The 138,826-nt window shown below is 58.1% G+C and overlaps 2 protein-coding genes across 11 annotated transcripts; one reads left to right on the forward strand and one right to left on the reverse strand.

Annotated features, from left to right (window-relative positions):
• Positions 1-4,175: 4,175 nt before the first annotated feature.
• On the forward strand, positions 4,176-85,715 carry CAMK2B (calcium/calmodulin dependent protein kinase II beta). Of its 10 annotated transcripts, XM_086697184.1 has the most exons (23): positions 4,179-4,345; positions 33,498-33,592; positions 49,033-49,092; positions 53,816-53,870; positions 56,964-57,029; positions 62,666-62,738; positions 65,350-65,452; positions 65,543-65,626; positions 66,996-67,090; positions 67,248-67,370; positions 67,755-67,838; positions 68,452-68,494; positions 69,430-69,504; positions 73,653-73,690; positions 73,820-73,891; positions 75,109-75,153; positions 76,529-76,577; positions 78,152-78,232; positions 79,034-79,147; positions 83,175-83,250; positions 83,353-83,447; positions 83,647-83,881; positions 83,973-85,715. In XM_086697184.1, exons 1-22 carry the CDS (start codon positions 4,281-4,283, stop codon positions 83,877-83,879), a joined length of 1,824 nt encoding a protein of 607 aa, XP_086553310.1. In that variant the 5' UTR covers positions 4,179-4,280; the 3' UTR covers positions 83,880-83,881; positions 83,973-85,715. The 10 variants fall into 10 exon arrangements, with proteins under 10 accessions (XP_086553314.1, XP_086553311.1, XP_086553312.1 ...); XM_086697185.1 differs by lacking the exon at positions 75,109-75,153 and having other exon boundaries at positions 4,177-4,345; XM_086697186.1 differs by lacking the exon at positions 69,430-69,504 and having other exon boundaries at positions 4,177-4,345.
• Positions 85,716-88,588: 2,873 nt separating this feature from the next.
• YKT6 (YKT6 vesicular SNARE protein) lies at positions 88,589-97,795 on the reverse strand. The gene is made up of 7 exons (XM_086697194.1): positions 97,550-97,795; positions 95,320-95,402; positions 93,122-93,222; positions 92,065-92,169; positions 91,713-91,778; positions 89,509-89,610; positions 88,589-88,876 (listed from the first exon to the last, which is right to left on the reverse strand). The coding sequence occupies exons 1-7, from the start codon at positions 97,651-97,653 to the stop codon at positions 88,841-88,843; spliced, it is 597 nt and encodes a 198-aa protein (XP_086553320.1). The 5' UTR covers positions 97,654-97,795; the 3' UTR covers positions 88,589-88,840.
• Positions 97,796-138,826: the final 41,031 nt, after the last annotated feature.

The following is a 138,826-nucleotide window of genomic DNA, read 5'->3' on the forward strand; positions in this document are numbered from 1 at the left end:
TCATCACCATCACCACCATCATCATCACCACCACCATCACCACCATCATCACCATCACCACCAACATAATCATCACCATTATCACCATCATCACCATCATCATCACCATCATCACCACCATCATCATCACCATCACCACCACCATCATCACCATCATCATCACCATCATCATCACCAACATAATCATCACCATTATTACCACCATCATCATCATCACCACCATCATCACCACCACCATCATCACCATCATCATCACCAACATAATCATCACCATTATTACCACCATCATCATCATCACCACCATCATCACCACCACCATCATCACCACCACCATCATCACCATCATCATCACCAACATAATCATCACCATTATTACCACCATCATCATCATCACCACCATCATCACCACCACCATCATCACCACCACCATCATCACCATCATCATCACCAACATAATCATCACCATTATTACCACCATCATCATCACCACCACCATCACCACCGTCATCACCATCACCACCAACATAATCATCACCATTATCACCATCATCACCATGATCATCACCATCATCACCACCATCATCATCATCACCATCACCACCACCATCATCACCATCATCATCACCAACATAATCATCACCATTATTACTACCATCATCATCATCACCATCATCATCACCATCACCACCATCATCACCATCATCACCACCATCATCATCACCACCATCACCACCAACATAATCATCACCATTATCACCATTATCACCATCATCACCACCATCATCACCACCATCATCACCATCATCACCACCATCATCACCATCATCACTATCATCATCATCACTCTTCACCATCATCACCATCAACATCACTACCACCATCATCACCATTATCACCATCACCATCACCACCACCACCACCACCACCACCATCATCACCACCACCATCACCACCACCATCATCATCACCATCACCACCATCATCACCATCACCCTTCCACATGCCTGCCACAGTGTCTTGCACTGGCTGCCATGTCAAGGGCTAGGTGATTGGAGATTGATGGATTAGTGGCTTCCTCTGGGAAACCATAGCCTACTCTTCCAGGCAGATGGCTGGGCCTGGGAAAGGTGGTGGCAGTGACATCAGCCCCTGGAGGTGAGGAGGACAGGGAAGGCTGTGTCTCTCCTTGGGAGAATGAGCCCCATGTGCAGCACTTTTGGCTCTGCAGATGTGATGCTTGTTGCCATGGTGACTGTCCTAACAATAACCTCCCAGAACTGATATTCCCCACACCCGCCCCAGCTGCCACCTGGGAGGGAGAGCCCTCCTCGCTGACGAAAGCCAGTGAGAGTGGATAAGGTGGGAGGCAGAGATGATGCAGGGGTGCGGGTTGAAGAGGGCCCTTCCTGGAGGAGGGTTGGGAGGCCAGAGCCAAATGAGAGGGCTTTTGGGGCCTGGGACTCCAGAAGGGGTCATGGCTCACAGCCCTTCTCCCTTCCAGCTTTCTACTCTGCTGGGGAGGAGCTCTCTGAGTCTGGAGGTGGAGAGCAGTCATCCCCCCTGCAGCACCCTCATTAGCCTACCCGTCCTGTCCTTCCTGCCCTCCTCCGAGTTGCTCCACATCATGCCTTGAACCTTCCAACCCAGGCGAGGGGCTGCCTGGGGGACCCCGGTTGCTAACAGGGGTAGAGGAGGGGCCTTAAATCATACCCTTTAGTGACCCTAACTTCTGTGGAAACTTGGTCCTCAACCAGCAAAAGGCACCTCAAAACAGACAGCCCAGAATGCTGCTGTGCCCTTGCCTGGGGCTGCAGGAAGTGTGCATGTGCGTGTGCATGTGCATGTGCATGTGTGTGCGCGCACGTGTGTGTGTTTGTATCCTGCATGCGTGTGTCTGCGTGTGTGCGCGCATGTGTGTGAAAACAAAAGACAAGAGAAGGTTGGCAGGGTAGTGGGGGGTGAGTCCCAGCCCCTCGTTGGCTGTGTGACTTTGGCTAAGTTACTTTACCTCTGTCTCTCCACCGTCCCTTGTAGTAAAACAGGGATAATAATAGTATGTGCCTCCCGGGATTGTTTGAGAATTTGGTGAGATAGCACATGTAAAACCTGTGAACAAATCCATGTTAGCTGTCATCATGATTTTAATGCCACTTTGTCCTGGCGTGCTGCCAGGAGCATGTGTGACCTTGGCAGCACAAAGGGTCTGCCTGCAGCCTGGAGAGAGGGGTGCACTTTTGTTTGTTTTGCTAATTGTATTCTATTGTGTGGGACTGCCTCCTTCTCCTTCCAGAGTCCAGAAGGATGCGACCCGGCTCAGCATGTGCCCGCAGGACAAGCAAGCCCACCCCTGCCCAGGAGAGGGGGCAGCTGCCCCTTAGGTGCCCAGCATGTGCTGGTGGCAGCTGCAGGCATGCCAGTGGTCTCCCCTCTTGCCCGGCATTGCTAAGGTCAAGGCCAGACCACCCTCCCCACAGGGTCCCTTGCTCTAAGCCAGGCACTTGCCGGAGTATTCCTTGGCCTCTGGCCGTCTCCTGGGTGCCAGTTAAGTCTAGAAACCTCCCCAGGACAGGGACTGGCTGCTAGTCCGCTCATCCACCTCACAGCCATTTGCCAGGGCCCGGCTGCCCCCACCCCAGAACCCTTTCATTCGATCTTCCACTCAGGAAACACTTACTGTGGCTTTGGGGCAGCCACAGACCAGGGTGACAGAGACGAGCAGGACAGGCCCACAGCCTCTGCCTGGGGAGCCCATGGTACCATAAGTAGCTCAGATCAGGACAGCTGCCTGACCTACATTGAGAGCTAGCTGCTGGAAACTTCTGTCCTCAGGGCCTGCCCAGGCCAGACCCCGCCTCTGTCCCCTCACTAGAGGGTGGGTGCCACAGCCAGGTGGGTCCTCCGCTGGCCCTGGAGCCTGGTTCCAGAGGGCAGGCCGGGTGTGACCCTAGGGGAGGCTGGTTTGTGGAAATGGGGTCAGCCAGGCCTCTCCTGCCCCTCCCTCCTGCTCCCTCCTCCTCCTCTGTTCCAGGGTCATGTTCAGGATGGACCCTCTTCTAGGCCAGGGAAGGGGGCAGGCAGGTGGACTAGTCCTGAGAGGGAAGAATGTGTCCCCCTAACTGGACACAGAGCTGTGAACTCTCAGGCCTCCTGACTTACTGCCCTTGCAGCCCTGCTCCCCTGACTCCCCGGCCCTCCGCCTCAGCTCCTGCGCTGGGACACCCCTGCATCCAGTCCTCGGGGAGTGAAGGAGAGGGGCCTGGGGCCACGGGAAACAGACAGCCGGCAGGCACCGTCTCATCCCCCACCCTGCTTGGTGTGCAAGGCCCCCTGGGCAGCTCTGCCCGGCTGGGATGTGGGGGCTGCGGGTGGGGGTGCACGACTGTGCAGTGCAAGAGCGGTGCAGACAGGACAGGAGGGTTCCCGTAATATCTCCTCCTGGGTGTGCAAGGAGAGAGCCCTGTGGAGGCTGACATACGTGTCCCCCGTCCATCCAGGTGCGTCTGAATTCCCTCTGGCGGTCCGGGGTGAGGTGGGCACTCGGGGGAGAGAGAGGACAGGGTCCATTGTGTGCAGTCTCCTGTGTGTGTTCAAGGGGGGGGGGGATCTCCGCAGGGAACAGAGAAATTGGCTTGGGTGGCCTGTGATGCCTGCGTGTGCGCGTGCACGGACTTGGGTGCGGGCCCAGCATGTGCAGGGCGAGGGCGTGGGTGCGGCTGCAGGGGAGTGGTGCAGGTGCAGGGGAGTGGTGCGGGTGCATGTGCTGGGGAGCGGTGCGGATGCAGGGGAGTAGTGCGGGTGCATGTGCAGGGGAGCGGTGTGGGTGCAGGTGCAGGAGAGCTGTGCGAGAGCCATGCGGGTTCAGGGGAGTGGTGCGGGTGCAGGGGAGCCATGCGGGTTCGGGGAGCGGTGCGGGTGCAGGGGAGCGGTGCGGGTGCAGGGGAGCGGTGCGGGTGCGTGTTCAGGGCGCGGGAGCCGTGCGGGTGCAGGACGCGTGCAGGGCGCGTGCAGGGGCGGCGGGCGCGGCGGCGGCGGCGGCGGCGGCGACAGCCGCGCCCGCGCTCCCCGCGCGTAGGTGTGCGGCGCGCTCCTGGCGGGGACAGAGCGCGCAGATCTCGCGTGCGCTCGCCGCCCGGCGCAGCCCAGCCCGGCCCCCGCCCGGCGCCGCGAGCCGAGGTGTCGCCCGCGCCCGCGCCCGAGTCGCCGCCGTGCCCGCGAGCGGGAGCCGGAGTCGCCGCCGCCCGAGCGCAGCACAGCGCACGCCGAGCCCGTCTGTCGCCGCCATGGCCACTACGGTGACCTGTACCCGCTTCACCGACGAGTACCAGCTCTACGAGGATATTGGCAAGTAAGAGCCGCGGCGCGCGCGGGCCGGGCAGGGACCCCCGGACCCCCGGACCCTCCTCGCCGCCGGCTCTGGGCGCACTGCGGCCCCGCGCGCCCCCGGCTCCTCCCGGCTAGGGGCCCGAGGCGCTCGGCCCCGCGCGGCCCCGACCCCCCGGGCCCCGGGCCAGGCTGCCGGACCTCGGCGCGCGCAGCACCGCCCGGCCCTGTTCGGCGCGGCCGCCCGGCCGGAGGCCGGCGCTCGGGGCGCGGGGCTCGGCGCCGCGGGGGCGGCAGCAGGTGTCCCCGGAGCGCCGGGCAGACGTGACGCATTTGGCGGCAGGAGGTCAGAGAGGAGCGGCGCGCGGGGGCGGCCGCGGGGCCTGGAGCGCGGGGGAGGGGGCGGCCCTGGCCTGAGGGTCGCTCCCGACGCGGGCCGCGCTGTCCCCACCCCCCACCCGGCGGCCGGGCGCGGGGGCGGCGAGACCGGCTCGGCGTCTGCTCCTCCGCGTGGCTCCATCCGCGCGGGGGGTGCCCGCTGCGCTCCGGGCCGCGTGGGAACGGCCTCTGCCGTGGGGCCCCCGTGGAGTCGCGGCTCTGGAGGATTTTCCCCCAGATTCTTCTGGAAGGAGGAGGCAGGGGAGCCGAGGGGCTGAGGTTGGGGAGCTTGGCGGATCCCTGGGGTGGAGATGACGGGGTGCGGTGGGGAGCCTGACGGGCCCCCTGATTTCAGGGTCATCGAAGTAGGCGGAGGGTGTATTTTGGAGAGTTATTGACACGCGTGCGGGGGTGGGGGTGGGTAAAATGGGGAGGGGCTTCGAAAGCTCGGTTCAGGTGGGGCCTCACCCCTGGGGAACAGGTGGCCCCTGGACTCTAGGTGGGGTGTCCCTGGACTCTAGGTGGGGTGCCCTGGACTCTAGCTGGGGTGCCCCTGGACTCTAGCTGGGGTGCCCCAGGGGCTGCTCTCCGCCCGGGGTGAATCAGGGTGGCTGCAGCCGGCCTCCCTGCGCCGGCTCCGGAACTCCTGAATCCCTAGGCTCCAGCCCCGCGCGCGGCCAGAGCCCCATCTTCCTCCGTCGTTCTCCCGCCCTCCCGCGTGGTGGGGGCGCTGGCGAGGTTTCCTCTTACACATCCAAAGGCAGATCCTTCTCTGAAAAGGGTTCCTGATGGTGCTTGTGTTGGTGAGGGGTGTCGATGGTTGATGATTGTGGGTGCTGATCTGGGAAGAGAGTGGGGCTGTGCTGATTATCCTGTGCTCCCTGCATGTGGGGGAGGTTGCGGGTCAGGCCTGAGGGCTGGTCAGCTGGGTGGAGGAAACCCCAGGCCAGGAAACCCCTGGCCTGGCCCTGGGGGGCAAGGCCATGCCCTGAAGGCCCAGAAACTCCTTTCTGTCCTGTGGGTGCTGTTTGGGTGCCCGGCCCCTGGGGCTGGAGGACCTGGAGAGCGGAGCAGAGGCAGAGGGCCAGGGAGGGTCCAGCACACCCACCGTGTGCAGTCCTGAGGCCCTGAACACGGGCCTGGAAGAAGCTGGGTCGAGGCAGCAGGCTAGGGAGTCTTCAGAGGGCTTGTTTTCCCAGGAAAAGGGGGGCAGTGGGAGGAAGCTGTCCTTTCTGGGGGACTTTCTCGTTGTTTCTGTGCTGGCCCTAGAGCACATGGACCCTGAACCAAGTGCCCCTGGGCCCCTCTCCTCAAACTGAAGCTGGCTCTGCCTACCCCTGCACTTTTCTGTGGCCTCTGAGGGTCTGGCATTGTGGAGGTTGGACCCCCTCAACTCCAGGCTTGCAGTTCCGGCAGCCACGGATTATCCTGGGCACTGCCGCCCACGTCCACACGGGGAATGGAGGTCTCTGGGCTGCCCTGGGCAGGGGCCAAGAGGGGACCTCACAGTGGAGGCCAGCCCCCCACCCCACCTGGAGCAGCTTCCAGAAAGGAGCCACGTGGCTGCCGTGGTGTGTAGCCAGGGGGCTGGAGAGTGAGTGGGTGAAGCACCCCAGTTGTGGGGCGGGGGGCAGGTGCCTGGGAGGAGAAGGGAATGTACCCCAGGACCTTGGGCCGACCCTCTGGGGCTGGGAGGGTTTCAGTCTGGCCCAGCATTCCTTCGTGGAGCACCTTAGGCACCGGGCCCGGTGAGGGCCTGTCACAGCCCTGCTGGGGCATCCTGGGTAAGGGAGGCCAAGCAGGTGCAGGGGTGGCTGCAGGGGGCAGGGGGGCTGGGGTCCAGGCGGCCATGTTGGCCGGTTGTTGACAGCGCCTACCCAGGGCACAGTTGGTGCTGCTTCCCGGCCTCAGGTGGATGCATCCAAGTTTATTTAAAGCCGCAGCCCCTGGCACCGGACGACGCTGAGCTCTCTGCCCGGGAAGGACCGGGCCACAGGCCCACAGCTGCCCGGTGACGTGGCCACCGCCGCTCCCCTCCCTGCTCCGGCCCCTTCCCTGTCTGCCCTTCTCCCCGGCTGTGCTCAGGATCCTTCCCTGGGGGCCTGGGGATCTGAGGACCAAGACAAGCTGTTTTCTGGGGCTCTGACCTGCCTTGCTGGGCAGGGTGGCCACACTGGGCCAGGGCTCCTGAGTCCTGGGTTAAGAGCCCCCTTGAGCCGGGGGCCCCAGGCAGGCACACAGCAGGGTCTCCAAGCCCTTGGCAGTGTTAGTTTTATTATGTTGTGTAGATTTTAAAAATTGAGAAAAATTCCAGGAGTAATAAAGTGAGCGCCTGTGCGTCTTCCACCGAGAATCGAAAACGTTACAAGTGCGTGTTCCGTAACCGCAAGTGAGTTCTGCAGATCTCACGGAAAGGCACGGCAATTCTAGGTAACCACCAGGTCGCTGGTGTGACGGGAGATCTTCGAAAATCTACACACGGTAACCGCGTGAGGTGACGGCTGTGTTAGCCTAACGCAGGGATCATGCCCTGATACACACTTGGGCACCAGATCCGTATACTCACTCGAGGTTTTGTGTTGATTACGTCTCAATAAAGGTAGAAAACGAAGTGGGATTTGTTCTCCAACCACAGTCACGTATCTGGATTTTATCCTTCCCAACTTTCTCACTCCTTTACACTCAGGTATAAGGCCCACGACTAACGCATAGTATTGTCTGGTGTGTTTTAACTCAACCGCAACAGTTCTGACACGTGTTTTCACTCCTCTTGGGCCTGCTGGCACCTGTCGCACTGATGTGTTGACCGGCCATGGCTGCTGGCAGGAGGCATGTCATAACCACTACCCTCTGCACGGAGGCCTGCGTGGCTCCCGGTGGCCTCTCTGTCCAGTCCCGCGGCAAGTTTGCTGGTGGGAGGGCTTCTGTAGGATCTGTCCCGGCCACACTCTCCACATCCCCCTGTGCGTCTAGCCCCTCCTGGCATGCTGTCGCTTGTCACTGGCAGATCTTAGCTGTTTGACGGGTGGTTGGGTAGGAAGAGGTATTTTGTGTTCGGGGTCCCAAATCTGCCACTTTGCGGGGGGGTCACCTTCTTTAAAATACGAGCGATCTCTCCAGAAAAAGTAGAAGTAGCTGCCGTGAGGTTTTGGTTTCAGGGTCTGGACGCTCCAGACCCTGGAGGGGTAGGGTGGCCACTACCTGGTGGGGTAGGGTGACCCCTTTGTAGCCACCTCCCAAGTGCATGTCCCCGATTCGAGTTGAGTGGGAAGCTGCCCTCCCGCCCCATTTTACAGACACAGAAACATGGCTCAGGGAGGATGGGCGGCTGGTCCCAGCGGTGAGGAAGGCTCGGTCTCCAGGCCAGGGCTCCCCACTCCTCCCAGCACCCCCTGAACTTTGCTAGGCCCAGAGCCAACCTTGGTGTGTCCTTGACCCCATGCAGTGGAGAGCAGCCCCTGTCCTGGGGTGTGCACTCCCCCGCCCCCCACCAGCGGGCCTTCCTCTGCACACTCTCAACCAGCAAGTGACCCGCTAGCAGGTTCGTGGATAGACAGGACGTTCAGAGCAAACGGATGGCTGAGTCTCCTGAGCTCTGAAGCCGGGTGGGCTCCCTGGAGGAGGAACGACATGTCTGCTCTCTCACGCCCTCCGGTGAGCGTTTCCAGCCTCAGTGCCTTTGCTCATGAGCCTCCTCCCCTGCTGCCCAGCCCAGACCCCCACACATGGGCAGCACCCCCCCCACCCCCCTCAGGCTACAGTTGGGCCCCAGGCCCCTTCAGTGCCAGGCCTGGCCACTGTACGTTTGAGGGAGGGGTGAGTGAACTGGGCCTGGAGCTGGAGTCTCAGCTCCAGTGAGGGTGTTTAGGAAAGAAGTCACACACGCTGAGGTTGCTGCAAGACGCACATGAAGGTGACGCTCGTTTGGTTACTATTGAACGGTATTTTTATACCATAACCTACTTTGCTGGGAGCTAAGAATACACCACACGCTCGCTACCTGCACTTTCTCTCCTGGTGACAGGCCCAGTGGCGAAGTGGTGCTTGTGACATCAGCCAGCTCCGTGCAAGGGGTGGGTGCGGCGACCTTTCCCCCATCACAGCCGAGGCGGGCGGAGGCCGCAAGGGCCCGGGTGGGGATCCAGGCGGTGGGCCACCTTCTGCTCCCCGTGGAAGCTCGTGACCCTGCTCGGTTCTTTCCACCGGCTGACTCAGGGCCGCTTGTGGTCTACTCTGACCCTCGGCTTTTCAGGATGCTGCCCATCCTCAGCAGGCTGTTCTTCCAGCACAAGCAGTGCCCCCTGGCTCCTTTATGAAAAGCCACTGTTTCCTTTGGTCCCACAGCACCCGATACTCTGCCCCTGTTTGGGACCAGCAGGGCTTGAAATTTTATTTTCTTAATCAAACAAACTGCAAAGGCAGTATCGTCTTATGAAGAGAATAAATACATGAGTGTGTGCAGGAGAAGTGACTCTTTTACCCCCGCTTTCCTCCATGCCCCCAGGAGCCTGGGCTGTGCACGTGTCTACATGTGTGTACGCATACACGTGTCGCACGTATATCTGATTTTAAAACACAGATGGCATCACCGTAGATGTGATTCTGCATTCTGTTTGCCCCTCACACCTTATGCTGACCCGAGTCACTGTTTCCCTCCAGCTCGGGGCTGGCAGTGCCCTGAATATGGAGGGTGCGGTTTCCTGACGGGCATGACGGAGGGATGAGAGGGCCCTGTGTTTGAAATCGGGGCTCCCAAGCTTAGCGGGGTGGGGGGGAGGGCATGGTCATTGTGCATGAATCAGAACGAGGGTCATCTACTCTTCAAAAAGAACCCAAGAACAGATTCCTCTCCTCTTGTTACTTGAAGAATCGTCCAAGCGCCTACGGGAGAGACACATATGTCTTCTTCTGCCTAAAAAGGCCCTGTTCCCTGAGAGTCCTTGTTGTTCCCCCGGGATTTAACAGGTGCCAAACAGGACAGTCCAGGCGGAGGTGACATGAGCAGGCTGTCTGCTCCTTGGACACGTCCCGTGCCCCCCTCTGCTCTCCGAGGCCACCTCCCGGGCTCAAGGCAAGAGATGTGGCCTTTCTGGAGATTTCAAATACATGTTCACAAAATTGAATTCCCTCTTTCTCTCCCACAAAAATGGAATCTGATTTTTAAAGCATCTTTCACAGCTGCGTGTCACTTTGTTAGTGTCGAAACATAAAAATACATTATGTATCAACTTGGTTTTCCGAAAATTATCATATTGGCATATTACATAGAAATGTATATTTTATTCCTATAAAAATCTGAATCTACTTAAAATAAAAACATGTCAGAGTGGCATTACTCGCTGCCAAACCTCGGGGCCTTTCGCCTCCTAGTTTGGAGGGTTGCTGGCCTGGTCAGTGGCTGCGGCTCCTGGACGTGATTCTTTCTGCGTGGACATGAGGGTCCTGACGTAACTAAGGCTCGGGTTCTTTGTGAAGGCAGATACAGGCTTTTGTTGAATTCTGGAACAGATTGGCAATAGCTGGGCGAAGATGGAAGAGAATTTTGTGGAGGAAATGTAACCACGTGGTCATACGGGGGCGTGGACGGCGGAAGGAGGCGCCAGCGTTACTGTCCTGCCGGAAGGGCCCATGTCTTCCGATGTAACGCCCTCCCCGGGGTCCAGCCTGTCCAGGCTGGTGCCCGTTTCCAGAGTGAAGCTGAGGGGCACCCCTGCCTCTGTGTCACCCGGGACCATATTCCAGGACTGAGAGCCGTGCCGGCACACAGTAGGCGCCCAGAGGAACAGTCTTGAAGGCTGTGGCTCCTTCCCAGGCGAGTGGAGGCAGGAGGGGCCGCTGGCCTCAGCAACGCGCAGACACCTGGCTCGAGTGGCCGCCTGTCTCGTTACCTGGCGAGGTGCGGCCGCAGGGCAGGCGTCTCTGAGGTGCTTGCCACAGAGCTGATGCCACAGCTTTGCTGTGTTCTTTCCACGTCTTGATAAAGTTCTTCGTGTGGCTCTTGTTCTTGTGTGTTGAGGTGCAGCCTGGTCCTCAGCGTCGCTGGTTTGAGCCAGGCCATCTGGCCAGCGCTTTCTGGGGAAAGAGCGCTGGTCTAGTTAAGGGTGCACCTGCTGAAGAGAGACCAGAGCGGTGGTTCCCGGCTCGGCTGCATGTTGGGGGCCACACCCCAGCCCAACTGACGCAGACACGAGGGGGACAAGGTCCCAGCGCTGTCGGGTGGGCAGCACAGACACAGACCTGAGGCCAGGCCCAGGCCCCTCCTCCCTCCCTCGGCTCTATGACTGTGGGTGTGGAGTTGGCCTTCTCTTCTCTGTACACTCAGCCATGTTACTCCTGGTCCTGTCTGTCTAGAGCAGCACTCTCTAGAAGAAACAAACTATTGGAGCCACAGGTATAAGTCATGTGTGTAATTAAAAATGTCCCTGAGTACTTAAACAGGTGCAAGGAAGTTTAACGATAGATGCATTTAATTCAGTGTGTCCAAAGCATTACTTCAACATATAAGCAATTCAGGCGTTATTGTGAAGTATCTTACATTTTTAGAAATATTATGCATTTGCAATCTGTCGTGGACTTTACATTACAGCACGCCTCAGTTTGGGCCAGCCACGTCTTGGGTTCTTACGGGTTCTCGTAGGCAGAGACCGCCATGAGAGCAGTGCTGGTCTAGAGCTTCAAGCTCATTCACTTACTTATCTTGTAGTTCTCCTGGTTTCTGTTGCCCTTCCTCTGACTCATTCATTCAGGAAGTGTGCCCGCACACGTGCCTGTTCACCAGGTGCTCGCTTGGCTCTGGGGCGGCAATAGTGAGCAGAGGGCACTTGCTGCTGTGGAGCTGTTGGTGGGGGAGGCACGTTACAGACACATGACATGACAGGGTGGAAGGTGACCAGTACATGTGCCCTGGGGGTAATTACAGAGACTCAGGAGCGCCAGTCAGGAGAGGAGACTCATTGCTAAAATCAGGAATGAGGGGTGCCTGGGTGGCTCAGTTGGTTAAGCATCCCACTTCAGCTCAGGTCACGATCTCACGGTTTGTGGGTTTGAGCCCTGAGTTGGGCTCTGTGCCAACAGCTCAGAGCCTGCTTCAGATTCTCTCTCTCCCCCTCTCTCTCTCTGCCCCTCCCCACTCACTCTCTATCTCCCTCCCTCTCTCTCTCTCTCTCAAAAATAAACATTTAAAAAATTTTTTAAAAATAAATGTTTTAAAGTATAATAAATAAATAAAATCAGGAATGAAAAAGGGGACAATACAATGGACCCTACAGAAATAAAAAGATGCTAGGAAGTCCATGAACAACTGGGTGCCAAGTTGTATAATCTAGATGGAATGGACAGATTCTTAGAGAGACACAGCAACTGAAATTGACTCAACTGAAAATGACAGAGACTCATTAATAGGTGAGAAATTCTGAAATGTCCCACGAAGACATTCTGTTAGACATTTAAATAAGAACTAATAGCAGTCCTTTACAAATTCATTTAAAAAACAGAAGAGGAGGGAATTCTTTCCAACTCATTCTATGAAGCCTGTAATACTCTGATACCAAAACCAGACAAAGACCCCACAAGAAAGAGAACCATGGACCAGTGTGGATGTAGATCCAACATCCTTGACCAAAGACTGGCAAAATGAATCCAGCAGCATAGACAAAGGTTATGCCTTATGAATGAGGAAAGTTTATTCCTGGATGATGGAAGGTTGGTTCAACATACAAAATTCGGTCACAATACACCATATTAATAGAATAAACAAAGAAATTATATGACCATCTCAGTAGATGCAGAGAAATATCCAACAAAATCTAATATTCTTTCCTGTTAAAAACAGTCCACAAACTAGGAATAGACGGGAATGTCCTCAACTTGATAAAGGGCATCTATGAAAATTCCACAGCTGTCATATTTAATGGCAAAAGACTGAGTGCTTTGTCCCAAGGTCAAGCTCAGGTCAGGAGCAAGACAAGGATGTCTGCTCTCTCCACCTCTATTAAACACGCTACGGGAGGTTCTAGCCAGGAGAGTTAGGCAAGAAAAAGAAATAAAATGCACCCATATTGGAAAGGAATAGGTAAGCGTATCTTTGTTTGCAGATGATGTGATCTTGTGCGTACAGAATTGCCCAAGGAAGTCCTGGGAGAGTCTCTTTGCGTTCAGCAAAGTTGCAAGATCAAGATACAAAATCCATATTTTATTACACTAGCAGTGTTTGGTCTCAAAATAAAATTAGGAGTTGGGAAAATTCCCTTCACAATATTATATAAAAGGACAAAATACCTAGTGATAAATCGATAAAAGGAGTGCAGGAACTTGGACGCTGAAAATCACAACCACTGTTTGAAGAAATTTGAGAAGACCCACTAAATGGAAAGACATCTCATGTTCGTGAACTACAAGACTGAATATTGATAAGGTGGTGGGATGCTGCAAGTTGACTGACAGATTCCCTGTGACACCTGTCCCGGTTCCCGCTGCCTTTACTTATGTATTTATTTATTAAAGTTTACTTATTTATTTTGAGAGAGAGAGGAGGACAGAGAGAGCATGCAGGGGAGGGGCAGAGAGAGGGAGAGAGAGAATCCTAAGCAGGCTCCACACTCAGCACAGAGCTTGACACGTGGGTCTCAATCCCATGAACTGTGAGATCATGACCTGAGCTGAGATCAAGAGTCTGATGCTTAACTGATCGAACCACCCAGGCGCCCTCCAGCTGCCTTAAAAAAAAATCGACAAGCTAATCCTCCTAAAATTCATAGAAAAATGCAAGGAGAGACCCAGAAAGAGCCAGAACAATCTTGAACAGGAAGAATGATATGGGAGGACTTACACTTGCTGATTTTAGGACTAGAGGCACCTGGCTGGCTCAGTTGGTGCAGTGAGTGGCCCTTGGTCTCGAGGATATGAGTTTGAGCCTCACATTGGGGGTAGAGATTACCTAAAAAACTCCTAATTATACAGCCACGGCAACCAAGATGGTGTGGGTACTGGCATAAGGACAAACACATAGATCCGTGGAATAGGACTGAGATTCTGGGATAAACTTATGCATCTGTGGTCATTAGATTTTGACAAGGGCAACAAGACATTTCAGTGGGGAAACTGTCCAGCAAACGGACAGTTGGGTATCCACGTGCAAAAAAATGTGAAGGTGGAGCCCTACCTAAAACTGTGACACCATCATCTCAAAATGGATCATAGACCTAATCGTAGGAGCCAAACCCATAAAATTCTTGGAAGAAAACACAGGAGTAAATCTTCGTGACCTGGAGTTTGGCAATGGTTTCTTAGATATGATGCTTAAAGCACAAGCAATGGAAGAAAAATAGGTAATTGTTGTTAATCAGCATGAGAACGTTTTGTGCTTCAGAGGACCCTGTCAGGAAAGGGACAGGACGGAATGGGAGAAGGTGTTTGTGAATCACTCATCAGATGATGAGTTCGTATGTAGCATAGTCCAGGAACACACTACCAAGCAGTAAGAAGGCAGACAGACAAACCAGTCAAAAAGTGGGGAAGGACCTGAGTAGACATTTCTCCAAAGAAATGCACGCAAAGATAGTCATTTGGGAAACACAGTGGTACCACCTCGCTCCCCTGGGATGGCTAGGCCCACAGAGGCAAGTAAGAACATGCACCAGCCAGGATGCGGGGTCAGGACCCTCATTCACGGCCGGTGGGAATGCAAAATAGTGCAGTTACTATGGAAAACGGGTCCTCAAAATGTCCCATTCCCGGAAATGTGCCCAAGAGCCAGGGAAGTGCAGGTCCGCACGGAACCTTGCTCACAGCAGCAGTGTCCCTAAGAGCCAAAACGTGGGAGCAGCCCAGATGTCCCTCAGAATGTGTAAGGAACACGTGTCCTATCCACATGCTGGGATGTCATTCAGAAGTAAAAACAGAAGAGTTCTCATAACCGCTGACACACGGTCCTACCTGGGCGAATGCTGAGAACGCACGCCCCTTTACCTGAAGCTTCCAGAGCTGGCAGCTCTGTGGGCACAGAGGGCAGAGCCCGGGCCTGGGGGGGGGGGGGCGGCGGGGGGGCAGCCGCTGATGCTGTTGTAACCTATAGACTGCGGTGACGGACGGACGCCTCTGTGAATATAGTAACAGCCATTGAATTACACACTTTAAGTGGGTGAATTGTTTGGTACATGAATTATATCTCAATAAAGATGTTTAAAAATAAATAAAACCGATGTAGAAAAAGAAAAGAAGTCTAGCATCTGGCTCTCAACACTCGAATCGCTGAGAAGTAAGATCAGCAGTGAGAGTGGCTCTGGCTGGCGGCTCCCTGGCACTGTCGCTGTGATGTCAGAGGCAGGGCCGTGGCCTGCCCGCTCGCTCCCCCCCAGGGCGCCTGTGGAGGCAGCAGAGGGTGGAGGCCCGGGTGGAGGCTGGGAGGGGCAGAGGCCAGAATGCGAGACCTGCCTCTTCCTCTGTCTCTGAGACGGAGCCCAGCTGGCGCTGGTCCATGGTGGGTTCAGCAGACAGTGGCAGCATGACAGGGGATAAGGCCCACGCGCCTGGTTCTGGAAGGCTCCCCTGGTAGCAGGGAGGCTGACAGGCGTGGGCGGCAGAGGGGAACAGGCTGTCAGCAGGGTTGGTGGTGACGGGAGGGCTGGAGCCAGACGGACAGGGAGCCGAGTCCCCAGGTCCTATTATTCCTGAACATCTGCCACCTGGGTCAGTCCTCAGTGGGTTCTCTCCTTTCTCTCTGCCTTTTCCCCTCCTGCTCCTCCCCTCCCCGCCCCCGCTTTCCTCCCTTCTCCCCCCCCCCATCCCCGCAGGCACCTCTGGGATGGGTGTGACCCCTGCCTGCCTGGGCACGGAGGGTCCAGGAACCCCCAGCCCTCCAGGAGCAGGGCCTCGGCTGGGGTGCCCTGACAGAGTGCAGGTGTCATGAGGGGTGCCCTGTCCATGCTCACCTCTTTCCCACCCAGCGGGGCCTCTCCTGCACCTCCCTTAGAGGCCAGGCTCTTGCCGGTGTGGCTGATCGGCTTGGGGCCCGGGGCCCAGATTCTTCCTGTGTCCCTTCTCCTCCCTGCCCTGGAAGGGCCCCCCGCCTTCTGCACCCCACCCCTGGTCCTCAGCACCCCTCAGAAGGGAGCAGGGAGTGTGGAGGGCTGGCCACGGGGCTCCTGCCTCTGTGCTGAGCGGCAGGACGTCTGCATCTTCTGTGCTGTTCCATCTCAGGGTACAGGGGGCCTTCAGCCTCAGTCCCCATGGGGGTGAGGTCTGCATGAGGCCCCCTGCCCAGCTCCAGGCTCTGCCGCCAGGGGTCCTGGGCCCAGAGCAGGGACAGGGCCGAGCCCAGGCTTTGCACAGTGAAGGGGGTACAGGGCTCCACAGGGGTGGGAGGAGGACATTTCTGGGTGGGGAGGGCGGGGTGTGGAAGGGTCATGTCAGACCCCTGGTTGTGGCAGCAGACTGAGGGGAGCCAGCCACGTGGCCACTCGTCCCAGGCTGGGCCCTCCCCGGGGTCCCCCACGTGCCCTCCGGAGGCCTCTGGTGACCCCAGCATTTCCGCGGGGGCTGTGGGGGGACAGCTCAGCACCAGGGAGGGGGCCTGCGGGACGCCCCGCTGCAGCATGACTGGCCCCTCATCTGCCCACACCAAGGAGGGGCCAGCGGGGCGTGCTCTCCCAGGGAGGGGTCCGCCACCCTGGACCCTCGTGGAGCTCTGTCTCCAGATGTTTGTGTGCAGAGGCCCAGGTTACTACACAGACCCTTCTTCAAAACCTGGTGTTGATGAGAGCATTACGAACACCAGGTTCTCTCTGTTCTTAATGATTTCCCAGAGATTAGGCCGCGTTCCCGCCAGGTGCGTGGGGACGTGCATGCGACACAGGGCCCCCACCTCACCACCTTCGCGCTCCAGTGGCAGTGAGCACATCCATGCTGTGTGCGGCCACCACCACCGTCCATCCCTGGACCTTTTCCATCCACAAGGAGGCTCTGTCCCCATTAGACACCAACCCGGGTCCTCTCTGTCTCTGTGGACTGGACCCCTCTCCGGACCCCACGGAAGTGGACCCCTCCAGCGCGCGTGTCCTTCTGTGTCTGGCTCCTTCCACTCGGCATCAAATTCTCCAGTGTCAGAGCATCCTTTCCTGTCAAGGCTGACGATGCTCACACATTCGTGCACACACACACACTCTCTCTCCACATTACCTTCACCCCTTGTTTGTGCACACAGCTTCCTCCCCTGTCAAGGCTGACGGTGCTCTGCTGTCCGGATGTACATGTGATGTGTGTGTGTAGGGGTATGATGTGTATATGGTGCATGTACATGTGATGTACGTGTGATGGATGCTGTGCATATGGTGTACATGTGATGTGTGTGTGAAAAGCGTGTGGGAAGCGTGTGTGGTGTGTGACGTATGCTGATGTGTGTGTGATGCATGGCAGACCGTGCATGCCCCAAGGCAGCTGAGACCCTGCCTCCCTGACCTCCTGCCCCTCCTCCGACGGCTGTTCTACGAGCTGCCCCGGCAGTAACTGCAGACCAGGCTTGCCGGTCTGACTCTGTTCTGTCCCTGTCCCCAACTGCCTGCGCTAGGTCGCTGGGTGGCTGTGGCTTTGAAGAGCTGCCTTTGAAGGTCGCTCTGTGGAGCCCCGGCCAGAAGAAGGTCCCAGGTGCCGTCTTGTGGGGAGATACCACGGTGGCTGTGTGTGAATCTAGCCGTCCTGTTTTGTCCAAGTGGGTTTTTGCATCTGTCCTCGGTCACACTTGACGGGGCATTGACACAGACGTCTGTCTGGGGAGGAGTGGGGGCAGGTGTGGGTGCACCGAGCTGAGCTCAGGCGTGCTCTGGGGGCAGCCCCTGGGCGTGCAGGAGGGAGGTGGGGGCACAACCAGGGTGGGCCAGGGCTGGGAGTGCCCTCTGAGAGGTTGGCAGGCTGACCCAGGCCCCAGGCCTGCAGCCAGGCAGGCACGAGCAGCTCCTTGTCTGAACCTCCTGCTCCAGAGAGGACTGAGCGGCTCCTGGGTGAGACCCTCCTTCCTCGGCCGGGCCTGGTGGCTGCTTCTGCGGGACAGCGCCTGGCACAGAGGTGACGCTGGAGAACTGTGTCTGCGGTGAGGCAGGCAGTGCCGGGAACCCCCTGGGCTGAGGAAGCGACCTGCCCGGGCAGGGTGGCCACCTGCACCTGCTCCCTCGGGGCCTGTGGAGGGCAGAGATGGTGGACGCACCCTGGCCGGGGGGCCTGGTAGACACACCCCACTGCAGTTTTCCTTTTGTACCCGGCTTCTGAGAGGGAGGGCCTTTTGGGGCTCCCATGCACCCCGCCTCAAACTACCCCCTGAGAACCCATTTGGAGAGGCCATGGACAGCTCCCACAGTCCCCCAGGTGAGCCCCGCCAAGACCCAGGCCAGATCGCGCCTCCACAGCCACTCTGTTCTGAGAGCTTCACGAGTGACTTGGTATTTACTTCCTTCCCGTGATATGTTCCTGCTTTAAAACATGGAAGTGTTTCCAGTTGTCGGTGAAATGGCTTGTGCCGTCTGCCCGAGCCTCGGGGAAAGTGGGGGCCCAGGGGTGCCACTGGCTTTGTCCGGGGCACGTGTGTGGCGGGAGCAAGGGTGGGGTGCGTGTCCCTGTTGGGCCAGGGCCCTCCCTCCGAGTCGGCGTCTCCTAGCGGGAAACAGGAAGAGTGTAGGTTCTAGGAACGTCCGTGGTCCTCAGTGTCGGTGACTCAGGACGAGCGGCCCTCAGACTGTGGCCATGAGGGGTTTGCCCGGCACCTGCTGCACTCAACTGGGGAGTGGGGGTCCGGCAGCCAGTGTGTGCAGGCCGTTCTCAGGCCCAGTGGTCACTGGTGCTCCCCAAGGACGGCTGGGCTCACCCTCGGCACACAGGCAGGACCCCCTTGTCCGCAGTCTCCCGCCCTCCCTGGTCCTCACAGAGCAGATGTGGGGAGGGGTGCGGGTGTCCCCAGGCCTGGCTGGGCTTTCCTGTCCTGTCCCAGTGTCGCTGCCAGGTGGCTCCAGCCAACGATCGGCTTCCGGGGTGGCTGGAGTCCCGCAGTCTGGGTCCAGGGAGCGGGGAGGGGAGACACAGGCACGTCCTTGAAGCGTCCGAGTTCACTCTAGGGGACAGAACAAAACTTGTCTCCCAAGTGTGTGACCCTGCTCCCCAGGTGGGGACACAGAGCCCTGTGTGGCGAGGGGGTGCTGCCCTCAAACGGAAGCAGCTCCCGCAGAAAACAGCTCCAGTCCGACGGATGGTGAGCGAGGGCGGAGGCAGGCAGCACAGGGAAGGGGCCAGCGGCCCCTGCAGCCCGTGGAGGCACGGACACCGTCACACGAGAGCTGGTGTTACCTCACTCGAGTCCCACTCGGGCTTCGGGTACACCAATGGTTCTCCCGGCTGGGCCCCCGCCAGTCCCCAGGCTCCGCGCAGGTGGACAGAGGCCACAGCCCCTGCTCTCGGCCGTCCACGACGGGGTCAGGTGGTGGCACTTGGGGTGTGCGGAGGGGGCCCCGCCACTCCTGTGGTCCCGCTGCAGGCTGCCTGGCAAGCACTCACTGGGGCCAGGTGGGGCAGGTGACAGTGTGGTCCATCCCTGTGGTGTTCATACGCCTGCTGTGTGGCCGGCATGTAGAGACACCAGTGCGACCTCAGCCATCTCGTAAAGTTCCAGAGATTCAGCTGGGGTGAGCCAGACCCCGAGAGACCCCGGACGGCTCAGGGCCCCTCCTGTGTGCTGGTCACGGGGCTGCCCTACTAGGCTCTGGTCCCAGGACTCAGCTTCTCTGGCTCCATCCCCCAGCACATCCAAGCCCACCTCCTCCCCCGTCCTTCTTGAGCCTGCAAAGGGCACCTGAGAGGTGGGTGTGCAGGACGGGTGGGGGTCTGCGCTGGCCCCTGCCTCTCAGTGCCATGACCTAAACAATGCATTCCGCATCCCCAGCCAGCCCCACCCAGTGCAGGGTCCTGGGAGCCCAGAACTGTGGAGGGCAGTGCACATGTGGGGGGGCCCAGGGTGCTGCCTGCACCAGGGAGTCTGTGACACCTGCATAGCACCCTGCCTCCTCGTGTTGTGGGGGTCCCTGGCCAGGCTGGGGCTTTGAGGCTCCGATATGAGGCTAATTGGTCAGTGGCATAAGCTTTTCTGCATGTGGTTGGAGAATCCCTCCCTGACCCCGTGTCATAAAGATAGTTTTCTCTTTCTCCTTAAAAAATCAGTGGACTGTACTTTTTAAAATATTTTTTTAATGTTTATTTAGTTTTGAGAGAGAGACAGAGAGACACACAGAGAGACAGAGTGTGAGCAGGGGAAGGGCAGAGAGAGAGAGGGAGACACAGAATCCAAAGCAGGCTCCAGGCTCTGAGCTGTCAGCACGGAGCCGGACACAGGGCTCGAACCCACGAACCCCAAGATCATGACCTGAGCCAAAGTCGGACACTTAACTGACCGAGCGATCCAGGTGCCTCAGGACTGTACTTTTTAGAGCAGTTTTAGGTTTACAGGAAACGTGGATGGGAGGTGGGCCCCCTACCCCACCTCCTCTGTGGCCCCAGGTCACGTTCCTTGTTACAGGTGGTGACCAGTATTGCTACGTCACTACTACCATCTGCGGCTTCTGGGGCGTTTGCTTCTGTGCAGGTGTACAGGATGGCGCAGGGGTGGGGTCACAGTACAGTTCCACAGCGTCGTGACTGCACGTCAGGACCTCTGCTCTCCCCGAGCCCCCCGAGTCCTGGGTGACCACTGATTATTTTACCGTTTGTATAACTTTGCCTTTTCCGGAATGCCTTCTTGATGAATCACACGGTATGGAGGCTCGCACGTGGAGCCTTCTTTCACTCCCCGATACGCATTTCAGGTTCCCCCAGGTCTCCATGGCTCATAAGCTCATTTCTTGTCGGTGCTGGATAGCGTTCCTGTCTGGAGGGACCACAGTGCATTGTGTCCACCTGCTGAAGGCCGTCCTGGTTGCTTGCACGTTCTGCTAACTGTGAATAAGGCTGCTGTAAACATCTACAGGCAGGTCTTTGTGTGGACGTAGCATTCAGTCCTTTGGGAAAATACCAAGCAGCTCAAGGGCTGCGTCCCATGGGAAGAGTGCATTTAGTTTGTGAGGAACCATCAAACTGTCCCCCAGGTGCCAGCACCAGGCCGTGTGCCTGCCAGCAGCGTGCGAGGTTCCTGCTGGTTGGCATCCAGCATTGGGTGTCGTCGTCGGGGTCCTGGATCTCGGGCTATCTGATCCACATGAAGTGCAATCTTGTTGTCGTTTTAATTTGCGTTTCCCTGACAACACATGTTTGTGGGGCATCTGTCCACATGCTGACTTCTGTCTTCTGTCTTCTTTGACAAGGTGTCTGCTCCTGCCTTTGGCCTATTTTTCAATTAGATTGTTTGTTTGCTTATTGTTGCATGTTAAGAATTCTTTGCATATTTTTCGCGGCAGCCAGCTGGCTCAGTCAAAAAAGCACGCGGCTCTTGATCTTGGGGTTGTGAGTTCAAGCCCTATGTTGGATGTAGAGATTACGAAAGGAAGGAAGGAAGGAAGGAAGGAAGGAAGGGAAAAGAAAGAAGGGAAGGAAGGAAAGGAAGGAAGGAAGGGAAGGAAGGAAGAAAAGGAAGGAAGGGAAAGAAGGGAAGGAAAGGAAGGAAGAAAGAAACTTAAAAAAATTCCCTGGGGGGCTCCTGGGGGGCTCAGTCGGTTAAGCGGCTGACTTCGGCTCAGGTCGTGAGCTCACGGTTCATGGGTTTGGGCTCTGTGCTGACAGCGTGGAGCCTGGAGCCTGCTTCAGATTCTGTCTCCCTCTCTCTGCCTCTCCACCTCTCAATTTCTTTCTTTCTCTGTTTCTCTCAAAAATAAACAAACAGTAAAAAGAAAGAAGAGAATCCCTTGTGTATTTGGAATAGAAGTCTGCACCCGATGTGTTTCCTCCTCTCGTCTCTGGCCCATCTGATATCTCCCTCACTTCCATAGGGCAGGAGGCTCTGATCCTAACCAACCCTGTTTGGTTGGTTGTTTCTTTCTTGGAAATGCTTTTGGTGATGTATCTGAGAAAGTCATTGACAAGCCCAAGGTCACCTAGGTTTTCTCCTATGATATATTCTAGGACTTTTGTCATTTTGCCTTTTACATCTAGGTCTATGATCCATTTTGAGTTAATATTTGTGAAAAGTGTAAAGTCTATTCTAGATTCATTTGTGTGTGTGTGTTCCAGTCCTTAGTCTGTTCAAGCTGCTGTGACCTGGGGGCTTATGAAAAGTTATTCCTTACAGTCCTAGGGGCTGGAAGTCCGAGGTCATGGTGCTTGCAAATTTAGTGTCTGCTGAGAGCCTTCTTCCTACACAGGTGCCCTCCCCGTGTTCTCACCTGTGGAAGGTGTGGAGAGGTCTCTCTGGGGTCTCTTTTCTAAGACACTGGTCCCACTCATGTGGGCTCTACCCTCATAACCGAATCACTCCCCCAAAGGCCCCTCCTCCTAGTACCATCACCTTGGGAGTTAAGATTTCAACATGTGAATTTGGGCAACACAAACATTCAGACTATAGAAGAACCTTTTGTTGAAAAGACGGTCTTGGGGCGCCTGGGTGGCTCAGTCGACTGAACGTCCTACTTCAGCTCAGGTCATGATCTCGTGGTCCGTGAGTTTGAGCCCCGCGTCGGGCTCTGTGCTGACCGCTCAGAGCCTGGAGCCTGTTTCGGATTCTGTGTCTCCCTCTCTCTGAACCCCCCCCCCCTTCATGCTCTGTCTCTCTCTCTGTCTCAAAAATAAATAAACGTTAACAAAAATTAAAAAAAAAAAAAGAAAAGACGGTCTTTTCTCCATTGACTTGCCTTTCCTCCTTTGTCAAGAATCAGCTCTATTTGTGTGCGCTATTTCTGGGCTCTCTATTCCATTCCGTTGATGCATTATGTATTCTTTCACCAAAACACACTCTCTTGATTCCTGCAACCTCGTAGCAAGTCTTGAAGTCAGGTAGTGTCAGCCTCGGACTTTGTTCTCCTCTGATCTTGTGTTGGCCACTCTGGGTTTTTGCCTCCCTATAAACTTTAGTATCAGGTTTGATTCTTTTTGGGATTTTGATAAGAATTACATTGAATCTGTAGGTCAAGTTGGGAAGAACTGACATCCTGATGGTATTGAGTCTTCCTATCCATGGACATTGGTTATCCCTGTCATTTGGTTTGATTTCATTCATGAAAGTTTTGATTTTTCTCCTATAGATCTTATACATATTTTGTTACATTTATACCCAAGTATATTTTTTGGTAGTAATGTAAATGGTATGGTGTTTTAAATCTCAAATTCTACTTGCTCATTGCTGGTATGTAGGGAAACAATTAACTTTTGTACATTAATCTTGTTTCCTGCAACTTTTCTATATTGTTAATTCCAGGATGGTTTTTCTTGTCCATGTGGGGGGCCTTCTTCCATAGACAATCATATCATCTGCAAAAAAAAAAAGACCGTTTTATTTCTTTCTTCTCAGTCTGTACACATTTTATTTCCATTTCTTGTCTTATTGTATTAGCTAGGATTCCCAGTATGATATTAAAAAGGAGTGATAAAAAGGGACATCTTTGCCTTGTACCCGGTCTTACAGGAAAAGTATCTACTTTCTCTCCAAAAGTCTGAGGTTATTTGTAGGTTTTTTGTAGGTGCTTTCTATGGACTAAACTGTGCCCTGCTCCTCCAAATTCATAAGTTGAAGCCCTAACCTCCAATGTGACTGTATTTCAATCTTTCGGAGGCAATTAAAGTTACTTGAGGTCATAAGAGTGTGTCCCTGATCTAATAGAATTAGTGTCTTTATAAGAAGAGACACCAGAGAGTTCACTTGCTCTCTCTCCATGTGCACCTACTGAAGAGAGGCCATGTCAGCACACAGTGAGATGGTGGCCACTTGCAAGTCAAGAGAACAGAGCTCACGTAAGAAACCAAACCCTGCTGGACCTTGATCTTGGACCTCCAGCCTCCATAACTGTGAGAAAATAAATTCCTGTTGTTCAAGCCACCCAGACTGTGTGACATTTTGAACTAATACAGTGTTTATCAAGCTGAGATAGTTCCCCTCTGTTCCTAGTTTGCTGAGTTTTTATTGTGAATGGGGATGTATTTTGTCAAGTGCTTTTTCTGCATCTATTGATATGATCATGTGATTTTTCCTTTTAAATCAGTTGATGTGGTGGATTATGTTAGTTGGTTTTCAAATACTGAGCCAGTCAACCATGCATACCTGGGATAAATGCTTCTTGGCCATGGTGTTTAATTCTGTTCATACATTGTTGGATTCTATTTGCTAATATTTTGTTGAGGATTTTTGCATCTGTATTCATGAGAGTTATTGGTCTGTAGTTCTCTTTTCTTGTAATGTTTTTGGTTTGGGTAATGATGGCTTCACAGAATGAGTTAAGAAATATTCCCTCTGCTTCTTTTTCTTTTCTTTTCTTTTCTTTTCTTTTCTTTTCTTTTCTTTTCTTTTCTTTTCTTTCTTTTCTTTCCCTCCCCTCCCCTCCCCCCTCCCCCCCCCCCCCCCCCGCTCCTAGATTGTAAAGAATTGGTATAACTTCTTGCATAAGTGTTTGGTAGAATTCACCAGTGAACCCACCTGAGCTTGGTGCCTTCTGTTTGAAAAGGTTATTAATTATTGATTCAATTTCTGTGACATATACAAGCCTATTGAGATTGTTTCTTCTTGTGTGAGTTTTGACAGACTATGTCTTTCAAGGAATTGGTCCATTTCATCTATGTTACCAAGTTTGTGGGCCTAGTATTCCTTTACTATCCGTTTAATTTCTGTGGGGTCAGTAGTGTTGGCTCCTTTTTCATTCCTGATATTAGTAATGTGTACTCTCTCTTTTTTTTCTTATCCTGGCTAAAGGCTTATCGATTTGATCTTTTCAAAGAATCAGGTTTTAGTTTCATTGATTTTCTCTATTTCCTGTTTTCAATGTCATTGATTTCTGCTCTTTTATTATATCTTCTGTTTACTTTGGATTTAACTTGGTCTTCTTTTTCTAGTTTCCTAAGGTGGAAGCTTAGATTATTTATTTTAAGTAGTCTTTTCTAATATATGCATTCAATGACATTAATTTCCATTAAGCACTGCTTTTACTGTGTTCCACAAATTTTGTTAAGTTTTCTTTCATTTTTCATTTAGTAAAAATATTTAATATTTTTTATTGATATTTCTGCTTTGACCCTTGTTAGTTTTGGAAGTGTGTTGTTTAATCTCCATGTGTTTGTCGAGTTTTCCAGCTATCTTTCTGTGTTTCTAGTTAAATTCCACTGTGATCTTAGAGCATTCTTAGTATGATTCTGTTCTTATCAATTTGTTAAGGTGTGTTTGGTGGCCTAGAATGTGGTCTGTCTTGATGAATGTTCACGGGGGCTTGAGAAGAATGTGTGTTCTGCTGTTGCTGTGTGAAGTCGTCTATAGAGCCTTCTTAGATCCAGTCTAGTGATGGTGCCGATGAGTTCAGCTATGGCCTTCCTGGTTTTCTGCCTGCTGGGTCTGTCTACTACCTATTTTTTTTTAATGCTTATTTATTTATTTGAGAGGGACAGACAGAGCCTGAGTGGGGAGAGGGGCAGAGAGAGAGGGAGACACAGAATCTGAAGCAGTCTCCAGACCCTGAACTGTCAGCATAGAGCCTGACATGGGGCTTGAACCCATGAGCTATGGGTTCATGATCTGAGCCAAAGTCAGATGCTCAACGGACTGAACCACCCAGGTGCTTCTGGGTCTGTCTACTTCTGATAGAGGGTGTTGAAGTCTCCAGCCATAATCGTGGATTCATCGACTTCTCCCTGCAGTTCATTCAGTGTTTGTCTCACGTGGTTTGGCTCACTCTCTTTGGGCGTGTACACATTAAGGCTGTTATGCGTTCTTAGAGAAGTGACCCTCTTATCATTGTGTGATGCTCCTCTTTATCCTGGTAACTATCCTGCTCAAACCTGCTCTGCATGAAATTAACATGGCTACTCCTGCCTTTGTGGTTTAGCATGGGCGTGGCTTAGTGTTCTCCCCTTGTTTTTTTCACTGTAGTAAAATATACATAAAGTGTACCATGTAACCATTTAAATGTACAGCTCAGCGGCACTAAGTCCATTCACAGCATCGCATAACCACCACCGTCCATCTCCAGAATTTGTTCATCTTCCCAGAGTAATTCTGCCCCATTAAATAATCCCAGGGTGTTCCTCCCACTTCAGACCTCCTCGCATCCCTGGGCTGGTGCTCACCCTCTTGTTCCCGTCAGCTTTGCTGCCTGAGCCCTTCAGGAAACTCCTCAAGGATGTCTGCAGCCTGTACGTCCGGGACCCAAGGGGTCCCAGCTGTGGTGGGGAGGGGTGGTGGGTCTGGGCAGTGCTGAGGGTGGCCGTGTGAGCCATGGGACTTAAATCAAGCAGTATGGACACGTGCCAAGGCCAGGCTCTCATCATCTGTGTAGGACTGTGCGAACTTGATGTGACTGTAGAAAGTTCCGCTGACTAGTTACCATTGTGCTTACTTACAGCTAGATCTTGTCAGGGCGTGCAGCACACGTGGTCAGGGGGCCCTGCAGGGTTCTGACTCGGAGATGTGCCCACAAGACTCCCAAGTGAAGCGTGTTTGGGTATGTGTCCGCAGGTGGGCTGGGGGCGTCGGCTGGCTGGCGGGGGGCATTTCTGCCATGTCCCCGCCATTTCTTTCTTTGTGGATGGACTCGTTCAGAAGACGTCTGTTGCTGGACTTCAGTGGGCCACACAGGGTTTCAGAAAGGGGTCAGTATGGAGGCCTTAGACTAGAAGTTCCTCTGCCCCCAGTCCTGGCCTTCATGAGACTTTTTGAATAAAGATTCTGTGGTGAAATAAGTCAGGGAAAGGCTGCATCTCATACTCCTGAGTTGGAAATTCACAGTACAGATTATGACCATACTAAGGCCCTGAGAAGTCCTGCAATAAAAAAGAAAGAAAGGAGGGAGGGAGGAAGGAAAACACTGTTTAACATACTGGTTCCCAAACCTATTTGCCCACAGAGCCCCCCTAGTACCTAACATGTGTTAACATCCTGTGGAGCTAATATTTGAGGGACATAATTTGGGAAACGTTTGCCCGGTGTACCCAGTGGCAGACTCCATAAGGTAGAGTCAAGGACCGGCATGTATGTGTGTTGGATTAATTGTGTGTCCTCAGGATTTGTATGTTGGAATGCTAACCTCAGTATCTCAGAAAATGTCCTTGTTTGGAAATAGGGTGGTTGCAGATGTGATTAGTTAAGATGAAGGCACCCTGGTGTAGGACGACCCCTCATCTAATATGACTGTGTCTTCTAAAAAGGGAAATTTGGACAGAGGGAGAATGTTACGTGACCATGAAGGCAGAGATCAGGGTGATGCTTCTACAAACCAGGGAGCACCGGGTCCCCAGCAAACCCCAGGTAGCTGGGGAGAGGCCTCAGGAGGAACCAGCACCTTGATCTTGGACTTCTGGCCTTTGGAGACAATACATTTCTGTTGTTTAAGCCACCAACCTGTGGTGCTTTTTTAAGGCGGCTCCAGGACACTAGCACGGTAGGGACGAGGCATAGCTTTAGCATCTTACCTGGGCTCAGAGTTCGGGGCTGGGAGCAGCTGGGATTCCGAGAGCCTGGGAAACGCCAGGGTTGGACACTGGGACCATGGCGAGAACTTGTGTCGTTGTGGGCTGTGACTCACCCAGCTGTTGTGCCTTTGGAAAGAAACTCTCCGCGGATAACTGAGGTGTCCGCAGCAGCCCATTTATGAGGAAGGACGTTAGAAACGTCCCAGATGCCTGCCAGTCGAGGAGGCGCTGTCTCCATGGAAGGACTGTTCTCTGCTCAGAGGAGTCATGATCTAGGTCAGAGAGTGGGGATGGTGTGTGCAGTGAAGGTCAACACGGAAGGCGGTACACCACCCAGGCGCTCACACACGTGGCTGGTGTGGGTGCCGTAGAGGCCGCGGGGGCATGGGTGTTCATAAATAGAGTGAGATGCTGTCCACACTGGTCTGCAGCCAGGCTTATTCAGGCCCGCTTCCCCGTTTCCTCCCTCGACAGGAGAGGAACGCAGTCCCCAGGGCCCTGAGAGCCAGCCTGACACTGGGGGGTGGGCAGCCTTCATGGGCCTGGCCCTGGACATCACTCCCACAGCAGGACCCCAGGCCAGCAGGACACACGCTTGCCCAAGTCCTGTCCGGGACCAGCACCATCTCCTCACCGCTCCAACCCCAGGGCCGGGGAGGCCAGAGGGGAGGCTGGCAGGGAGGCGGGCAGGCAAGGAGGCTTACATACCCTCCTGGCCTCTAAGTTGAGGCGGTTTGCTTGGTCTCTAACATCTTGTTGCCTCCATTTTTCCCATGAGCATGGATCATATTTCATTATTATTATTGGCAGGAAAATACATAAAAACCACAATCCCAGTCGTCTGTTTCATGTAGAAGCTACTGTTTGCCACCCAGCTGCTTCAGTGGAGACTGAAAATATCAGGGGACCTCTGTTCCTTCATCCCCAAGAGCTCATGTCACTCAAAGGTGGGACAGAGCGTTGAGAGAACACACGAATTAAATAGCAGCTGATCATGGAGGTGAACGAGAATGAAGGCCTCCCCGACTTGTGTCGGTGGGCCCAGCTGTGGCCCCGACGCCCCCCAGAGCAGAGCCTGCCTGGGGCAGGCCGGGCCGCTCAGGATGGACTGGGACAGCCTCAGGAAGGTTCCAGAACACCCATTTATTAACGTGCGATGGCAACCGAAGCTGCAGGACCAGCCAAGTGCTTCCGCCGCTATTGGCTTTTCTCGGCTCTAAACTGTGAGATTATCCCGGGGTGCGGCGGCCCCTCCAAGGACGGGGACATGGGTCGTGGCTAAACTCGCTGCCGGGAAGGCCCCGGGGACACCTGTCCACCACTGAGCCCCGCAAATGAGCCTCGTGCGGGACCGGACGAGGACAGGGAGTGGCCCGGGAAGCGGGGAGCAGAGAGGGGCTGCCGCGGCCCCGCAGTGTCCGCCCAGAAAGTGGGCGGGGGGGGGGTCCACAGAAGGGGTGGGTGATCCCGGCAGAGGCGAGGGGCGGGGCGGATGGAGCCGATAGGGGTGGGGAAGAGGTTGACAGGGGAGGGAGGGTTGGCAGGGGCGGGGCCGTCAGGGGCGGGGCCGTCAGGGGCGGGGTGCGAGCTGAATTGGTGTGCGAAGCTGGCGGGGGCGGGGCGAGGTAGACGGGGCGGGGCCCGGGGGCGGAGATGCAGGGGCGGGAGGGGCGGGGCCAGGTTGATGGGGCAGGGCCAGAGGGGGCGGGGATTCAGGGGCTGGAGGGGTGGAGGGGACGACGCGGGCGGGGCCGGCAGGGGCGGGGTGCGAGCTAAGCTGGTGTGCAGGGCTGGTGGGCGTGGCCAGGGCGGAGGGGCGGGGCGAGGTTGACGGGGCGGGATCTGGGGGCGGAGATGCAGAGGCGGGAGGGACGGGGCCGGAGGGGACGAAAGAGGAGGGACGGAGGGGACGAAAGAGGAGGGACGGAAGGGGGCAGGACCGTCAGGGTCGTGGCGGGCGGGGCCTAGGCGGAGGGGCGGGGCGAGGTTGATGGGCAGGGTCGGTGGGGGCAGGATGCAGGGGCGGGAGAGGTGGAGGGGACGACACGGGCGGGGCCGGCAAGGGGCGGGATGCAAGCTAAGCTGGTGTGCAGGGCAAGCGGGCGGGGCTGGGGTGGAGGGGCGGGGTCGGTGGGGGCAGGGGATGCAGGGGCGGGACGGAAGGGGGCAGGACCTCCAGGGGCGGGGCCGGGGCGGAGGGACGGGGCGAGGTTGACTGGGCGAGGCCGGAGGGGGCAGGGATGCAAGGACCGTAGGGGTGGAGGGGGCAGGGGGGAGGCGGGGCCGGCAGGGGCGGGTGCGAGCTGAGCTGGTGTGCCAGGCGGACAGGGCTGGGAGGGGCAAGTTCCTCCCTGCAGGTGCGGCGTCGGCGGCAGATTTCACGGTGGCATTTGGGGCGGGCGTGTGGTGGGGACAGTCGGGAGACCGGAGGTGGAGACCGCGCGGCCACACGCGAGCTTTGCACTCCCCCCTGCTGTTGTGCCCCCCGCGGTCTGCCCCGGGGCCGAATGCGCTTGGCTGTGCGGATGGAGCGGAAGGGGCGACCCCCAGAACGACAGGGAGAGACCGGGCCGGGGGCATCCGGGGAGGGATGGGGGGCGTCTTCTGAGGGGCTGAGGCCGTGGGGCCCCTGATCAAACCGTGAGGGGCCCGGCAGACCTCCCACCGCAACCCGTCCGTACAGCACAGGACGGGACGTGCCTTTTAATCCCGAAGAGGCACAGACCTGGCGGTCCTGGGGCCGCGGGTCCTGCACCGCATCCAGGTGAGGTCCGCCCCGTGCTGCCCGTCCAGTGGCCCCGGGACCCCCGTGGCAGGCTGCTGCCAGTGCCGCTTGTGGGGAGAAGCCAGGAGGGTGGGGCCTGTGAGGAGGGCCTGGTGGGGGACTGGCTCTGAACCTCCAGGTTGCCGCATAACAGGCCTGGCGGCTGCTGTTGAACTCACTTTTTAAAGTGAGTGGAATAAAGCGTTCAGATCATGAGGCCCAGGGCAGCAAGCCCTGTTATGGGGCTTTTGAAAATCACGCGAGGCTAATTAGAAAAGGAAACGTGCTTAGCGTCCTTGCTGGTTCCAAGGCTCACAAAAAATCCGGGTTACCGCGGGGCCATCCTGGGAGCTCAGCGCACACGAACCCTACCTTTGTCAGCGCCATCTCTTCTGGTGGGATGTTGCTACGAGTCCCCAGGGAGGAGGCTGCGGGCCTCAGCTGGATGTTGGGGCCCACAGCAGGTGGCCCAAACGGCACATGCTACATGCTTCTCCGTACTGGCGGTTCTGGGGGACTCCTGGCGACAGCTCAACACCTGGGACCCACTGGCAGAGCCGCTGGGGACAGGGGAGGCAGAGGGGCAGGGAGGGAAGGTGGCTCATGTGGGAGGAGCGGTTTCAGGCGGTTCTGCAGGGACAGCTGAGGGTGAAGGGGCCAATGCTTAGCGTGAGGTGGAGAGGTTGGAGGTCCACAATAACCAGAAGCCCGAGGAGCGGTGGTCATCTGCGGCCACACCAGCCCCCTGGGCGCGCCCTGCTTTTGCCAGCTTCTCCCTCCGTGCCTGGGGACTGCCGTGAGCACCTGGCTGGCCTCTCCCGTCAATTTCCACGGCATCTACCTTTGGAGACCCAAGCCCCAGGCTCAGCCACTCGTCCTGCAGTGGATTTTGATGGGCATTGGGGTGCAGATGACCAATGGCAGAGAGGGATGGGGGCAGCTCTTTCTAGAACTTTCCTCTAGTCTGGGCAACAGGACCCCCGCAGAGGGGCTTCAGGAGGTGCCCTCCTCACACCTGGCAGGCAGGACATCAGGATGAAAAGGCCTGTGTCTAATGAGCTCCCCGTGAGCTCGATTATTGAGTGCCTGCTGCAAGCACTATGTCTGCTGTCCTCTTCATTTCCTCCATGTCCGGTGTCTGTCCACTGCCCACCTGCCCTTGGCCTCACAACAGGCCCTCACTGTCCCAGGTGTAGAGCTTCTGGGAAGGAAAAGCACCGTCTGGCATGGGAGGGACGCAGGCCCCCAGGACGTGGGGTGGAGGGCAGTCTCGGGCAGGTCTGCATAGCTGACTGTCCAGAGCCCTGGGCACTGGCTCTGTGTCCTTTTGTTCATGCACACTCTGCCAAATGCCAGGAGGATTGCTGGTCCCCTGTTGTTCATTCCCGTGCTTACCCTGTCTGGGCAGCATTTGGGGGAAGGGCCTGATGGGTCCGGCCCTGCTCCCAGGATGAGCCCTCCTCTGTCCTTGGGGGCCTCCCTGGGCGCCCGTCCTGCCACAGGCTTGCCATAAACGTGCCATCTGGCTGTTGGCAACTTCCGGCTGGGGGTAGACCTGCGCTGTGAGGTCCCATTCTGGCACAGAAAATTCTGACTGTCCACAGAGGCATGCATAGCCCCTGTCCGGGCAAGCCGATGGCAGCCCAGGTGCACAGACGTCATGCTATCGCTCCGAGCAGGAGGCTGGTGCAGGCGCCAGCAGGGGGCGAGGCTGGTGAGCACCAGCCCAGTGCAGTCTCAGGCAGGTGGCCACACAATGCCTCTCTCACCCCTCAGGCAGCCCCGGGAGTTTTTCTCACTCCTTACGTGGATGGGGAAACTGAGGCTCAGAGAGGGTGATGCGGTGTGGCCAGGAAGCCCAGAGTAGAATTCGAAGCTAGGGCGGCAGGAAGTTGGCGGTTATTCTTCTTTGTGGGTCAAAATAATCATCCTTTCCTTATATTTTTTCTTATGTAGCGAGGAAAATCACAGGGGCAGAGAGTGTGGGGTGAATAGTGCGTGTCCCCCAACCTGCCTGCCCCCCAGGGCAGCCACTGCCCAGTTCTTGGGCGGACATTGAAAAAGCAGACACGTGGCCCTAAGTGCCACCATTGCTTATGACAGTCTGGGTGGTGAAGAAAACGTTCGGTTAGGGTTCGTGTCCTACTATTTAGTTTTTTCCGAGGAAACCAGTAGTACGTTCTAAGGAAGTTTTGTCTTAAGAAGGGTCACAGAAGTCCTCCCTCGTCAGCGGGGGTAGGTTGCGAGACTCCCAGAGGACGCCTGAAATCCTGTGTAGTTCTGAGCCCTGTGGACACAGTGTCTGTCCCGAGCGCACGTCTGTGATTTCGCTGCACTTCTGAGTCAGCTTCGGGGAGGAACACAGCAAGGATGGTGAAGGGAGGCTGGTGTGACAACACGTTGTGAGAAAGCCGTGTGGACACCACACGCGCCCTTTCCGCGCCGGCCCAATGGGGTGAAAAGCCCGGTGAGGCGGTGACGGAGGTGACTGTCACAGGCCTGTGACACAGCATGAGGCGGCTGCTGACCTGACCATGTGTTGGGAGGAGTATTTGCCTCTGGCCCACCGTGGGTAACTGCAGCTGCCTGAAGGAAGCCATAGATGCGGGGACTGTTGTGTAGCAAGAGCGTTCTCTCGTTAAGACACTGCCTTGGCATCACCCAGAACCGGGGGCTTGGTGGCCGTGGATTTATCTGGCTGCATAGGCCTGGGGGTCCCATGCCTGACGGGCCTCATGGGGAGGACAGCGGAGGGGTGTGCCCGCCCGTCCCCAGTGGCCACCCACCTGGCCTGAGACACCGCCCGGGTCGTTTCCTGTTCTGGCTCCTTGGCCCCGGCTCATGGGCCTGGTCTAGCGTTCTTAAAAACTGGATCTTCTAACGGGACCCAGGCTGGCTGTCTGCTCTCTGGCAGACCCGCCTCCTCTCAGGGGCAGTGTCTGTGGCTGGTCCTCAGGCCTCTCAAGATGGCATCGCAGTGGTAACCGGCTCTCTCAGGTTTCTGGCTCTCAGCCCTCACGCTGGGCCCCCTCCTGCTCTGTGTAACAGGCCTCGTGGAGGTGGAGGACCAGGGAGGGGCCCTGTCCTCTGGCCGTGCGGCTCAGTGACACGATGCTCCTCCCTCTCTCTGAAACCTTCGATGAGTCCCGTGCCGGCTGTACTGCCTGGAGTGGGGCCAGTTGGTTGCTCTGGGGAGGACTCACTGGGCCCCCCGGTCTGGTGCCAAGGGCCTGAGGGCGCATGCTAGGAGGCCCCAGGCAGGCCCTCAGCCCAGCTGACCCTGAAGGACACTGGGGTGTCCCCCAGGCCAGGGAAAGGGTCCCTGTCAGGTTGGCGCCAAGGAAAGAGGGCAGACCCATTTGGTGTCTCTTCCTCAAATGGACGTCTGCCCAGGCAGGGCTTTGTGGTTTGGGTGCAGGGTGCTCATAGGGAGATTAATCATCTCTCCTGCCTGTGTCCCCCGTTTTCTCTGCAGGGGGGCTTTCTCTGTGGTCCGGCGCTGTGTCAAGCTCTGCACTGGTCATGAGTACGCAGCAAAGATCATCAACACCAAGAAGCTGTCAGCCAGAGGTAGGCGTGGGCCGTGTAGGCGTGGGCTGTACTGGCATGGGCCGGGCCCACGCAGGCACAGAACTCAGCCGGATGAAGTGGTGCCTCCCGCCCGGGAGGGCAGAGAGAGGGACCCGTACCCTCACGCCGGATCCCACCTTGACCCTGGTCTGGGGGCTCAGGGAGGGCTGGAGGTGGGAGCCCTCGGTGGCCTGAAGACTTGTAGTGACCCGGCTGCCAGCACGATCCCTCCAGGTCGTCTGCACTAGGGGGCTGTCCGCCTGCACTGGGCAGGGCTGTGCTCTGGGCCTGCAGCGGGGAGTGGTGCTGGGTTGCAGCTGGCCCCGGGCACGTGGCCTCATCCCACCCACGCTGCACACCCCAAGCCCTTGCTGGGTGGCGGCCCGTTGTGGGCACACAGAATCCTGCTCTTTTGAGGTCCAAGTCATGGAGTAGCACACGGGCAGGTGACTCAAAGATAGCCCCAAAGGGAGCAAGGGGCTGGGATCTGGGCAGGACCCCCGAAGGACCTTTGTTGAGGTGGCAGCATGGGGGTTCCCTGGGTCCTCTGACCCCAGGGCCAGACAGATGGAGGCCGGGTGACACCTGGGTGGAGAGAGAGTCAAGTGAGGCCCCTGGGGTGCTCTCTGGCCTCCCAGGGGACCTCCAGTTAGTGTCCAGACACAGGCTCCTTCTCTGACCAGAGGGGCACTGAGTGTACTCAGTGCTGGCCTGAGTCCCTACTGGAACTGGGGCTGAGAGCTGCCTCAGTCCGTGGGCTCTGCGGTGGACAGTCCAGTGGGGCGAGCGGGTGACCTAGTGCCATATTTTGAGCTGCGTGTAGACGTTGTGTACTTGCTGTGCTGTGTACCAGGCCTTCGGGCCCGAGAGTTTCCAGGGGCGGGCACTCCTGTCCCCGCTCATGGTGAGGGGCCTGGGGCACCCAGCCGGGGTCAGTCCCACGTCCTCCGTGTTTGCTGCCTGTTTTGGGGTCTGAGCACCGCGTGGGGAAGCTCTGGGCAGATCCAGAAACTAAAGGTCCCGACCATCCCTTGATGGTGAGGCCCCTTGGGGAGCTGCTTGGGGGACTGCCTCCCGTGGGCCTGGCTGTGGCGAGGGGGCCCGGAGGGGGTGACTCCATGAGGCCTGGGGGCCAGGGCAGCCCTGGGGCGTGCGTGCTTGCACAGCTCAGCCCCCATGTTTGGACCATGGCGGTAATGGTAATGCTAAAGACAGCACTGCGAGTGCCTCCTGAACGCGGTTACTACTGTGTTCCCCGACGCTGGGTGGGGGTGCTGGTGGGGTGCCGGCTTTAACTATGTTTTGGGGGATATGTCTGCACGTGTGGAGTCTCTAAGGCGGAACACAGGCTTGTTCTAGCTCACAATGGGAGGAGAGAGCCCACCCTCAGATGTCCCCCAGACTAGTGAGGGAGACCCTCACTCATCCATCAGGTTTACTCAGCCCCTTCCACGTGCCTGGCCCTGAGCAGACACATCCACAGAAGCCACTACAACTGCCTGTGTTGGGTGCAGGCACAGGGGAGGGTCTTGAGGGGTGAATAGGAGTTTGTGAGGCTCAAGCAGGAAAGCACGTGGGTATATTTCTATGGAATCACACAGCTCCTCTAAAGTACCTTCACACTCCCTGGTTTGTGTGTTTATTTTTTAATGTTGTATTTTATTTTTGAGAGAGCAAAAGAGCGCATGCATGAGTGAGGAGGGGCAGACAGAGAGGGAGACACAGAACTCGAAGCAGGCTCCAGGCTCTGAGCTGTCATCACAGAGCCCGATGTGGGGCTTGAACTTACGAGCCAGGAAATCATGACCTGAGCTGGTCTACACTTACCTACTGAGCTCCCCAAGCACCCCACCGCGGTTTATACCTGCAAAGTGCTCTACACGCAGAGAGGGTCAGGACCGGCAGAACCCTGAAATCCAGTATGTGTTGGGCAAGCACCACTGCTCATTCTTCTGCCCCTGCTGCAGCGAGCCTGCTGGCCCCTTCCTGACCGACAGCTGCTTTTCTGCCTCTATGTCCGGTGCGTCCGTGCCCTGCGCTGGGCCGGTGTCCTCGCTGGGCGCTGCTGGGGACGGGCAGCGGGAGACAGGGCCGTCGGGAATCGGAGCGGCTGGCCTTCACCTGTCCTGTCTTCCCTCACAACCACTCTCCGGCAGGAAGGGGGGCCTTGTTAGTCTGTGTCGCCTGGTACCATGGAGGTCTTGGTCAATTTTTTTTCCTGTTTAACTCTTTATTACGGAAAATTTCAAACGTTCCCCAAATCTAGAGAAAGTGACAGATCGATCCCCCAACTTCAGCATTTGTCAGCTCTCAGCTCCATCTGTAGCCCCACACCCCCACCTCACAGCACGTCCCAGACGGCCTGTCACTTTGCACATGGTGTTCAGCACATTCTTCTGGCACAAAAGGAGTCTGCAGACAAGTGGCTGTCTCCCGGGTACCAGGGTCTAGGCACCCTCGGATCCTCCCCAGCCCCTCCTGGCTTTCCTAGCTGAGGGGCAGTGGGAGGGGTGAGGGGACAGGGTCTGCGCCCTGTGTGGGGCAGTGATGGGCTTGGGCTTGGAAGCACATGCCCACCCTATACCTCAGTTTCCCCAGCCATAAAACAGGGATGAAACCGGTGTGTGCTTGCTCCTGGCTGGATGTAAGGTACTTGGAAGGAGCTTGTGGGCACAGGCCTCCCCTCTCTGCCTAGCCCCGCTCCGGGTCAGAGGTCTGCCCACCCAGCCTGCAGGCCTCAGGGCCCCACAAAGCTGCCCTGGAAACCCCCAAGCCTGTGGGCATTTCCCCACTCCTGGAGGGCACTTGTGGCTGGTTTATTCCCTGCACCTCTCTGCTGCCTCCGTGAAGCTCCTGGGGCCAGCTTCCAGAAAGCCTGAAGTTCTCACCTGGCCTGACACTGCCGTCTGGCCCTGTCTTCTCCCTCCCTCCCCAGAGCTTTCTTCCAGCCCTTGGCTGCTTTCAGTGTTTCCAGGCACCCCTGGGTCTTTGCATGTGTGTTCTCTCTGGAAATGCTTTTCCTGAACTTCTATCTGCTTAACTCTTGTTGATGACATTTTCTCCAGTGGAGTCCGGGACCCAGGTACCCTGCTTTTTATGCTACAGCTGTCTTTCCCACAAGACTTCCAGGCCCTGTGGGCAGGGACTTCGTTCAGTACTGTGTCCCTACCAGGCCTGGCGGGTGGTGAGCACTCCAGAAAGGCTTCTGGTGGAAGGAACATGTGCTTTCGGTAGGCGAATTTGAAGAGGCACATGTACAGTCTATGCTGGGGGCAGGTAGTCCCCTGGGTGTGAGGCTGGGTGGGGACTGGGGTGGGGGTTGTCTAGGGCATTTGCTGACGTGTTGGGTCTGCACGGGAGGCCCCTGGTCAGTCCAGACTTGCAGAACACCTGAGCCTTTGGGACGTCCGAGTTGCAGTGTGTTTCTGAGGCAAACCCAAGGGTGGTCGGGAGGTGGGGGCAGGGCAAGGCCTGGCTGTCACTCTGTGGTTGTGCCCCCCAGGGTCACAAGGTCACAGAAAATGTCCTGAGCCAGGGCCCCCACCCTGCTAGGTGGCCAGCTCCATTGCTAGGAAGACCACAGCAGAAATGTGTGCCCAGCTGTTGTCCTTGTGGGAGGAAGGGACAGGGCGGGGGGCCCATGGCGGAGAGGAAGGGGGGAGAGACTGGACCCAGAGGCCTCGCCCCCCACCTTCCTTCCGCTGTTGCTCGAGTGCAGTGCAGTGTGGGGGGGCTCCATCTCCCGCTGGAGCAGCCCTGGTCCTCCGAGGCTCCTGATGATAGCAAAGCAGCCGGCCACACGCAGCGGCCAGGAGGAGCGCAGGCCCTGGGCACAGAAGCGGCCCCTGTGCGGGAACTGACAATGCCCAGATTTGCCGGGTCGCTGGGCATGACACCCAGCTGGTGCCAAAGACCCAAGTTACGTACGTGATTTTGGAGGGTCTGAACGCGCTAAGCCCACAGTTACAGGACGGTTAACAAAAGCAGTTAGAGGGAAGTGAATTGGCTGGGGTGAGATCATGGGGCACACAAGCCTCAAAACCTGTCTTGTGGGCCCTCCCCCCAACTCACTGCCAGCACCACGTGGGCCTGAGCCCCCCTGGAGCAGGTGTCCAGCAGTGACCCCGGGCAGGGGCTCCATGTGGGGGAGGAACGACCCTGCAAGGACTGGGGCCCAGGCAGCTGTTACTCCCTGACCTTCAGCAGTAGTGAGTCTTCACATGGCTCGGCAGTGACCTTCCACATCCCCTGAGGTCGGGGGTGGGCACCCCGTTCCACAGATGAGGAAACCAAGTCCCATAGAAGCAGAGACTTGCTCAGTAACACACAGTTGTGATGAGCAGAGCCTGGGGCACTGGCAGCTTCAGATTTCACCCAGCTGGGAGGGCTGATGGTTGACCTCACAGGTGGGGCCGACCTCACAGGTGGGGGCTGGCGTCACAGATGGGGCCGACTTCAGGGGAGGAGCTAACAGGTGGGACTCACAGGTGGGGTTCACCTCATGGCGGGGGCTGACCTCACAGGTGAGGGGACCGAGGTGATCAGGGCTCACTTCTGGGCCTCCCATCCCCAAGCTGATGCCCCGCTCACCCCCAGCTCCCTGCCTGGGTCCCCTGGGACTACCTTCTCCCTAGGGTCCGTGTGGCCTCTGTGCCTTGGGGGCACCCCTGCGGGAAGGTGTGATGGGGGAAGAGCTGAGCCCCGCTCCCCCCCCCCCCCCCCCCCCCCCCGCCCCGCCCCGCCCCAGGAAACCTGACTGGCGCAGGGCCACTCTGCACAGCGGGGGGCTGCGCGGAAACGTGGCTTTCCTGCCTTAGCCTTTCCTGGTCCGCCGGGCCCCCTGACCCACAGGCGGCGAGACTTGGTGGAACTGGGTTAACGCAGGACGCGGGCGCGGGCGCCGCATTGCAGGGGCCACTGAGCATGCGCGGCCGGAGCCCCTCCCTCCCTTTCCCTACCCAAGCTCCCTTACCCTCTCCTCCCTCCCTTTTCCTCCCCTCCCCTCGTCCAGGCCCCCCCTCCCTCCTTTCAAACCACCCTCTGTCAGGCTCTACCCCTCCCTTCCCTTCTGTTCCCCTATCATCTCCCCTCCCCTTCCCAGCTCCGGGAACTGCTTTCTTGCCTCCTCCCTCAGCTCAGGCCTCTTGACCCAGCACTCCCTCGGGCACCCCCTCCGCTCCACTCAGCCCGGGTCCGCAGGCTCCTCCCCGGCCAGGGGCTGAGCTCGGGTCTCACAGTCTAAGCAGGTCTCAATTGCAGATACACAGTGATTTTTTTTAGAGTAAGTATGTCCCAGACTCCCAACCAACTTTTAGCCAATTCTGCCCTCACGTGGGGATTCCCCAGGGACCCTGCGCTGTAGAGGGTCGCCCCAGGGATTTGGAGGGTGGGTGGGAAGGAGGAGCTCTCCTCTGGGCCTTCCCCCTCCACAGCCCCATCTCCTGAAGTTCTGTTGCAGGGACTTGGGTCAATGCGGAATTGGGGGCCCCCTGTGCAAGTGAGGGGGGAGTAGCAAGAGGACCTGGGGCCAGGGGACCCTCATTCCCGAGTCAGAGGAGGAGAGGGGACAGGCGGGGTTGCCAGATTTAGCAGGTAAATTTGAATTTCAAATAGACCATGAAAAACTGAATACAAACTCAGCCCAAACTGAATGGGGCTTGCACTATTATTTGTTGTTTATCTGAATTTGGGACGTACTTGTGCTAAAAAATTCTTGTTGGTTATCTGAGATTCAAATTTAACTGAACATTCTCTGATTCATCAGGCAATACTAAACAGAGCTGTTGAAAGAATAGGTCTTTGTGATTAATTCATCAACTGAGTAGGTGAAGTCAGAGTTTTGGAAAAATGGGGGCGGGAAGGAGGGAGAAGGGTCCAGGGCAGGAGCAGACAAGGTGTAGAGGCCAGGCTGTGCCAGTGGGGGTCCTTTTGGACACACTGGCCCATTCTTGGGGCCTCGCAGGTAATGAGGTGGAGAGCCTGGCCCTCTTGCTCGTTCTGGGGTTCAGTGATTCTGGGGTATGGCTGCCTTTGTGAAAGCTGAGTCCATCCCAAGGGCTTTGGGACCTGCTGACCTGAGGCCTGAGTGGTGTCAGGCAGTCTCAGGGCTCACCCCCCTTGGGTTGTGGAGGGTTGGGAGAGGGTGAGGAGGCTGGCCAGGGTTATAGGGAGGGGCTGTAGGCCTGTCTGCCGCTCCCCAAATCTGAAGGGGTCCTCACCGCCATCCTGCCCACCCCACATACACCAAGAGCCCCCTGGAGGTGGGTGCAGGGTCAGAAAGGCCTTTTCTGGCCAGTGTGGCCGCAGCCTTCTGGCCCCAACCCTCCAGCTCAGCGGGTCTCAGAGGCCTTGCAGAGTCTGGGCCTCGCCTTTGAGCAGGACGGTGGCGGGCGAGCTGTGCAGCGTCTGGGGCCATGCCCAAGTGTGGAAGGCACTCGGCCTCTGTTCACTGTCGAGAGCACGTCCCCGGGGTGGTGCCCAGGAAGCATCACAGGTGCTGTTGGGGGTGGGCTGTGATGAGACCCTGCCCAATAGCACCTGCGGTCCCCCAGGCTGTGGAAGGAAGCAGGAAAGGAGGTGGTCACTGGGGAGCTCCTATGTCACCATGCCCTACTGTTCTGGAAGTTGACAGTGACCCATTTCACGGTCACTGAAACTGAGGATTCCAAGGAAAGTCACTACTGGTGAGGGTGGGGGCTCTGCCCAAGGGTCATGGGCATAAGCAAACAGGACACTGACCCTGGACAGTCAGGCAGACGGCAGCCTATATTACAGTGGCTCAGAGCCCAGGGGGGACATTGCATGTCACTCGGGCGTGTGGGGCACACTTGGGAACAGTGTGAGCGGCCTGGGCTGTGGGAGGCAGGCTTCGCAGTGACAGGAGATGGGGTGTCCCTGGTCCCCTCTGTGGGACATGGTCAACTTCTAAGTGAATAATTATTCTCTGGCAGAGGGTAGGAGGGCACCGTGCCTGGCCTGCCTGGGGCAGTGGCCGTGGGGCGGGGGGACCTCACCTGGGAGCAGAGGGGGCAGGAAGCCCACAGCTAGGTGACACTGGACATTGGGGCCTCAGTTTCTGGCCTTGCTGCACAGCTGGGCTGCAGCTCCTGTTGGGTGGTGGCCCCCAGCCTGAGGAAGGAGTGAGGAAGGCCTCTGTGCAGCGGGGGGCCAGCCGAAGGTGGGGAGGGTGGCTGCCACACGGACCCACGTGGCCTGCAAACAGCTCAGAGGCCTTAGTGCTGCCGTGTGGGTGGGGCCCGGTGGCTTGTCTTTGTCCCCATGGCAGCTGCAGGATGGCATGGACGCCCTGGCGGGGTGGGGCAGCTGCCTGATGTTGGCATACTAATTGCTGGGTGCCCAGTTGCCGTTTTAAAACAAAACATGCACAGAAGTCTGCGATGGGAGCTTTCTTCATCTCTGTCACTCTGCCGGCACCCGGCCATGGTGGCAGCACCATCACGAGAAACACCACGAGGTGGGGGGCCCTCCGCTGCTGCTGCCCCCACTCAGGCTCAGGCTCCAGCCCCCCACCCCGTGCAGCCCAGCCGCACCCCCAGCCTCCCTGTGCCCCACACCCCATCTGAAAGTTGGGGCAACTGTAGCAGCCCTACCTTGTGGGAAGCCCCCGGCAGAGTCAGGGGTCTGTGCAGAGCAGACAGCAGGTGCTAATATGGGGGGGACCAGCAGGACCCTGCGAGGCCTCTTGGGTTTGGCTACCTTGTTCATGTGTCCCAGCCCCATGAGTCCCATCAGCAGGCCCAAGCTGTGGAAGCCCCGACTTTGAACCCTCCCGGAAAGCAGTGTCCTCCCGACAGCTGATGGGATGTTGTTCCCGGGACGAGGCCGAGGTCGGAGACACCAGTGTCAGCAGGTGCTCAGAACTCACCCATCTTCCATGACACATCCTTCCCCAGGCCACCCAGCCCTCCCAGGGACTCTGGAGGTGTGAATGCCCAGGACAGAGGCTCAGAGCCACTGGGTTGCCGGCCCAGTTTCCCTGGCCGCGGTGCGCGCGACCTTGAGAACTTAGGACACGAGAGTTCCAGGGTTGATGTTTGGAACACTGTTTGGCCTGTGTGCAGAGTGATGTGTGATGTGGGTATCCGTGGGCCTCCTGAGGTTCTAGAAAGCTCCCTGTTGCGGTGTGATAGTACAGGTGTGGAGATGGGTGGCAGTGAAGGGGAGGAGCCTCCCAAAGGTGTCCCAGGGCCTAGTGCAGCCAGTCCCCTGGGGCACACATTCTTCCTGCCTCCCAAGAACAGAAGCCACCGGCTAGGAGAACGGGGACACCTGCCAGGATGTCTCCTTTGGTGGGGCAGGAGGAGGGAAGTGGGAAAAACAGCCCAGGTGCCCAGCTCTGCAGGGCACGATGGGGGAGGGGTGGAAGTGGGCTGGGGTCTCCTCTCTGTCGAGGCCTCTCTTGGGACCTCCCCACCCTTTTCACACGTAGGAAACGGGCTCAGAGCGAGGCCTGGCCTGGTTCAGGGCCCCAGGTCCAGCGTCCCCGTGGCCACCAGAGGCTGGCACACAGGCAGTCCCCCAGCTTGGTGATACTGGTCTGGGTTCATTGCTGGTTTGCCCTGGAGGGAGCAGAAGACTGAGCAGCCCCAGGTCCTGCGGAGTCCTGATGGGTGCAGGGTGCGACCAGGGAGCTGCTCCCCCCACCAAAGGCTGTGGCTCCCCCCAAGTCACCTGAGGTGGTCAGCACCCAGCATCCTCCCGGGGGCTCTGTCTCTGGCTGGTGCATGGCCCCCAGCCAACAAGGCAGCCCTGTGACTTTGCCCACCCCATGTGTGCCCCACCCAGCACTGTTCCGTGTCTCTCTCTGGGGCCAGACCACACACACACACTCCCACACTCTACAGCCCAAGGGCGGGCCATTTTCCTTTCCTGGGACCTCGGTGGACCTTCCTGTGTCCATGCAGAAGTGGATGGTGACCCTGAGGCAGGGGCCTGACCTTGACACAGATCCCCACAAGCTCTGTCCAGGAGCTGCTGGATTTGGTGGGGCATCCTGGGCAGCAGCTGCCGTGGCCTATGACCTCAGCCAGACGTGTCCCAGCCTCCTGGCCCTGCTGTCCCTGTGTCCCCAGGCCATCCTCCAGGCGGGGGGAGGGGGGCCAAGGAGGCCAATGGACCCCTGTGCTGGCGGGGCTCCCTAGTGAACACAGCCTGCCTGTCCTGTCCCAGGAGTCCTTGGGGGTCCAGCAGCCGCCCTCCGAGCCCCCGCTGCCTGCCGGGCTGTGTAGACTTTCCCTGTGGGATTTCATGTTCCATCCAGTACGACTGGCAGCTGTTCCCTACTTCCCAAGAGGTGGCCTCATCCGTCCCGGGCCAAGCCTGGGGAGGATGCTGGCAGCTCCTCCCGCCAGGTGGGTCCGTTTTCCCCTCCATCCCTCCTCCACCCGCTCCATTGCCTCACGGGTGTCCTTCTGCCCGCCACAGCTCTGCTGCTGCTCCTGGCAGCTGGCGAGGGGCCAGGCGCCCACCCACGTGCCTCCTGTCCTGCTTCTCCTTGCGCCCCCATCTCTGCTCTGAGTCACCCACAGCCAGGGAGCAGGTGGGGATGGGGCGGGGGCGGGAAGTATGGTGGATGGTGTCAGGGCTGGGGGGCTGCGTCCCTGAGGGGGCCTTGAGGACCCCCAGCCTGGAGTCGAGTCCTGGCCTTGGGGACACTGAGTGTCTCTGTGCACCTGTTTCCTGGACCCTGACTGCCGCTTACACTGCGGGGCCCACGAATGTCCTCTCCCACTATGGGAGCACCCTCCCACTACCCTCAGCTTGGGGTGCCCCCACCTTGGGGGGACCCCTGCCTGGGGGAGAAGACCCCACCTGGGGAGATCCCTCCTGGGGGACCCTGTCATGGGGAGTCCCCACTTGGGGTCCTTGGTGTGTGCCATGGCCAGGGCCGTGTGGTGGGTGGGGAGCTGGCTTCAGTCCCCCACTGCCATTCCTCGGGGTGCTGTTGTGAAACGGTGAAGGCCCGTCGTGTATGTGGCGCAGGCAGTGCCCGAGTGTGGCTGTGTGGCAGGCGCCTGTCTCTTCTTGCCCCTGGGGTCCCTGTCCATCTCCCTCATGGTGGTGGGTTCCCGGCAGGGCCCAGTGACTGCCCTGAGCAGCCCCCGCCTCTTCCTCGCTCCCGGGGGCTGCTGGGGTCTGGGATCTGCTGTCCCCGCGTGGGGTGTGCAGGGCTCCGCTGCAGCCCCCCCTTCCTGGCCCCCAGCCCCCCAGCTCGGGGGCACCACAGGGGCAGCACGGGCCTGGCACACAGGGCGTGGTGGAATCAGCCAGGGGGCTGGCATCCGTGTCGTTGGATTTTGGGCAGCCGGCAGCAGGGGACGACTGCCCAGTCAGTGTGTCGGTTTGGCTTTGCTCTGTGTGACTCGCTCTCCCGCGGACGTGAAGGAACGCTGTGCTTCATCGCTGGGGTGCTCCTCCTCTGCCAGCGCAGCCCAGTGCCCTCCTCATGGGAGCAAACGCTCCAGGACTGGCCCGCACGCACTTGGGCTGGTCTCCGTGTAGGACGTGCGAGCGGTTACAAGGTGAGATGGCTGAGCCCAGGAGTCCCCTGCAGGGTTCCGCGTCAGAAGCTGTGAAAATCGCATCTTGCCCCACGAACGCACATTCCTCCAGAACCTCCCTCTGGTGTGGGGTCCCCCTCGAGACTCTCACACGCGGCATCAGGGCCTCCTCTGTCCCCAGGGCTCATGGCACTGCTGCACCTGCTCCCTGTGACCCGGGAGCTGTGTGTGTCCCCAGGATGCAGTCAGAGCTGGCCTTGGGTCCTCAGGTGGGAAAAGGGCAGAGGGACTGGGGTTCCCAGAAGCTGGGGGAGCTTGGCCTATTCCCTCACTCTATGCCCCCCTTCTGTCCCCATCCTGTTTAGAAGTCACCCCCAGACCCTCCCCTGGAACATGACCTCAAAGTGCAGTTCCTGGAGGTGCATGCGTGGGGTTGATGCAGGCGAGTCTGACATGGAAGACTGACTCCATGGGCCGGACGCGTGGGGTGTCAGTGGGGCGGATTCCTGGGGTTCTCTCAACCCACAAGCTACACAATGGGTACTGTGTTTGTTCTGTGACATGTGCCGTCATTCCATAACAAAATGTTAACCTCTGTGGCCGAGGCAGTGGGGCTCCAAGCAGCAGGTGCTAGGCCTCAGGGCAACTCCGGGTGCCCTGGACACTCAGGACACCTGGCCACAGCCCTGGGGGGGCCCTGTCGAGCTTTGTGCCTGGTCTCAAGGCTGGCCTGGTCACTCAGATGCTGCAGGCCCCACAGCCCTGGCCAGTGCCTAGTGAGCCCCTCCTGGGGTAGCTTGCTGTCTGCCCCACCAGGAAGTCCCTGCGGTGAGCATGGTCAGGAGAGGGGCAGGGCCCTGGGCAGGGCGTCTCAGGGCTGGTTCAGGGTGGCTGGCCCATCCTACACCCTGCTGCCTGCAGGAGGGATGGCCTGCAGGTGTCCTTCAAGGCTCCAGCTGATGGTTTAGAGCCGGGCTGGGCTTCTGGTGAACCTGACTGGCTTAAATTTGACTCACGTCCCCATGTCCAAGATGGGGTTTAGGACATTCATCTGGAAGGTAAGAAACAACTTTCCCAACATTGTGGGAAGAAATCAAGGGCCGTGGGCAGGGTTAGGGGGTTGGCTTTTCTCCCACGGCTGCCTGCCTGTCCTGGACGGTCCATTCACTTCAGGGTGGGTGTCTCCATGGCCGGTTTTCACGATGTGCCCTCATTGCATTAGTGGCTTTGTGCCTGTTGGAAACAGGATCAAACCCTTTTATAAAAACAATATTTTGCCTAATTATGAAAGTAACAAGATCGTTGTCGACGTCGGGGAGACTATAAGCCCGTAATTCTGCCTCCTGGGGGGCCGTGCTGTTACTGACTGGATGTGGCATGTGCACTGGGGCTCTCCTGCATCACGTGTTGTCACTGGCGTGGCATCAGGCCTCTCCTGGCCCTGTGTTGCTGACCTGATCCTGAAGGGGGCCAGCCAGGAGGGTCGGACACCTGCTGTGGCCATGGGGTGGACCGCTGGCATGTGGGCCCGGGCAGGCAAGCTTCCTCTCCTGGCCACACAAATAATTTATCTGCCCAGATGCGCCCGGGAGCCAGTCCGTCTCGTGGATGGAGCTTTGCCCTTGGAGACAGCTTTCAGTAATGAAATGCAGCCTCTGAGTTACCTACTTCCCACAGGTGGGTTCCCACCTGCATTTTCCTCCTGATTTTTATGTCTGACCCAAATCTGGCATTTTTTTCCAGAGGGAACTGCCCCAGCTCCCACCACCCTAACCCTCCCGAGTTCTCTCTGCCCCGAGCTTTGCTCTGGCCCACCCACACGTGGACTGGCTTCTGAGCTGCATCCACATTTGGGAGGTGAGGTTAGCTCAAACATTACTGGGACAGTTGGCAAAACCAGGATGTGGACTGTAGGTTAGATCCGAGGTCTGCACCGGCGTTCGACCTACTGCATGGGGTGTGCACGGGGTGCGTGCGCCGAGATTATGCAGCACGACGTTCTTGCTCTTACACATACACAGTGCACATCTTGTGTCCCCTGGTAAAAGGATGCCTAATGTGGCTTCTGTCAAACCCTCAGAAAAAGTAAGCGTGTGCACACGGAAGGACCAGTTATACAAATGTGCATTTTCTGAGGACTTCACTGTTTGCAGCTTTTCTCTAGGTTTGAAAAATGTTCAGCATAGTAACTTAAGAGAAAATCCTATAGGGGCATCTAGGGGCACAGTCAGTTAAGCGTCCAACTCTTGGTTTGGGCTCAGGTCATGATCTCACATTCATGAGTTCAAGCCCTATGTCAGGCTCTGCTGACAGTGTGGAGCCGGCTTGGGACTCTTTCTCCCTCACTGTGTCCCCCTCCCTCGCTCATGCTCTGTTTTTCTCAAAATAAAATACACTTAAAAAAAAGAAAAAGAGAGGCGCCTGGGTGGCTCAGTTAGTTGAGCGTCCAACTTCGGCTCAGGTCATGATCTCACGGTTTGTGAGTTCGAGCCCCGCATCGGGCTCTCTGCTGACAGCTCAGAGCCTGCCTGTAGCCTGTTTTGGATTCTGTCTCCTTCTCTCTCTGCCTCTCTTCACTTGTGCTCTGTCTCTCTGTCTCTCAAAAATAAATAAATGTAAAAAACAAAATGAAAAAAAAGAAAAAGAAAATCCTATGAAAGACAACACAAAGCTATGATGCCCCCCCAGCCCCCGTCAGCCCTCCCACTGGCCTGAGGGGGAGCAAGCTCCTGGCTGTGGCCATAGCCCCTTCCCCACTGCCCTCCAGAGGTGGGCCTCAGGTCCAGGGAGCCCCAGCCCCAGTTCTGTTATCGCTGCCTCATTTTGAGCCGCACACAGACTGGGGAGTGGAATCCATGCTGCGTGTGTTCTGTTACAAGCATGTTTGATTCATCCCCCCAGTGGTGATGCCTGGACTGCTTCCAGTGCCCGCTGTCTGTGGGTAGGTGCTCAGCTCCCGCCAGGGCTCGCTGGGTGTGGACATGAGGGAGGGAGTGGGGGCAGGGTCTGTCCCTGTGGTTCCACCAGCGTCGTCCCAGGGTTGGGCGCCCGGCCGGGCAGGTGGGTGCCGGGTGGGCAGGGCAGGACGGTGTTAGCTTCTCTGGAGGCTTGAGTGCTGGGAGAGGGGAGGGCCGGCTGGACCTGAGTTGTTGCCAGAGGTGTCTGTCTGCGGGCATGACCGTCCCGCTCAGGAAAGACACTTGCGTGTTTGCAGGTGTGTCTGCATTCAGGACTGTCCTGCCCCTCCCGGCTCCCCACTGTCGCATGGCCCAGGGCCTGGCAGGTCTGAGGAGGCCTGCACAGCGGCCTTCCTGCCTCCAAGGACCCTGTGTACTTAGCCCGTTAACTGCGCCCTGCAGGCGGGTGCTGCCTGGAGTCCTGGTGAATCAGGCAGTTGTCTGGCATGGTCGTGTGCTCCCCAGACTCTTGCTCTGAGGGGCTCAGCATGTACAGGTCTGGAGTGGTGGGTCAGGACCCCAGGTCCCCCCGGCCCCCCCTCCCCAGTCACGTCCCACACTGAGACAGCTGCCATCCTGAACTTGGAAATCCCTTGCCTTTCTTGACGGTTAGGCCACACATGTGTGCCCAGTGACCTGTGCGTGTTGACCTCGGTGAATAAAAGTGCATTGTGGGTCTTCTTTTATAAGTGGCTTTTTCACTCAGCCTGGTGTTGGGGTGGTGTGCACACGTTGATGTGTGTTGTATGACTGTAGCGACATTGATGCTGCATTCTCTAGACAATGGAAACATGGGTTTTTCCAGTATTTTGCTATTGAAATCTCCATTAACTTTAAGATTTTTTCTGGTAACGTCTGTTTGTCTGAAATAGAACATTTCTTTTCTATTTTATTTTATTTTTATTTTTTTAATGTTTATTTTTGAGAGAGAGACAGGGCGCAGGCAGGGGAGGGGCAGAGAGAGGGGGAGACACAGAATCCGAAGCAGGCCCCAGGCTCCAAGCTGTCAGCACAGAGCACGATGTGGGGCTCGAACCCATGAACCACGAGATCCTGACCTGAGCCGAAGTCAGATGCTTAACCGACTGAGCCGCCCAGGCGCCCTTTTATATTTTTAACTTTATTTTTATTTTAGAGAGAGAGCACGCACAATTGAGGGAGAGGGGCAGAGAGAGAGAGAGAATCTTAAGCAAGCTCCACGTTCAGTGTGGAGCCTGACTCATAGTTTGATCACACCACCCTGGGATTGTGACCTGAGCCGAAACCAAGAGTCAGATGCTCAATGGACTGAATCCCAGGCGCCCTGAAATAGAACATTTCTGATGAACTGCCTAGTCCTTAGAGGGGCAGCCTCTGGAATTGAAGCCCTGGCTGTGAGTTGGGGGGGTGGGCAGGGAGGGCTCCCAGGGGCTCGTTCTGGCTGCTTCTTGCCCATGGCGAGCTCCCCCTGGGCCTGGACTCAGCTGCCATGGCAGCGTCAACACACCTTGGCCATCACAGTCCCGGGCCTGTGTTCTGGGGATCTGTGCAGCCCCAGATGGTCCCCGAAATCCTGCCGAGGCCCACGCTGACCCCAACGGTGGACAGCGTCGCCCCGCCAGCCCCACGGCCGCCGCTGAAGAGCACACTGGACTTTAGTGGAGGCTCCGCAGAGTTTGGAATTAGGACAAACAAGTGAAGGATGAAATTGGTGCCCTCAGTTCCATGCTTCTCTTCCTGAACCACCTGGGGCTCCTGCCTCCGCCCACAGCCTCGAGCTGGAAACACCTGGTAGCCTCTTCCTGCCCCAGTGCTGCCACAGGACCCCTGTGGGGACAGGAGCACAACCTGACACGTCAGCTCTGCGGGCAGAAGGCGGTGGCATGTCCTCGCCGCCGAGTGTGTCCGGCACCCAGCCGTCTCTGCAGTGCCGGGCATAGGCTGCTGGGGCACAAGGTTATACCGTGTTGCTTTCTGTCCCCAGATCACCAGAAGCTGGAGAGAGAGGCTCGAATCTGCCGCCTTCTGAAACATTCCAACATTGGTGAGCAGCCCCCTGAGGGGCCGGGACCCCCCTCTCTGCTCCTCCAGCCAGCAGCCTTCCTCCCCCAACGATTGGACTTGCAGAGTCACCAGAAGGTCCCCTTTTCCTTCTCTATAGACGTGTCCTACCCTGAGGCCCCTGGAAACGTCAGATTCTGGGGGTTCGGGGCAGCCCCTTGCAGGAGCTCTGCGTGGACAGGTCCCCTCCCCTCGCTCTGTAACCCTGAGTTGTGTGTGATTCTGGTGAGAACATTCTGTGGCTTCAGGAGAGCCACAAGGCAGCCTGATTAAAAAGAAAAACATTGGGAAGCCAAACATCTCTGAGACCATAGCAGGCGCAGTCCTGGCCCGAGGTCCAAGGTCTGGTTCTGGAGAACCGCTGCCGACCCCTGCCGGTCTCTGGTGCTGTGACCTGGGGCGTTGATCCCGGCAGGGGCGCAGAGCCCCGGGAGCCTGGGGGAACGGATGCCCTTTGCCCTGCAAGCCCAGATCACGTCCCCCATGAGTGGTATGGCTGTAGGGGCCGCAGACCCTGGAGTCAGCCGGCCACTCGACCACCACTCCCTCACCAGCGTGGCTCGAGTGTGGCCTCTGCTTGCTGCTCTGTGGAGCAGGGATGTGTGTGCACCTGCCTGTCCTTTCCCGAATCTGGCCCTTTAGGGAGTTGGAGCTCCCTCTGGGATACAGCCAGGAGGCACGGAGGGGACTCTGGGTGTGCCACCTCAGGGACACCTGGGAGCTTGTCAGGGTGGAGTCCTGGGCCCCTCCTGCCATGATTCTGGTTCAGTTGTTCCAGGACGGGGCCCAGGACTCTGTAAGAACAGCAGGTAGTGAGGGGCAGCCAGTTTGGGAACCATCCCCAGACCAGGCCCTCAGCCTTGTGGAGGCCCAAGAGGCCCCAGGAAGCCTCGCCAGGCCTTAGGGCTGGTCCTGGGGGCCCTCCACCGCTGGTTGTGGCTCTGCAGGGTGTTGGGTCTCTCCAGCCGGCCCGGACCAGTGGGAGGGGTGGGGAGGCAAATCCCCCCACTTCCCGGGCAGCCCCTGTGCCCCTGTGCCCGTGGGCTCCTGCAGCCCTGGGCCTGGGCCCGTGTGCTTTTACTTCCAGATTCTCAAGGTGAGTGTGTTGGACCCACTGGCATGCAGGGTCCCGCCCCGCCACCAGGAAGCCTGACTCGGGCCTGGGGCGGCCCAGGAATGGGGACTTTCACCAGCCTGTCAAGTGATTGTGATGCAGGCGTCCACAGGGACCCCAGCCCAGTCCTCACTGACAGAGGGCAGGGGATGTTTGGGCGAGTGGTGGGCTTCAGCCCGATCTCCCACCACCCCAGCTGTTGTCCTCTGTGTACCTGGGCCAGATGCCAGGCACTTCTCTCCCTCTGTCCTCGTTCTCCTGGTAGATAGCACCACCCTGCCAACTCTACCCACACCCCTTCCTTGCCAGTGCCTCCCCTGCATCCTCTGAGCACCAGCTGAGGGCAGGTCGCCACTCTGAGCAATTTTCACGAATCCCCTCTTAAGAAGGGAGGACCCAGGTGTTCTTCCGGTTGGTGTTCTGAGACACTTCACAAGATGTCGCCCTGCCCTGCCTAGATGCCCCATGTTGTTCCTGATCAGTCCCGGAAGTCCTCGTAGCAGCTTTATTCCAGAACACAGGGCAGAACTGTGCAGAGGGAACATTCCAGAACATGGAGGAGTCAGAGCTGAGCCCATGGTGCAGAGGGAACATTCCAGAACATGGGGGAGGCCGGGCTGAGACAGGACAGGTTAAGCTAGAACATTCCAGAAACTGGGGAGGCCGGGCTGAGATGCGTGCAGAGGGAACATTCCAGAACAGACACAGGGTGAGACTGGCTGCCATGGGAACATTCCAGAACACAGGGAATTAAGGCTGAGACAGGTTCATCTGGAACATTCCAGAACAGGCTGATGGAGGGCTGACACTGGGGTGCAGATGGAACATTCCAGAATAGGTAGATGCATGGCTGAGACTGGGGAGAGGCCCTCTGAGGGGTAGTGGGACAGACTTCCAGGGGGAGGTGAGGGGAACACCTTGCTCCCTGGCCTGGGTCTGCCCAGCCCCACCCTAGACAGAAGTGCCCCTGGCGCCTGGGAGAGGAAGCCAGGTGCAGGGCAGGGGCTCTGAGAGGGGCTCCCCTTCCTGTGCCCGCTTACTCAGGGAGCAGTCGTGTCCCGGGTGTGGGGAGGACAGGGGAGGGAAGGAGAGGGAAGGAGCCTCAGTTTCCCCATCTGTAAAGTGGGGAGTGCCCAGCAGGCCCTGGGATGAATCAGGTGGAGAGCAGGTGCAGTGTTGAGGTCCTTCTTTGTGGAGCTTGGGGCTTTGGGGAGGCTGGGGGAAGGCTGAAGGGAGAGAGCCTCCCCTCTGCACATTGACCCTCTCTCCTCGGGCCTGGTTTCTGGGGTTAGAACTGAGTTCCTTTGCTGGGTGGTTCACCCCTGATCTGGGCAGGTGGGGGCCATGGAGGACAGTGCGCTGTGGGGGCTCCCTGCCTGGACAGGGGGGAGGAGATAGGTTTCCAGGGTCCGAATCCTGGGGCCCGCAGCTCATGATGTTACACATCTGGGCTGGGCCTTCCCACCTCAGACAGCACAGGGGTCTAGGGAGGGGGTCCAGAGCCTGCCTGGGAGGGTGGCGGGACCCCCTGACAGTCCCCTGGTCTGGAGGTGCCGGGCCCCAGCGAGGGGAGCGTCCTGGGTGCATCCCCCCGGCCCTCCATGTCCAAGCACAGTTTCTAGATGCCGTCGACTTTCTTGTCGCCGTGCACCCTGCTCAGTGTTGTTTACCTGCTGTTTTTAAGAGGATTCAGTGACGGTTCTCTCTTTACTTAGTTCTGTCACAAATCAGTCTGATTTTTCTAAGCCATTAAAATATTTTTGCACATTAAAAATGTTTTTAAACAAAGAGTGTCCATGTGCACACAGTCTGCACTCCACACGGAGCCCCTCCAGTGTCTCCCGGGCAAGGAGGCGGGACCCCCCCTCTCAGCGGCACTGGGGGGCAGCACCCAGCTTTATGGACCCCTGCCCCCCCCAGGGAAGGACAAGAAGGACCCCAGGAATGTCCCTCAGTGGGCGCTGCCTTCAGGGGCCCCCAGGCCTCTCTCTCCACTTGGAGCTTAGTGGGGGTGGTGGGGGGCAGAGGCGGCTGCTCAGGAGGCCCCTTGCTGAGTCCACGCCAGGAATAGGTGAGCTCTTGTTCACCCCGCCTTTTTCACAGGAGGGTCTGGGGAGGAGGGTGCAGTGAGCAGGGCTCTGCTGTGTGTTGCGGAGAAGCAGGGCAGGCTGGTGGAGTGGGTCCTGGGCTGCTGTGTGGGCGGGAGGGAGGTCAGCAGGGGCCTCCCCGTAGTGGAGGCCCGAGGCCTCCCCGTAGTCCCTGGGAAGGGTGACTGAGCCCAGGCAGCAGGTGGAGGCCATGGGCCCTGGAGGACCTTCATGAGTATGGTGAGGACGGAGGGGAGAAGGCTGGATGCTGGACCTCGAGCGGAGACACAGAGCCTGAAATGGAGGGCAGCCGCCTCCCCCCCCCCCCCCCGAGCCAGCGTGTGGCCCCCTCCCCAGGGCCTGGACACCCCGACTGCTTGGGCCGGAGTCCACTCTTGGTGCTGGGCTTTGGCCCCTGTCAGCACCGCCACGGCCGGCTCGGGCTTCCTGGCACAGAGACACGGCCTAGCCAGGCCCTGGGAGGATTGGAACCAAGGAGAGAGGAGGCCTGCAGGCTGTCAGGAACTAGGGCAGCAGCAGGGGCGTGAGGGAGGGGCTGCGACCTGGGGGAAGGTGCTGTGCCCCACTCTTTGAGCACCACTGGCCTGCCCTGCCAGGAGAGGAGAGCAGCTCCCAGGGTTCCACGCCCCAGTCCCTGTACTGCTGGGAGCTGTGTGTACCTCTCAGGAGCTGTGTGTCTCCCAGCTGGTAGTTGAACCTCTCTGTGCAGCATCTCCCAGGCTGGCACACCCACCGAGAGTGGCGTCTGTACGAGGCAGGCTCCCGGAGCACAGAGGCAGAAGCTGGCATGTGAGGGGCCGTGTCCACAATGAGCCATTCCTAGAAATGTGTGCCGTTCAGTGCTTGTGCATCTCCAGCTGGACAGAGAGGACAGAGTGGTTGACGCCTGGGCTGAGAAGCACTAACTTGCTGTCCACTCTCTGGCTCGCCCGTCAAACGCTAGTGGGCCCTCTGGCCAGCACACCCCGGGCTCGGGAGCACTCGGGCCGGGAGCACACGGGGCAGACCAGGCAGGAGGGGTAGGCCTGAATCCGGGGCCTGAGCTTTGGCCAGTAATGCCTGGCGGGGCTCCCCGAGCTTGTCCCGAGAGGCTGGCGATGGGACCCCACTGTGCACCTCCCCTGTGAATGGCTCCTTTCCAGGGCCCGGTCCAGGGAGCCTCCACCCTGTGGCCCCACCCCTTCTGCTACTGTGTGCACCCTAGGCAGGAGTGGGGGGTTGCTGAGAGGGGCCTCAGTCTCCCTCTGGCAGGGGAAAGGGGGCAGCAGACACCTAGTGGCCCCGTGGATGCCCTTGGGCTCTGCCCTGTAGCCTGCCCACCTGGGGGCGCCCCAGCCTCAGGCTGTGGGGAATCCAGGCCCTTGTCAGGACGGGTGGTCTTCCTCCATGCGGGAGGTGGGTCTGGGCAGGTGTGGAGGGGGGCTCAGTGGCAAGGGCGGGTCCCAGGCTGGGTGAGCCCCTCATGGCCTCTTCTGCCCCAACAGTGCGTCTCCACGACAGCATCTCTGAAGAGGGGTTCCACTACCTGGTCTTTGATCTGTAAGTGCCAGCTGGGGGCGGGGGGGGCACCCCACGGCTGCTCCTGGGGTGGGATCCGAGGCCTCCCCAGCCCCTGGAGGACAGGCCCCGACCCCCGGGCCCCTCCCTTCCCGCCAGCATCCCTGCCTCCTGTTTGCACCATCGGGTCCCGCAAGGGGGCGTCTGCCCGCTGGGTCCTCCTGGGGGCATGCAGCAGCCGTGAGCCCATGTGTGCACGTGTGTGCGTGCCCAGTGGCCGAGAGGGGAGGCTTCTGGGGCTCTGGCTGCCTCTCGCTTCCTGCTGCATTTAGGAGCGGTGAGCTCATCCTCATCCCTGACAGCTCCCACCGCGCAGCTATATTTAGCGTCTGTGAGTCATTGTGTCTGGGGACCAGGGCCCTGGGTGGGCAGGGGCCATAGGCTGTGGGCGGCCCCTAGTGGCCTCTGGACCGCCGCATGGCCAGGGTGCCTCCACGCAGAGAGCTGCTCCTCCCTCAAAGGACAGATGGGCCTGAGAGCTCTCAGCCTCCTCTGGGTCCTCCTGTCCCTGCAGGGGCTTGGTTACCTCTCAGTACCCCCCGGTGGCCAGCACTGGTTGGGGACACAGCTGCCACTGCCAGGCTGAGGCTGTGTCCCAGAAGTCTGTCCTGTGACCCCTGCAGAGGGGGCAGGCTTGCTGTCACCCCGGTGTGCCCCAGACCCAGCCGGCTTCACCTGCCTCTTTTGCAGGGAATGTAGAGGCCATGGGGCTGGGGGGTGGCCTTGCCCAGGCCCTGGTGGCAGACGGGTGGGTGGGTGTGATTCAGGAGCAGATAAGGAGAGAGAGAATAGGGCATGGCATCCATGTGTGTGCATGTGCGTGTGTATGTAACTGCATGTGTGTGCATGCACATGCACATGTTAGAGGTTCTTATCTCTTGGCCCACATGACGGGAGGCCAGCAAGAAGCACTTGATTGGTGTTTGTAGGGGGGTGGGGTAGGGGAAGGGCCTGGGCCCCGCATGCCTGCCCCACAGACCTCTGTGGTCTGCAAGCCTGCAGTGGTTCCTGACCCTGCTGAAGCCCCTGCTCTGGGGCACCCAGGATGCCCCTGGGCCTCAGGCAGCTGTTTCTGGGGCCGGCGGGGCGGGAGCAGGGAAGAATAGGGGCAGGCCCTGCCAGCACCCACAACCCCTCCATCACACCGCAGACCCTCGACAGGTCCATGGTGCCAGAATTGGGGAAGCACTTCGAGCCTGGGTTGGCATCACCTTCAGGAGGCCCCAAGTTTGGAGGCTGTACGGATTCAGGAGTTGACAGGTCTCCCCACTCCCACCCTGGGAATGTCACCAAGGCCTTGGGGACAGCTCAGAATCAGCCACATTGTCCAGCTGCAGAAAGGGAGGACAGGAGGGGATGCCGGCCTCTGGATCAGGTCCTTTCTGGACAGCGTGAGACACCACCCCCCCCCCCCCCCCCCCGCAGCCACCAGCTCCCTGCCCTGTGGCCCTGGAACACGTGGCCCCAGGTGCCCATCAGCACAAATAGGCTCCAGTGGACACAGGGACTCAGAGGGCCTGTCCCCAGCCCTGGGTGAGGCTCCCTAGGGTGGCTCCCTGTGTTCCTGCTGGGTCCTGGCCGGTACCTGGTGGCTTTCTTGCCTTTGCCCTGTGTTTAGACTCTGGGTCTGCAGAGCCTGACCTGTGAGCCGTGTGTGTGGAGAGATAACAAGGTCGCTTCTCCTGGGTTCTCGGGGTTCTGCCTCCCTTAGGTGGTCACCGGTTCTGAGTCTCAGGCTCTCCTGGTGGCAGAGTGGGGCCCTAAATGCTCCCACTCCCGGAGTCGTTGGAGTGGCCAGTGGGCTCTCGAGGCAGGCGTCTAGCTGGAGCGGGGGCATGCTAACACCCAGCATGTCCTGTTTTCATTTTTCTCCACTGTTAAAGGAGAGCCCAGCCATGACAGGGTCACCCCTCCAGCAGTGCCCCTGCCACAGGCCACAGCCCTGAGCACTGGGCACAATGACGAGCCCCGATGAGAGCAGAAATGCGGATGGAGAGCCCACAGCCCCCAGGGCCGGTGTGGCTGCAGAGGGTGGGAAGCCTGGGCAGAGTCCTTTGATGGACTCAGAGCCTGCTGAGCCGGGTGAGGGGCTCGGGCGAACCCAGGGATGGCTCCTCCCTGCTCCCTGTGTGTGTGTCCCTCACCCCATTGTCGTTACCTTTCTGCCCACACCATGTTTTCCAGCCCAAGAGACCCCAGGTTGTCTGGCATCTTTCTGGGTTCCCAGAGGCCCTGCAGGCAGTGGCTGCTGTCTGGGTATTCATCCCGATGGTAGGGCCTGAGGGACAGTCGCTGAGCAGGGACACGCAGACAGTGGCTGTGTGGGCAGAAATCCCACTCTCTTCCTAGACAGACTTTGAACACCTTGTGGTCTCACCCACCAGGGAGGCCAGGTCCACACACAGTCTCTTCTGGCCCCTTGCTCTGTGAAGAGACACATCTCTGGTTCTGGGGGACGTGAGGAACGAGCCAGATCTCTTCAGGCCTGGAATTAGAGTCACAAAGCCCAGGGAATATTGCAGAGGCCTGGCTCAAACTCCTGTGCTGCCCGCTATGCGAGCACCACTTAGATATCTGAGACTCGGTTTTCTGAGCATGATTGTGCTGTGTCCTGGAGCAGGGCTGCGAATGTCAAATCCTGCCACGTATAAGGACTCGGTAAGCTGTCAGTCCTAGGTGACAATAGGGTGAAGGTGGAAGTGGTGATAGTGGAATCCTCCTAGGAGGGAGGAGGAGGAGAAGGACGAGAAGGAGGAGGTGGGGGACGGGCAGGAGGAGGAGGAGGATGGAGGGGAGGGGGGGAGGGGGAAGAGGGGGATAGTGAGGAGATGGAAGAGGAGGAGGAGGGGGAGGAGGAGGAAGAGGATGAGTGGGCAGGGGGAGGAAGAGGGGGGAGGAAGAGAAGGAGGATGAGGTGAAGGAGGAGGAGGGGGAAGGAGGAGGAAGAGGACAAGGTGGAGGCGGAGGGGGAGGAGGAGGACAAGCCAGAGGAGTTGACATCAGCGGCTGTGACAACGATGGAAGTGATGAGGGTGAGTGGGTCTCCAGACTGACCTGTGTGTGCTCTGCCTGCAGGGTGACAGGTGGGGAGCTCTTCGAGGACATCGTGGCCAGAGAGTACTACAGCGAGGCGGATGCCAGGTGAGTGTGCAGCCCTCACTCCCCCTACCCTCTTCTCTTGCCAGCCCTGCCTCACCAGGCGGGCTGAGCAGGTTCCAAGAGCAGGGGGCAGTCGGCGTGTCCTCCCGCAGAGCGGAGGCGTGGCTGGAGTCCAGATCTCCTGGGGTAGGAGCGGGCCCACAGAGTGGGTGCTTTCCCTGGGTGGCTGGAAGGGAGAGAGCGGACGGCAGAGTGTGACGGTGGCCCCTCCTGGCCTCCCTGGGATGCCCTCCCTGCCCATGGCCCACGGCTGGCACCCAGCAGGCCTTCCTCCAGGAGCTGGGCAGTTTCCAAACACTTCTCCAAAGACAAGGCAGGAAGCCCTTTCTGTGCCGACCTCCCCGGGGCGCAGACAGGAAGGGAAGCAGGGGAGGATCGAGCCTCCGGGACACATCTGCAGGCTCTCCTTCGAGGGGCTGTAGGCAGCAAGCCAGGGCCCCGTGTGGAGGGACGGAAGGACTTTTTGGCTCCTTCCCCGTGAAGCCTCCGTGTAGCCCCTGGCAGCCCTTCCTGCTGGGGTCAGCCCGCACAGCAGGTGAGGGGCCCCGTGATCTGGGCACGCGGCTGGGGACCGCAGGGCCCTTCTCCCTGCAAGGCTGCGCCACCCCCCCACCCCACCCCCACCCCCCGTGACCTGCTGTGGCCCATGCTGGTGGCCGCATGCCCCCTGAACCCTGACTGTGCATCCCAGCTTGAAGAGTGCTGAGGCCGCTCCCCTGCCACTCGCCCACCCTGCTTGCCAGGGTCAGGAGACACTCACTTGACAGAGATAAAGGGGGATGGTGCCCATCTCCAGGCCGTGGACTTAACTATGGATGATTTTTATTTTTAATTTTTTGTGTTGTCTGTTCCTAAAAATTTCCTTAATGAACATGTATTACTTTTCTATTCAAGAAAATGAATGTTATTTTTAAAAGTAGCTTTTTGTGACTTGCTTGTGCACCCATGGGCGACCTTGCCCGTTGGTGACGGCCTGGGCTTGGTGAGAAGGTGCGAGCGGGTCCCCCCAAAACGCCAGGGGCTGCAGGCAGGTGGTCTGGCACAGTCACAGCCAGAGTTGGGCTGGGCTTCCCCTCTGGCCAGACTGCCCAGGGGCAGAGGGCGGGGCACAGGCCACTTTCTGGAGGCTCCTTGAGGAGCCCAGGGGCCTGGGAGTTGCCCATCCCCTTCAGGAGCAGGAAGACGCAGCCCTCGTTTCCCTCTTTTGAGAAAAGCAGGAAGTGGAGCCGTGCTCCTGTCCTCAGAGCAGCTCGGGCGGGAAATTCCCAAGTGTGGGTGCCTGCCTGCTGGCCCAATTGTCCTGGCCTCTGCCAGGGCGGGAGGGGCTCTGGGGCCAGGACAGAAGGGTCCCAGCAGGCTGTCCCCAGACCAGGTCTCACCCCCCCACCCCCCGGGGCAGCGCAAGGTCAAGGAGGACTGCCTTCCAGTTCTGCCTCCAGTGCCGCCTGGCTTTCCCAGGGAGGTCGTATGCCTTCACTGGCCTCAGCACCCACTACTGCCTGGGGCCTGGCCCCGTCCCTGCATTCCGCAGTGGACAGTCGTGGCTGAGGGGTGATATGGCCTGCAGCCATATCTTGGCTGGGGGCCCCTGGATCCTTCTAGCCTGCCCACTGTGCCCTCCTCCCGTGCCCTGTGCCCACCCATGTCTCCACCCCATGCACATGCACATGCCCTGTGCACACATCCCACGCCCCACACTTTATGCATACACCCCAGGACCCCCACCCCAGGCCCCACACCCCACATCCCAGCATATACCCCAGGCCCTGACCCCATGCCCCACACCCCACATCCCAGTATATACCCCACACCTCAGGCCCCACACTCCATACCCCAGGTTGCACTCCCCATACCCCATACCCCAGGCCCCCCAACACCTGTGGCCTCAGACCTCCTCCCTTACCTACCTGCCCCTGCTGCCTGCCTCTTGGCCTCGTTGCCAACACCTCCTCCAGCCATCAGCCCCACCCCTCAACTCCTGTGGACCTCTCCTGCCCCATCGGAGGGCAGGTGTTCTTGGGGATGCTGTTGTGGAGGGCTCCGCTGTGTCAGGGGCCCCTTGGAACCGGCCCAGAAGAGACCCCACCCACAGGTGCCCAGGTGTCTCTCACAAAGCCTGCCTTGCTCATAGCCCAACTATGAGGAGGGGACGAGGGGGGCAGGGGACACTTGGGGAGTGCCTCCGGCTGGGCCCACTGATAAAATCCACATGCCTCCAGCTGCCTCTTCTCCTGGGAGCACCGGCCCTGCACTGACCTGGGGTGTCCCGCGCCTGACCTTTGTGCTGCTGCTTTGTTTTCGGGCAGGAGGGCCTGGCAGAGTCTGGCGTGGACGTCCACGTGGTGGCCACCCGTGGGCATCGTCAGGAACTGTGGCAGACGTGATTGAGGCAAGCTCCCGTCCTGGGAGGGCGGCGGTGTCGACTGCCTTTCTCGGGGGACCCGCCACCGAAAGGGGCCGGGGACCCAAGACGCCAGCCGCATGGGGTGGGCACGGAGCTCCGGCCCTGAGCAAGTTAACTGGCAGCCCTTCCGGGGGCCTCCAGGGCCGAGCTGCTCACAGCCCAGAGTCCCCGGGGTCTTGTAATGTGTCCAGTCTCTGCAGGAGGCGGGAGCCCGGGAGGAGTTGCTAATCCAGAAGGCCAGAGACTGGTCTCGGGGAGGAAGTCAGATCTTGACTTGGTGGTTTGTGGGGGACTGAAGGGTCTCTTCAGAGCAGGGAGAGCAAAGTTCAGAACATTTAGAACCCTGCTTTTAAAAGCCTAAAAAGCTGTGTGGCTCTTGGGAGATGTATGAGAGCCCCTGGGACTCTGGCTCCCGAGGGGGAGGGGTGTGGCAAGGGCACAGCTGGGGTGACCTCAGAGCCCGGACCCTGAGAATATAGCGGCCAGGACTCCGCCAGCATCTGGAATGCACTTGAGAACAGCTCTGACCACGGAAAAGCCCTCTGAGGAAGATGGTACAATGTGAGCCGAGGCAGGAGGCAGACAGGACCTCGTGACTGGCCAGGTGACCTCATGTCTGCCACGGCCATGGTCTCAGCTGAGAGTGGTGAGGTGGCCGGTGTGCGGTCCCCGGAAACCCTGAGAGGGCAGGGTTGCCCAGAACGGGCATCTATAGGCCGTGGAGGCAGCTCCCACGTTGGTCCTGGACACTGGCTGGCACGGCCGCACGGGTGGGGAGGCCCACACAGCTTTCTTTCGGGGACGCGGTGTGCTTAGCCAGCTGGTTCCTGAGCACCCGGGACCCCTGCGCTTCCATTTCTCCATCAGGGTGGCCGTGAAGCCCCTGGAGCAGGGTCTGTCCTGAGTTGTAGGCCTTGATTTCAGCCACATGGCCAAGTCAGACCCGTGATGGTCCTGGGGTGACACAAACACTGTGCCAGCTCAGGCGCTGTGGTCTCACATCTCTGGCGACGGTTTGGGCCCTGCATCCCCAAGAGGGGATGAGGAGGAGGGCAGGGGGTGAGCCTACCCCCTCCGAGCCAACATCATCCATCTGTCCTATGGCAGATGGACCCATGGTTCCAACAGATGTTTTCGGAATGTCTTCTGCTGGATGGGGCGAGGGACACAGTGCAGAGGAAAGGGCCACGCCTCTACTGTCACAGAGGCCACAGTTTAGTGCAGAGACACTCACACAGAGGACGCAGCTGCCGTGTGGCTGCAGGGGGGTGACCAGCACGGGGGAGTCCACAGGGTGTTGTCCAGGGTCAGATCCAGGAAGGGTCTCGAGGGTGAAAGTGGAAGATGGGCCAGACCCCAAGCGAGACAAGCAGTGATCCCAGAGGTCTGAGCTTGAAGCCAGGTCACCCAGGGCTTGCACCTGAACACCTGCTGTGGGCTGTAAGTTCAGCTGGGGCACTGGGGGAGGGCAGGGCACACAGCTGGGCACACAGACGCACAGCCAAGGCCGAGCTGCAGCAGCACAGGATGGGGCTAGTCTAGCAGGGGCCTCCCTCGCCCCGAGTGGGTGCTGCAGCGTGCGGGAGTCTGGGGGCCTGCGGCCGAGCACCATGCACACACGTTCCGGGTGGCAGGTCTCTGGAGGCTGGCAGAGTCCTCCCCTGCCTGGGCCCTGGCTAGGTGGCCTCAGTGGCAAGTGCTGGTGGTGTGCCTTAACCTCAGAAGAGGGGCCCAGGAGAGCTTCCCAGACCTCATGGCCAAGCTCTGGTCAGCAGATCAGGTCTCCCGGATGAGCTTGCAGTGGGAGGTCAGCCCATGGGGGCTGAGCCCATGGCTGCAGTAACGGTCTGGTGGTGGCTGGATGTGGGCCTGGTGCCACCAGGACAGGGATGAGGGTCACAGGGGACTGCTCCAGGCAGATGAGGGCTTTGTGAGTCACAAGAACAAGGAGGCAGTTTCTGGGAGTGAGTTAGGCCAGGCCACGGGGACAGGAGTATCAGGACATAGGGACAAGAGGCCCCAGGACACAAAGGCAGGAGAGTCAGGACATGGGAGGGGGGCTGTGGCCCACAGCTTTGGCCCCGGCTTCTTCTGACCCCCACAAAGCTCAGGAACCTGTCACCATCGGGGGTCCAAGGGCCTGGCTTCTGCAAGGAGGACACCCAAGTTTCCTTTTTTATGCAGCTGGCGGATGGTTTCCAGAGGTGGCCAGAGCTATTTGAGGAGCAGATCTGGTCCCTTGCCCCGTCTCTGAGTTTGCTGTCAGGAAAACAGAGCTGACCCTTCCAGCTGACCCTCAGTCAGGGTCCAGCCATGGCAGGAGGCGTTCTGAGGCAATCTGCATCCCTCACTCACCCCCACCCAGAGGGGCTGTGACTGAGACCCTGGGCGGTAGGCTCCCGGTGGCCTGTGCCTGGCTCTGGGGGCAGCTGGAAACTGTCCGGACACCTGGGGCTATCTGGGGGCAGCAGGCAGGCCCAGGTCTCAAGGTGCTGTGTGCACAGAGGCAGGGGGGGTGGGGTCCCCTGGGGCTGGTGTGCAGCGGTGTTGCTGACGCACAGGTGTCCAAGGTGCCTGAGAACAGCCCTGACCTCTCCCTCCAGCCAGTCCTCCCAGACTGCTCCCTGGCTCGGGGCTCCGGGCAGAGCTGGGGCTGCCTCTGTGCCAGGAGAGCTTCCGTCCCCCCCAGGCTGCTACGGAGTTGAGCCAGCAGCAGCCGTGTGGATGTTCAGGGCTGTTGGAACAGCACCTGCTCCAACACCTGAACGACTGGCCACAGTGTTGGCACCGCCCGGGACAGAGCGAGGCCCTCTCCTCCTCTCCCCCTGCAAGCCTGCCCGACAGGGTGTGGGCTCAGCCCTGGCCTCCCTCTCAGGGGCCACTGGCTCAGGGTCAGGCTCGGTTGGCATGCGCCTGGGGAGGTGCCCCCAGAACAGGGATGTTTCCTCTGAGTGTCCCTTCCATGAGTCTGGTCAGAGGAGAAGGCAGGGCGAGGGGTGAAGGGGGCCTGGCCATGCCTTGTGCCGACCTGTGGGGGTGAGGCAGGAGCCCCAGAGGCCCCCTTCTGGCTGGCGTCTCCTCTCTTATATGGCAGGCAACATCTCGATTCCCTGCTTCCCTGTGAGCCGGCCAGGCAGGGGACCCCACCCCAGTGCCACGCACACCTGCCCACCCCTCAGGCCACTCTCACTAATTACCCTGCTGTTTGCCACAGTCACTGCATCCAGCAGATCCTGGAGGCGGTTCTCCATTGCCACCAAATGGGGGTCGTCCACAGGGACCTCAAGGTGAGTCCCCCACCCTGCTCTGTGCCAGGTGTCTGTTGTCTGTACCTGCATGTCTTGCAAAAGGAGACCCCGGAGGAGCAGTGAGCATGCCAGGAAATGCTGTGTGTGGGGGGACATGTGCACGTATGTGTGTGCATAAGCAGATGTGTGTGAGAACGTGTGCAGGTGTGCATGTGTGTACTTGTGTGGGTATGTGAGTATGTGTGCACAAAGGCAGGAGAAATGTGTGCTCACATGTACGTGTTTGCACACGTGTGTGCATGCGTGTCCGTGTGATGGTGTGTGTGCATGAAGGTGTGTGTGTGCACGAGTGTGAGGTGTGTGCCTGAAGGTGTGTCATGCATGTGGGTGCATGCAGACGTGTGTGCGCGTGCATACGTGTGTGTGCATGAAGGTATGTGTGAAGTGTGTGTGTCATGCATGTGTGTGCATGAAGGTGTGTGTGTGTGTGCGTGAAGGCGTGTGTGCGTATGCATGTGTGTGAGGTGTGTGTGCATGAAGGTGTGTGTGTGTGCATGCATGTGTGAGCACAAAGGTGTGTGTATGTGTGCATGCATGCGTGTGTCTGCACACGTCCCTCCAGACCCCTCCAGGCTCCAGGATTGAGAAAGGGCAGGTGTCAAAAATCAGCCTATGTCTACTTGGGGTGTTTTTTTCTGGGCTCCAGGTGAGGCTCAGACCTGGCGTGGGGCATGCAGGTAGGGCTGATGCCAAGGGAGCAGGGGGTGAGGGGCCGGCCTCCCTGCTCTCTGCCAATGTCCAGCCCAGGCTGCAAGTCTCTGCTGCCCCAGGCTCAGCTCTAGACAAACTGGTTTGTCACCTGCAGGGCACAGCATGGCTTCAGGAGGAACAGCAGCCCTCCTCCTCCCCCTCCCCCTCCCCTGCCTCCTAGTCTGTCCAAGCTGTGTTCCTGTTGGCTTTTTCTCTGGGGTGGGGGTGGGCGTGGGCCTGTCATTCCTGCAGAGAGTCCCCAGGTGGCCTTTGAGACCAGCCTTCCCATGGGATGTGTGCTCACACTGAACGGGGTCACACCTTCCTTGGGCTACCAGGGTGTGTGTGTGTGTGTGTGTGTGTGTGTGTGTGTGTGAGCTGATCTTTGCGGCGCTGCTCTGGGGACGAGGTCCCGCCAGGAGCAGGCTCAGGACCCCCTCTCTGCATGTCCCACATGGTCCTGTGGCCCTCTGTGCCTGCGCTGCCGGCCTGCCTTGTCATGAGTCTCCCCTCTGTCACCGTATTTTGTGGGAAGCAGCATCCCTTGGAGGCATGCATCCCCACCTTGTTCATGATTCATAGCTATCTTTGGGGCCACGGTAATGCTCCCCACAGCCCAGCTGTGACCCTGGGGGCAAACAGCACCCTTCAGCCTCCTGCCACGTGTGAAGGGCTGAGTGCCCTCCTCTGGAGAGGGCCCTGCCTCCTGGTCTCCTGACTGGGACAGAGCCCCAGAGGCCCTGCCATGGTGGGTTTGCTCTCAGCCAGGCGGGGAGAAGGGAGGGAGGAGAGCGCACAGGGGCTGCAGGGGGCGGGGCTCTGCTGCATCCCCTCCTTTCCCAGGATCCCCAGCCCTTCCCTGAGACCAAGCTCACTTAAGTCTTGCTTCTCAGGAGTGCGGTTTTGTTCTCTCTGATCTGTGGAATTCAGGTCAACCCCCCTGGCCGGCCACAGCTGTGCCCCTGCTCTTTCAGACTGCTTCATGTGGATGCAGGAGGAGGTGGGGGGGTCTCCTACCCGGCTCACGTGGGCAAAATGAAGGTGTTCAGGGGCCTCCAGGCTGTGCTGGGTGGGCAGGGCCACATGTCCCCGTCATGTGTCTTCTGTAGGGATGGAGCCCAGAGGGTCCCTGGTTCCTGCCACAGGGCAGCATCCTTCATGGGTTCCAAGGGCCTCTTATCACGATCTAACACGTCAGGGTTACAAGCAGAGTTTACACAGTTGTGTGGGTGGTGTTTACCCTGAAATGGCAGTGTGGTCTCAGTGGGCCTGCCTTTTGGGAGGGTGGCCTGGTGAGGGGGCTGAGGGCCCCAGGAGCCCCTGGCCTGGTCACTGATGGGGAAGTCCAGAGGCTACCACCGCGGGAGGTGGCCTGACCAGGACGGGAGGGGCCCTGTGTACAGGACTCAGTGTACAGGGACCCTGTTGGGCCCTCGGGCCACGTGTCCCCAGTCAAGGACGGCAGCCCCCTTGGTGCTCTTGTGGGATGGGGATGAATGTCATTTCAGCTTGAGCAAGGCTGCTGCTCCTTGAGGCCAGGCAGGCGGGGAGTGGGACAGCCAAGCCAGAGGGACTTGGTGGGCTGATGTTCCGAAGTGCCCGGGCTATGGGGCCCGTGGTCCTCCTCCGTGCCCTCTGGGGTCACCATCCTCAGGCAGCCCCCCACCGTGTCTCAGCGCCCAGATGGGGGCATGGGGTGGGGATGCTGCCTGCTAGGACTTGTAGGGTGCCTTTAGTACGGTCGCCTCCCTGGGTGTGAGCCCACTCCCCTCTGTCCCCGGGAAGGTCACAGGGTGTCAGCCACGCCCGGGGTGGCCCCCACAGGGCAGCCTGCAAACCGATCCCTCCGTGATGCCTCGGGTGTAACCACACGCCCACTGGCTCGTCGCCTTCCCTGCAGCCTGAGAACCTGCTCCTGGCCAGCAAGTGCAAAGGGGCTGCAGTGAAGCTGGCGGACTTCGGCCTGGCCATCGAGGTGCAGGGGGACCAGCAGGCTTGGTTTGGTGAGTGTCCTGGTGGGCTGGGGTGGGGGTGGAGGTGGGGTGGGGGTCAGCTGCCACCTCAGCCCTCACACTTCTCCTCCTTGTCTGCAGGGTTCGCTGGCACGCCAGGCTACCTGTCCCCAGAGGTCCTGCGCAAGGAAGCATATGGCAAGCCGGTGGACATCTGGGCGTGCGGTGAGGCCTCCGTGTGGGTGGGTGGGGCCTCGGGGAGGAAGTCATGGGCCTATGCCACTTGGGCTGTGCCAGACCCGCCCCTGGGCTGCCCCCAGCCAGGGGGACCCTCCCCACTCACAGAAGCCCACCTCCCCCGTGAGAGGACTGAGTGCAAGGATGGCAGGGTGCTGGAGGGGTAGGGGGCTGTGCAGGCCACTCTGGCAGGGCTGCCTGAGGATCCCCTGCAGAGTTGAGCACCTGAGGTGACACTTCAGGGGTGGGGGGGGCACTTGAGGACCCCAGTGCCCTCATGTGGCTCACTGGCTCTGGGCAGGGTCCCCATTGCAGCCAAGGCCAAGGACACCGCAGCTGTTAAGTGCAGGAGCTGGGCCTCTGACCCCCTGTCCCCTGGTGGGGAGAGCAGTGTGCCCTGACTGGCGTGTCACTGCACTTGTGTTCCAAGGGCACAGGGATGGGCTCTGCTGGGTGTGGGGCTCAGGTAGGGGTTGTGGGGTCTGGGGAGTGTGGGGTGGGGGTGGGGCTGCCTAGTGGGGGGCTGGGGGTGAGGCACCAGTGGGGGCTGAGGGGTTCCGGGAAGCTGCGGGGGTGGGGGACCTAGTGAGTGGGGGCCTGAGGTTGGAGGTCTGCGGGGGTGGAGACTGAGGGTAGGGGCTGGGGTCAGGGACTTCGAGGGTGGGGCGGGGGCTTTGGGGTGGGGGTAGGGGCTGGGGTGGGACTGCGTGGTGGTAGGCGCTGGGGGGCAGGGGCTTGGGGGCGAAGGCAGGGGCTGGGGACTGCAGGGATAGGGGGTGGGGGCAAGGACTTGGTGGTTTGGGCCTGGGAGTAGGCGCTGGGGGCGGGGCTTCGTGGTGGTGGGCGGGGTTGGTGATGGGGCTGGGGGCGGGGCTTCGTGGTGGTGGGGGTCTGGGGGCGGGGCTGTGTGGTGGTTGGGGGCTGGGGGCGGGGCTGCGTGGTGTTGGGGGTCTGGGGGCGGGGCTGTGTGGTGGTTGGGGGCTGGGGGCGGGGCTGCGTGGTCGTGGGGGCTGGGGGCTAGGGCGGTGGCCTGTAGGGGTAGGGGCTTGGTGCTGGGGGGCTGGAGGTAGGATCTGGGGGCGGGGCTACATGGGGCCGGGGAAGGGACTGCGGGGATAGGGGCTGGGGGCGGGGCTGCGTGGTCCGGTGTTAGGTGTAGGGGCTGGAGGCGGGGCTGCGTGCTGGTGGGGGCGGGGCTGGGGCCTGCAGGGGAAGGGGCTGAGGGCGGGGCTGCGTGGGGGCGGGGGCTGGGTGGGGCTGGGCGGTGGTTGGGCGGTGGTTGGGAGAGGGCGAGGGCTCCAGGGTTAGGGGCTGCGGGCCAGGCGGCAGCCTGAGGCCGGCGCTCTGCTTTGCGCAGGGGTGATCCTGTACATCCTGCTTGTGGGCTACCCGCCCTTCTGGGACGAGGACCAGCACAAGCTGTACCAGCAGATCAAGGCGGGGGCCTACGATGTGAGTGCTAGGACCCCGCCCTGTCGGGGCGGGGGACAGGGAATGGGCAGGACCACCTGCTCCCCAGAATCATGACCTGGATGAGATTCCTCGGAGAATTCGGGCTTTTGCCTGGGGTGGGGGCTTCAGGCTCTCCCACGTGTTGCTTTCTTTTTAGTTTCCATCCCCCGAGTGGGACACGGTCACTCCTGAAGCCAAAAACCTCATCAACCAGATGCTGACCATCAACCCCGCCAAGCGCATTACCGCACACGAGGCGCTGAAGCACCCGTGGGTCTGCGTAAGTGTCCCCAACGCGTTGACCCCGCTCCTTACCTCTGACGGGCCCCCTGGTCTGCTGGGCACGGCACAGGCCTCAGTCTCTGGGAGGACGGGGCTCTGGGGGTAGAGAGGCCCCGTCCCTCATGTAAGGGAACAGGGCGTGGAGGCTGACAAGGGACAAGCCAGGGGGCCGTAGGTCGGGGACACAGCTGTCTGGGGTGCCAGCAGGGTGAGGATGAGGTGGGGGCAGGCAGGCTGTAAGGGGTGATGCACTGGGGCCAGGCAGCAGCTGGGATGGATGGCCTCCTGCTGGCCCCCGTAGGTGCCACGGCCCTGTTGTCCCTCTCCCTGATCCCCATCTCGAGTCGCCTCAGGTGCAAAGCTAACATCCCTCTTTCCACAGCAACGCTCCACTGTGGCCTCTATGATGCACAGGCAGGAGACTGTGGAGTGCCTGAAGAAGTTCAATGCCCGAAGAAAGCTCAAGGTGAGACCTGGCCCAGTCCCCCCGGCCCCTGCCTGCTGACCCCACCCCACCCCACCCCCCCCGGGGGTGTTGCCCTCAACCGCCCCAGGCTCAGAGAGGCCAGAGGGGTCCTGGCTGGCTTGGTAAGGGGAGGCACAGGGGTCCCAGTGACCTTAGCACCACCCTAGACCAGACGTGCCAGGTGGACTCAGCCCCCACATGACAGTGACACTGGAGGTGCACAGAGCCTGCCCGTGGGCCAGGTGCCCCCTAGGGCATGCTGTGCACCTGGTCGCTGCTGCTTGCTTTCGTGTGAGCCAGCAGCCAGCCGCAGACCCTAGTGGGCTTGGTGAGGAGAGCACCCTAGCTGGTGCCTGGGGGTCGGGGGGAGGTGGCAGGGGGCTGACCTGTGGAAGGCCAGCCCCTCGTGGGTCTCCCCGGAGCACTACTGCAGGCAGGAGGGCTGTGGTCAGTGGGCAGCCGCTGTCTCAGCTCTGCAAGAAGGAGGCCTGGCCATGCAGCTGGCACTTTTGTAGTCTTGTGTCTACAAGGCTGTGACCCTGATTCTGCCCGGGCACCCAGAGCCTGAGGTCGGGGCTGGGATTCCTGGTCTCAGCTATATGTCTCTCCCCAGGGTGCCATCCTCACCACTATGCTGGCCACGAGAAATTTCTCAGGTGAGAACAGTCTTCGCCCCGAAGAGAAGGCTCACCACCAGCCTGTGGTCCACGGCCCACCCCTCTCACCCCGATGGCCCTTCTCCTCCACTGCTCAGCAGCCTGGCCTTCTGTCCTCTGAGGGCAGCGAGGCCTGGGCTCCATGGGCGACACCCCGGGGTCCACCCTCCACCCCCACTCGGCCCCGTCCCTGCGTGTTGGGTCTCTGTGTCCTCGCCTGACGCCCCAGTGTCTGAGCTGCCTGCCACCTGGGCCACAGCTCTGTGTGTCTGTCCGGGTGTTGGTCAGCACCTCTGTGGCCTCGTTGTTGTCCTGACCATCTGAGCACCCGTTCTGTGTGTGGGAGGGGAGAGGAGAGCCCGGGACCTCCCTGCTGAGCTTTGGACATGCTGGCGGCCGCCCACCTGGGGCACTGAGGGTGGGTGGGGCTGGGAGCGTGCGGCTGCTCTAGGGGGTCTGTCAGCGACCCCAAGGCCAGGGGCCCCGGCAGGCCCGCTGGGCACAGCGTCTCCCTGAGGGGCAGGTCACCCTCTGGCTGTCCTGTGGTTGTCTGTCGCCCGCGTCGTCGGGTGCGAGAGCGTCTGGGGTCCGTTCTTGTCCGTTTGTATTCAGCACCCCATCCTGTTACTTTTGCTGCAGGGAAGGGGGGGCATGCTGTCACACCAACACTAATAGGACCTGTCCTGTGCGCACACCCGCCCAGTGGGTGCGAGAAGCCCCCGCGGGGGTTTTCTAAGGAGAAAGGAGGCAGACGCTTTCCAACTGTCACTTGGTCTGGGTCCTGTTCCCACTCTCCTGTGAACGGGACTCTGGAGCCATTCGCCACCCAACCGTGGACTCTAATTTTCTTCTGCTTCCTTTGTCTCTCCCCCTCCCTTCCCCTGCCCGCCCCGTCTGTGTCCGCCCCTCCCTCGTCTCTAACCCGGTGCTAACAGTGGGCAGACAGACCACCGCTCCAGCCACAATGTCCACCGCGGCCTCCGGCACCACCATGGGGCTGGTGGAACAAGGTAGATGTTCTTGACCAGGGTCCCGCCTGTCGGCACGCAGCCCCCTCGCTGCACGCAGCTGCCGGCTGGGCCTCCAGGGCCACCCCAGAGGCCCCGGGAGCCCCCGCTCCCGCTGTGCACAGGTCCCACAAGGAGGGTCTCGGACCCCACCTGCTAAAGGAGGGGCCGGGCTAGGTGACCCCTAAGCCGTGCCTCCGCCCACACTCATTTCATTGAATCTTGGTCCTGGCCCCTGAGTCTGGGGGTCAGGAGACCCCTCTGGTCAGAGCCCTTTGCTCTCTGATCTCTCTCCCCACTTGTCTGTCAAGACCCCCGTTCCCAGTGACCTTGACTGCCCATAAGAAACCTCAGGGTTGCTGCTGGGTCCGAACCCTGAATGGGGGGCCCCAGGGAAAAAGGCACTGAGGCAGAGACCCTGCCCCACGCGAGCCCTGTCACCCGCTCCAGCCAGCCCCGACCACCCAGCTGTGACCTTAGCCAGAGCCCCAAGGGCTGGCAGACCCCAGGACCTGCTGCTGGAGCAGCGTGAACCGGGGGTGGGCAGGGTTAGGGTGCACGGAGCCAGCTGAGGGCCGATCCTAGGACTCCCCGGATGGAGCTGCGGGGCCTGGTGTCCTGCCATTGCCTTGTGCTTTGCCTTGGGGCGGGGTGGAGGCCTCACCCCCCACCCCGTCCACCCCAGCTCTTGCCTCAAGATCCCCCCGCCGGGTGTGCAGCCCCGCCTGCCCAGCTGGAGGGCCCCTCTTCCCAGCCACCACCCCATGGGATGCTCAGGGGAAGGCCGCCCTGGGGAAGGAGGGTACGTGCCCCTCCTGTGAGCGCAGCAGACCTGTCCAGCAGGCAAGGCCCTACCCAGAAGGATGTCTTTGGCTTAATGTCCAGAGCCTTTCTAGAGCGGGTGAGGGGAGGAGAGTGGGGAGCAGGGAACCTAGGCGCTCCTGGGGAAGAGCTGCTGTCCAGCCACAGCGAGTGAGACCTCTGGCTGCTCTCTGCCGAGGGCCCTTGCCTGCAGCCCGCCTGCCAGCAGTGGATGTGCACCGCATGAGGCCGTGTGCATGTGCAGTGCCCTGGGCGCCGAGGGCCGCTGTGTCCCGGGTGCGGTCAATGCATGAGGACGGAGCCCAGCATGGCTGTCCCGGGTGACTGGTGTGCAGACGGGGCAGAGGCTGGGCCCGCCCTGTGGGCTGAGGCCCCCCCCTGCTAGGTCAGCCCAGCTCAGCCAGTGGCACTGGGCTGGGGGGGTCTCAGCTTCAAGGCTGTTGCCCCTCCATGGGGGCGGCCCCCTGGGGGACATAGCACCTGGGCCAGAGGAGCCCTGGGGGTCTTTGTAGAGACAGATGCTGAGGCTCATGGGAGTGTCTTGGCCTTCCTCAAGAAGGGAGCAGGAGGGGGCAACCGTGGCCTGGCCTGAGGACCCCCGGTGGGTGGGCCAGAAGGTCTCTGTGTATCTATCAGGGTTCTGGGGCGCCAGTTCAGGCCCCCGTGGCACAGATGGAACAGCGTGTGCTTTCGAGTGCCAGTGTAAACGGGGGTTGACTAGGACCTGGAACCGATCTGGGTGGAGCCGGGAACTCTTCCAGGAGCTGCTTCCAGGGAGGGCACAGCTCCAGTCCATGCTGCGCCCACACTCGCAGATGCTGGTTAGAGGTGGCTCCTGGGGGCAGGGTTTGGGAACTGGGTGAGAGGATTGGTGTCTGCTGTCGGGCTTTCCGGAGCCTGGGCCCTGGTGGAGCCGTCCGAGTCCCCGGATGGGTGTTGCCGTGTCGAGTAGCACAGTCTGGGATTTGACTGAGTCAGGGACTGAGGGGAGTACCCTCGTAAGACCCAGGTCTGTCCCAGGGTCTCCATCTGCCTCCACCCAGGGCCTGGCTTCGGGGTGGGGGGGGGTGGTGGGGGGCAGTGCCGACCGCATCTCCTCAGGGCGCCGAGCCAGCCCTGGGCTGCACCGCTCTGATGCCGAGCCCACAGGGTGCCGCAGGGCCCGGCTTAAGTTTGGGTGCGGGGTCAGCTTGCCTGCCTGCTCACCTGCCTTGATGCGTGCGCCTTCAGAGGGGCTGGGGGCCTTCCTCTCCTGGCCCCTGGAGGAGACCCGCCCCAAGCTGGTGGGCCCAGGAGGAGGGGTCCCCGCATGACTCCCACTTCAGAGGAGTTGGGCTCTGCCTGCGCACTGGACGCTGGGGTGGGGGTGGGGGGTCAAGGGAGCGGACTGCTGAGGTCAGTGTGGGTCAAGGGGGCCATGCTGATCGCTAGGTCAGGAGCCAGGGCTCCGTGTGCAGGGCTGGCCCACCCCTCCCCAATCCCTGCCGCAGGAAGTGGCTCTGAGAAGGTGGCATTTTTGGTGCTGGGACGTTCTTGGGTCTCGGCTGGCAGGGCATCAGGACACAGTTCTGATCCAGCTTCCCCAGGATCGGGAGGCTGAGACGCAGAGCAGGCAGGCCTGGGGGGCAACGAAAGGGGTGGCCTGTTGTCCCTTCGCTTACTGGGACCCCAAGACACCTCTCACAGAATGAGGACCACCGGACACGGAGCTGGGCCAGGAGGCAGGCTCTGTGGTGCAATGCTGCTCCCTGGATCCTGGGGGAGGAAAGGATGGTTGTGGGGGGAGGGCCGGGAACAGACACTGCACCCAGGGTGGCTCTCCAACAGCCCCACAGCGCCCTCTGGCCCAGCACAGTCACCTGTGTCCCTGCCCAGAGCCCAGAGGGCAGCGATGGGTGACTGCAGAGAGGAAGGTGGTTAGCAGGCAGCGGCCCAAGGCCTGGGATCCCCCTTGGCTGCTGCACTGGGGACCTGACGGTGGTTCTCAAAGTGAAGCAGAGTTAGGATCCTCCATGACAGATGACAACTGAACGGATACCACACCCACCTCCCCACCCCACCCCGCCCCAGAGGTCTGGGGTGGACCTGGGTGTTTCTGATGCTGCTGGCGTGGAGACCCCACTTTGAGAACCACTGCATTTCTCTGGGCCCAAGCGTTCACAGGGTCTGATGTCACAGCCCCGAGTGGGCGTTCCTCCGGGGACATTCCTGGCAGCGAGGGGTCCTGGGCCAGGCCCACTGGGGACCACCCTGGTCCCGCTGAGCTGGCGGCTCCGCTTCAGGGCTGGCTGGGGGGAGGGGGGCGGGGGTCTTGACCACCCTGGACCTTACCCCTCCGGCGTCTGCCCCCGGGGAGCGTGGGTGGGGTGGGCAGGACCAGGCTGAGTCCTGGGCCGCACTCCGGACCCTGACCTGACCATACAAATCCTGTTTTTTTTCTTTTCCTCACTACTCTGTCCTCACCTTTCCCTTCCTGTGAGGTAAGTTGACTTCCTGTGTTCCGAGGTTCCACCATCAAAACTAACCACTCAGGAGAGCGCAGATGTGGGCAGGGTGGGCTCGCACAGGAGAGAGTGAGGTGAGGGCTAGTCTGCCCCAATCTCTGTGGGGTCAAGTGGGGTGACACAGGCCACCTGCCCAGCATCCTACAGGTGGTGGGAGCCTGGGACCCTCCCCCAAGGGTATCATCCTGCTGAACCCACTCAGAGCCCAGGGTCCTCAGGCGTGGATGGAGAGGCCCGTGTTGGCACCGATGTTGCCAGAGCAAGGCCAGGACTGGTTCACGAAGAATGAAGCAGCCCCTTGGGTGCTCTCAGCCAGGGGGTGGGGGCACAGCCAGGGGCCCGAGTCCTGTTGGCTGAGAAGGGGCCAGGAGGCTGAGAGCAGGCAGGCCCCTGGGGTTGGGACGCACCCCTCCCTGCTTGGGTGGCCAGTTACAGCCCACCACCCCTGCCCAAGAACACAGAGAAGGGCAGACAGATGTCCCCACCCCACCCTGGTGCCCTGTCCTGTGTTCCTACCTGGGGTGGGGCCCTGGTGGGTGGGGGGATCTCTGTGTCCTGCAGGGTCATGGTGCATGGCCCAGGGAAGGAACCTGTCCTGGGGATGAGGGTGTTGGGCGGGCCTCTCCAGGATGGCCCACAGGCCTGCTTTGTCCCTGCTGGCCACAGAAGCCACTCTGCCTCAGGACCTCGGGTCACTCACCTGCCCACTTGCTCTTGGGGGCCCCCAGAGCCTGGCCGGTCCCTGAGGTCACCTCACACTGAGGGCTGGGTGGTGTTCGCCCCAGTCCCTTTGCTCATGTTGCCTGTTTTGTCCTCATGCAGCAGCCAAGAGCTTACTCAACAAGAAAGCGGACGCGGTGAAGGTGAGTGCGCTAGGCCCTGGGGGGAGCCCTGACCCTGCCGCTTGGCCCTACCCCACCGCCCTGCAGGGCCTCCCTCTAGGCCAGGCAGTTTCCCCTTGTCCCTCTAACCTCCTCTTCCTCTCTCCACAGCCCCAGACGAACAGCACCAAAAACAGTGCAGCTGTGACCAGCCCTAAGGGGACACTCCCTCCAGCCGCCCTGGTACTGAGCCCCTCAGCCCCCTGCTTCCGGCCCTCTTGCACCCCGGCCATGTGGTGGCCACCTGTCCAGAGGCCTGGGGTGAAGGTGGGGTCCAGCCCCGCCCTGTCTCTGGTGGACGCCTGGTCCTCCAGCCCCCTTTGCCTCTTCGGTGTGAAATGAGGGCTGAGCCCCTTTCAGGCAGTCCTGGGGCTGTGCTCGGGAGCCTCCCTCAGGTGCCAGGGACTGGCCCAGCCTCCCGCCCGGGTGGACTCTGAGTCAGCAATGAGAGGCCTTCAGGCGGCCAGTGAGGCGAGGCCCAGGGTGGAAGGCACTTCTGATCCTCCGCCCTCGGCAGGCCCATCCAGAGTGCCCAGGCAGACACTGTGCAGGGGCGTGGCCTGCCGGGAAGACACCTCCCAGTTGCTGCATGGGTGCGCCGTCCAGGACGTGGGGGCTTTGGGAAAGAATGGGTGAGGCTGGTCATGGACTCGGAGCCCACCCAGTGATCTGAGGGAGACAGGAGCCCTTGGCAGTCTCCCTGGTGGAGATCCAGCCGGGGTACCTTCCCATCAGAGGCCGTGGCCCACAAGTCCCCCAGCGGCCAGGGAGATGCACGTCTGTGGCTGTGCTGGCCTGTGGCTGCCCGGAGGGAGAAGCCCGGGGGTTCTGGCTCTGGCCCTTGCCTGGGGGATCCTGCCCAGGGGACGCCCCAGCTGGTGGAGCAGGGTGCTGTGGTGGAGCTGTGTGCCCACGGTGGCCTGTTGGGGCTTGCTGGCGCACAGGTTGAGTTTTCTCAGAGCACGTGTGGTGTTTCCATGGGCCACAGGCCCACCTCTGGGAGCCAGCCCCACATGCCCACAGGAAGGCTGGGTTTGCCAGATAGCCATCTCACACGTGGGGGCAGCCTCAGTCCAGGAGGGGAGGGTCCCACACAGCCAGCCCCGTCTCAGACCTTGTCCATCCCATGTGCCACTCCACCCCCATGACATCCTCAAAACCGTGCCCCCACCATGCCGGGGCAGCCAAGGGAGGGGAGGACCTGTTTTCCTGCCCGGGGCCCCCATGCTGTCTCCCACACTCCGTGGGCATACACGCTTGCTCTCTGCCCACCTCTGGGCCCACCCTGGCCTCCCCAGCCCGCTCCGCCTCCTGCCATCCTGGCTCCGCTGCCCTCCTCCCCTACCCCCTCCTGCCCTGCTCACTTCCCTCTTTCCTTCCTCTGCTTCCTTCTTCTGTAGGAGCCTCAAACCACCGTCATTCATAACCCTGTGGACGGGATCAAGGTACTGCCGCACCCCGTCCCCCCTTAGGAGCCTATGCTCGGGCAGGAGGCAGGCCAGCGGGGGGCATGTCTGGGACGGTGACCCCTGGGGGGCACTTGTGCTGAGAGTAGGAGGGCAGGTGTACAGTGAGCCCCACAAGTCTGGGGCTGCCCAAGGCCCAGAGCAAGGTCTACATCTCATGTTGTCCGCCGGGCAGCCAGGGGCCAGGAGCGCAGGGTGGTCTCAGATGCAGGTCCCAGGGGAGAAGGGGCGGTTGGGGGAGGGAGTAGCTCAGACGCCCCTGGCTTCCCCCATTGCTCACCTCTGTGCCCCCTGTGCTTCCTGCTGAGGCAGCCTGCCTCCTCTCTGCTCCCGCTCTGACATCATCTCTGCTGCATAGGCACCTCGCCTGCCCGGGCCAGAGAAGGGGCTGGCTCTAGGGTGGCGGGAGGGACGTGGGCGGCTGAGCTGTTTCTAGGACCAGCACCCCTCACCCCCACACGCACATACCCAGGCCTGGGTTCCCCAAAGGGCCCCCCCACACGCTGGCTGTGGGCCGGGATCAGGGGGACCAAGCCAGACTCCAGGTGCTGGGAAGGGCCTGGGTGCACTCCTGCCTTGTGACTGTGGACCGGTGTCCCTGGACCCTGTGTCTGGGGTGAGAGGCTCCTGTTCTCCCTGCAAAGGGGCTCTAGACAACCGTCTGGTCCTCCAGGCTGCAGACCCCCCACTTCTGGGCAGGGCCCAGAGCAGTGTGTTCAGTCAGGGGGTCAGAGGGGGCCCTCCAGAACTCCGTTAAGATGGTTCTTTCTGAGGAGCAAGCCAGCGTCTTGGGAACCACGCAACAGGTGAACAGCACCTGGTTTCTTATCTGAAGGGCGGCAAGCCCCCAGGTGTGGGGCTGCCCGGCTGCCCTCTAAGGCCACCTGAGGAGTGATGCTGGACAGTCGAGGCCTAAGGGGCAGGCGGCCCCCTCCTGGGGAAGGAGGTGTGGGTGCAGCTCCATTCTGCCTGGGCCGGGCCAAGGCTCTTGAGGGCCTTCTGGAAGCTTCCCACCCTGTCTGCCAAAATGCACAGGCTGTGGGTACTTTTCTTCTTCACCAGTATTGTGGAGTTTTAAAGGGCCCATCTTCCTGGCTTATTAAAGAGAGTCTTTCTACCCTGAGCACAGGGTCTTTCTACCAGGCGTGTGCTGTCGGGAGAAGGCACAGTCACGTCCCTGGGCTGTTGGGGACGTGAGTGGCTGAGCCCAGGGGATGGGTGACCCCTGGGGGCCGGCACGAAGCTCCTGCCCTGCCCCTGGGGATTCTGGGTTGGGGCCCCGCAGCCTTGGGAGGGCACCTCCAGGGCCCGTGGAGGCCACGTCCTGACCTCCTGCGTCCCTGTGTGTCCCCAGGAGTCGTCGGACAGCACCCACACCACCATAGAGGACGAAGACACAAAAGGTACGAGTGTCGCACGCATTCTGCTGTGCTGATGGGTGGGCCGTGGGGGGCGGGACGTCTGCGAAGGGCGGGGCATCTGCGAGGCGTGGGCTGGTGGGTGGGCCGAGGGGGGCGGGGCGCCGGCAAGGGGGTGGAGCGTTGCGAGGCGCTGGCTGGTGGGTGGGCCATGGGGGCGGGGCGCCCGCGAGGTGGCTGGTGGGTGAGCCGTGGGGGCGGGGCGTCTGCGAGCGGGTGTGTCGGCGGGAGCCTGACCAGGGCGTGCTGGCAGATGGGCCGGCCCCGGGGCAGTCTCCGGCCCTGGCGCCCTGACCAGCAAGGGGCCTCCCACCCTGCGGAGGACCGGTTCCTGTGGGGAACACCTTGAGAGCTGAATTTGCTCAACTTCTGTTAAATTCCCTTATATTTGTGATCTTGCTTAGCTGGTAGTTGATAAGTAGATAACCAACAAGGGGGCTTATTCTGGGTTTTGGATGTTTCCACCACTTGTGTGAGTGGGTTGGGCTTCCACTCTGTGCAAGGCCAGTGACCATGCCTGGGCCTCAGAGGGCGGCAGAGCGCCCTCCCTGTGTGCTGCCCAGGCACCCCTCTTCTGCTCTCCACCTTGTCAGCATCCCCAGGGAGGGAATGTGGCGTCCCAGCCACGCCAGACCACCTAATCCTCTCAGCCACATGCTCACACACCCCTCAGGGCTGCCCCAGGGCCTGATGGCCGGCCATTCTATCAGTTTGGGGGATGCAGTGACACCCGAAAACAGAGGGGAGCATAGGCCCTTGGATGAAGGGAGAGTGGCTGTGTGTTTTCTCCAGACAGACAGACACAGGCCTAAACCGTCAGCACGGAGGCCTCCCCGACACTCTGGCCTGCCGTTCTGTCTGGCCATGTGGGGGCCTGGATGGCCCAAGCCTGCAGGAGGGTCCGGCAGAGCCTGGCCTGGCCAGCCTCCTCCCAGCCCAGACCCCCACAGCCCCAGGAAACAGGGCAGACTCCCGCACACTGAAGGTCATCGGTCTGGACACCTCCCAGCACTCCTGGAGCCCCGCCTCCCGCCTCCCCACTGCCTCTGGACCCCACCACCTGGTGTTGGGGCCGCTGTGAGCTGTGTCTGGGCCTTTTCAGCCTGACCCCACCGGGGTCCTCGTCCCATTCCCTGTCCTCTCTTTCCTGTGTGTCCCCACCTGTCTCCAGTTTCATCTCACCGGTCTGCCCCAGCCCCCAGGGTTCCTGACAGGTCTGCCCCAGTCCCCAGGGTTCCTGACAGTGAGGAGCAGCTCCACGAGGAGGGGCTCGGGGAGCTCAGAAACCACACACCCCCAACTCATCTCCATCTCCTGTTAGCTCCCTGCTCTCTCTGCATCAGGAGGCCCCTGCTGCAGGTCCTGTCTCTCTGGAGCAGTGCTCCTCCTGGGTCCCCTCTGGCTGCCTCTGCCCCTTCAGCCGGCCTTCCATGTGGGCTAAGGCCCCACTCTGGTCTCTGCCCAGCAGCTTCTTGCTGCTGAGACCGGTCCCAGGGCGGGAGAGAGCAGGGCCTTGCTTTCTCTGCCCCACCTCACGCTTTGCCTCCTGTCCACGCCAGCCCTCAGGGTCCCTGACGTCCTGAGCTCCACGAGGAGGGGCTCGGGGGCCCTGGAAGCTGAAGGCCCCCTGCCCACTCTGTGTAAGTAGTGTTCCCAGGCCTGCTGTCCCTGCTGCTCAGCGGCTCCTGCGCCCACCATGCACGGCCTCGGCTGCCCCCGCCAGGTTGCCGGAGGCTAACTGTCCGGGCCTGTCTGGGCGTCTGGCACTAACTCCTCCAGCAGCTCCCAGCCTTTCTCCCTCCCGCACTGCGGTCCAGCCCCAGAGGGTCTCCTGAGCTCTGGGCAGGGCCCTCTGGGGTCCCACTGTGCTTCCTGCCTTCCTTGGATCGCCTGTCTGACCTTCCCAGTCACTGTGACCTCATGGCGCCCCCTGCCCTGAGCACCCAGCAGGCCCCAGGGAGTCTAGGGACAAGGAGCTATTGCAGAAGCTCCTCCAGCTCACAGGCTTGTGGACTGAGAAGGAAAAGGCTTGGGCTTCCTGCCCGCGTGGGTTCTCCACTGGGTTCTCCACACGCTGGGCTGCTTCCTCTGTCCTCCCTGGAGGGCACCCTCCTCTGCCCACAGCAACCGCCCTGCCATGGGCAGACAGGTGCATTTGCCAGGCATTACTGGAGCCTCCCCCTGTCCACTTTCACCCTCCCTGTCCTCCCATGTCCGTCCTTGTCCTCCCACATCCCCCTACACCCTCCAGTACCCCTCACATCCCTCGACATCCCCCTTTGTTCCTCCACATTCCCCCTTCTGTCCCCCTATGTTCCCAATGCCCCCTCTACGTCCCACTCTGTCTCCTATTCTCTCTGGCTTGGCTCATTAGCCCACAGTTTTCTGTCCTGCATGCTCCCCACCTGCTCCCTGTTCACGTCTGGTCTGTTCCACCCCAGCCCCCAGGCTCTCTGACATCCTGAACACAGTGAAGAGGGGCTCAGGGGCTCTGGAAGTCCAGGGCCCCCCATCCTGCCCATCTTCGGCTCTCCCAGGCCCCCTGCCCACCCCGTGTAAGTAGTACCTTGAGTGGTCCCCTGGCTGCAACTGGGGGCTCACAGGGGTGTCGAGACCCCCAGCTGTGGTGTGCTGCCCCCTCACTCTGGGGAGCAGCCAGCTTGTGGGGGCAGAAAGTGGGGCACAGGGAGTTCCCCATGAAGGTGGCATTTGGCCTCAGAAACCAAGTTTGTGGTTGCAGATGGGCGGTCGTGAAGGAAAGAATCAGAAACAGTTGGGGTGGACTAGAGGCTCGCGCCTGTGATCTGTGGCCCGTGTGACGCAGTGTCGGTTGCTGGGGGGGGGGGGTTGCACTGGGCTGCCCCCCCCAGGCAGGAAGGGAGGGGCCGACTGTTCCAGCCCGTCTGCCGACTGCCGTGAGGATCGCTTACAGGGGTGGATGACAGCCCAGGGCCACAGCCCCCCCCAACCTGCCCAGGGACTGACATGCAGGGAGGTGCTATCGGATGAGAGGCTGCGGGCCAGGGGCCGGGCATGGCTGGGGAGTGTCTGGGTGAGTGCTGGCAGATCCTGTGCCCCCACCCCACCCATCCCACCCCCCCCACCTCCCCCACCCCCAGCCCAGGCCTGAGGGCCAGGGTAGGGAGGAGGGGGAGCCAAGCAAAGCAGTGTCGGGGGGCACAGGGGCAGCCTTCGGGCAGCAGTGGCTCTCCTAGCGAGCTCTCTGTACTTGCCAGAGGGGCGAGGGCAGGTGCAGGTCTCTGCGGGCCTGCTTGGCCAGGGGTCTTGTGAGGGAGGGGGCAGGGCTGTGGTAGGTGCGCAGCAGAGCCTGGGGAGGGGTCAGAACTCCCCATTTGTGCACTCCCTGGGCCTGCCCGGCCTTGGATCACAGAAGCTGAGGCTTGGGTTTGTGGAGAGGTGCACACAGGGTGGGGGTGGGGGTGCCTGCCACAGTACCCCAGCCCACCTGCCTTCGGAGTCTGCACAGCAGACCGGGTTGGGGGCTCTGAGGACAGGACGTGCTGTGGGTCTGAGCACGGCAGGCTGACCTTGGGGGTCTGTCTTGAACCAAACTACAGAGGTGGGGACTACAGGAAGGGGCCTGGAGCAGAGCCAAAGGGAGGGGTGCCAGGGGCCTGCAGCCACTGGTGTGGCAGGACTGGTGGGGGAGGGGTGAGCACTAGGGGGATTGAGGGCAGGTGCCCCCAGGCTCCTAGCTCCTAGATGTGCCCTTCCCCCTGTCCTCAGCACCCTGGCTCTTTTGAGTATTGGGTGGGCTGCAGGTGAAGGACGGGAGTCACATGGGCCCAAAGAAGGGCTGAGATCTGGCTCTCAAGGTTCTGATGGGGTGCCCCCATCTCCAACTCTGGGACCACTGTCTGCCTCTCCCAGCACGAGGGCCTAGGCTACAGGGGCCGTCCCGCTGTGGGTCTTGGGTCCCCTCCTTCCCTGGAATGTGCCTGCCAGCTGTGTTTCTATGTAAATGGGGTCGGTACCCACTGGCCCAGGCCCTGTTCTCCATAATCAGGGATTACACCCAATCCAGGCTGATCCTGTGCAGCTGCCTGCCTGGTGTGGCTGGCGCTCCCGGTACCTCTGCAGATGCCAGGGTACGTGGATTAGGGCCAGTCTGGAGTCACTGGGGCCCCCCCAGACCCTCTGCCAGCAGCCTGGCCTCCCTGGCCTGCGAGCTTGCCCGAGGAGAGCCAGAGGGAGTGTGGGGGCTCCTGTTCACCTGTGGCACCCCTCCCAAGCCAGACCCTTGCCCACACACCACAGCCCCATCTCCAGAGTCGCCTGCTGACGGTCAGACTGTGCTCTGCTCAGAGGCTTTTCCTCCGGGGAGCCCCTCATGCAGCACGCCCCACGGGCCAGGGTTGGGTCTGGGCAGCAGCCCCTCGGCAGTCTCGCCTTCCCTGTCTGCAGAATGGGTTGGCAGCTGTTTCCCATACACCAGGCTCCACAATTTGTGCCGTGCCCCGACTCTCTCCTGTTTACTTAATACTTTCCCTGTTGCGGATTCTCATTTTTTTTTATTATAGTTTGTTTAAAAACACCCAATACTCTTTCGTTAAGTGGGAGATCAGGTTGACTTGTTGTAGCATGGAGTGACCGTAAATCAGAGTGCCCTGGGAATGAGACAGAGGAACTGTTGCTCAGCCCCAGCAGCAGGGCTGTTGGCTGCGGGCTCTCTGTGGGGGAGGGAGGCTAGCGAGTGTCGGGTGTCTGGACACGCAGGCGCCGCCATCCTCACACAGGCAGAGGGTGCCCAGCTCTGGGGCCTCAGTGGGAAGCCATCTCCATTAAGGTGACGGGAACCTGGGAGGGTGGATAGCATCCTTGCAGCAGAAACGCCCAAGTAGAGGGAAGCCAGGTGATGCAGAGGGACCCCGAATGTCCGATGTTGCCCTGCCCAGGGAGCCCAAGACTGAGAACAGAGAGTGGCGTGTGTAGGGACAGAGCTTTGCTGGTGGACACGGGTGGACATGAGACCTTAGGGTAATGAGCCTGCAGCCCACCTTCCTCGACCCCAGGCACAGAGTTTGGTGGAAATGGGACCTTAGCAGAAGTCAGCTGGGCCTGGAGTGAGGGTTTGTCAAGGTAGGAAAAACTTGCAAGGCAGCGCACGTATGAACCTATACATGCGAACACGCACATATGTGACATATGTGCACATGTGCCCTCCCTCTCACGACACACAAGCCCACACGTGCACCCAACACCTCAGGTATCATGGAGGTCCTCGTGTCTTCACAGTCCAGAACCTGTGCAGCACTCAAGGCCCGCCTAGGCTCGTCCACCCTCCAGGTGGGCATCTGTGGGTGCTGGTGGCAGGGAGAATGGGCAGTCTCACTCCAGGGCTGTGGGCACATGCTTCAGGATACCACGTTCACCCTTCTAGACCCTGCAGTCTGTGCGCTGGGACCTTGGCCCGCAGGTCAGCTCACCCGTGTGCTGTTCCCAGGGGTACTACTCGCTGAAGAGTAGAGACCTGCAGACAGACGCCCCCCTCCAGGGGCAGAGAGCTGGGAGGGAGCCTGTGGGGAGGGGGCCCCGCCTTCAGTGCATTTGCTGCATCCGAGGTTTACCATCAGCACGGTGTTGCTTTAAGAGAGCACCGTGATGTTTGTGCACACGTGCTCACGGCGTGTGTATTCCGGTGTGTATCTGCATGGAGGGTGTTAAGCACCTGCGTCAGGACAGGCGGTCTCTGGGGAAGGGGGTGAAGAACAAAATTTAGGGAAATACACTCACAAGTATACCTGTAAGGTTTTATTTCCCAGCTGTCTTGAAAGTTGTGCTGGTTTGAATCAGCAGGGTGTGCGGCTATATTATTGTCCACTTCTTCCATATGTTTATAATAGTTTGCATGAAAATAAGTTGTAAAGAGACGGAGGGGACCCTGGGGACCAGGCCAGAGGCCAAGCAGGCAGAGCTCTGGCATGGGGGGCGCTGGCTGGACGGGAAATGTGGGGGGGACAGTGGGGGGGGGCCCTCACCTTGGCCAGGATGGAACAGGTGGAGGCCAGCGGGCAGTCAGGAAGACACCCACAGACTCGACTTCCCTACTGGACCCGCATGGCCCTATGCCCTGGCTTTTGCTCATAATCCTCACCCTGCAGCCCCCAGGCCTTCCTGGCCTCGTCCTTTAGTGGACATTCCTAAAGATGTGACGGGTTGGATCAGGGCTGGTGAGCCACATCCAGGTGGCAGGAGCCGGGACGCAGGACCAGTGCCGCAGCTGCAGAGGGCCCAGCGGATGCGGCCCAGGAATGGGGGGTACCACAGGGTGGGTTATGGCAGGCTTGGCTTCCCCTTGGCCTCCAGACACGTGGTCCCTCGGAGGGAGTACGTCTGTCGCCTGGAGATGCTGTATGTGACACAGCATAGCTGGCCTTGGAAACGGGGGGTGGGGGGGGGAGGGGAGGGCACTGGGGGCCTCGGAGGGCGCGGCCCGATCTGGACGGATTTGGGTCCCTTCCGGGGAGGAGAGGCAGGTGGGCTCTGGAGACGCCCTTCTCTAGGCCCGCAGCGGGGCTGCTTGGGGCGGCCCTCGGTCACTGGGCGGCTGTGTCCCCGCAGCGCGGAAGCAGGAGGTCATCAAGATCACGGAGCAGCTCATCGAGGCGGTCAACAGCGGGGACTTCGAAGCCTACGCGTGAGCCGGGCGTCTGGGCTGGGGGGGGGGGCGGTTTCCCCGCGGCGAGAGGGAGGGGCGGGGCGTGGCCGGGGCCCCTCCTCACCTGGGTCTGCCCCCCAGGAAAATCTGTGACCCAGGCCTGACCTCGTTCGAGCCTGAAGCCCTGGGCAATCTGGTGGAAGGGATGGATTTCCACAGATTCTACTTCGAGAACCGTGAGCGAGGGGGTCGAGCGGTGGGCGGGGCAGATACAGGAGACGGGCGGAGACGGGCGGTGGGCGGGGCGCGGGCGGAAACAAGGCCTTGGGCGGGGCGTTGTGGTAGGGATGCGGGTGGGGCAGATACGGGGAGGTGGGCGGGGCGCACAGGGCGCCGAGCCCAGCGGCACCCCCCCGTCCCCGCCCCCTGCCGTAGTGCTCGCCAAGAACAGCAAGCCCATCCACACGACCATACTGAACCCGCACGTGCACGTCATCGGGGAGGACGCTGCATGCATCGCCTACATCCGCCTCACGCAGTACATCGACGGGCAGGGCCGGCCCCGCACCAGCCAGTCCGAGGAGACACGCGTGTGGCATCGCCGTGACGGCAAGTGGCAGAACGTGCACTTCCACTGCTCGGGCGCGCCCGTGGCCCCGCTGCAGTGAAGGTGGGTGTCCCTGGCGTTGGCCTTGCGGGCGAGGGGGTGGGGCATGCCCCCCCGGGGGCAGGGCTGACCACCCACTCTCGTCCCCTTTCAGAGCCGCGGCCGGCGTCGCGGGACAGACTCGGTGTTTGGAGCCCGGCCGCCAAGGTGGCCTGCCTGTCGCATGTTTGTGTCTGCCTCGTTCCTCCCCTGGTGCCTGTGTCTGCAGAAAACCAAGACCGGATGTGATTTCTTTTTAACAACAAGACAACAACCACAGAAACAATTGATGTTGGATGAAACGGGAAAAAAAAAAAAAAAGGAAAAAGCTGTAAAAATCACTGGCATTTGTGGGGCTTCGGACCGACGGGCACCCCCCCACCCACGCTCCATGTGTCTGTCCGCTCCTGGCCCCTGGGGACCATGGGGCAGTGAACGTGTCCACAGGTGCCGGGCCGAGGAACGGTGTGTGTTAGGTGACGCCCCTCCCCAGGTGTCTGCAATCCCTGCCGTGCATGGCTGCTGTCAGGAGTGTCGGCCACCTGGGGCCCAGGGAACCTGAGCACGGCTGTCCCCCTCCTTTCCTCTCATGCCCCCAGCATGGATGAGCAGTGCAGAGGCCGGGCCGGCCCCCGGGCGCCCGACAAGCCATCCAAGAAGCCCCCTCAGGCCCAAGGCTCCAGTTCTGGTTCCTCCAGGGCCGAGGAGGTTTGGTGGGGGGGAGGCACCCCTTAATGTCAGACCTCACGCCTGGCAGACTTCTGGAGAGGACACTGTTGGCTGCAGCCCTGTCGGGAGGGGAGCCCCTGGGTTGGCCTCCCTCCCATTCAGGGTCACCTCTTCCTCTGCCAACCTTCCCCCTGCTGGCACGTCCACGAGGGGCTCTGGACTTGGTCAAGAGGCAGGAAGGGGAGAGGGGTCAGAAGGCAGGTGCATGGCTCTCTGGGCTCCCAGGCCGAGACTGGTCCAGGCAGATGTTTCCAGGCAGTGCTTTTGGAGTCTGGGTCTGGAGCCGAGGGAGGGAGAGAGGGAGGGAGGGCCGCCCTGGGCCCAAGGGGCAGGGCACGGTGAACCCCCGGCCAGGCCTCTTGAGGGAGGATGCCGTGTGTGTGATGGGGACCCAGGGATGAGGAGAGCACGGGCTGAGCCTATCTTGAGGAGCCCCTCGTGCTGGTGGGCACTGAAGTGCAGCTCGGGCTCGGGCCACGTGGTAAGGTGGCAGTACCGGGGTCCCGGGGCAGCCGGCCGGGTCAGGGGCTGTGATGGAAGAGACGCAGGACCTGGCGCCCCAACACCTACCCCCTTAATTCACATTTTCAACAAGGGTTTTCTTTATCTTCCCCCACAAATCAAGCCAAGGGAGGGGCACAGAGTGGGGAGCGACACTCAGAATGGACACTCACCTGCCCGTCCACGGCTGTGCTCAGGACAGCTGTCCCCACCCATGGACACAGGGTAAACATCCGCCGGGCTCCCTGGGCCTCAGGCAGCGGCAGTGCTCGCCGTGGACAGCGTGGGGCCCGGCCATCCTCCCCTCTGGGGGCTTCCTCCCTTCTCCCTTCACCTGTCATCTCCACGGAGCTGCCTGTCTGGGATAATTTGGGGATTTTTTCTGGGGGATAGTTCTTTTGCATGACCCCTTTCGAGCAAGCCACACCTGCTCCTCTAGCTAGGCGTCCGAGGTGTGGTGGCATCGGCCGGCCCGCTCTGTGGAGGGCCGGCTGCCCGCAGTGCCGGCCGGCCCTTCCTCTTCTCTCTTTTGCTGAGTTTCATTGTCTTTTCTTTCTGAGCCTTGTAAGTGTAAAAAAATCATTATTTTGTTCTGTCTCGGGAAACTGCAAATAAAAGAAAAACAGGACCAATGGCTTCACTTGCAGCTGGGGGCTTTATCCCAGGGCCCTCCTTCCCTTTCCCTGTGCCCTCCCCCGACTCCCGCTCTTCTTGGAGGGCTCTACCCCATCATCTGTGACCCCGGCCTGTCACTCAGGAGGGACACGTCACCAGCTGCCCACCATTCCCCTGTGGTGTGAGGATGCAAAGCCATGTGGGGCCTCCCCCAGGAACGCCCACCCTCGGCCCTTGCTGGCTGAGTAAGCATTGAGCACAAGGCAGCAGGACCACATGGCCACATGGCCTGAGGACACCTGAGCAGCGCGTGGCCACATGCGCTTGGGCTCAGGCAGGCTGGGGCTGCTGTGGTCTGTGCTCCACTGGTTCTGCTGCAGGCCTCCTGGCCCTCTGCCCTCCCAGACAGACCCCGCGCAGCCTGCTGGAGCCCACGTGCACCCTCAAACGAACGTGGGCAGTCCCCCCTCCACACCATGTCTCCAGGCTCTGCCAATGCCTGTCTGTACTGTATGCCTCATGCTTCTCTGGGACAGAAATGTGGGCCTCACAACAATTCTGGACACCAAACATTCCCCACTCGTGTGTCTTCTGGTAAGAAGGACGCCCCAGGGGGTCCCCTCTGGCTACCCCAGACCTGCCCACTAGGACAGGAGGCCCTTGACTTCAGCTCCTGGTGCCCGGCAGGTGTTCTCAGGAGGAAGGTTTGTGCCAGAGAACACACAGAGGCTCCAAGAGTGGGGCTCAGAGAATCTAGGACACGGCGCCGGAGCGAGCGGCAGTCAGTCCCCGACTTGGTATCTAGGGCTCCACTCACCTATCAGCTGTAATCCGAGGAGGCTTTCCAGGCCAGGCCTCCCTGGGGGCACTCACACGGCCCTGCCCAGCCCTGAGGACCCTGAGCCCTGGGGTGCGGAGCAGGACCAGCAGGCTGGGCGCCCCATATGGGGTGGGCAGGGAACTACAAAGCGAGGTCAGTGAGACAGTCTTGGGTTCATCACTTTTAAATGGTACCTGCTTTGGTCAAGGCTCCTTGGGCCTCAGGGAGACCTTGTGACCCAGCAGGTCCTGCAAGCAGAAGCTGATGCCCTCAGTCCAGCCCCAAAACCCAAGGCCACTTCTCATTTCCACAATCACAAGTGAGACTGAAGGCAAGGCTCAGGGCCACCAATGAAACAAGGCTGCACAATCCTCAGACCCTCTAACCACCAGCCACTGAGGTCATTCCCTAACCTGGGACCAGACTTGAGGCTCCTGGGCCCACAAGCGCCCAGGGAGGCACCAGACGCCCCCCACGCCTGCAGAGCCCGCCTCCAGCTCCTGAGGACTTTCCACGTGTGTGGCCCTGGCTGTGGCTGCAGGGCAACCCCCCAGGCCAGTCCCCCTAATCCAGGAGTCCCGGCAGGGCTAGCCTCTGCTCCAGGCCCCCCTCCCCTGTCTCCTGCTAGACAGGTCTAGGTGAAGGGAGTTACAGCTTAGGCCTGGGGGTTAAGGACAGGAACTGCCCCAGGACCCTGCACCCGGCTTCCCGAGGAAAGGGGCCCCTGAGGCTTGAACAAAGCAGAGGACTATTGTGGAATTTCAGAAGACAAGTTTATCCAGATAAGAACCTTTCAAACAGAACAGTTAGGCAGCAGTTACTATAAAATACACTTTGCCAAGTGCTCTTCGCCTGCACAGGTGTGAGCCGGCCCCACCCACCCCCACCCCCTCCTCCTCAGCCACCTCCAAAGCTGGAGGTGTCAGACACCACGCTGTCCTTAAGGGGAAGTCAGAGCACCCTGGGCACCAGTCAGCAGGTGGGTTGGCACCTCGCTCAGGGTTGCACAGGGCAGGCTATGTTAGAGGCCGATGCAGTGCCCAGAGCCAAAAGGGCAGCTGGCAGGTACACCCATTAGGGCAGGGTCGTCAAGAAGCCATGAAGTCCCACCTTCTAGCCCAAGCAAGGGAATTCAGGGGCTGGCACTTGCTGCCAGGGCAGTGGGTGGGACCTCCTGGGTAGGGCAAGAACCAGCTCAGGGAAGGACCCCCTGGGACGGGATCTTGTTTGACACCACCCCAGGAAGGGCTTTGTGGGGAGTGGGTCCCAAGGGTGCATCGTGAGCTGGCATCCTCTGGAAGTACTTAGGACAGGGGGAGGCAGCAGGGCCTGAGGGGGCTGGCAGGTCTCACAGAGGGGGCTTGTGCCTCTGGATGGGGGGGCTCTCAGGCAGTGCTCCTGCGGGGGTCGGGCTGGGGAGGCGCTGGCTCAGACCACACCCATGGGGCATTGGGAGGCTCGGGATGGCTGGTACCTGGTGTTGGTGCCCAGGAACAGCAGCCATAGAAAAGGCCACTTGCTAAGGCACACAGGCCCCAGGTGGTTGCTGGGACAGTCTTGTTGCCAGCGAGGCAAAGGAACACGGGTTAAGAGACCACACATACTGCTGTGACCTGGTGGCCAGAGCCCATCTGAAGTTCAGGGCAGATGACCCCCCATGCCCTGCGCCCCCATAGGCATTTCCGTGCAATGTGATGGATAGGCAGTGCCCTCAGCAAAAGGTCAATTCAGCAGAAGTGCAAAGGTACCCCAGAATCCGTGAAGCCTGGTGACCGTCACCTCCCACCGTGGACCTTGGCCCAAAGCACTGGCCTACACCCTGCTCGCCCCGACCCCTCATGCCCACCCACAGTGGGTTTCCCAAGATCCGAGCCCCAGGTCTGTGCCCCCAGCCCTGCAGTCAGGCCTCCCCTCGGCTTACTACAGAGTTAAAACAATCCGGGCACAGATACAACCCAAAGGCAGACTAAGGCCCGACAAGGTTGGCTCCGACCTGCTGGGGGCCTCACCCAGGTCAGGGGCCCACGGGTCTTCCCAGGGGTGAGAGACGAGCCCGTCAGCATCCGTGTGAGTCACTCAAGAGTTTATGGTTTCATCTGGCCCAGTAATACATCCCTGGGGGCCTCAAACCATCTTTCCAAAAATCACCAGGCATGTAAATTTGAATGTTCCCCACCCCCAGGCCGTTCTGCGACCCCTCGGTCCCTGCCAAGGGCTCCAGGGGTGCAGAGTCTTCCCGTGGTGGCTCTGCTTCTCCAGGGACTGTGGTTCTGATGCGAATGACTGGCGTTTGGCCCAGGGGCCTCTGCGCGCTGCTGTCACATTACTGCACAGCATGAGTTCTGCTTCCGGGCCTTGAAAGAAACAAACAGGAGCTGGAGAGGATGGAGGCCGCCAGCAGCCCCACTAAGGCACACGCGGCGGGGGGCCCCGTGGGGCTCCAGGAATCGGACTGCTGAGCCGGCTGGAGGACCTGGGGGCACCTCAGAGAGGCGGGCCTCAGTCGGTGAGGGGGAGGGAGAGCGAGGCCGTGTGAGGCAGCCTGAGTGTCTGACTTTGGCCCAGTCTGTGTCCCCAGGTGCTATCGGACAACACGTGTGGAGGTGGTACCGAGAATGTCTTCAGAGGACCGGATAGATCCCCTCTTGCCCCCAGACTCCACAGGCCAGGCCCCTCCCAACCTCACAGGAAAGCCCATGTGTAAACTCAGCCCCACCGCCGTCCAGACAGCAAAGCACCTCTGTTGCAGGGAAACAATGGAGGCAAAAGAGCCTCTTTGGGAAGACTGAGCATCGATATGCTCTGCGAGTGGCGGGACCAGGAGCTGAGCAGACCCACCCTCCTGCGGCGCCTGATGAGCCTGCCTGCCGCTGCTGCCAGGCCTCGGCCACCTCCTGTGCTCTCCCCACGTGTCACTGAACGTCCCGAAGGCTCATGCGGTATAGAGCCCGAGGGAGGGGTGCCCAGAGCCAGGGCCAGTGCTCACCGTTTTATAGAAGGCTTTAGACTGTGTCCCCAGCACTTCAGACTTGGACACCAGGTCATCTAGTTTCTCCCCCCGCTCCAGCAGAGACTCCATGGTGTTGTGCTGCAGGGTCAGAGAAGAGAACACTCTGATGTTCATAGAGCAGGTGGACGTGAGTCCCTCCTGAAGCTCAACCACGGGGAGTGTGTCTCCCTTGGGCTCCTCCCTACCATGCGTCAGCCGTGTCCCAGACTTGCAGATGGAACAGGACCTAGTGACTGTCCCACGGGGTGCCCACAGCACAGGCTGAGACAAGCATGCTCCAGAAGTCACTTACACCCGCCCTCACATACATGTATTCCCACCAGACAGACTGCGCCTCACCTTCCTGAAGGGACCTGTGTTTACGTGTGAGCACTCAGGGAGCGGCCGCACCCACAGACCTGTTCTCAGGGTGAAGGAACAAGGCCCTCACAAGAGCCCCCTGCCCTGGGGCCACCAGGAAGTGGCTCGCTCGCTTCCAGCCCGGATGGCCATTGCTGGAGCGGCCACAGGGCCCCCGGAGACCTCTTCAACGGGAGCGGCAGGAACCCAGGCACACGAGCATGAAACACGCAGACCCAAGAATAAGCAACGATGTGCTTCATCTCTACGTGCAGCTGAACAGCTTAGGTTCTCACCACGGAAGTTAACCAGATGAAGACACGGAAGGGAAGAATGGCAGGACCAGAGACCTGATTTTTGTAGCCAGAATAGGGCCGGGGCTCGGTTAGAAGCCGTGGGGGAGCAGGCGGTACAGGATGCACACACCTCAAGACTGCTATGTCTTGCTTTCCTTCCCGAGCCTCAGAACCACATTACTCGAAGCGTGGTCCCGAACACTTGGGTCCTGCCCAGACCCGAGTCCAGCCCCAGGGGACACCTGTGTGCACGAAAGCTGAGCTGGTGTTGGCAGGAGTTTTATGTCTGGGCAGGGTCTTCCCCGGGTACCTTTTCTGGGCTTTGCATCCACTCAGTCAGGGATCATGAGCCGCTGGGCATTGGTGGCCTAAGCATGGCGCTGCACTGGGATCAGGGGTATAGAGATAAGGACGAGGGAAAAGCCCCCAGTCATGACAGCTCACATGCTAATCAAGGAGACACACGAACAAGTAGTGACCACGCGGTGGCATCCTGGAGGCCTGTGCACAGGGGCACCTGCAGGGGTGCCAGGCAGGAAAGGAAGGCCATGAGACCGTGGGGCCGTGCCAGGGAGCCTACAGGTGGCCCCACAGCTGTCCTGAGACCCGCTGAGGAGCTATGAGCAGAGGGTGACATAGCGATGGTCACCGTCTGCTGGACAGACTGGTGGCAGGCAGGAAGCGAGGGACCAGGTGTGAGGCAGAGGCCACAAGACCAAACTTGAAGTGAAAACAGATGCCTCAAGAGCCGAAGACAGATCAAAGCTTAAAAAAACAGACAAACAAAAAAAGTGCCGGGAGAAGCTGAAGCTAAGGTTATAAACCAGGAGGTCTCAGGCAGGATGCAAATTCCTGGTCTCCTGGCTGGGGCCTGACGACCCTACATCGGTCTTTAGTCAGCACCAGCAGCTGTCCCCACAGCCCACACCCCGTAAGGGAGGCACCCGCTGGGCTTGGAGACAAAGTACCGAAGGCACCAGCACAGGGAAGGAGAGCCACAGAACTCAGGCCATCACAACCAGTAACTGCCAGAGGGGAGCGTTGGGGGGGGGGGGGGGGGGGGCGGGGACCACACTGGTGCTCCACATGGACCCCTCACAACAGGCAGGAGGGCTAGGCCTGGCCTTGCCTAAGCCAGTCTGGCTTCGAGGCCTTGGATGCATGGGGAGAGGCAGGCAAACACCCCCTTCAGAAAAGAGCTTGGGGAGGCACCTGGGGTGCTCAGTTGGTGAAGCGTCAGACTTCAGCTCAGGTCATGATCTCACGGTTCGTGGGTTTGAGCCTCATATCAGGCTCCGTGCTAACAGCTCGGAGCCTGGATCCTGCTTCGGATGCTGTGTCTCCCTCTCTCTCTGCCCCTCCCCCACTTGTGCTCTACCTCTCTCTCTCTCCCCCTCTCAAAAATAAATATTAGGAGAAAAAAAAAAAAAAAAAAGAAAGGAAAGCGCTTGGACTAGGACTCCCAACAAGCCTTGATGGTGTGCACGGTGGCCACCAGGCTTTCTGCCCCCAGCTTTGGGACATGCTGGCCCCCGCTCTGCTTACCAGAATGATTTTGGTCTCATCCAGCTCAGCCTGCACCTTACTCATGGGGTCAGCTTCTCGGGGGTTCTAGGGGAAGAGCCAAGAATAACATCAGGACCATTTGGAAACAAAGCTCAACCCAACTGAGCTAGAAACACTTTCCCAAGTTAAAAACCCTCAGGCTGCTTAAACACAGGACAGAGAAATGGAAGCCTGCTGCGGGGCTCAGGTTCCAGGTCTTAATGTGGGCCCCTGGATGTTTCAGAGGGATGTCGACACCAAGGCTGCCTGGAGTCACCTACAGCCACGGCCATCAGGGCTGCCGGCCTTCCTGTGCCACACGGCCTCTCCTCAGGGCGATTAGACACCCTACCTGGTATCGACTGAGGTGGCCATCTAGGGCCATGTAGTGAATTGTAGCAGGGGATCCGACTGGCCACTCTATCCTGTCCACCTGCTTGGAGAATTCGTCTAGTACCTGCAAGACAGAAGAGTGCATCAGCACCACCACAGCTACAGGGCTTCAATGGACAGCCTCACCCAAGAGAGGCTGGCAGGCCTGGGAGGAGGGAAGAGGAGGACAGCTAGTGGCCAGGGGCACACTGAAGCTCGAATTACAAGTATTCTGGTAATTAAATACGAACTGTACCCAGCCTGAGATGAACTTCATCTGGAGAATGATAAAAGCATCTGAATTTTAAACTAAAGATTTCTGCTTTGACGCGGCCATAAAATTCTAGAATAAAAGGTACTGGCCCTCTCATTTTCCAAAACAGTTCTTCAAAAGGGAACTGGATCCTTCCGATTTAAGTGACCACCAGATTTCACAGGCTTGTAAGTGCACTGTACTGTGGGAGGCTAGGGGCCAGAGCCCGTAAACAGGGGTTTACGGTAAGTGTTGCTTAAAGGACTGATGGACGCACAGGTGCTGGACCCATGTGGGGAAGGAGTGCCCATCACTGCAGCACGGGCAGAAGCACGGAGGTGGGAGGGCCCACTGTGTGCAGGGACAGCCTGACGGAGGGGAGGCAGCCACAGAGCAGGGCACAGAGTCCAGTGTGGCTCAGAGGAGCCACGATCACCATTGCTGAGGGCAGAGGCAGGAAGAGAGTGGCCAGAGGACTGGCAGGGGCAAGAACACAGCCAGAGCTGGCCCTAGAGCCCATCCTAGGAGTAGGCTGTGATGCTGAGGCAGACAGGGTGAGTCAAGGTGGCACTTGGGGACATGAACCCAGACACAGGAGGGATGACAGGCAGAAATCAGTGCCAGGGAAAGAACTGGGAAGGGATGCCAGACTGTCTCTTGGTTTAGGACCAAGAAAAAACGGCTGAAAATGGGTTTATTTGGGACACACTACTTCATCCCCTGTAACTTGGGCACTGACCCCACTTGTCGATCCGAGCCCAGTCCAGCCACACTGCAAACTCACCTTCTCCAGCAAGGTAAAGGCCACCCGGGAGGGATATTCACTGTCAGCAATGACCACCCCTGCAAGGCTGTCGTTTCGCACGTAGACGTGGCACAGATATTCTGAGGAGAAGTCAGACACGCATGTGGTGACTTGAGGCCCTTAGACGTTTTCAGCCCTGATCATCAAAGCATCACAATGCTGAGCCCTTGCCTTCTGGATCAATGAAGCTTGCACGAACAGTGCATAATGGAGCTCTGACACCAGCATGACCCAATGTCTGCTTTAGGACGAGCCAAGGCCCAGGGGCCCAGTGTGCAAAGCCAGGGGAGCAGAAAATATCCCAGGCAACACGGTCCCAGGTGTGTTTCTAAGTTCCATCCTGAGCTCTAGATCAGGCCTGCCTGCAACTCAGGGAACTGCATGTCTCAGGCTCCATTCTGTTTCCAAGCTGAAGAGACCCCGGAAGAGACAAATAGCCTCCAATTTCTTAAAAAAATCTCAATGCGCTTGCCTGGGGTGCTCAGTCAATTGAGTGTCAGACTTCGGCTCAGGTCATGATCTCACAGCTTGTGGGTTTGAGCCCCACGTCCGGCTGTGTGCTGACAGCTTAGAGCCTGGAGACTGCTTCAGATTCTGTGTCTCCCTCTGCCTATCCCCTGCTCTCCCTCTTGCTCTTAAAATAAATAAACTTAAAAAAAAAAAAAAAAAAAAAAAAGAGGCACCTGGGTGGCTCAGTCGGTTAAGCATGTGACTTCAGTTCAGGTCATAATCTCGCGGTCTGTGGGTTCAATCCCCCTGTTGGGCTCTGTGCTGACAGCTCAGAGCCTGGAGCCTGCTTCGGACCCTGTGTCTCCCTCTCTCTCTGCCCCTCCCACACTCGTGCACGCGCTCTCTTGCTCTCTCTCAAAAATAAATATAAAAAAAATTTAAACATTCCTATAAAAGTGTCCCCGAATCAGGAAATCACCTCTCGGGGCCTCAGGTTCCTCGTTACGGGAATCCTGGCCTGTTGTGTTCTGTGCTGGACTGGAGGGCGTAAGGCAGGGAGAGGAGAGGGGAGGACAGTGGAGAGAAGGTCCATCTACAAAAACATGAGTCCCTGCTGCCTATGGATTCCTGTGCCAAAGCCATCAAGTTATCCAAAGGTACAGTCTGTACAAGAGCTTCTGCAAAACATTCATTAACTAGGATATGAATTTCTGTCATTTTACAAAGGATTCGAAGACGATGCAGCTAACCACACCCCGCAGTGAAAGGGATGTGAGGGCAACAGCTGACAAATAAGAAGCTTCTTGTCCTTAAGACACTCAAGCACCAGACCCTGGCACAAACAAACAAAAACAACGAAAGGGGAGAAGGGGAGATCGTGAGCTCTGCAATCAAGAAAGGGCAGAGATAAAGGAGAGCGGGGTGGGGGACAGGACCATCACCGACACTCTCCAGGCTTTGTCTGCACTCCCATATAAGAAAGGTTCAAAGGTGAACCGAAATGCATGCATCCGCAGAACTGGAGACGCTGGACCAGTGCAGATGGAACATCTCTAAGAAACCTAGGAAGGCAGACATGGCCTGAGGAAACCAGACTATTTCCATGTTCACAATCCAATTTCACTCCTGCGTCGTGAAGGGTACCAGGATCTCATGCAGAACAGACGCACCACCAGGATGGTGACCGGGCCTCTAGGTCACAAGACCAGGGCAGCACCGTGCAACGGGCGTCTCCGCCCAGTGAGGTTCACGTGATGTGTCTTCACGACACGTCTGTCTTTCCTTATCGGTCTGTACAACATATGCCTCTACGATAAAAGCCTGAAGACTCTCATGGGAAACCTGAATTGTGAACAAGTAAAAATACTGGCCGAGAGAAAAACAGGATGAGTTTTCGGATTCCTGGTCCAAAACCTAAGGAGCACAGGACACGGTATTACCTCAACAGGGCTGGTTGCAAATCCTTTTTTGAGATGTGTCCAGCTCTGGAGGGAAAGAGAAGGATTCAGGAAGGCCACATACAGCTCCAAGAGTCAGACCCTCACCTGAAGCAGGTGTGAGCTACAGGGGCACACTGACTTGGGCGGCTCAGATGGCAGCAGTGGGCTCAGCATCGTGTGCAAGCAGAAGGAAGAGGAGGGAAGAGGGGCAGGCCGGCAGTGTGCAGAGAGCCACGGGCTGCCTGAGGCGTGATGGGGTGCACACCAGGGAGGGGGCGGTCCTCTTACCTTGTTCTTTGACTGAAGCTCTGCTGCCCTTGGCCGAGCGCTCCACGATCAGCTGACTCGTGAAGGTCATGAACTCCTGAACACTAAGAAACATAACACAGATTACCTACTCCTGTCACCTTGTCACCGGCACAACGGAAGGTGACCTCCGAGCTTGGACACTAAGGAGCTAGTGTTTCTTGACTTCACTCGTTGCCTTCCGGGCCTCGGCTACAAGCGATAAACGTGGTTTTGTTACTAATTGCCCCGACCATTCACACCACACCTGCTGCTCCTAGCGTGCCAGACAACCCACTTCCAGACCTCTGGGGCACCTACTGCAGGCTTCCAGGATGCTGACGCCGTGGTCAGCAGAAGCCCTCGGACACAGGGAGAAGCAGGAGGCAGCAGACATGCAACCCAGGTGGGCTGCCGCACACACCAGACACTGAGGCAGGATGCACACATGCCGTGGATGCGGCCGAGGGCACAGAACCCGGCCTAGGGTGCGCTGGCTCATCCGAGGTACGTCATCCAGGCTATTTGGAGACAACGGCTTGGCCGAGACCAGGAAATGATTTGTACCAGGGCCGTCGGACAGAGAGATGTGGCCAGAATGGAAGAATCACAGGTGACAACAGTGCAGCCAGAGAGACAGGGGCCAACAGGAAGCCTGTGACTGGGACTGCCATGCAGGGGGCCATGTGGCGTGAGGATCTCCGACCCTGCGGTGGACGTCCTCGGCTGGGACCCCAGCTCCACCATGTGCGAGATGTGTGACCTCCAAGCAAGTTACCTGTGGCACTGTGCCTCAACTAGGAAATCCAGATTCGCTATGATGGTCACACGAGTGCACAGCACCATGCCTGGCGCACAGCAGCACTTGCTCCATCACCCTGAGAGAGTGATAGGATGGAAACAATCCCACAGAAAAGACGTCTCCAAACAAGGAAGTCCTTGCAATAAAACCAACCAGAGACAGAGCTCATAGCAGGACTGTCACCAGACAGAGGAGAAGTTACACTCTCGCAAAAGTCTGCACACAGAGGCAGAAAAACAGGGGAACCATCTGAAGGTTTCACAACCTGGGGTCTGGTCATCGTGAGGCAGGAAGGATGGGAAAAAGCTAGATCATCCACTGCCTTAAGAGGATGTGCCTAGAGTGCCGCAGCTGTGCTCGCCACCAGAAACCGGTCCGGGAGCCCTCACCAGTGAGGTCACAGTCCCACACTGAAATCTCTGAGGACCCTCCGTAGACAAGGGCTGGGAGAAAGAAAAGGAACCACTTGGCGAAGCCGGCACCGAACATCACAGACAAGCAGAGAATGGAGACCATGGTAAAGGAAACCGAGTATCAAGAAGGTGCTTCACTAAGGACCCAAAACAAGCCGAACATTTTACAAAACAACAACAGAAACGGTTTTAGATTCTGCCAGCAAAGCCCTCTCATCAGGAACAGGAACTGTTGAATTCTGAGTCCAGACAACAGCGTCCACTAGCCCCGGGGACCGTGTGGCCACAGACATGGACCCTGGAGGGTCCTTCCCCTTCTGTGCCTGAGTCACCCAGCCCGCCCACGATGGGCCGCAAGTGTCTGCTGTGTCTTCAACACAGTTTCCTGCTACTAAAGCGTCCAGAAACAGGAGAAGCCTATAGGCCTACACATCCCACGCTTCCTTCCAAATCCTCAGCGCAGACCCTTTGGCCCCATCAGGGCTCCACTGGAAGCAGCACAGTGAGTCCTGGCTGGTTTCTCGTGGCCTCAGTGACTCCGTTGGCAAAACGGAGTACGCAGATTATACCAATAACCTTCCCACGGAATCGCTGGGAAAGCCCATCAGATAGCCTAAGCGGCTCCCAAGGTGTGGCGCCCAAGCTGCCTAGGTTGGAATACAGACCTCTGGGCCCCAACCCTCTAGTTCGGGACGTCTGGGTGTGAACCTGGGAATCTGCACTTTTTCCAAGGCCCCTGATAATTTTATAACGACAAGAATACGTAAAACAGCGAGTACGGGAATAATGTTCTAGAATAGCATAAGTCTTTTATCCAGCGAAACGAAGATGATTCCTCGAAGGCACAGTCCCCAGACCGAGGAAGAGGCCATCGTCGCGCTCCTCCCAAGGAGGCCGGGGCCCGCCGCCCACCCCCGCCCTCCGGGCCTCCCCCCCGTCCTCCCCCACCCCTCTCCCCGCCCCCCAGGCCTCCACCCCCCCACCCTGCCCCCTTGGCCTCCCCGCCCGGGCCGCTCACCTGGACCTCTGGAAGAAGCTGAAAGAGGACACGTCGTACGCGGCTTTGAGCAGCACCGCCTTGGGCTCGCCTTTGTACAGGACGCTGAGGCTGTACAGCTTCATGGCGCCGCGCCCTCGGACCGCCCGCCCGGCCGCGGGACCGGCTCGCACCGAGCAGCGCGGCCGCCGCCCCCGACGACCGCCGCCGGCTGCTGACGGGTCCGACGCCGGCTTCCCCGCCTGGCGCAGGGTTCGCTTCCGGTTCCGGTCGGGTGCCACCGCCCCAGTCCCGGCGGAGGGATTTCGTGCCCCGGATGCAGATAAGCACAGACGGAAACACGAAGGCTGAAGGATGAGGGTGCAGGCAGGCGGTGCGGGGCAGGCGCAAGCGCAGAACTTCTGCCCCGCCCCCTCCGGCCTGTGTAGGGCCACCCTCTCCCTGTGGGGGTGTCCCGCCCTCTCCCTGTGGGCGTGCCCCGTCCCCTCCCGGGCCGCCCTGTCCCTCGTGGGCCTCCCCTTCTCTCATGAAGTGTCGTGCCCCCTCCAGCTTGTCCTTTCAGTCCTGGGTGTCCTGAGTCCTCCCATACACAGGCCCTCTCTCCCTCCCTCCCAGACTGCTGAGCCTTCCTGGGCAGCTCCTGGGAACGGCACCCGCAGCCAGTGCTCTGTGGACCCTAGAAAGGACTGTGATTTACGGGAGGACTGCCTTCCTGTCAGTGTGTAAATCCAACCTCCTTTCGAGTGAAGGGCAGGAACCTTTTCTTCTCGAGGTTCCTGCAGGGATGTGAAGGCACGCCTCTCATTTCAGAGGATTGGTTCTGAACACGTCCTTGCCACGTTTTCCTCCTGCCCCTGGTCACACAGGACCCGTCACCACAAACCTGCAGGGCTACGTGCTCCTGGGGCCTGCCCACTCTCTGTCTGGGCACTGATATAGGCCGCAGACCGCTGACAGAGAGGAAACGTCAAAACAGCAGAAAATCCGCCCCACACTTAGGGAACAGTGTGGTGCAGTGACTTAGAAGACCTCGTTTTGCTTGAGTTGTCGACATAACGCTTTGTGGATGGGTGGGGATGGGTGAGGCGCGGTTCCACGAGGGTGCCACATCGGCCAGTTTCTTGTTTATTAAATGGTATTTTGTAATCAGCATCTTGCAGGCCACCTAAAAGGCCCTTGGTCTTTGGAAGCTGATGGCAAACTTACATCATCGCTACGCTACAAGCAGCTGGGTCTGAGATGATGGGACAGAGACGGCACTTGTGACAAAGCGACAGCATCACTCTACACATGCTCAGCAGTATTCATGTTGTGGTTGGATGCTGGGGGCTTTTCCTAGGTGTCAGGGGCCATCCTGTGCAGCGTAGGTAGCATGTCGGGCCTCGGACCCACTAGAGATCGGTAGCACTCCACCCATCACTTGGCAACCCCAAATGTCTCCAGCCATTGGCAAATGTGCCCTGGCAAGCAGTGGAGAAGGCTGTCTCTGTGTCTAAAGGAAGGTCTCACCACCTGCCCCTCACTCAGCACCTTCCTCACTGGCTCTCTTCCCTATGCAGATCGTGGAAGGGGCTCTTCCCCATCCCCCCGTCTGGGTACAAAATGCCAAGGACAGACATTGGCCAACACCAGGCCAGTCACCCGCTCATGCGGGCACACAACAGTCTCAAGATGCTGTGCTGACACTGTGGTCCTCTAGGGGGCACAGTGACAGCTGTTTCTGAAGAAAACCCTGGCTCCCCTTTTCTTTGACGCTGAAAGTTGTTCAAAAGGACCAGGAGGACAGTTCTTGGTTGGCACAGGCTTACATGTATTCACTTGACACACAACAGCAGGTGTCCCACAGCTGGCCTCATACCAAGTGCTCTCCGCGCACTCCCTTGTTCTATCCTCATGAAACAGAGGAAGACGTTACTATCGCCTTGCAGACACAGAATGACTTGGGTTAAGGAAATCTCTAGGCACATGTCAACACTAAACACACAACAAACACAGCCCAGCCCCTCTCCCTCCAGGAAGCCTGGCTCCCAAGCCCCCCAACCTCATCATCTGTCTCACTGAAAAGCAAGCCCACCTTCCACTGCGTCACCCCCAGCTGTCACCCAACTTGGATTCAGCCCGGCTCTGCCACCAAACCCTTAACCTCTCTGAGTCTCTCTCTTGTTTTCATTTGTAAAACTGGGAACATATCCCTTTCCATAGGTATGTTGCTGGGAATGGCGAGGTTTATATGCCAAACTCTAGCCACAGATGTTTAACGAGTGACAACCTTGATGGTTATGTGTATTGTTATCACTTATGACAAACAGGAGTGACTATCATGGGTTCAAGGCATCCTGCAGACTGTAGGATGCAGAGATTTGCCAGGCTGAAATCTGAGTGAGGTCATTAGATTGGAGAATACTATTGTATCTGTTTTAATTCCCTGATTTTGATCATTGTGGTTGTGTAAGAGAATTCTTGGTTTGGGGGAAATACACACAAGTCCTTAGGGTAAAGGGACATCATGTCTGCACTTTAGTCTTGAAAGGTTCAGTATATATATATATATATATATGTATGTATATGTATGTATGTACATATATGTACATATATACACATATACATATATACATATATGTATACACATATATACATATATGTATACATGTATACATATATATACATATATATGTACATATATATGTATGTACATATATATGTATGTATATGTATATGAAGGGTAAAGCACACAAGGTAAATTTAAGGAGTCAGGATGAAGGTATCCAGGAATTCTTTGTACTGCTCTGTAAATCTAAAACCTCGGGGATAGATACAGGGAAGGGATGCTGATGTCCCTGAGCACCTGCAGGGAGTAAAGCTCTCTGAAGTCCAGACTCTCCCTCATGCACTGGGCCCTAGAGGAAGAGCTCCCTGCAAACAGAACTGGAGCAATGTGCCCATGGCAAGAGGCCAGGGCCTGAGTTCCTGCTGGGCAGGCAGGTGCCCACCCACCTTCCCATAAGTTACCCGGTTTAGCTGCACAGTGGAACCCCCACGAAGCTGGATAAAAGCCAGCCAGGCGCATGATCCTGGCCAGGCAGCAGCCTTGGTCTCCGAACCGCCTTGTCCAGGCTGTCTTCACTGTGCATGTAAGGTGAGCCTCTGCAGCCCACACAGGAAAGGAGCCCTGAAGGGGCCACAGGTGTGATCAGGCCGCCTATGGCCTTCAGGGTGTGTCACTCCTAAATGTGCCAACTGACGACCATTTTGAGCCAGTAGCACTTGAGAGACAGCAGATGCAAGCCCACTGTCCCCCTCCTTTTTACTCTTCTAAGTGGGAGACTAACCCACGTGAAAGGTGCCCCCTCTGTATCAGGAGGGGGACAGGCGCCCTTAGAACTGCCCCCCTTGCAGGGGCTTCCCAGGAGCTCTATTTGTACCTGGAGACACCCCTCCCCAGCTCAGGGGCCAGAAATGGGTGTGTAGCCCACGCTGGACACATGGCCATTTAGGCTGGGGGCTTGACCTCCTGAGGATGGCGCCCTGACCACCGTGAGGCCTCCCTGTGTGGAATGTAGAAGAAAATCTGTAATAAGGAGAGGTGGAGGGGGAGCCCTGCAAGAGGGGAGTGTGGGCCCCACAGCAGCCTGGTCTGCAGGACTCCCAAGTGCAAAAAGCAGAATGGGAGTCATCACAAAGGAAACGTCATGAGGTAGAATCTGAAAGCTGGAGTGAGGTTGATGCTGACCCCAACCTCCTGAGGGGCCCCTGAGACCCTATCCCGGCCCACCTCCCCCGCTGAGTCCCTCCTGAACCCCACCCTCTAGCCCCGGCCCCCACTGAAGCCACATTCCATTTAGCTCTCCAGAGGCCCCATGTGAGTCCCTCACTGAGCTCCTAGAACCCCCTTTTGGGTGGTGCACCAAGACCCCAAGCCCTGTCCCACAGTCCCCCTGAGCCCCTCCTGACTACCAGGCCCAGCCCTCCTCACCAGACCTGGCTCTTGGCTCCCCCCGCTGCCCCCACTGCCCCCACTGCTAACCACCCTCCCTGCTCCCGCTGGGCACCCTTGAGCCCCCCAGCTCGCCTCCTTCCTGAGCAACCCTCTGAGTGCTCCCACAAGCTCTCCCCGCCACCCCCCCCGTTGAGCACCCCCCTCCCCTGAGCCCCCATTAGCGTGTCCCCCAGCCCCCCACCCCCAGGGAGCAACTCCTCCCCCTGAGTCCCCCTATGACTGCCTCTCAGCCCTCCCCCCACGCTGAGCACCCCCCAGCCGCCTCTGAACCGCCCCCCAGCCCTTCCACTGTGACACGTGGGCGCCCAGCCAATCAATACAAGTCCATCCGTGTTTCCTCAGCAATTGGCTTACAGATGGCCACGTGACCCAGGCCTCAGCCAATCAGTGCAGGCCTTCCAGGGGTAGGCCGTCCAATCAGAACAAAGCCCATGACTGAGACCCTCAGGAGAAGGCCTGGGGTTTGTAGAAAGTCCGAGAGCCCAGAGCAGTTTCTAAGCAAACTTAGGTTGAGCTTGGAAGAGAAATGCGTGTGCGTGTGCGTGTGACAGAGAGCAGCAGGAGCCCGCGAACAAGCGGGCAGGTCCTGCCCCTTTGCACCCCATCCCTCAACCTCCCCAGCCTCAGTGACTTCATTTGAAAGTGTCAATGTCGGGGCGCCTGGGTGGCTCAGTCGGTTAAGCGGCCGACTTCGGCTCAGGTCATGATCTCACGGTCCGTGAGTTCGAGCCCCGCGTCGGGCTCTGTGCTGACAGCTCAGAGCCTGGAGCCTGTTTCAGATTCTGTGTCTCCCTCTCTCTGACCCTCCCCCGTTCATCCTCTGTCTCTCTCTGTCTCAAAAATAAATAAAACGTTAAAAAATTAAAAAAAAAAAAGTGTCAATGTCAGCCCTGCCTGCTGTCCCCAGGTCGGCTCCCCAGATGGCACACTGAACACAGCAGTGCTTTGTGCATAGCACACGCTTTAACCGGTAGTAGTGAAATAATTACCCTTCTAATAAATACATCGCTTTTCTTTTGCAATAAATCTAGCAGGAAATGGGTGAGATCTGATGAGGAAAACAACCTCCTGAAGGGCACAGAGTGGACCTGGAGCCCGCTGTGTTTCCGAACGAGGAGCCTCCCCTTGGGGACAGAGATGTCTCCTCTCTAAAATGAGTCCCCGGATCCACAAACTCAGCGCATTGTTTTATGATGTAGCATGAGTAGATTCGAAGGTTTGTGCTCAATTTGAAAGGGCTGTGAAATGTAGGGCAAAGGGATACTTGCCCTACCGGACGTCGAGAGATTAAAGTTTCAGCAGCCAGGAAAGCCTCGTGCGGGGAGCATGATGACCTGTGTTAGGGCGAGTGAGACGGGAGGATAGAGGTCTGGGGGCAGCAAAAGGGAAACTGGGGAGGAGCGGGCGCCTGGGAGGACTCTTCCGGGAGGATTGCCCGCGGGGAGGACTTTCTTGGGGAGGATAGTGCGCCAGGGAGGACTCTCCCAGGGAGGAGTGGGTGCCGGGGAGGACTCTCCCAGGGAGGATTCTCTCGGGGAGGAGTATGCTCCTGGGAGGACTCTCCTGGGAAGGAGCGGGCGCCGGGGAGGACTCTCTCAGGGGAGGATTGGGCGCCGGGAAGGAGTGGCCACCCGGGAGTACTCTCTCAGGGAGGAGTGGGCGCCAGGAGCCTGAGGTCCCAGAAACGTCCGAGTGTAGGCTTCTATCAATTGTTTCTTTTGGGCGGGTCCTAGGGTCACACTGGCGTGCCTGGCTTGGATCATATATTAATTAGCCAACTCCCCACTTCATTTCTCAAGAAGTATTCAAAATGCCTGCAAGGGGTAGGAAACTGCAACACTGTTTCTGTTCTAGACACACAGGTCAGGTAAGGACAAAGGGCTGCTCTCTGCCCAAGGGCAACCAGCACCAGAGACTTAACCCTTCCTCTGCGGGGATGTTGTGACCACAGACCACAGACGGATTGCCAGGTGGGCGGACTGACAGAGCTGAGGCCACATCAGGCAGGGTCCCCAGAGCCACTTTTACATTCAATTTGTTACTGGCACAGAAAAAAGCACCCCAAGATGCCACTCCCCATTCGTGTCCTGTGCACTAGAAAGGACAACATCCAAACTAAAGGGAACAGGTGTCTGCACCTCAAGTCATGGCGTCTCCCCTGCGGGCCATGCTAGCTAGACAGCAGCCACACCTGAGGGACATGGGCAGAAAGCCTCACGTCTCAGAACCAGAGACTGGGGGAAACCCTCCTGACCACCTCCCAGGCAGATGGAGAAGAGAGCGGGCAGTGGCCTCTGAGCAGGTCCTCACTCCTCCGTCCTCAGTTCCGGAGGAGCACAAAGTCTATCTGCCAGGCTCAGGTTAGCTGTGGTTCCACACGTGGCCTCGTGGCCTAGGGGTGCACCTGCACGGTGGCCAGAGCCAAGCCATTCCCTTACAGAAGAGAAATATGACAGAGTGTGCGAGCAGGGTGCCATCAACATTACAGATCAGTGGGAAAACGATCGCCTACCCGACAGATACTAGACACCTACCTCACACCATGCATGAATTCCAGAAGGAACAAAGCACTAAACATGAAAAAAAAAAAAAAAAAAAAAAGGAAAGGAAAAATATTAGTAGGAAATGTGAGAAAACATTTTTCCAATTTTGGATGGAAACATTTTTCTTTTTTTGTGTGTGAACAAGGTAAATTTTTATTGCTGTTTTAAGACACCAAGTTTGGGGATGGTGTGTTATACCACGATAGACAACTGATGCACCGCTTCATGGCATTGGGGACTCAACGCCCTTTTAACCTCTCCCCTGTGTCCAACTGCTCTTTTCTCTCTGCTCCTCAATTCCGCCAAGGAAAGTTCTGCATGATTCAGTTCATCACTGTCTTCCCTGCTGGCCATTCTGTAGATAAATTGGCTTTCCCTGGGCAGCTTTCTGCCCATAGCCCAGCTGTGGTCAGCTGGAAAGGTCACTGGATAAGGGACCCACGGAAGAGAACAGTAGGAATGGCCTGCACTCCAGGGCTTAGCCGAGGTGATTTAGGTCCTGCTTAAGATATAAGTTTATTGAGGATATTTCTCATTTAACCTTATTCCAAGCATTTGCAATGTTACAAACACTTTATGCACACAGTTTTTAAAAACTACTTTGTAGATTACTTCACAGCTGTATCATAATCTACTGAATTGGTACCTTTCCTGAACACTTAAGCTGTTTGTAGCAATTTTCTTCCCTCCCCTCCCCTCCCCCTCTCCCTCCCTCTCCCCTTTCCTTTTCCTATCCTAAGTAATGATGCAGTGAACATCTTTTGATAAAGCTTTGGGGAAACTCTCTTAAAAAAATTTTTTTTTAATGTTTTGTTGGAAGGAGTCTGGCCGGAGTCGCAAAAGAAGAGTCCGCAAGCAAAATGCAATTAAGTGAAGGTTCTCATACAGGAGTTGGAATGAGGCCTGGGCTCCAGACTGAAGCCTCTTTTATTAGGATAATTGCTAAAGACTGCGTGCATAAAGTCAGCTAAGCAAGTGTAGTAATCAACTTAATGGTTTTGCTCTTCAAGGTTGAATTTCGAGTTAATTGGTTTCTATAACACTAGGAAAGGTCAGGTGTGAAGGAGGATCCAGCTAGACAACGTTAATGTCTCTAGGCAGCCTCAGAGCCTCAGCCGTGTTCAGCTGTGTAAACATGTCCTAAGGCCTTGCACCTTCTCCAGCCATTCACTTTTGAAGCCCTTTCCTTTGATGCTTCTCTCCCGCACTTCCCACATCTCCCCCTTTTTCTTTCCTTTGGTGAAGCTGGAGGGCAAAGACGGGAGGCTCGTGAGGCATAGTCTCGGCTTCCTTGCTGTCCTCTTCTCCAGACTAGGTATATGCAAAGTAATAAGACAAAGATTAATATAAAAATACCAATCGCATAAAAGCTTAAGGGTTTTATATAATGTGTTGGATTCAATTCCAAGATTCGATTAGTTATCTCAAAGAAGGAGCACCAGAAATCATCTCAAGTTTATTTTTGAATGTTTCATAGATGTACTTTTGCAAATGAGCTATATCAGCAGAGGTGTTGCCTTGAGTAAGAAGGTGTCGACGCATCAGGTCCCATGATATCTTAGACTGATTATATACGTGGGAGGTGACACAAAAGGTGGTTATGTTCCAATCACGTTGAAGATTTACCTGTTGTTGTAAACTAATCAATTGATCTAGAAAAAGAACAGCTTGTTGCAAGTGAGATAATTGGCTCTCTATTCGGCTATCAATCAGCCGTTGGCTGTTTCACAGCCTTTCTGAATCTTGACGCCAGTTTTGTACAAAGTGGGTGGTTTGTACAGTCTGATGCAGTGCAAAACCGGCTGTTGCTGCTGTAGCTGTAATAGCTACAATCCCAAGTACAGCAGTTACCAGTAAAGCCACAAACTGTCGGGTGCGATGTTGAGACACATTGCTGATAAAGGCTCGTTTTGTTTGTTGGGCCCTGAGCTAGGCCCGGGGAGAAGTTTTCCTGATTTTGATCAATATCAGGAGATGGAGGAGGATGCCCATCTTTGTGATATTTGGAACGGCACCGATTGGCCCGATGATATCCTTTTTTACAACGAGGGCATAAAGCAGTGGGAGGTATTGATTTGGGTAGATTATTAGTACTGGTATTATCATTATGCCTGTCATTTTTAAATTCGGCCTTCATTTTTCGACAGTCTTTTTTCATAGGGCCAATTTTTCCACCACCAAAGCATTTGATACTAGGTTTAAAAGGGCCTGTCCCGTTTATAGTGGTGGCAAGGAGGTTCATATTGTAAAGTGGGGTACCAATATCAGCACATGTGTTCACATAGTCAGCTATGGACCCAGCAGCCGCTCTTACAGGAGGAAGAGCTTGTTGGCATTCAGAATTAGCATTATCGTAGGCCACAATGGGAAGCAACAAATCCCTTAGGCCCTCTTGAGGAATTGTTTTAGCCAAAACATCTCTTAATCTTGCTACAAAGTCAGCATAAGGCTCAGTATTTCCCTGTATAACATCTACAAATGAGGGGGTAACCTCGCCTGGAGTGGCTATACGTGGCCGGGCCATCTTACAACAATTTTGTACTTGTAGTATCCCTTGATCGCTCATACCACATTGATCTCTTAGTTGAGAATATTCTCCTTGCCCAAAAAGTTGTTCTTTGTCGATAGGAATATTATCGTGAAGGTTTCCTTCCCCTTGAATCTTAGCTTGATCTTCCCACCAAGTCATAAATTGTAAATATTCAGCACAGGATAAAACAGTTCTAGCCAACATTTCCCAATCTTTAGGGATCAAGCGTTCGGTGTCAGCAAACACTGAAAGTAAGGCCTGCCTATAAGGAGAGTCAGTGCCATACTGGGCACGAGCCATTTTAAGATCTGTCAGGATTTTTATGGGGATCTGAGAATATTCAGCATTATAGCCTCCATTAGGATATTATGCATTTTGGTGGGAAAGCGTTCGGAGTAACCAGAAATATTTCTGATGCCGGTTGTATCAATTCTAAATCTCCTTCCTCTTTAGCCTTCATCAACCCTCGCATCAGAGGTGTAATGATAGGGCCCTCGTGCTCCTTGGAAGGAACTAATATGTGGGCCCGGTTATTAGAAAAAGGATTGAAAGTAACTGGACAGACAGGCAGTTTTTCGTTTAATATGAGTAGGAATTCTTGTATCCTCAGGTAAAGGAGGGGGAGGGTATACTTTATTATAAGGGGGGACAGTAGCCTCCAAATTATCATTTGTGGGTGGCAGCAGAGGCCATTCTGGCAAAGTATTTTCCTCAGGTGCTATAGTCTTGATTCCCTCAGCAGGAGGCTGGTCCTCAAAACTATCGGATGTAAAATCTGACTCGTCTCCTTCTTGATGAGTTTTTAATTTAGGTGAACCTGCATCTTGTTCTGAGTCAGACTGTGAAGTCTGTAAAGCCATCTCAATTAAGGAGCATAAAGACCAGACTTTTAAGGAAATGATGTCTCCATTTTGATGAGCGCGTCTAAGCATTTTTATAGTCAATCTCCATTGTTTAAGGTTTAAAAGATTTTTTTCCAGAAGGGGTAAACCGATAGCAATGTTTTTTAACCAGGTACCAGAGCTCATCAGAAGTTCCCCTTTTTACTTTTACTCCTGAACTTTGTAATAAAGTACAAAGTAATTTAGAGGAAGCTTCATGATCATGAGACTGGGAGTTTCCCATACTTCACTATCCCAAAGCCGGGACTTACCTGTCCTACCGCTCCGCTTTGGTCCTTCGAGACTGTAAAACTGAAGGTAGTCTCAAAGACTTTGCCAAGCTGTACCCTGCCCGCTGTGCCAGATGTTGGAGGGATGTGGCCAGGATCGCAAAAGAAGAGTCCGCAAGCAAAATGGAGTTAAGTGAAGGTCCTCGGAGGCCCCGACTGAGAATGAAGCCTCTTTTATTAGGGAAATTGCTAAAGACTACGTGCATAAAGTCAGCTAAGCAATGGGGCGCCTGGGTGGCGCAGTCGGTTAAGCGTCCGACTTCAGCCAGGTCACAATCTCGCGGTCTGTGAGTTCGAGCCCCGCGTCAGGCTCTGGGCTGATGGCTCGGAGCCTGGAGCCTGTTTCCGATTCTGTGTCTCCCTCTCTCTCTGCCCCTCCCCCGTTCATGCTCTGTCTCTCTCTGTCCCAAAAATAAATAAACGTTGGAAAAAAAAAAAAGTCAGCTAAGCAAGTGTAGTAATCAACTTAATGGTTTTGCTTTTCAAGGTTGAATTTCTAGATAATTGTTCTTTCTGACTCCAGGCAGGGCTGGGCTGAAGGAGAATCCCGCCTTGGACAATGCTAATTAATGGCTCAAGAACTTCCGAGCTGCAGCTGCTGTGTAAACGTGTCCTAAGGCCTTGCACCTGCTCCAGCCTTTCCCTTTTGAAGTCTCTTCCTTCAATGTTTTTCTCCTACATCTCCCACAGTGTTCATTTATTTCGGGGAGACAGACAGAGTGCAAGCATGGGAGGGGCAGAGAGAGAGGGAGACATAGAATCCGAAGCAAGATCCAGTCTCTGAGCAGTCAGCGCAGAGCCCGATGTGGGGCTCGAACCCACGAACCCCAAGATCATGACCTGAGCTGAAGTCGGACGCTCAACCGACTGAGCCACCCAGGCGCCCCGCCTTGTCTTTTTTAACAAGACACGGACCTCAGAACAAGAAAGCAAAGACTGAAATTCATAAAAAGGAAACACTTCTGTGTAACAGAAGACACCATTGACCAAGTCTAAACCTAGCAATACATTGTGGGAGATAGCACAGCACATCTAACAAAGGATTAGTAGGTATTACAGATAGAACATAAAAATCCTTTATAGAAATTGAAAGGTAAAAGATAATTCGATAACAAAATAGTTTAAAAATATAAACAAATCATCCTTAGAGAAAGAAATGCATGTAACCGCTAATAAGACAAAAAAAATAAGGCAAATAACCACTAATAAGACATTAAACTTGGCAGTTTAAATGACAAGGAGATAACAGATCAGCACAAAATTATCGAGGTTTATCATCTCAAGGATGGGCCAGTGTGTAGCCAAGCTCCTAATGACTGTGGAAGGGTTAAGGGATTGGTGAGGCCATTGGGGGGCAGTGCTGTCTCATGTACCCAAATGTAAAGTGCGCACAGCATTGGACCTAGCAGGTCAGCCTCCCGGAACCACCCTGAAGAAGTATGTGCATGTGTTGACCCTGGTGCAGTACAAACACCCACATCGGGGAAAAACCGAAACTGCCCAGATGATGACGGAGAGGCGCTGGTTTAAATCGTTACAGCCACACACCCATCTGGAGAGCACCACTGGCCACTCCTCCTCGCTCCCTTTGCTGGACTCCAGTGCCAGCGGCCCAGGGCTGGGTCCTGGCCCCTCTTTGCTCTGTTCCCACTGTCCCACCCCGTAGCCACCGGCCACGTGAGTCCTGGAAGTGTGCCAGTCCTAACTGAGGAACACTGCGAGTGTAAAACACACCAGACCTCGGAGGCTGAGGCCAGAAATGCCAGCTGGGTGTCCCTGGTGTTGCACAGTTGGCCCCGGTGGTTAGGTGAGCGCCCTGAGCCAGCAGCAGGGGCAGCTCCAGCGCTCTGGCCTCCTGCTCCCATCCCAGGGCTGACTCCTGTGGTGAGGGTGGGGGTGGGGGTGCGTGCATCCCAGCTGAGCGCCCAGGGTCCGTGGCCTCCTTGTGGCTGGGCCTGCCACTCAGGCCATTTCACCGTAGGCAGGGGAAGCGGTCACAGAGCTCCGTGGCCGGGCGGGTGGCCGTGCCGATGGCCACGCTGACTGCTCCCTGTCCGTCCCCTCTGCTCCTTAGGATGTGGGCTTAGAAGACCCCTCGAGCCTGCCCTGGGAACTGCACAGGTGGCCAAGTGTGGCTGGGCCGTCACCATGGTGATGGGGATGGAGGCCTGTTGCCATCGGCCCCAGTTTTCTGCATGGCAGGTCTAATGACAGGACTGTCAGCCCAGCGGAGGCCGAGGGCGCGAGCTGCTCCTGGTTGCCATGGCAGTGCGGGCCCTCTCGGGGAGCACAGAAGGCCCCGTGGGGGGACTCCCCACTCCACACCTGGTGGAGCAGGAAGTACGGGCCGAAAGCAGGTTGGGGTGTGAGGGGGACACGGTCACCTAGAGCCTAATTGCTGGAGGGCTGTCCTCCGGCCACACGAGGGGAGCGCCCCGCTGCCAAGCGTGTCTGGAGGGCACCTCAGCTCAGCACAGCCTGCAGAGGAAGCTGCCCGGCGCTGGCATCACCTCCCACAATGGCCTGGCGGGCCTCTACAGGGAAGGCTCCGGGCTGCAGCCCCGAGGGGAAGGCTGCACAGCAATGAGAAGGAGGAAACTCTGTGCCTGATCCTTGAGCCAGAACCCGCTGAAAGGTGGCCCGCATCCTCCCTTCGGATTCTTCCCCGGCAGGCAGAGGCCTGGGGTTATTTCTGCTCCGGAAGGTGTTGGGGGGCACCGGGGGGTCCCAGCTCCCACGGGCTGGCCCCTGCACACATGCTGGACGACAGAGCCAGGATGGAGGCCACCAAGAAGGAAAAGGTAATGCACCCCTTCGGTCGGCTCTTGGGAAGTGTTGGTTGTGACCGGCACAGGCAAGCCTTGCCCGCCCCACCCCTGAGGGAGCCCAGGGCGCCGTCTGCCCCATCCTCCCAGCAGACCAGGCCCCTCCCGCTGCATCAGGCTCCAGCCCTGTGACTCGCAAGTTAGACTGCCAAGAGGTCTGGAGGGGGGTGGGTCCGGGGACTTTAGAGCCCCAGTGGAGTCTGGGGACTCAGTGGGCAGAGCCAGCACTCAGCAGTCTCCGAGACAGGCCCTGGACACCCCGCTTCTTCACGGGAATCCCTCCAGAAGGAGCACTGTTGCTCCTGGCGAGGCGCAGGGAACAGTTACTTTTTCCAAAACAAAGAGAAATGCAGACGTCCTTGAAGCCAGCCCCGTGCCCAGGCCATGCGCGAGGAGAGAGAGCTTGTGCCAGGGCGGGGGAGCGTGCCTGCAGCCCCGAGTCGGGGGTCAGGCTGCAAGGGGGGCTGTGGGGGGTGGGGGAGGCCGGGAGGCAGGCGATCTGGCACGGCCTCCTCCTCACATGTCTTCAGTTCTGTGATGTGACGAGGTCAGCACAAACATAGGCAGGTTCTGCTCCTGGCAGGGCTGACGACGATAGGAAAAAAACAACCAGCTGAGCCAGGGCGCCTGCAGCCGCAGGCAGTGCGGCAGGCCGAGGCCCTAACCCAGCCTGTCCACTGGGGTTCCGGCAGGAGCTTGGATGAGAAATCCTGCCCAGAGCGGAGCTGGGGGGCTGCCTGCAGAGATGGGAGGTGGTGTTTTCTGCACAAGCAGAGACACGGGGCCTGGGGCCCGGGGTCCACTCTGAGACCTGCAGGGAGCCCGTCTGTCCTCAGACTCAGGGGCCAGTCCTGGCCCTGCCTGTCTAAGCCAGGGGACACAGTTCTCCCCACATGAGGGGCTGCTGGTCCCTGAGCAGGAGCCAGGGCTGACGCCAGAGCCCCAGGCTGAGTGCAGAGGGGCACCAAAAACATGGCTTGTCAAAGTAACTAATATTTTCATGCAAATTCTAAAGAATCTAAGTTAACGCAAAAAGGTGTGAAGAACAAAATACCAACATTGTAAAGATGGCTTGTGTATCATGACTCCCCACCTGTCCCCATGTTCTTGTGGGTTCAGTTAGCTGGGTGCCTGGGATAGGGCAGGGGGCAGGGGCTGCGAGGTCCATGGCCCCTCCACGTGTCCTGGTGGAAGACCCAGCTCTTGTGGGGTGGGAGGGGGCAGGCTGGCTTTGGGGTTTTCTTAAGGGTCTGAGGTTTTGCTGTCAGGCCCCTTGGAAGTGCCCCCCCTCCCCCCACCCAAGCCCACACCTGTCCTGAAGCAGTGAGCTGCACTGTGGTGTCCCCAGCAGTCCAGCTGGGGCTGTGCCGCGCTCAGGCTCCCGGGAGGGGAGCTTTCTGCTCACAAGCAGTCCGCTCGCCTGTGTTGACCTTTCGAAACTTCTCTATTATCATCCCTCTATAATCTGCATGAGTGTGTGGCCTCAGTACCATTGCCAGTGGCTTCCCTGCACACATGCCAGCCCAGGAACCAGTTTCTGGAGCTCCCACTGTGGCTCCGTGCCCGCAGGTGTCACCGCCCCCCCCCACCCCGGCCCGTGGCCGCCTGGAGCACCATCATGGCAGACGCGTGCCTTTCGCTCCATTTCTTGGCGGCCACCACTTCTGTGGCCTGCCAGTGGGCCCTGGGAACCTGATCCCACACACTCCATGGGCAGCCCATTGGCAGGAAGGAGGGGCTCTCCACAGCACATGCAGGTAGCTCTGCGTGGTGGCTTCGGGGAGCACTTTTCGGGCGTCTTAGCTGGGGCATCCATAACAAGATGCCACATGCTGAGGGGTTTCTCACTGTTCTGGGGACTCCGGTCCCAGATCAGGGCACCAGCAGGGCCGGGTCCTGGGGAGGGCGTCTTCCTCCACGGCCACCCACGTGCTGGAGACCCAGAGAGCTCTGTGTCTTCCTGTCATGGGGCCCCACCCTCAGGACCCCATCCAGCCCTAATCACCTCTGAAAGGCCAGCCTGCTCACACCCTCACTCTGGGGGTAGGAATTTCCATATTCGAATCGAAAGCTCCTGATAGTCTGTAGAGCTGAGCTCCCTGAATTCAGGCCCTCCAGCTGCCAGGGCGCCTTGCCCCTCTGAGAGCTCAGAAGTAGGACGAGCGAGGCTGCCCCACTCTGGCCCTCTTGCCATGTGTCTCTGCGTCTCCAGCAGGAGCCGAGGAGATGCCCACCCCCACCCCCACCCTGCCCCGGGCCTCTTGGAGGCTGCAGACAGACCAGACACTCAGGACAGAAAGCTCCAGGTGACCCCCAAGCAGGTGTGCCAGGCGAGGGGCCAGTGTGTGGAGGTGACAAGACCCTGGGCAGGGGGACAAGGTTCCCTGTGGGCAGGAGGCCCCTGAGAGCCAGTGTGGGGGCCGGGGGTACGCCTGCTTGAAAGCAGGTCCCTCTCAGCCAGTAGCTGCTGGCTTCTCCCTGTTGGTATCTGGATAAGCCCTGATGGCACTGAACTCCCAGCAATTCCACCTGCCTGACAAGGACCCACTTTTCCGTTTGCTTCTGCTCCGAGGAAACTCTCTGTGTGGCCACTCTTGTTTCACATGGCTCCGCCTGCCTTGCCTTTCTTTTCAAGAGACTCAGGACTCAGCTTCATGAAAGACACTGGCAGTGCTTTGCCTTGGGGAAACGTGAGCCTTTTGCCCTAGAATTTGGATGCCTTCCCCCCTCCCCCCGACTCAGATCTTCTTTTTCACCTTTGGTAAAATGTTCATGTTTTATTTCTTGGGGGCCCAGGCTCTCCTTTCTCCAAGAGTTGAGCTCCTGGCCCAGGTTTCTCTCTGACATCTGAGGAAGCCACTCTGGCTCCTCCTTCTCTAGCTGTTGATTCCAGGGAGTCCTGAGGAGCCCCAAGGACAGGGACGGGGCTGGTGTGCTCAGGCCCGGGCCCGTGAGCAGGCTCCTCGCGGGGGCGGCCGTGGGCTCAGGCACTGGGCTGGGTGCTGTGCTGGGGGTCCCACCAGCAGTGGGAACTTTCCAGGGAATTTTGTGGTGCCCACAGCCCAGCTGCACACTGACACCAGAGGTCAGCGCTTTGGTGAAGGGCACTGGAGGCACAGAGACCTGAGAGAGAGCCTCCTGCAGCAGGAAGGTAGAGGAGGGGCCCTGCGTGCGGCACTTTGATGGAGGAACCCTCACCTGGGCCCCCACACGCCTCAGAGAACCCCCCCCCCCGAAGTCCTCCTGGACCTTCTCTTGAGCACCAACCCTTCTCATCCACATACTCATTCTCTGTGCATCTCACTCAGCCCCACTCTGTCCCTTGGCTGCCCCGGCACCGGGCTGCACCTGCCGGGCCAGCCGGGGTGGCACCATGTTGGTTTCCCCTGACTGGAGCTCAGCCACAGGCAGGAGGAGTGTCACTGGGTTAGCAAGAGGGAAGAACTTGGTCGAGAGATGGTTCTCCCAGCTGGTTCTGCCCCTAACTGGGGCTAGGTGTGTTGCTGAGGTCACACAGGGTGGATCTTGGAGGTGTGGCTGTGGGCAACTATTCCCTCTTAAGTGGTGGCCCAGAGGTGGCCCCAGCAAGGACAGAGCCCGCAGAGGCTCCCTGGAGGCTCTGGGCCTTGCCCACCGGGTCTGCCTAAGGGGACAATAGCAGCACAGCTACATAGGGTGGGTGTGGAGACTTCTCCAAGGTGTGGCCAGAGGTAAATCAGATGGGGACTTGGGGAGCCAGGAGCCCCTGTAGGAGGCGCAGTCTTTGTAGATGCAGTTGCTCTTGACACCGCTGTCCGAGAAGGGAAGGGTGCATGTGTCCAGCTGTGCTGCGGCCCTGCCCAGACAGGTCACTGACTGCGCCACGGGTCAGTGGCAACAGAACTGGGTTTATGTGCTTCCTGCCTATAGGGACACAGCAGGCCTGTGCTTTGTCCCAGGGCAGGAGAAGGGTGGGTGACAGTTAAACCCCCTTTGCTGCTCCGAAGGGCGGAGCTGACCTGGGCACGTGGAAGTGAAGGACCCCGTCTCCATACCCAACAATGGCCTCCTCCTCCCAGCCCTGCCTTTCTGCTGAGGGGGCTCTGGGCTCCGGGGGCCTGGCCTCTGTCTCAAACCTGCTCTTCCCATGCCATACAGGGTGTCCTTCCCCACTTAAAACCCCTCTGGGCTTCAGGCTCCCGCTCTGTAGAGTGCTAGGTAAAGTGGTTGACTCATGGGGGCTAGCTCGTCTGAGCAGGGCCTTGGGCGCATAGCCTTTCCAGAATAGTACTGTCTGGAATAGTCCTGCTTCCACAGTGCACTTGCAAGTGGACAGATGAGGGAAGGAATCGAAACCACCCCATGACACAGTCTTTTCCAGGGGACACAGGATCCCCATCCTGTGTCCCGTCGCCCCTGCCCATGAATGACATAATTTACCCACAGACAAGCTCAGAGAGGACCCAGCACGTGACCCCCGGCCTCCTGCCCCCCTCCCCCCTCCCCTCCGGATGGCCTGGAGCAGCGTCGCACAAGCTGCTGGGCCCCCGGCCCCTTCACGGAGCACAGGGTGAGAAGCCAGTCTCACCACGTACATTAGGGCAGGTGTGCCTTGGGGGGCACCAGCCCTCTCCCCGTCTCTGGCCCATGCGGCCCCCACACTTACCTTCAGGCATGGTGTTCCTGAGCACAGCGTGAAAAACACAAGTGCATGAAGTTGCAAATAAAAAGTTAATAAAAATGAATGATGGATGCCTGTTAACATGGTGCACAGCAGGCCCACTACTGGCGGGGACTTCAGTTGGCTACAGAGAAATGCTGGGTGTTCCCCTAATGACCCCGACACACACACACACACACACACACACACACACACAATCCCATAGTCAACCACTGACTGAGGCACCCCCTGTTAATTACTTAGAAACTGTAACAACAATGTGAGCAAATGTCAGCAGGCAGGACTCGGGTTCCCAATAACCAGCTTCCGGTTCTGCCCCACGCGGAGTGTGCTAAACCCTCAGCCGCATCGTCTGGAATCCAACCTCCTGTGTGGTGAGGCCCAAGCAGCCTCCGTTCCTGGGAGCCCCCCCCCCCGCCCCCCTTGCTCCCTCACAGTCCCACCTCACACATCCTTAGGGGCCAGCAGGGTGGCAGGCCTAGGGCATGGAGTGAGCCCCTGCAGTCCCAGGACAATAAGGCAGGGTGCTTCCCCAGGCAGGGGTGGCCACCACCTTTCCACACCCACCCTTTCCCTGAAACCCCTGGGCACCATAGGGTCCGTGTGCCAATGGGGAGCTTTGCAAATGGCCTCTGGGTCCACATAGCTGGGTGTCAGCCTCATTCAACAGACACCCAGACAAACTTGATCTTTTTAGGAAACTAGCAGACTTCAGAAGACCAATAGTCAGGAGACTCACCCCAGACTCCCCTCCTAACACCTGTTCCAGGCCTGGGCCCCACCCCCTGGAAGGGTTTCCTTATATTCCTCTGTACACTTGTCTGTATATTTTAAATTCCTACCCCTCCTCCCCAAGAGAAATGCAAACATCATCAGCTTTCCCCGGACCCCACCGTCAGCTCAGGCTCCGGGTTCTCCATGGTCTCCTGGGTCTGTGGTGTGTGCCCACGGGCTAGGACAGGAACCCATGACCTGCCCAAGTCGAGAACAAGAGGAGGTGGCCACTGACCCATGTCCCAGGGAAGCTGTGGTGATCTGACCCTGAACTTTCCACCTCTCCCATCCCTGGTTCGACCTCCTACGTCTCCATGGCCCTATTCGTGTCTCTACCTCCATAGGATGCTCAGTGGCCAAGCTCCTCCTTACCTCTGGCCCCTCGTAGTGCCCTGGTACCTCCCAGGCCCTGCCAGATGGAGCCCTCCGCCCTGTCCACCCCTCTGGCCAGCTGCTGGTCATCACAGCCACCCTCCCCTGAGGGAGGTGAGCTCTTGGCCTCAGAGCGGACAGACAAGCTGCTGTGCCTCTCGGCCTCCCTGGGCTTGTCTGCTTACAACCAGAGAGGAAAGAGAGCCCTCCCCACATTAGTTCCAGCTAGTTCCTCCCCCGTGCTCCCAGGCCTGCTGGGTCTCCCAGTGTCCTGGTCTTCTGGTCTCCTGAGTCTCCTAGTGTCCTGGTGTCCTGGTGTCGTGGTCTCCTGGTATCCCGTTCTCCTGAGTTTCCTGGTGTCCTGATCTCCTGGGTCTCCTGATCTCCTAGGTCTCCTGGTGTCCTGGTGTCTTGGGTCTCCTGGTGTCCTGGTCTTCTGCTCTCCTGGTCTCCTGAGTCTCCTGGTCTCCTGTGTCCTGGTCCTGGGTCTCCTGGGTTTCCTGGCCTCCTGGGTCTCCTCTTATCCTGATCTCCTGGGTCTCCAGACTCCTGGTCTCCTAGCCTGGATCCTATGAGGTGTTTGATCAGGTAGTTACATTACTCAATTTGTACATCTCAAAGACGACTCTAGGTGTCAAGTGGAAAAGAGATTTTATGGGGCAAGGATGGAAATAGAACGGCCAGGGGTTTTGCCATGATCAAGTTGAGAGAAGATGATGGCTCAGGACAGAGGTATTGGGGTTCGGGAGAAACTGAGCCCACGCTGGGAATCCTAAGCAGAAAGGTTTAGTTTTGGGGAATTGAGTGCGGAAAGCATTGGAAGGGTGGGGAAGGAGCAGAGCCAGGGGCTGCCGTCGCCCCTGTGTTACCATCCCAGGGCCCGGAAGCTTCTGCTGCCACTGTGGCCTTCACACTCATGAGGCTGGGTCATGCATCCAGGCCTGCAAGCACTCCTGTCTGTCAAAGCTGGAGGGCCAACTGCCACAGACCTTCCAAATATCCAGGACTGTGGCCCGTGGTGGCCGGTCACCAGGAGAAGCCTGGCTGACAGAGAGTCTGAGGAATGTAGTTCTCAGCCTTCTGGCCCTGGTGTCCAGGGGAGCAGGGGTTAGAATGCAGGCCGAGTGCAGAGAAGCCAGTCCAGCACAGAGCAAAGCGAGATGTCTGCCAGACCCTAAACAAGGTTGCAAAGGAGCTAGTTGGTGCTGTGGTTAGGGGCTCAGGGCAGGCGTCAGGACTGGTGTCACCAACCTAACAGCCAGGCCATGGAATTAGGAAGAGCACCTAGAGAGAGGCCACAGCGTTGGAGCCCCCAGCCCCAAGGAGAGCTGTCTGCTTCCTCCCCCGGATGCCAGGGCGCTCAGCAGTGGCTTGAGTGTCACCTGCAGAGGTCATTTCCTGTGGTCCGGGGAATGTGGCAGCAAACACAAAAGCTGTGGCCTGTGTCCTTGCAGGGTGTTCACGCCCTGGTGGGGGAGCCAGGTAAACAGGCCAGTCTGGCCTTCCCACACCCTACCTGTGGGAGAATGTAGTTTAAAACCCATGTAAAAATATGTGACCACCGAATGCTGCCGCTGTTGACAGTGGGTGATGGGTACACGTGGAGCTCATTACACTACTCTCTCTACCTTTGTGCACATTTGAAACTTGAAAATCTCTATTACAAAAGGTTTTTAAAGCGCTATAACAGCAAAGAAAGAGAAAGGAAACGAGGCTTCCCCTCTGGGAGCCCGTATCGGCTCCAGAGTCCCCTTGCACAAGCGCGGATAAGCAGGGATGGCGTGAACCAGGCCCTCTACGGTGGCGGACAGCAGCAGCAGCCCCTCTGGCGGACAGCTGGGGCTGAGGTGCAGGGGACCACAGTGGTCTCTGCTGTCCAGGCCCTGACCCGGGGACCCTGTGTCTCTGGCATGCGGTGGTCTCCTGCCATGTGTCACTCACTGTCTTGGTACTCACTCTGGCAACTTGCAGGATTGTTTGTCCAGAATTCACTACCAGGACGGAAATCAAGTATAACACACGGGCTGGGTCCTGGCTCAGGGTGTCCTGTGTCCGTCCTTCTCCCAAGAGGGTGTCAGGGTGTCATCCCTCATTTGCCATCGGCCTGGCTGTGAGTCACTGATGCCAGGCCGGGTGCCGAACGAAGGAACAGCACTTTGTGTCTGTTTCCAGACTCAGAGGCTGAGATGGGGGTTCTGGGGACGGCGGCTTAGACAGGCGTGCCGTCCACGGAGCCTGCGTGGAAGTGAGACGCAGAGCAGGAGCCGGGCGGAGCCAGGCAGCGACGTGGGCTCAGCTGGCCCGAAGCTGCAGCCTGACCCCTGGGGGCCATGGAGGGAAAGGGGCCAGCCTTTCGTACCCCTGGGGTGAGTCCTTGGATAATCTGGACATTTCCATTACTCACAGCAGCGGGGCGTAGGGGGTGCCGGGGGAGGCACCAATGCAGTGCACGACCTTCGGACCCTTACGTGGCTCAGATGGAGCCCCTCATTTCAAGCCCACTCCATCCCAGTACAGGATGCTGGGGAGTCGGCAGGTGGATGCCTAGTGAGCACTACAGCCCCCACGTCGGTTGAGACCATAAATGGTACTCACCACCTCCCTGAGCTGTGCGGGGGACACACGCCGTCCGTCTCCGCCTCCAGGCTCCCTTGTGAGCGGACGTCGTGTCCACACTGAGCTGACCCTGGGAGCCGCCTCCTCGGTAGCAGCCGTTAGACCCCACACACGTGCCCATGCCTGCAGACATGTCTGTGTCCCTCCTTCCCACACCATTCGTGGCGCTCAGCCCTCGGTCCTGCTCCTTTGGGCCACTACTCACCCCTGCCTGTGGGCCTACGCGCGTCTTTCCCTCGGGCCGCCTCTCTCCACATAAGGTGAATAAACGGGTGCTTCATCCAAATCGCTGACCAGTGAGAGGGCTCCCCTCACCCCTGTCTTTCGGGGTCACCCCTGAGTGGTCCCGCTGCCACTCACACACAAATGCACTAACACACCAAACCGACCTGTCCGTGAACCACGTGTGGGGTGGGTTTCTGAGCTCCTCCAGTCCCTGCTGTGAGGCCATATGTGTGTGAGCAGAGGGAGAGGCATGGGGGCATCCGTGCAAGAGTGGGAGGTGACGGGAGGGTGTGGACCACCTGTTCCTGCAGCTGACCCGTGCCCTCTGGGCCCGCGCAGGCCTGATTCCATCTAATGACAGACTGCTGCTGGCCCGGCCTGCTCTAGTGACTCAGTGGGTCCGATGGCCCTGAGCTCCTGATAGGCAGTTCTGGCCACATGGGCACCCGGTGTCCCACAGTCGGATGCTCCATCTCTACCAGGGCCCGCTGGCACACCAGGAGCTGCTCTTCACGTGGTGTCTGGTCCTCAGCGGCGGACGGCAGGGGCTTGGTCCACAGCCCAGGGCTCTGGTCTGTGACGCTCCCCTCAGGGTCTAGCACATTCTGCATGTGTAACATCTGAGTCAAGCCTGCCAGGTCAAGTGGCGTCAGGGTCCAGACCAGACACAGAGCCCTTTCCTTCTCTGGCTCCACTTGAACTGTCAGCCTTCTGTTTTATCTGATTGATACGGTGGAACAGTATTGCTAAGTGCACGATATGCTGCCTCCAAAATCCAGAGCGGCCTCTATCAAACATGCACCTTGTCCCGTGACAAAGAAGGCACGACCACTTGTCACTTACTTTAAAGTGATTGTCCTGGCTTGTCCCAGAACACCGGGCCCCCACACACTTCACTGACGTGGCAGGTCCCTGGATCTTTCCCAGAGAGCGTGTGTCTCACCAGGACACCGTAGTTCTTTTTTTTTTTCTTATTAAAAAAAATTTTTTTTAACGTTTATTTACTTTTGAGAAGAGAGAGACAGAGCATTAGTGGGGGAGGAGAGAGAAAGAGGGAGACACAGTATCTGAAACAGGCTCCAGGCTCTGAGCTGTCAGCACAGAGCCCGACACAGGGCTCCAACTCACGGACTGTGAGATCATGGCCTGAACCAAAGTCGGATGCCCAACCTACTGAGCCACCCAGGCACCCCATGGGACACTGTAGTTCTTACCCCTTCCTGCTCTCGGTGCATCCTGCCTGGCGTCCTGCCCACTGTCACAATGCCATGCGTCGGTTCCGTGGAGTGTCCAGACAGCCTGGGCCTCGTGGTGCCGAACTGTGATCAAGAGGGGAGAATTCACATCACTTTGGGGCAAGACTGTGAAAGTAGGCTCGCTGCTCCTGCTCTTCCTTCCTGAGGGGTATTGAAAAACCAGATGTACTAGTCCGCTCAGGCTGCCATAAAGAAATACTGTAGACACTCCTTCCCGTCAGTTCCAAAGGCTGGGGGTCTGACATGGAGGCACCAGCAGGGCCGGGTCCTGGCCACCTCGCGGTGCTGGTGGGGAGAACACGAGCTCCCACCGCTTCACGGGGCCCAGCTTCGTGACCACCTAACCCTACTCACCTCCCAACATCGTTGGGGGACAGCTTCAGTATATGAGCCCCGGGGGGTGGGGGGCACAGGCCCTAACAGCACGTTTGCCAGGCTGGTAGCTGCTTGCTGTGAACGGCACTGCTCGGCCCAGGAGTCCTGCCTCCAGCACACCAGCTGCAACCAGGCTCCCCTCTGAGTGTGTGCGGGTCGCCGTCCTCTGCCCCAGTCCCACCAGTCCTTATGGGGACCAGACTGTAGAATTTAACAGTGACAGATGTGACCCACCACCCTGAACCTCCATGTCTCTAAGAACGACAACGATTTCTGTCATTCTTCTCAGTATTGATGCTTTTCTTTTGGCTGGCAGGTGTGTGTGTGTGTGTGTGTGTGTGTGCGCGCGTGTGTGTGTAAGCGTGTGGTGTGTGGGAGTGTACGTGTGCCAGTGTATGCATGAGTGTGCATGTTCCACGCACGAGTGTGCATGCAGGCGTGCATTGTGAGAGTGTGCGCGTGCGTGTGCATGCGTGAGCGTGCACATGCATGAGTGTGCATTAATGTGCAAGTGTGTGCACACATGTGCGTGCTTGTGTGGGATTGTGCATATGTGCCAGTGTGTGGGTTAGTGTGCATGGGTCTGTGCGCAAGTGTGTGTGTGAAAGTGTGTGTGTGTGCACGTGTGTGAGTGTGTGTGCATTCAGAGGCTTGCACCTGGCCTTCCCTGTTACAAATGTGCTTCTTCTGTAGGCCAAGGAACCACTGTGTGGGTTCTGGCAGCAGCTACGTAAATCTATTCCAACTCTACATTCAGGATCCAGGGAAGGGAGCACTGGGTGGCTGGGGAACCAGCAGATCCTGTGTGAGTTGGACAGAGGCCACCTCACCCCAATGTGCTCCTAGGCTAATGGGGGAGACATGATAGCACTTTGGGACCCTAGATATCAGTGTCAACTGCCATGAAATAGTCATCAAAATATCCCAGTATCACTCTTACCCAGTGTGTTTAAGAACAGGCACACCTTGCTTTGTTAAACTTCACAGATAATTGTGTTCTTTACAGAGTGAAGGTTTGTGGCAGTTCTGTGTTGAGTAAGTCTCCTGGCACTATTTTTCCAACAGCATTTGCTCACTTCATGTCCCTGTTCCCATTCTGGTAATTCTCATATTTCAAACTCTTTTGTTGTATTTGTTGTGGTGATCTGTGTTCAGTGATCTTTGATGTTAGTATCGTCATTGCTTTGGGGTGCCATGAACCACGCCCATGCAAGAAGGCAAACCTGACCACTAAATGTGTTCTGACCACTCCACTGACCAGTGTCTCTCTCCCTCTCCTCGGGGCTCCCTGTTCCCTGAGACACAACAGTATTGAAGTCAGGCCAATTAACAACCCTACAAGGGCCTCTGCTTGCTCAAGGAAGAGTCACATATCTCTCACTTTAAATCAAAAGCTAGCGGGGCGCCTGGTGGCTCAGTCGGTTAAGCATCTGGCTCTTGATCTCGGCTCAGGTCATGATCTCACGGTTCATGAGTTTGAGCCCTGTGTCAGGCTCTGTGCTGACAGTGATGAGCCTGCTGGGGATTCTCTGTCTCCTCTCTCTGCCCCTGCCCTGCTGGCATGTGCTCACATACTCTCTCTCTTAAAATAAATAAATAAACTTTTAAAAAAGCTAGAAAGGACTCAGCCCAGCGAGAAAGGCATGTTGAGAGCTGAGACAGTCCGAAAGCTGGGCCTCCTGCACCAAACATTAGCCAAACTGAGAACACAAAGGAAGAGTTCTTGAAGGACATCGCAAGTGCTACTCCAGTGAACACACGGACCATAAGAGGGTGAAACAGTCTTGACAGTTTGAAAGGTCTGGAGAGAAGATCAGACCAGCCACAACATATACCCTTCAGCCAAAGCACAATCCAGAGCAAGGCCCTGACTCTTCGATTCTGTGAAGGTCGAGGGTGGGGGAGCTGCAGAAGAAAAGTCTGGAGCCAGCAGAGGCTGGCTGGTGGGATTAAGGGGAGAAGGTGTCTCCACGACATCCGAGTGCAGGGCGAGGCAGCAGGTGCTGACGTAGAAGCTGCCACCCGTCATCCAGGAAGTCCGGCCAAGAGAATTCTCGAAGGTGGCTCCACTGACCCACAGAATCTCCGTGTAGATGGAGCAGCCTCCTTCTGGAAGGTGCCATCGTGGACTTTCATAGCCAGAGAGAAGTCAGTACCTGGCTTCAAAGGACAGACTGACCCCTGTGAGGGGCTAACGGCTGGTGACTCAAAGCTGAAGCCAGTGCTCAGTGACTGCTCTGAAGATCCCAGTGCCCTTGAGAATTATGTTAACTCTGCTCTGCCTGAAGCCTGGATAAGACAGCACATGGGGTGCCTGGGTGGCTCAGTTGTTAAGTGTCCGACTTTGGCTCAGGTCATGATCTCACAGTTGGTGAGTTCGAGCCCCACATCAGGCTCTATGCTGACAGCTCAGAGCCTGGAGCCCGCTTCAGATTCTGTCTCCTCCTCTCTCTGCCACCCCCCACTTGTGCTCAGTCTCTGCCTCTCAAAAATAAAGAAATGTAATAAGAAAAAAAAAAGCCAGCACATCTGCTCACAACATGGTTTACCAGATGATTTTAAGCCCACTGTTGAGCCCACAATGGCTCAGAGAAAAAAGATTCCTTTCAAAATATTACCATTCACTGACGATGTGCCTGGTCACCCAGGAGCACTCATGGATGTTTCCATGCCCTGACACGGCATCCATTCCTCAGCCCGGGTTCAAGGAGTCATTTCCACTTTCGAGTCTTATCGTTTGGAAGTACATTTCGTGTGGCCACAGCTGCCATAGGTGGTGATCCCTCTGATGGATCTGGGCAAAGTCAACTGAAAGCCTCTGGAAAAGATTCACCGTTCTGGATGCCATTAGGAACTTCCGTGATTTGTGGCAAGAGGTCAAAACCTCAGCATGAACAGGAGTGTGGAAGGAGTTGATTCCAGCCTGAGGGAGGGCTCTGAGGGGTTCAGGGCTTCGGGGAGGAAGTCACTGCAGGGTGGCAGGAGCAGCAGGAGAACCGGCATCAGAAGTGGAGCCTGAGGGTGGACCTGAACTGCTGCATCTCGTGGTTACTGGACGTGGGGTCCATTCCTGGTGGAGATGCCCTGACGATTGTGGGAACGACAACAGAGGACCCAGGATATCATGTGGACTTCGTGGAGGGGGCTGCGGCAGGGTCTGAGCAGTTTTGAAAGAAGTTCTGTGGGTAAAACGCTATCAAACGGCACCACACACCAAAGAGAAAACTTTGGTGAAAGGAAGAGACCATCAGTGCAGCGAACTTCCCTGTTGTCTTATTCTGAGCAGTAGTCACGGCCACCCCGGCCTTCAGCTGCCACCACCCTGATCTGTCGGCAGCCGCCAGCCTCGGGCAGACTCCCCGCCAGCAAAAAGATGACGACTCACCGGAAGCTCGGAGGGTGGTTAGCACATTTTAGTGATAAAGTGCTTTTAAATTAAGGTGTGAACGCTGTTTTGTAAGACATAATGCTGATGCACGCAGAATAGACCACAGTGTAGTTTCAACACGACTTTTGTGCACACTAGGAAACCAAAACGCTTGTCTGGCTCACTTTATCATGGTGCTCTGGAACTGAGCCTACAGCACCTCTGACATACGCTGGCAAAGAGCCACGGATCCCTATCACGTGCACCTGCTGTGGCGTCACAGGCTCCTTCCTCATGGGCACTCAGTTCCCCTTCAGTCGGCGAGTTCTGGACCTGGGAACTCACTTGCCCAGGTTTGGAAGCTATGCCTTTCTGTTGGGACTCTCCACCGGGGTGGCCGACCTCAGCCTTGTGCTCATCCTTTCTTGACCCTAAGGATACAACACCCTGTTAGCTTTCTCCTCAGAGCCCTGTAGACTAAGCCCCCGGGCAGTGAGTCTTACCTTGTCGCCCAGCACCGTGATTATGTGCATTTTACTTCTGGTCTCTGCCATTAAGGGATCTGTCACCCCCCACTGCCACTGGCTGGGCATCCAGCCCTGGTCGAGGGAGGACAGCTCCCAGTGAGCCTCTCGGCTGGCGTCCCCGCACCGGCATGTCTCCTACTGCCTTGGCAAATAGACTGTCCTCCCTGCCCTCCCAAGAGCATGGCCAGCATGTGGGTTTTTAATCTCATGGAGCAGAACAGTGGTGATGGACCCATTTCTCCTCTTCTGACCACTTCCTCCACAATCTTCAATATAAACTCAAGCACTTAAAGTGAGTATTGCTTTTCTCAAACTTCCAAGAACTACCCTCAGCAACGTACTGAGCCATCTCTCGTGACCCTTGCCAGGGTGCTAAGTCCTGCACCACTGAGAACACCCGTGTCAGCACAGTCTCTCTCTCCTCCTGCGCAGTGTGCCTCCCTTGACCCTGCACCTGCCGGTACATGTCAGCGGGGCTCACAGCTCCTCGGGCATATTTCCTTCCCCTCCTCTCCTTGGTGGGTCCACCGCCTCCCCAGCTGGGCCACCCTGACATGTGGCCCTCGGTGTGGCCAGGAGGCGAGGCTAAAGCAGTTTCTGATGAGGGCTCGCCTTTCTCTTTGAGACTTCTGCTTGGTCTTCACGTGAGAGAGTCTCCTTCTACAACAAAGCTGTTTGTGAGCCCAGAGGGCTCCTGGCAATCCTCACACCATCTAATCACACACTGAGAAGACCAGTCACGTGTCCCTCTCCTCAACTCCTTGCTCGATGCCACGTTGACACACCTGAGATGAGCCACGGAGTATCAGCACCATGCGAATCAGAAGATGCCGCCACCTGCCGGCACCCGGCTGCACCCTGCAGCCTCCTCTGGGCCCTACCGTGCGTGCAGCACCTGCCCTCCAGCTCCGCCCACCTTTGGCTGCAGGAGACCAATGCTGCCGGGCAACCTCTTCCTCTGATGCTTCCTTTTAAATCCAGAGCCCCGAGCCAGCCACTTCTTCTGTTTGGTGATCGTACCACCTCTCAGCGGCCACTCAGGTGCACTGACCCCTCCCCCAGAGTCTTGGTCCCAGACCACGTGGGTGGTGGCTCCCTTGGGCAGCAGGGGTGGGTGGGGGCCTTCGATGAAGCTTCTGAGAGCATGCTCAGAGGGTAAGACTGGGTGGACGCAGATTCGGGTCTGATCCCGCTAGGAGCTCTGGAGCGTGAACAGCGTCATGAGTTCCTCCATCATCCTTCCGGAGGGACAGATGCGGTACCCCTGTAGCAGTCCGCCGGGGTCTGCCGGGGTCCGGCATGTGGAGGCGAGGGCGGCCAGGCTTAGCAGACGAAAGTTCAGAACGCCCAGTTAAATTTGAATTTCAGATAAACCACTAACGAAATGTGAATAAATGTCCCCAGTCTGCCGGTCCTAGGCGTGCGCGATGTCGCCGGTATTTCCGGGTGGGGTGACTTCACAGATGGATGGGGATCTCGGCAGGCCCCACACAGTGTATTACAGACAGGACAGGTCTGCAGCAGCTCCACACAAACAGCCACAGTTGAGAGCTGAGGGTTAAGGAAGTAGGTACTTCGTGCTTTACACGCTTGCTTCTGTGCAGAACTCCTAGGTGGACTGTTACACAGACAGAGTTTTAGTGACATTTGGAGATTTAGATGGAGTTTTCAGGTGGGCCTCCTTTTTTCCAATTAAAACAAGTGGTGTAGGCTCCTCATGTTGGGAGTCAGGTCCCCAACACGTTTCCAAGGCTGCTGCACAGGTCACGAGTGCAATTCAAGCACCGTAATCAGGACACTCCGTGGGGAGCGGTATCCTCCCTAGTTTGGCCAGTGGAGCAGTTACTCCCGGAGCAAGTCAGAGGGGCGAAGACAGCGTTTCCCTCGATCCTTCCAGACATAGTGCACCCCACCCCCCATGTCTGCAGCTGGCAGGGCCAGAGCGAGGGGGCAGTGTGCGGGGAGCCCCAGCCACAGCCACGGGCTCTCAGACATGGCCCAGGCAGGTCAGAGGGTCAGGTCTCAGGAAGGCCGATCTGCTCACCCTCTCTGCTCAGGTCAGTTTTCCCAGAAAGCTATAACCTGGAAGGGAGTCCAGTCCAGCTCCTGCCTCGACTCCCTGGGCCTTTCTTGAGCCTGCCGTGTTGAAAGTAACTACGGGTTTGAGCCCCACGCCTTGCTTCCCACATGCGGCCGGTGTAAACACGGAGAGTCCTTCAGGCCGCACCAGCCAACACTGAACTTGTCTGCAGGGTTCAGAATCTCATAATGAACAGTCTGGAGTAGGTGGTTCGCAGCCCAGCACAGTGCCGGCCAGACGCCAGGCTCTGGGTCAGCTCCACTGACTATCTTGGCCTGCAGGCCACAGCGCCTCGGTCCAACACGCCCAGAGATGCTCCAAAAACAAGAAGGGCAGGACTTCTGCCCGTGTATCGTCCCCCGAGGCCTCTCTCTGCACACCTCTGGACATCTCACAAAGGAGGGTGTGTAACAGAAGGCTGGTCCGTCCTCCAGCACCGGGTGCATTGCCAGCGGGCCCTTGGGCGAAACAGAGGCTCCCTGGACAAGAAGAAGGGGGCTGGGCGGTGGTGGCCAGAAAGAGCGTGAGCCCCCACCCTTGGGAGCGTGGGCAGCCCCACTCACGGCCCAGGAGAGGCCCACCCTTCTGCCCCGAGCCAGGGCCCATGACCCGGTTGCAGAGATGGCTCCCAGGCCACTCTGGCCTCTGACTGTGGGGTAGCTGCTGAGCCGTGCGAACCTGTGAAGGGCTGGGGTGTCCCCTGGTGCTGGGACCCACGATGGATGGGGTCTCGCTGTCCTTTCAGCGGCTTCTCATAGCGATGCTGTCCAAGTGACGTGTGGCTGTGAGCCGGAGAAAGAGGAGCGGGACGTGGCAGGAGCCGTGCCTAGTGAGCCAGGGCCTCCTCGCCCCCGGGGACGAGGACGGCTCTGACTCGGGCAGAGCTGGCCAGGGCAGGGAGACTCAGCTGTCGTCCAGGCGACGACAGTCCTGCGTAATGCTGGGCTGCCTCTGCGCAGGTCTGGGCGGGGAGCATCGCCGGCTTCACAGGCACACAGACAAACCCACGAGGACGTGTGCTTGCCTGAGCCCTGGGGAAGCTGGGACCATGAGGCGCAGGTCCCAGGCCCTCCCGGGGAGAGCCCTGCCGTGCAGGCAGGCAGGCAGGCTGTCTCTAGGGCCCTGTGTCTCCCCTCCTCTGGCTGCACCCCTGCTCCCCTAGCCTCATCTGCTGCTCTTGGAGATGATATGCAGGCTGTAAAATTTACCTTTTTAAGTGTGCAGTCTGATGACTTTTGTCAAATGAACACAGGTAACCGGCATCACCATGAGGATACCGTCCAGAGATTCTGTCTCCCAAATAGTTCCCTTGGCCCCTGCTCCTGGCTGTCAGCACCCCCTCCCTCTCCCAGGCCCTGGACACCATTGGTCTTTGGTTTTGCCTTTTGTTTCTTTTTTTTTTTTTTAAGTTTATTTATTTATTTTGAGAGAGAGTGTGCAAGCAGGGAAGGAGCAGAGAGAGACAGAGAAAATCCCAAGCAGGCTCCGTGCTGTCAGCACACAGCCTGATGTGGGGCTCAATCCCATGACCTTGGGATCGTGACTTGAGCCAAAATCAAGAGCCAGATGCTTAACTGACCGAGCCCCCCAGGCGCCCCTGAAGGAAGCCTTACCTATAAGTCAGAAAACTTTTCAAGTTCCCTTTCTCATGTCTAAAGTTGCCTGTGGATGCCTTTAGTTTATCCTTGATCAGATTACCAAGACTTTGCTATTTTATTGTCCTTTTCCAAGGGTTTGGGGTTTGCGGATCAACTTTATTGTTGGTTTTGTTTTTGTGTTTTCTGTATCAGTCATTTCTGCTTTTACCATTATTGAATTTTTAATTCTAATTTTCTTTAGGCTTACTTTGTTTTCTGCATGGTAAGATTTTTAGCATCCTGAGGCGCATGCTTAGCTCACTGACTTTTGTAAGGGTATGAAATGTCCCTTTGAGCACTGCTTTGGCTATTAGCCATACGTTTTGTGTTCAGAACGCTCATGGTTATTCATTTATAAAGGGTCAGTAACCAAACTCAAACTTCCTATTCAGCCCAAGTGCCATTTACAACAGCCCCACTTGCTGGGTGTGTGTTAAGTTCAAGCCACTGTGAGTGTCTGTGTTTCTCCAAATGCTTCTGGCATTGTCTGCTGGCCCCTGTGCAGGGAATGTCACTCTCTACCTGCCATTTTCTACCCACACACAAGGGCTGTAGGAAGGAGACATGAGAGGCCCCGTCCAGAGCCCCGTCAGTCCCCTCCACACCCCCGAAAGACGCCGTGCTCTGCCAGCATCAGCTTGAGCTGGTTATTTGCTTATTTCTTCTGCCAGATTGTTCGCAGCTACAGAACTGAACATGAGTCACTTCCGTAACCTCAGAGCACAAATTAGGTACTCGATAATGGTATCTACAAAGCGATTCAAGGCCCTTTCTGATCTCTGTTTTTGTTCACTGATGCTATCATTCTGGGTATTAATTAGGCCACGCTTAATTGCTGTAGCCAATTCACCAAAACAGGAAATATGTCAACTCCGTGGACTTGTATCTCTCACTCCCCTAATAACCAGGTGCAGGTGTTAGCCAGCCACTGGGGCCTCTTCCTCATCTCCCTGCCCGAGTAGCCCACATAAAGTTTAGAAAGACCCTGGAAGCACCATTCACTTCTGAAAAGCCTGACCCACAAATGGACAGATCATTTCTGCTCAAATTTCACAGATATGAGTCACTGCCAGGGAGGCTAGGAATATAGAAGGCAGGCCAGCCACATGCCTGGTGCTGTTACCATGGTGCATTGTGGCCCATACCTGGCAGTCTCTTCCACGGTCCACACACCCAGCCACAGCATGTCCACGAATACCTATGTTCTTCACCATGGAATGCACACTCATCGCCTACAAAGGCAATGACACCAAATCACACGCAGCCTCCAGAGCAGGGGCAAGTGTGGGCATCTCCACTGCGTACACGCAACACTGAGGGTGAACCGGTGGTCTGGGAGCCATGGAGGCTTGTGTTCTGCCACACTTCTGGGTGAGGGGAGCACATGCAGGTGTCTTCAGGAAAAATCCACATTGAAAGAGGGAAAGATAGAGAATACAGAAGATGGGCAGGTGGGGACACGTGTCTCCAGGGACTCAGGTTGCTCCCTGTGGAGAAAAAGCAGTGGCACAAGCCTCACACTTGGGGGGATCCGTCTATGAGCCAACATTCCAAGAAAAAAACGCCTTCACACCCTACTTCTCTACGACAAAGTTTAGGGCCCACGGGTTATTCTGTGGCTTGAGAGAGCAATGGAATTTTCAGGCCACACGCATCAGGCTTTCACAAAACAGTTCCTCAAAAACTACATAGACGTACCACCTGCAGGCTCACAGACAGTAACAGTAACCGGGCTCTCTCTCAGTTATGGTTTTCACATCTACTTTCTTCCTTCTTCCATAACCCTAACCCTAACCCCTAACCCTAACCCTAACCTCAGCTGTAACCCTAACCCCTAACCCTAACTCTAATCCTAGCCCCTAACCCCTAACCCTAACCCTCCCCCTGGTGGCTTAGTAGCATCTAAGGTCATGGTGACAGGGCCTTACCATCAAATGAGTCTTCGCCGTAGGGCCGAGGCTCTTTGTTAACCAGACAACTGAAGGGGCCCTCTCAAAACACACTTCAGGCTTATGTCCAGTCCAGGGGGTCCAGAAGACGCTGACTTCCCTGCCCTGCTCACACCCCCAGTGCGAGGCGCCTGCAGAGTGCATGCTTGAGTGCTGACCCGTCTGGGGAAGGAAGAGACATGATTTTACTGTAAAATAAGCAGCGTGGCCGTCAGTCTCTCTCTCTTTCCAAGTAGGTTTCACGTCCAACATGGGGCTTGAGCTCTCCACCCTGAGATCAAGAGTCACGTGCTCTACCGACTGAGCCAGCCAGGCATCCCCAATTCTCTCCTTTTTTATTGTGGTAAAACATAAAATTCACTACTTGAACCACTTTTTACATGTACAACTCCGTGGCACTGATTACATTCTTGATATTGTGGAACTGTCACCATTTCTTCCAAAACGCTTCCATTGTCCCAGCGAGAAAGTCAGGAAGACCTCATCCCTCCTCCCACATTCCCCTGGGAGCCACGATCTGCTTACCGTCACTATGAATGTGCCGTATCTAACGTCAGCGGGGTCACCTACCATGTGTCCTTGGGTCTGGCTTAGGTCACTGAGCGCAGCCATTGGGCGCCACCATTGGGCGCGTGTCAGGACCGGATCGCGTCTCATGACTGAACAGTGTGTGTGCCCGCGTGTTCTGTTTGCTCGTTTGCCTTCCGGCCGTGGTAATAGCATGGTGACAGATACTGACACATAGGTGTCTGAGTCCCTCGTTTGGGTTCTGCGGGGAGTGTACCCAGGCCCGCAATCGCTGGGCGGCCCGTGTTTTCCACAGCAGCTGAACCAGTTCACACAGCCGCCAGCAGTGTGTGTGGTCTCACTCTCTCCACAACCCCAGCCACACGTCCTTTTGATGTGTAATCTAGCTGCCCGCGAAGGCTTCACGTGGCATCTCACTGTGGTTTGGTCTGTGTTTCCTAAACGTTACTGACGTTGAGCATTTTCTCGTGTGCTTTCTGTCCACTGGTCTGTCTTCTCTGGAGAAGTGTCTGTTCACATCCTTTGGCCGTTTTTCAACTGGGTCGTTTGTCTCTTTGTCGCTGAGTTGTGAGAGTTCTTTGTACTCAAACCTGCATATCAGACCCTCATCAGACAGATCCCGTGGGTGTCATCTCACTGTCCTGACAGCGGGCTTTCATGTACAAGATTTCAACTCTGATAAAGTCAAATTTACCTATTTTGGGGGTCATATTTAAGAAAAATCATTGCCAAACACAAGGTCATGATTTGCACATACGTTTTCCTCTAAGAATTTTATGGTTTGAGGGGCGCCTGGGTGGCTCAGTCGGTTAAGCGTCTGACTTCAGCTCAGGTCACGATCTTGTGGTCCGTGAGTTCGAGCCCTGTGTCGGGCTCTGGGCTGATGGCTCAGAGCCTGGAGCCTGCTTCCGATTCTGTGTCTCCCTCTCTCTCTGCCCCTCCCCCGTTCATGCTCTGTCTCTCTGTCTCAAAAATAAACGTTAAAAAAAATTTAAAAAAAAAAGAATTTTATGGTTTGAGCCTTCTTGAATGTGTATATTCATGTATTTCATTATGTCTGGGAAGTTGTTTCCCCGTGTTTTTTCCAAATACTTTTTCTGCCCCTTTCCGTCTCTCATCACCTTCTGGGACTCCTGCAATACTCATGCTGATGTGTTTCATGGCACCCTGAAGTTTCCTTGGGTTCTGTTCATTTTCTGTCACTCTTTTCCCTTTCTGTCGAGCACACTGGATAGCCTCTGTCTTCCCTTCGGGGTCACTGACTCTGTCTTCTGCCTGCTCACATCTGCTGTTGAACCCCTCTAGCATTTTATGTTTTTCATTTCAGCTATTGTACTTTTCAGCTCCAGAATTTCTGTGTGGTTCCTTTATATAACTTCTACTTCTTATTGTCATTCTCTATCTATTCATACATCATTTTCTTAATTCCCATTAGCTCTTTGTCTGTGGTTTCCTTTAGCTCATTGAATGTGTTTAATTGAATGTCTTTGGTAATTTCAATGTTTCCTCAGGGATAATGTCTATTAATTCTTTTTCTCCTATGAATGCACTGTATTTTTCTGTTTCTTTGTATTCTTTGTAATTTTGTTGTTGTTGAGAACTTGGCATTAAGTTTTTTTTAATGTTTACTTATTTTTGAGAGAGAGAGAGAGAGAGAGAGAGAGAGAGAGAGGGTGTAAGCAGGGGAGGGACAGAGAAAGAGGGAGACACAGGATCCTAACAGTCTCCAGGTTCCGAGCTGTTAGCACAGAGCCCGACGCGGGGCTCGAACTCACAGACTGTGAGATCATGACCTGAGCTGAAGTCGGAAGCTTAACCAACTGAGCCCCCCAGGTGCCCCGAGACCTTGGCATTTGAGTAGTATAGTATGGCAGCTCTGGACACTAGATTCTCCCCCATAAGGATTGGTTTTCTTGCTTGTTGAGGACTGCAGTTGTCCATTTGTATAGTGACTTTTCCAAACTATTTTCTGCAAAGTCTGTATTTATTTTTTAATGTTTTTCAAAGTCTGTATTTGTATGTGGTCACTGGAGAAGTTTCCGTTCTGATGTTTCTGCATCAGAGAAACCTGACCTGACAGAGAATTCCTTAAATATCTGGATTTAAAAACAAACAAACACACAAAAAACAAAAACAAAAGCAAAAACATTGAACTGGCGTTGTGTATCTCTCTAAGTCCTCTGCTACATGTGGCCAGGGAAGCTGCTGGGGCTGGAGCTGAAACAAAGACAAGGTGTGCACTAGGCCCTCAAGAAACCCAGAGTAAGCAAAGTACACACACAGCCTCAGTCAGCCAGCTGCTCTCGGGACATGGGCTCTGTCCCCATGCTATGACAGGGATCAGGTGTGGCGGCTGGTTTGTGCACGCTGCTCACTCACAAGCCATCAGCAACCTCTCCCTTCTCTAGCACTCCCCTGGCTGCTGTAACTGTCTGATCAGACTCCCCAGTTCCAAAATACAGCAGAATCTTGGATTGCGAGTAACTTATTCTGCGAGGGTTCTGCAAGATGAGCAAACATTTCTAACAATTTTAATTTGAAAATGAGGGGCGCCTGGGTGGCTCAGTCGGTTGAGTGTCCGGCTTCGGCTCGGGTCATGATCTCGTGGTTCACAAGTTCGAGCCCCGCGTCGGGCTCTGTGCTGACAGCTCGGAGCCTGGAGCCTGCTTCCGATTCTGTGTCTCCCTCTCTCTCTGACCCTCCCCCCATTCATGCTCTGTCTCAAAAATAAATAAACGTTAAAAAAATTTAAAAAAAAAAAAAAGAAAAACAAGTGATGTCTTGTAATACAAGTTGTACGTGACGCCAAATGGCACATGATCACAACTGAGCCAATGGTTCCTCTCTCTCTCTCTCTCTTTCTCTCCACCATTATTTGTGGTGTCCCCCAATCATTCTCTTTTCAGATGATAAGCCTTGTTGATTTAGGGCAAGGCGGGTATCAAAAAGACTGTGCTCCCTGCCTATCTCCTTAGAACACTACAAAATAATCGGCAGGCACAGGGACAGAAGATTGGCTTTAGAGCCACATAGACCTAGAGTATGGGATGGCCTGTGTTCTAAACTCTGACCCGGGGGCTAAAGCAACCTCTGGTAGCAAAAATAGCTACAAGTTATCAAATAGCTTGGATAGCCAAGAATCTTATCTGCACTGTCCTGTCCTGTCAACAGCGCTGTGAGGGAAGAAAATTGTTATCTCCACTTTACTGATAGGGAAACTGAAGTTCAGGAAATTAAGTGACTTGCCCAAGTCCTACAGGCAGAGAATGGCAGTCAGTCTTCAGGCAGTCAGTCCTCACAGTCCTGTTCTACCCCAGCACTACCCTGCCTCCCCCACAAGGGGTCCTGTAGGATCCATCACTCTGCCTACCAATGTGCAGAACCCTTCCTCTCCCTCACTCTCACTCTGCCCCTTTCTGCCCAGGCCTCCTGCCCCAGCCCCACCTGCTGTCAGAAGCAAGCCCTGGGCACTGCAGACCTCGGAGGCTGTGACGCTTCACCTGCCAGCTGAAGCTGAGGTCTCTGAACATTTCCAGCCTGGAAGCAGCTCCAGAGGCTATTTCCTGACCCCTGGTGTGTGCTTGGCCTTGACTGACCTTCCAGCACACCTGGGGTCAGGCTGACCTGGGGACCTTTCCCATGGGCCTCGGTTTCTCCACGTAAAAAGTGCCAGCCCTGAGTTCACAGGTCATTTGTGGTCCACATAAAGCATGTGGGACAGCAGGCAGTGTGTGGAGGCCGCTGGGGGCTCGGTGTCATGACCTCTTATGTTCTGCGGCATCTAGGCTCAACTCCGCCTTGCTCTGTGCCTGACACCCTCCCTCCCCTGGGCCCGGGCCGGCCCTCACACGAGGGCACAGCCAGTCTACCCCGCGGTAAGCAAACACTTGCAACACTGTGCTGACCTCCAGGCCCCCTTGCATCAGTGCAGAGAGACCCCGCACAGGTGCCCCTCGTGCTGGGTGCTCTGGCCCTGTTTTCTATCCCATGGGGATACAGGTCAGCCAAGTTGAACAATTTAACTGTGAACCTCCATCCTTCAGAGCCTGGACTCAGTTCTTCTCAGGAGACCTCCCCTTAGGACCTGCCTGTCCTCCCAGGCTGGCACTGGCCAAGCCTGTGAAGGGTGAAGAATCCAAGAGAGAGAGCGAGGTGGAAACCACCGTGTCTCTGACGGCCTCGCCTCAAAAGTCACACTGCCATTTCTGCAATATCCTCGTACTTACACAGGCTAGGCCTACTCAGCAGCAGTGGGGACTGCACAGGGGGCAAATGACAGAGGAGGGCTGGTTGGAGGCCCTCTCGGAGCCAACACATTCTCTTTAGAGAGCGTGTCACGGGCATCTTTCCACGCCAGCAAAGGCAGATCAGTCCTACCATCTTCCGTGACTCGTGAATGTAGCGTAACTGATTGAACTGGTTCCCTGTACTTGGATATGTGGGTCACGTGCCACTTTTTGTTTGTGTGTGCCACTTTTGATCCTAGAACCTCTATCACTAAACATGTCAGATTATTTCCTAGAGATAAATTAAGAAGAAAATGAAATAGTGCTGTTGCTCCGCTTTCTGAGTGATCAAGGGATGAGAATGGTTTCCTGTGACCCTGTTCTGTCACATGTCCTGCTGCCTCTCCCCATTAAGGGGGGGAGCCCACTGTTGGGCAGCTCTGCACTGTTGTTGTTTTTAAGAACCCTTAAACAGAAACTATGTTTATCCACTCCTCTTTAGGACCACCCTTGAGACACCAAAGGCTCTAAGTATGTCCCTCATAAGCCATTGTCTCTGAGGTCCAGCCTTTCCAGGACCTTCTTCTCTGGACAGGTCATACCCTCATGTGGAGTCCAGTACTGAGCCATTTGGTGTCACCTCTGCATCTAAAGAGGAAGCAGTGACATGGGGCAACTGGTGGTGCATAGGAGGGCTGGGAGTCTGGCTCCACAGGACTGACTGGTGTGGGGACGTTGGGACCTTCTTCCTGCCACACTGGACACCCAGAATGCAAGGAGGTGGCCCCAGGAACGGGCTCTGTGGAAGGATGCACGCTGGTCAGAGTGCAAGCTAGAGAGGGCAGTGCAAGTCCGACAGACTAGAAAGGTGGAGGCCTTGTCCACCCCTGCCTCCAGGAGGAGAGAGCCAGAGGACCTGGAGCCTCTTCCCAGGTGCTGTGCACAGGAGAAGGGCAGCTGGTCCAGAAGCCCTGCCCCATCCAAACCTGGAACGAGTGCCACTGCCTCGCACACACAGAAAAAACAGTGGCTCAGAGCCAGGGACTGGTGGGTCAGTGACCCATCACACTTGGGTGTAGTGAAGGCGCTTTCGCTCTATTTTAGGAAAGGGATTGATCTTGTCAAGGTTTTCTTCTGGGTGACCCCACTGGCCATTGGCGGGAGAGCCTGGCATTCTGTCCACCCACCATCCCTAACCCTAATCACTCAGGAGCCCCTGCTAATTTTAGCATGGCCTGGCAGGTGCCACGGGGCTTGACAAGTTCACTCCTCAGGCAGGCGGGGGGCGCTGTGCACCATCCAGCATCCAGAGCGAGTTCCATCCTGGACCTTGCAGGCCCAAAACCCAAGAATGACCTCCTGACCTTTAGAGGCAAGTTTTGACAGTTTGGAGGCAGTTTACGGTTTACAAGCCCGGAAGGAAACAAGTATTTGTCACCTGGGGGGGATGGCCCTGGGCCCTCCACCCGGCAGATGGTCTCCCCACCTCCCCGCCCCCTACCTCCCACCTACCTCCCCGCCCTCTACCTGCCACCTACCACCCATCTCCTCCACAGCTCACCCCACTTCTTCTCCTGCCCCGACCGCGTCCCCTGGGCTCCGCTCTCATTGGCCCGAATGAGGTCTTGCGCACGCCCACGGACCAATCCTGCGGCTGATTGGCCGAAGGGACACGCCCGCACCCCACCCCCAGAGGAGGGGAGGGGAGCCTTGAGCATCCAGCTCCCTGGGGGGTCTGCCTAGGCCCGGCGAGGGTCTGGTCCCCACCTTCTCTCCCGCCTACCCGGGCTCAGCACAGCCCTACCCCCACCCCACCCCCACCCCCGGAGCGTAGGAAACGCAGGTCGGACCCCTCTTCAGATGAAAGTCCGCCAGGGATCCCCTGTCCCCCTCTCTGGCCTGTGCGGACCAGGCTCTTCCCTGCCCCTCCATGTGTGGGGGGCTCTCCACTGCGGTTTCCTGCCCCCCAGCGTGCTGACCACCAGCCCTGGCACATCCGAGGACTGGAGGCCACATGGACTAGTCCTGTCCCCTCCCCAGAATCACTGGGCAGCTAATCCCCACACCATTGTGCAGAGGTCGTGGACACCGCCCCACGGCCTTGTCCCCGCGCCTGTTGTCAGCCCTGACCCCAGGCAGGCCCCCTTTGCCCTCTGCCCTGACCGACCTGGTGGCAGTGGGCAGAATATTTCAGCAGCTGCCTGCTGGGCTCAGTAGGTGCAGAAGCCCCGGGCAGTCTGCCGAGGGCAGCTCTTTGGCAAGGTGGCCAACACCTGCCCAGGTGGACCTCAATCTCCAGGGCTGCTGCCCTCCCTGCCCCTCAGCAGGTAGGAGTGTCCCCACCTCCCCAAAATCCTACCTCTTGGCCCCTCGGAGAGATGGCAATGGATGCCAGGAGGAGCCAGACCCAGATGCCCTTGAATCTGGTGAGGGTCATCCCAGAGCCACGGGGGTGGTTCCTTGGGGGCACACAGGGCAATGGGTTCAGCAGAGCAGACGTCGGGTGGTGCCGTGCCCCTGGAAGGAGGCATCTGGGCCAAGAGGCAGCTGTGCCTGTCACTGGCCCTGTCACTGCCTATCCTGACACCCATGGTGCAGACTTGCCAGGAGGGGTCTCTAGGGTACTTGCTCCTGTGCCATCAGGCTGAGACTGCTGTAGGCCCCTGAGAGTCAGGGACTGAGGTCCCTGAGCCCGTCCCAGCGCTCTGGAGGGCAGTGGGGGCCCTGCCACGTGTCCAGCTGCAGCCTGTCCCCTGTGTTCGTGGGACCTCGGCGGCTGTACACACAGTGGGCAACCCTGGGCCAGTTGCCCACATATTCCTGAGGAAAAGGATCCCCAGTGCCAGTCCCAGGCCTACCATGAGGATCAGAAGAACCAGTTAGACATGCCCCCGAGTCGGAGAGCACTGGGCAGTCTGTCTTCCTGCAGAGCCCAGGCCAGGGCGCCAGAAACACTGCCTGGAAAGACAATCAGCAAGAGACCCCCCCCTCTCCTCCATGTTTGGGTATAGACATGAGCCCTAGTGATGTGTCCTGTGGCCTCCTCGCAAGCAGGGGGTGGGTGGTAGTTGTGGGGAAAAGGGGGACAGGCTCTGTGTGAGCTTTGTTCTCCCAAGGCTGGGTCTGGAGGGGCAGGCAGCTTCCTGGAGCTTCTCAGGCAGCACCATGACTTTCCCAGGCAAGTCTTTTAAGCCATTGTGACTGACAGCAGCATGACACCCGTAGGAGACTTTTGTAGTGGGGTCTGGGCCCTGAAATCGGGCAGGAAGCAGCCCAGTGGGGTGGGGAGGTGGGCCCCTGGCTGGCGCCGTGGGCTGGGGAAAGTTTCCTCATTTATAAGAACAGGGACCCCTACGGTACCTGGGTCCTGGGGTGATTTTGCAGGATAAGGGAGAACTGCAGAAGCTCTGAGCAGGGCCTGGTCTGGGATGTTCCCAAGGGGTCTGTGAGGCAGACTCCCACCCCATGACTTGAGCCCCACCCATGTCCCCCAGACACTCAGCCTTGAGGGTGGAGGGGGCTGCGCAGGTCAGAGCCCCTCCTGTCAGGGTTGGGTGCTGACAACATGTGGCATCTGCGGGCCCTGATGCGTCTGAGGGGTGTGCACCTCCTACAGTGAGAGGCAAGGTCAGCTGGAGGC

The sequence above is a fragment of the Puma concolor genome, chromosome A2 (genome assembly GCF_028749965.1).
Source record: "Puma concolor isolate L17-30 chromosome A2, mPumCon1.1.hap2, whole genome shotgun sequence".
In the NCBI taxonomy this organism is placed as follows: Eukaryota; Metazoa; Chordata; class Mammalia; order Carnivora; family Felidae; genus Puma; species Puma concolor.

Excerpts from the sequence above, each read along its gene's own strand:
- CAMK2B (XM_086697184.1), top strand. The coding sequence starts at position 4,281 with ATGGCCACTACGGTGACCTGTACCCGCTTCACCGACGAGTACCAGCTC. Across the intron at positions 73,691-73,819 it reads AGAAAGCGGACGCGGTGAAG|CCCCAGACGAACAGCACCAA; the intron begins GTGAGTGCGCTA and ends CTCTCTCCACAG. Across the intron at positions 76,578-78,151 it reads AGAGGACGAAGACACAAAAG|CCCTCAGGGTCCCTGACGTC; the intron begins GTACGAGTGTCG and ends TGTCCACGCCAG.
- YKT6 (XM_086697194.1), bottom strand. The coding sequence starts at position 97,653 with ATGAAGCTGTACAGCCTCAGCGTCCTGTACAAAGGCGAGCCCAAGGCG. Across the intron at positions 92,170-93,121 it reads CCTTTACCTTGCTGGAGAAG|GTACTAGACGAATTCTCCAA; the intron begins GTGAGTTTGCAG and ends TCTGTCTTGCAG. Across the intron at positions 91,779-92,064 it reads GCCACCTCAGTCGATACCAG|AACCCCCGAGAAGCTGACCC; the intron begins GTAGGGTGTCTA and ends CTCTTCCCCTAG.